This window comes from Tachypleus tridentatus, chromosome 12 (genome assembly GCF_004210375.1).
Source record: "Tachypleus tridentatus isolate NWPU-2018 chromosome 12, ASM421037v1, whole genome shotgun sequence".
Lineage (NCBI taxonomy): Eukaryota > Metazoa > Arthropoda > Merostomata > Xiphosura > Limulidae > Tachypleus > Tachypleus tridentatus.
In genome coordinates, this window is record NC_134836.1 from 51,863,413 (window position 1) to 51,994,252 (window position 130,840).

At 35.0% G+C, this 130,840-nt stretch overlaps 3 protein-coding genes across 4 annotated transcripts; all 3 read left to right on the forward strand.

Annotated features, from left to right (window-relative positions):
- The first annotated feature begins 5,153 nt into the window (after positions 1–5,153).
- On the forward strand, positions 5,154–7,797 carry LOC143233319 (uncharacterized). Its single transcript, XM_076469445.1, has one exon. It carries the CDS (start codon positions 5,690–5,692, stop codon positions 7,358–7,360), a length of 1,671 nt encoding a protein of 556 aa, XP_076325560.1. The 5' UTR covers positions 5,154–5,689; the 3' UTR covers positions 7,361–7,797.
- A 14,662-nt stretch (positions 7,798–22,459) lies between these two features.
- On the forward strand, positions 22,460–120,442 carry LOC143233321 (brevican core protein-like). 2 transcript variants are annotated; one of them, XR_013018098.1, is made up of 3 exons: positions 22,460–23,278; positions 113,970–114,096; positions 118,351–120,442. XR_013018098.1 is itself a non-coding variant. In XM_076469448.1 (3 exons), the coding sequence occupies exons 1-3, from the start codon at positions 108,718–108,720 to the stop codon at positions 118,713–118,715; spliced, it is 840 nt and encodes a 279-aa protein (XP_076325563.1). In that variant the 5' UTR covers position 108,717; the 3' UTR covers positions 118,716–120,442. The 2 variants fall into 2 exon arrangements, 1 of the variants encoding a protein (XP_076325563.1); XM_076469448.1 differs by lacking the exon at positions 22,460–23,278 and adding an exon at positions 108,717–109,065.
- On the forward strand, positions 88,972–99,176 carry LOC143233320 (uncharacterized protein SCO4629-like). Its single transcript, XM_076469447.1, has 3 exons — positions 88,972–89,399; positions 94,604–94,727; positions 95,154–99,176. The coding sequence occupies exons 1-3, from the start codon at positions 89,148–89,150 to the stop codon at positions 95,615–95,617; spliced, it is 840 nt and encodes a 279-aa protein (XP_076325562.1). The 5' UTR covers positions 88,972–89,147; the 3' UTR covers positions 95,618–99,176.
- Positions 120,443–130,840: the final 10,398 nt, after the last annotated feature.

Consider the following 130,840-nt stretch of genomic DNA (forward strand, 5'->3'; position numbering starts at 1 on the left):
TAAATTTACAGCCGATAAGGAATTATAACATAAGTTATAGTTGTTACAACACGAACAGAAGATATACACAACCTACTGCAGTTTAAAATCTGAAGTTTTTAATTTGTTGGTTTCTTGTGAATTTCGTTCAATGCTACACTAGGGCTATCTGCGCGAGCTGTCCTGAATTGAGCTGTTTTAAATTTGTACAAAATTAAACAAGTAGTCAAGGAACATAAACCTAAATAATTCTTGTTGAAAAGTATCTTTCTTAGTTAAATAAGCTAACAAGAAAAGAGTTTAATAAACCACCGCTCTAGTTTTGTAAATTAATTATTATTTTACCATTATATGGCGTCATTAACAAAAATAGTTAATAAAATTAATTGGTCAAATATACTCATAAGGTTATTCTTTGATAGATTGTTTATTCATGATGAAACATTGTAGAATGGATGGCAACTCTACACTTGTGTCTCCACAACAGGCAGTTTCCGTCCATTTTACAAAGTGCTCATAAGGTTAGTTTAAGAAACACTTTAAAACATGTCATAGAGACCTTGAACTGAAAGATCAGCGTTCAGTATATATTCAATGTAAATTAGCTTGTTAATGCTGTTGTATAGTACTTGTGGGACCAATAGTTTGGTGTTTTTCAGATACAACATGTGAACACCGTTCCAGTGTTGCCAGTTGTAGGTCAACAGTTCGTGACACTGATGTAACCTTCAAGATAGTTTTAGAATAAACAATATCAAGGGATATTTGAAACCCTTTTAACAGCTCTTGTAAAGCCCTGTTTGACTCAGCGATGTTTTATAATCTTATGTAATACAATATAATGGAGTAACTTTGCGTGTCTGCGTGTAAATGATTTTTTTATCACCTGAAGTTCACTTTCGACAGTTTGTCTGTATTTAAACACGAAATTACAGAGTTGTTTATCTGTGCTGTGACTACCACGGGTATCGAAGCTCCGTTTCTAGCGATATCACGCTTTGTATAGAGCTGAAAGCTTGCGAAGCCGACTGTTTTAAGTGGTGGATATTTTATTCTGTAACAGGAAAAGGTGGAAGAAGTTAATGCGAATACAATATTTAATGTTAGTGCTATTCAAAATGTGTAGAATGTGAGGTTATTCTTAACGGTTACTATATTCCAAATTTTAATACAAATCTTGCTCAGAAGATGGCGTTAAAATTAATTAGGTTTATTTATGCTCAAAGGAGAATGAAGAGAATCGGTTCTGTAATCCTCTATTGATATTTATTTGAATTTTAATTTCTCTTCAAAAACGTCTCTACCAAGATTATTTATAATTAATTAATTATGGTTTTTCTTTAAGACATTAAAATTATTTTAGTGCATTGCTTTTTATGTCTAATTTTATATTTATTTGATATTATTTCTTTTTATTTAGTTTACAAATAACAATATGCAACAAAATGTTTACTTTTTCTTGTTCCTGGTCAGAAAGTGTTATTTCCCAATTACTTATGCCTAAAGTAAATGGAAAAGATTTATTTTTCTCTTCAAACTTTGCTTTTAAGACCTGGGAGCGTATAACGAAAACATGATGGGAGACTGACTATATTTGGGGGCTGATAGGTGAAAGTGATTTACATTACAGTCGCAAATCTGGAAAAACTACTCACTTCTAAGCATTTTTGTATAACGTTAGTATAAATACATGTAAATCTTGATTCATATGTTGTTTTATTCAGATCTTATACCCTATTTTAGATAGAAAATAGGTTAATTTCTAAATTTTATTATCCAAGTCACAAAAGCAAAGTTAGAAGGGAATAATGGCCGTTTTCTGTACTTTTACAACATAAGCAATTAAGAAATAGCACATACTATCCAGGAACAAAATTTGTGTTACATAGTGTTATTATTTAAGTTTTCAAAAAAAAACAACAATACATTTTCATTAGGGTTTAAACCCTGTATAGTGCCTACGTTTAGAGAAAGTTTAATATCTTCTACCTTAACTGGAAAATAGATTCGTTTAGTTTGAATTTCGCGCAAATCAACACGAGGGTATCTGCGCTAGCCGTCCCTAATTTAGCAGTGTAAGACTAGAGGGAAGGCAGTTAGTCATTACAACTCACCGCCAACTCTTGGGCTACTCTTTTACCAATGAATAGTGGTATTGATCGTTACATTATAACGCCCCCATGACTGAAAGGGCGAGCATGTTTGGTGTAACGGGGATTCGAACCCGCGACCCTCAGATTACGAGTCGAACGCCTTAACCCACCTGGCCATGCCAGGCCCACTTATGTGAAGTATACACGGCTACGTAACCATGCTAATATTCCATAATTAGATCGTGGATATGTTTTCGCTTTTTTTCTTTACGACAAAGAGTGCAAATTAATTTTTTCGTGTAACTCCACACTCATATAACTCTGAAGCCACATTTTTGTGCCAAAGTGAATATCGTAGTTAATTATCGAATTGCGTTCCACATAAAAGTGCTATAATCTGAACTTCATAGAATTTCAACAAAGTTTGTTAATTTTTAGCGACGTTTCAGTGAGCCTGGTGAATATATATCAAATATACGCATGAAACGCACGTTATTTTTTGTTGCGCACATAACTCCAAAGAACTCCAAGAAGTTCAACTAAGTTCAAACATCTATAGCGAATTTCACTCCTTCTTTTACTTGTAGTAAACTAAAAAATGACCGTTCTTATTGATAGTTTTGGAAAAGCACATTACGTAACCATTACGCTTGTATTATTTATTACATGTGAAATTAATGTGATGGAAATAAAAGGAACACTAAGGGTTAGTAACACCGAAACGACTGCAGTTACTGATAATGGTGAACAGAACGCAGATAGCCCACTGGGAAACTGTTTACTAACGGAAAGTGGTATTGAGTGTCTCATTATAATACTCCAATGAATGAGAGGGCGGTTATAATAAATGGGTTTCGATCTTGCGATCCGCAGTGTGCGAGTCGAGCACTATATATAACCACGTGCATTATTATAGACTATTGTTTTTAGGATAATACCGCGTAAGGACATATAATTGTTCATACGTTATTTAAGCAACACAGTGTGTATTCATCTTTGTGCAAACGTTGCCAGATGGTGAAGGAAACTAGTTCTTACGTTACTGGTACGGAGGTTTCTCTCACAATTCTAATAAGATGTCATCAGAGCTCCTTTTAGGTCTCCGTACTGAGGAACGCGCGAAGGACCACTTGACAAAGTCACAGCTGATACGACCGTACGTCAAGTTGGCCCACCTTTTTCTCACTTTCGATCCACGTGGGTTGCTATGACTACGAGCACGTGAAGCCATACTTCTCGCCAAGCAGTCTGCCAACTGGTTATGCACGTGAAATGTAACATTATCTGCGGTTTCCTCCCTGTCTCTGTTGCCGAGAAGCTTCATCCGTTTGGTGCACGTCGGTTAGATTTATCATTAGGAAACACTGTTATTTTTATTTCTCGGTTCGTGATAACAAGAAACCCACTTGAAGTAAAAATGTATTCACAAGACGGCTGGTACGAGTGTCAACGCTGCGTTTGTTTGTGATGTTCATGTCAGCAACATAATTTATACTTTAACTTATTTTACATAAAACTAAATAAACTAAACTAAATAAATTATTTTCCAGAGATAAGAAAAAGGAAAAAACTTCACATGTATTTCATTTAAACACATAAGTAATTTTTTAATCAACTGTAAAGTATGAGGTATTAACACAGTTAAGTTTATAAGGTATACCTGAGAGTACATACAGATTTATCAAATAAATAGATAAATAGAAAGGGTTGGTTCTGGTTGCTATTATTAAGAACAAAGCTACAATGTAGGCTAGCTATGTCATTCACACCAGTGATATTGAAACCACATTTTGAGTTATATTAAACACGTAAACCTGCTGCGGAAACATCGAGAGGGGGGATTGAAAAGGGGCAACATTTGCACGAGAGTTTGGTTTGATTTGAATTTCGCGCAAAACTACACGAGAGCTATCTGCGCAAGCCGTCCCTAATTTAGTAGTGTAAGACTAGAGGGAAGGCAGCTAGTCATTACCATCCACTGCCGACTCTTGGGCTACTCTTTTACCAACGAATAGTGGGATTGACCGTATATTGTAACGTCCCCACGGCTGAAAGTGTGAGCATGTTTGGTGTGACAGGGATTTGAACCCACCACCCTCAGATTACGAGTCGAGTGCCTTAACCACCTGGCCATGCCGGGGCCTTATATGAGAAAAACGAGAACATAAAAGTTGATAATATATACATATATAAAAGATGGTTTTATATATATATATATATAAGACTGTGATACATACGTGTATATATATATATATATAATGATAATACATATATGTATATTTAGATTACAACTTATTACACAGTTCTAAACAAGAGTGACTTCAGATGCGAAAAAGTCAGTAACTGATCAACTCTGAATGCTCTGTGCAGTCAGTTATTGTTTAGATTTTCTTAGTGAGTAAACACTCTTCTAAAACAATAATATTGTCTATACAATCATGTTAGTTCATTAACTGATTATAACTATGTTCATTTAGCAATAACTTATAAATATTAATTATACCTCAGGTCACCTTTATCACCAACGTACGTCGAACAACATCGTAGAAGCTTATCACGCTGTTATAACTCAGTTAAGTTTAGAATGACGATGGACATTTCTAAACTGTTAAAAATGAGCTTTAAGTATTTTGTGTCTCTTATATAACGTACATCATATTGTACATGATTTATATGGTTGTATTTTTTATCTCTTGCTGTTAAAAGACAAATATAATGCACATCGCAATGTACAGGATCTATATGGTTGTATATTTTATCTCTTGTTGATAAAAGATAACAAATAATGTACATCACATTGTACAGGATCTATATGGATGTATTTTTTATCTCTTGTTGTTAAACGACAATATATAATGTACATCACATTGTTCAAGATCTATATGGTTGTAAGTATTTTGTGTGTCTTGTCGTTCAAAGACCATATATAATATATATCACGTTGTACAGGATCTGATCCACCCGAGACTTTTACCGTTTAAATTTCAACATAGTTACTGTGAGTCCCCCTCCCAGTTTGACGACTTCTTTAGGTTGAGCACTAATTCAGCTTCATAACGGACTAAAGTGGAACCAAACAACATACGCCCTCATGCGGGAACTCGGTAAGTTGTTTCACCGATGTATCCAGATCTTCCAGAGGAACACCCGGAACTACTGTCTGTGAAGAATGTCTCGTGGCTGTACACGAATATATCGACTAAAGTATGATTTCGATTGGTGTTTGGCCAGTACTTGGAGGCGTGGACAGAAAACAGTCTCGCGAAACTTTAAACGGAACTGTGGAGCCGCGAATAAGGAAAGCTAACCCTAACTCGCGCGGAATCAGCTGGAACCTTTAATACATGTAAATCTGCGAGAAAGAATTAAAGATCCTTGCAGAATACTGGGAATGTGCCAGAAAAAAAAAACGCCGAAGATTTCGGGTCTGAAATCTAGTTTTGGGAAAGTGCCAAAAGTGAGCTTCGAGGGCGTCTTTTTCTGTTCTACACGACTCGTAAGTAAGCGAAGTGTTTTAACCCCTTTGTAATAGTTGTACGACTTCCATTTAAATAGTTCAAGTCTTTTTAAAACTCTCATATGGGGATACTCAAATTTAAATATAATAGTAAATTAGAATGCATGCTTTATACGGCAACCAACACAACTATTATCGGTGTGGTGGATACTCTACCTTGACAGTAAATGCCATGCGCTCTGGTACCGGTGTGATGTCCGGGTTTACGAATGAGAATATCCCCGCCCAAGATCACTATTCCACGGCGATGATGGGAGCTTCGCCGTACGTAGCGACCTACGGTCCTTCTGTGGCGCAACCAGCACATTCTGCTCCAAAAGACATGGTGAAACCCCCGTATTCTTATATCGCCCTCATTGCCATGGCAATTCAAAATTCTCCAGAGAGAAAGGTGACTTTGAATGGAATTTATCAGTTCATAATGGACCGATTTCCATTCTACAGGGAAAATAAACAAGGCTGGCAGAATAGCATCCGGCATAATTTGAGCCTCAACGAATGTTTCCTCAAAGTTCCTCGGGATGACAAGAAACCCGGGAAGGGAAGCTACTGGGCCTTAGACCCGGACAGTTTAAACATGTTCGACAATGGTAGCTATCTCCGACGAAGAAAACGATTCAAGAAAAAAGAGAAGGAGCGAGAGACAAAACCCGCGTGTATAACTCAGAAGGAAGGAATAGACAAAGAAGTGAGAACTAAAGAGAGAGACATCGATGGCTGTAGTGTATTGGATAATAGTTCACCAGACGGAGGTGAAGAGCATACAACAATTGATGGGAACACCGCGACAATCCAACCGAAGTCACCCTGCAGTAAAGGTAAGGCCAACTGTAGCACTAGCAAGGAAACTGTTTTTAACGGGAAAAATCGGGCTATCCATACTGTCCAGAACTGTTCTACTCCAACAACATCAGACATGTCAACTTCCCCTTTGACTTCGATTAAGCCGAAAATGGAAATTGCGGATGGCTACGGTTTTCCGTCTTGCATGCAGCAGAGAAACAGTAAACATAAACTCGACGGCAGGTGCGAAACCTTTGCTTTAACAGATGGCGTACGATCTTTCTCGTCACTTCTAGATGCAGTTGGGACAGAAACCTTGCCACCACCTTTAGTGGGATCTATTCCTATAAACTCTATGGTTAACCCTGGAGAAATTTGTGGAACTCCAGGTAATTCATCTTCAGAGGAAACCAGCCACGAGAAATTAAGTTATTGTGCAGATACAAACGTATTCTGCGCTTCTGGAGGTGTCAATATTCATTCTTCGCTGAACCCGGAAGTCCCTCTCTCTCGTACCACCTCTCGCCAAGTGGTTAATTACCAGTGTCCAACACCACCTGGATTTTATTCTTTAGACTGTAACGTACGATCTGTTGGTGTCTGCCCCATGGTTGATCATTTCCCCAGTGGCGGAAGTCACACGGGATCCGTCAACGCCACCTGTCCTCCTCCCTTCAGTGACCTGACCAAAAATTCCTCCGCTCTAGCTACTCAAGCGTTCCGAACTGGTCTGCGGACGTGCACTTCACCTACCACTTGGTATCCTTACACAACCACAAGTCACTTTGCATCCGGAAACTGTCCATCCTTCAATACAGATGGCATCTCTATGGTCAGTAGCTTTCAAAGTGTCCGGGACATTTTTGAGAATCAGCGGTTCATTTCGTCATCTGCTTCCGTCAATTCCAGCTGCCAAGTCGGATTCAATGGCACACCTTACCAGCAGAGGTCAGTGCCGTCACCTTTTTACGACTGCAGTCGGTTTTAATGTTCTTCAAGATTTATAAAAATGAACGCATGTAGCATAATGGCCTTTAAATTCACAACACAAAAGAACTTTTTCTAAGGCTAGAAATAGAAGCCATTTTTACCCGACCATTGTAAATAAATATTTAGATTGTTGATCTTTCTTACGTTAAAACAGGACTTAAGAAATTTCGTATTTGTGTTTATAGCTTACGTACCAAAGATTCAACTTATTCGCTATTATTTTCCTATGTTTAAAATTCCTGATGAACAAAGTTTGTAACAATGTAACATTGGTGTTCGTCTCGTGATCTTGTGGTGAAACAAACTGTGTAGTTTTCGAGTAAGAAAGACAATATATATATATATATATATATACATATCTTACGATTGTATGTATTTAGATCTTAGCATTTTGTGTGTATGAATGTATTATAACATCCTATAATAAAAGAAAAACTGGAATATTTTGTTTAAAGTTCATTTAAGTAGAGTGGCTTAAGTAAATTGTGCAGTTTGATCGTTTATATATTTTAATACAAAAAGAAATTTAAAAAAAAAAACATACTTTATGACCATCTACACTTTCTAGCAATTCTTAACAACTGAGACTGACATGAGGCCAGATAGATTAAACGTTATGTTGTCTAACACATCAAAAGTAATTGCCCACCGCAATGGCAAATAATCCCGTTGATGGACTTTTGATGTTTTTGTGCGAAAAAATAAATCACACTTAATAACACTGTATAACTTAATTACTGAATGTTAATCTCTTTTCCTTTTTTGGTTTTTTGCTGGTGTTCTCTAAATATGTTTTCTGCGGTGTCAAAAGACTCTTTCATTTCAATGGAAACAAATCTCCTACGGTTACTGGTAAGGCCCGGCATGGCCAGGTGGGTTAAGGCGTGCGACTCGTAATCTGAGGGTCGCGGGTTCGCATCCCCGTCGCGCCAAACATGCTCGCCCTTTCAGCCGTGGGGGCATTATAATGTGACGGTCAATCCCATTATTCGTTGGTAAAATAGTAGCCCAAGAGTTGGCGGTGGGTGATGATAACTACCTTCCTTCCCTCTAGTCTTACACTGCTAAATTAGGGACGGTTAGCGCAGATAGCCCTCGTGTAGCTTTGCGCGAAATTCAAAACAAATATACGGTTATTGGTTAGCTTTCAGCGACACCAGTGTCGTGAACTGATACTAATAATACATTAAATGACAAACAATAGCGTCTAGTATATAACACTGGGATATAACATGTTTTATTTTCCATGACTGCTGTTGTGACTTATACCTTTATATGTACACATAAAAACATGTGTTTTGTTGTAGGAAATATATCAGTTATTGCAATTTCTCGTTACATTGAGTTACATAAAAGCAACTGTTCTTTTAAAAAAGAGTTTTAAAGAATGTATTTTTAAACTAATTTTTATCACAGTAAATTTTAATTGTATCTTCCCTGTGAATTGCATCTTGTAAGCATTTCTACGTTATCTATTTTACAATAATAGCTTTGCACTAAATACACGATAAGGTATTTGTGAGTTAAATAGTTAAAGGTTTAATAAGGAACTCATTTTCTTCGGGGAACCAATTTTGCATTTATAAAATCATAGAATAAATTATGAATTTACAGAATATTAGTTTTCAACTGTGTTTTCTTACACGTAAGTTTTGTACGCTCGCTTTGAAACTTAAACCGCAGAGTTTAATAGATCGCATTTTCAACACAGTCGAACGTTTCTTGTGCACTCACAAACTTGTGAGGAGTAAACTTCCTGTTCTGACATTTAGATACGTAAAGTGTTTAAAAAATGATTATTTAGAATGTTTGTTTTATTGAATTTTGCACAAAGCTGCTCAAGGGCTATATTGTAAATTAGAAGTAATGCACTAGAGGCACAGCAACTATTCAAACACCACCCACTACAAACTTTTGAATTACACTTTACCAACGAATAGTAGAATTGACCGTCACATAATAACACTCCCACATCTAAAAGAGAGAGCGTGTTCGGTGATGGGGTTTGTGCTCGCAATCCGCAGGTCAAAAATATGAGTGCCCTAATCACTTATTCCCTGGGAGGACAGTGGAAAGTTTACTGATTTATAGGAGTTCGATTCCCTGCGGTGGACACAGTAGACTGCTCAAGGTAGCTTTGCACTATAACAAACAAACAAATTCTAACCACCAAACCAATAACTTAGTGACTACAGACTTTCAAACGAAAAGTTTAAGACACAGGTAATCAAAATATCAGATTTCAGATATAATTAAAAGAATAACTCAGACTTCTTTGTAATCAACAAACAGAGCTTACACAGAAACTGAGCCTACACATGACGCAATGGGACTGCATTATTTACTTATGTTTTGTGTATACACACTCTCTTTTAATAAAACACTCATAACACAACTGAAATGAACTTAGACATCGAGATAATTTTACATTTAGTAAACATTATTGCTAAGTTTCTAAACTCTTAGTTACCAAAGTGCTAGTGTTTGTATGAGATATAGTTTCACATTGATAAAAAAATATAGACGAAATTATGTTTTATTTTAAGTTAATGAGAGGAAAGGTTTTAGAGAAATGAGTTTTATCGTTTTTGCCACATTTTTTATTTCTCGCTAAATAACGAGATATTACGATGTTTTTAGTGTATTTTATGCCAAAAAATATTTGTTCCATTTGCGATGCGCCAATATATATTCACACAAGTACTGTAATAACAGTAGGATAACTTGATATTTTCACTGAGAATCTTACACGGAGGAGTAATATTATAAACAATGTGTAGCAGTGTTATAACATAACATTTATTGTGTTGAATGTGTATTCAAATAAAATCGCGTATTTCTCACAAAGGATAAATTATTATAATGACTTATGTTGTGAAGATAATTTATGCTTCGAATTAGAGAGGTTTTAGTTAATGTTCTTATCATAAGGTGTGTTTACGTCCATTTGGATAAAAATAATCCTCAGATAAAACATCATCCATTCCATCTGTGTTACTTTTGTAAATTATTTCTCTAAGACTGTCTACAAGTGCCACCCATTTCATTGTAGTCTGTTCTACAAGTGCCATTCATTTCACTGTAGTTTGTTCTACAAGTGTCATTCACTTCACCGTAGTTTGTTCTACAAGTGCCATTCATTTCATTGTAGTCTGTTATACAGTTTTGTTTGTTTGTTTGTTTTTTGGAGGACTATCTGTGCTAGCCGTCCCTAATTTAGCAGTGTAAGACTAGAGAGAAGGCAGCTAGTCATCACCACCCACCGCCAACTCTTGGGCTACTCTTTTACCAACGAATAGTGGGATTGACCGTCACATTATAACGTCCCCACGGCTGGGAGGGCGAGCATGTTTGGCGCGACGCGGGCGCGAACTCGCAACCCTCAGATTACGAGTCGCACACCTTACACGCTAGGCCATGCCAGGCCTTCTGTTATACAAGTGACACCCATTTCACTATAGTCTGATCAACAAGTGTCACTCATTTCACTGTAGTCTGTTCTACAAGTGTCACCCACTTTACTGTAGTCTGTTCTACAAGTGTCACCCATTTTACTGTAGTCTGTTCTACAAGTCTCACCTATTTCACCGTAGTCTGTTCTACAAGTGCTACCCATTTAATTGTAGTCTATTCTACACGTGTCACCCATTTCACAGTAGTTTGATCTACAAGTGCACCCATTGTACCGTTGTCTGTTTTACATGAAAACTCTCTCTGAATATTCTGGTAAAGTAAATAATAATTGTGTTGGTATTTATGTTTACGTTATGAAACACAATCTTCATAATTTGTATAAAATATAATATTCTTCATTTTGTACTTTTTTCTTTCATTTTTGTTTCGGTTTCTTACCTTGCCCGTCTTTTAAACATCTTACCAAACATCACTTATATAACTTCCCTTTTTAATTTCCCAGCTCTTACACCAATGCTTCGTTTTCTATTTCCATGTTTGTTTTTCTTACTTCATTTTCTGACTTTTTTTTCAGGGTCATTTTACATTTTTCTTACTAATATGTTTCCGTATTTTCTTAAATCCAATATCACAAACGAAATCCAGGTGCCATGTTAAAAGCTACTAATGTTTATATACCGTTGTACACACAATATTCGCGCTTTTCTTACCGACCATTGTGTACCTTGCACAAGTGGTTTGTTTGTTTGTTTTTTTTTGAATTTCGCGCAAAGCTGCTCGAGGGCTATCTGCGCTAGCCGTCCCTAATTTAGCAGTGTAAGACTAGAGGGAAGGCAACTGGTTATCACCATCCACCGCCGACTCTTGGGCTACTCTTTTAGCAACGAATAGTGGGATTGACCGTCATATTATAACGCCCCCACGGCCGAAAGGGCGAGCAAGTTTGGTGCGACCGGGATTCGAACCCGCGACCCTCGAATTACGAGTCGCACGCCTTAACACACTAGGCCATGCCGGGCCCCCACAAGTGGTAACAATAAAATATCTTGAAGGCTCGCTCTATTTGTTTGGAATTGAGCACAAAGCTAAAGAATGAACTAACTCAGTTTCTAGCGGTGTGAGTCTGAAGACGTGCCGCTGTGCCACTATGGGGCGGGCTCACTCTGAATCTGAGACACAGTTCTTGCCAATTACTGGAATAAATTTGATAACTGTGTTTTAACTTTTGATAAATCAAGAGATAAATATAAAAATTGCTTTACATAATCTGTCAAATAACCTAAAACAAGAATAACAGTAAGACGCTAAAACATAATTTGTTCTTTATATCCCAAGAACAAAGTTCTTGTAATACCGTCAGTATTCCAAGTAAAATGTCCTAACGTATGAAGAATACGATACACGACATTCAGTTAAACCATTAACCAATACTGTGAACATGACGTAGTTATAATGGAATTTAAGTATTCTTTAATTATTTAATTCTTAAGCACGAAACAAGATATCGTTATGGCAAAACAACGTTTATATTCACAGTTACCTACATGTGGTGTAAAACACATTTTAATTTCAAGGCGCACTGAGCCATCGTATGTTTGTGCGTTTTTATAGCAAACCACATCGGGCTATCTGTTGAGCCCACCGAGAGGAATAGAACCCCTGATTTTAGCGTAGAAATCCGTAGACTTACCACTGCACTAGAGGGGGGCTGAGCCATCGTGAACCGTATTATTAAAGTATTGGAACATTTGTTTGTTTTAAAAATCGCGCAAAAGCTACACGAGGGCTACTTGCGCCAGCCGTGTTGAATTTAGCTAGTCATCACCACCCACTACCAACTCTTGGGCTACTCTTTTACATATACATAGTGGGATTAATTGTCACGTTATAACACCCCCACGGCTGAAGGGGCAAGCAAGATTCGTGCGATAGGGATTTGAGCCCGCGAACCTAAGATTGTGAGTCGAGCGCCCTAACCACCTGGCTATGGTGGACCATATTAGAATATACGGAGATTAGGGTCATTTTCAATAAACGCATACTTTAGTTAAACGCTTGTAAACATTAAAAATATTTGGGTCATTCGTTCACTTCAACAGCTTACGTAAATATAAAACAAACATTAGTAGAAACTAAACGTAAAAATCGAATTAGCGAATGCCTTCACTTACCACTTCAAACATTAAAGGTCGATTGTATTTCGTATAGCAACACTTACAATTATGAAATTTATCTTAAATCATTTGCTAGCCAATTAGTATTTAGCCTTGCATAAATTAACAGAGATAAGCAGTTTCACCTATCTTACGTAAAACAAAGGAAGTGTGAAACCATTTTTGTGCTGTATATTTTGGTTTGTTTAGGTTTCTGTTTCAGATTTTTGTATAACAGTACAGTACACACACACTCAGTGTTGAGAAATTTTTAAAAGACTTACACAATAACATCAAAACTTGCATGTCTAATGGGATAGCTAATTAGAAATTAGAGCAATTAATAATGTTCAGGTGTGGTACTAAAACAGAGCCACAAGATAAGTTCCATAAAGAGATAATGTAAAATCGTGTAAGATGAACAAACTCAGTTTGTAAAAAACTCAGCTATCGTTTTTATGTTAATATAGCTTGTTCTAGTTGCAATAAAGAGGGGATCATCTATACATTTAACAGCAGTATTCTTGCTCAACCGGTTATAAATATTATTCTTTTCTGTGGTATGCTTAACATCATAAATAATCAGGTAATTAAATTGTTTATAATATTCATTGAAATAAACTACATTTATATCTAACCACTCGATGCCGCTAACCGAAAGTTACGAGTTAGGATTGGTTTTTTTTTGGTTGTTTTCAATTTCGCGCAAAGCTACACGAGGGTTATCTGCGCTAGCCGTCCCTAATTTAGCAGTGTAAGACTAGAGGGAAAGCAGTTAGTCATCACCACCCAACGCCCAACTCTTGGGCTACTCTTTTATCAACAAATAGTGGGATTGACCGTAACATTATAACGCCCTCACGGCTGAAAGGGCGAACGTGTTTGGTGCGACGTGGATGCGAACCCGCAACCCTCGGATTACGAGTCGAACGCCTTAGCCCACCTGGCCATGATGGGACATGAGTTAGGAATATAGGTATTCTTACAGTTATAATATAGATTTAAATCATCGATCTGTGGATAAAGACTGGTTGCCTTCCCTCTATTCTTTCACTGCTAAATTAGGGATTAGCCCACATATCTCATTTTTTTTATTTGCGTGAAATCCTGATCAAACCAAATTACAAATCTTAATTTACAGCTGTAACGTGATAATTATTTTCAAGTAATTTTTCTACGTTGAGGCTAAATAATGCTGAAATAACTCAAGAAGTAAACACAATAAATTGGGTGTGAAATATATTAAATAGAATTTAGAGAAGAATGGATCAGAATATGAATTAGAATAAAATGGACGAGCAGTGAAGACTGTGTATTATTGTATTGTTAAGGTGTTGTTGCTACGGAAGTAGCAAAGTCATAGCCATCAGAATAACACGTAAAAACGCATGACATAAAATACAGTTTGTATTTTACTGACACCCATAGAATAATTTTTAAACATTTTTTTTTTAGAATTTTATAAGATTGTTGTTGTTGTTTTGAATTAAGCACAAAGCTACTCAATGAGCTATCTCTGCTCTGCCCACCGAGTATCGAAACCCGGTTTTTAGCGTTGTAAGTCCACAGACGTACCGCTGAGCCACTGGGGGGCATATCATAAGATATATTACAAAGTGATAAAATGACATAATAATTTTCTAATAACGAATAATACCGTGTATCAAGATGTATTATTGATATAAATATATTTTGTCATGTAAGGTTGATCAGAAATTGTCGAAGATTCTTTGGTTGAAATGTTTACAACCGTAGTTTCTCTACGATGACAAAACGTAAAGAGTCAGTCAATAATAAATGACGACCGACAGTAGCTTGTGTGAAAATATAGAATTAGACAAACGAGTTTCTTTCATTAAAGAAAAACAGAAGTAATATTGAACATAAGAATATTGTTGGATTTCGTTTTCCATATTGGCAGAAAAACCAGTGAGCTGAACCCGTCATTAATAACTTAAAACATCTATTGAACCCATTAATAATAACTTATAACACCAATTGAACCCATTAATAATAACTCATAACACCAATTGAACCCATTATTAATAACTCATAACACCAATTGAACCCATTAATAATAACTTATAACAGCCAAACGTATTAGAGGGCTATCTCTGAGCTAACTCAATTCTATTAGTAATCTGAATTGCCAATAGGAATTCGTAGCACAGTAAATCTAAAACTTTAAGAGATAATCAGTGTTACGTTTTTGATGGCTTTAATTTTTCTCGGACAATATCACTATAAAGGTAAGTCCTGTTAATGGTAGTGTTGGTTATTTTCAAGCAATAGAACTAAAACAACATTAAAAATGTATATTTATAGCATTTTATAACTAACGATTGGTGAGTCCAGAATATAAATCCGAATTACATGCCTAGCACTTGGGGGGGGGGGGCGTGATAACAGTAACGGTTTAATCCCACAAAATGGTCAGATAAGAGTATTCCATAGGGCTAGGGCTGACAATGGGTGTTTTTGCTAGGCTGTCTTTCATCTATTCTATAAAAAGTGTGATCGTTGAGCCCTGAAAACAGGGCTTACGAGGAATTTTATGCTCTAATGAAAAATAAAAAAATATTTTTGGAAGAATATTATTATATACAAATTAAGCAAAGCCTTTTCTTTAACATTCTACTCGTCTATACTGAAATACGAAACTAACTCTACTTAGGGCTAAATAACAATGGCACCTTCGCGCCAAATTATGATATGAGGTAGATAATCGCCAGCAATAAGTTATATCAACCGCTACTAAGTTTGTTTTTTAATTTCGCGCAAAGCTACACGAGGGTTATTTGAGCTAGTAGTCCATAATTTTGCAGGGTAAGACTAGGGAGAAGGCAGCTTGTCATCACCACGGATCGCCAACTTTTTCACTACTCTTTAACCAATGAAAAGTGGGATTGACCGTAACTTATAACGTTCCCACTGCTGAAAGGGCGAACATCTTTATTGCGACGAGAATTCGAACCCGTGATGGTTGGATTACGAGTCTAGCGCCTTAAACCCCTGGCCATGCCTGGCTGCTACTAAGTTTACTCCATTGTTGTATAATTATGTTAAAGATTGAATGGCTGAATAAGAGATATACCTCTAGACTTATGAGATAAGCCAGGTATTCTTCTAGTGAAAACTTACATGCTACTCAAATTTAGCTTAATAGCCTTATTATATTCATGAACGTTGGAAGTTATACCTTCGACTGAAATAACGTTTATCAGTTGGTTGCTTTGAGTACGCGACATGGAACTTTCACATGTTTCGAAGTCCGCAGACCACTCATTTTCGGAAGTTTAATTCAGACATTTGTGCTTCCTATAAAAACATTTTCCGACTCTTACTTAATATGGAAATATATTAGGACTTTGGATATCACTATTTACAATTTGAAATTGATATGATCAGTGTGGATATTCCACAAGATATGGGGAAATTTGTACGCCACTTTGTTTGTTGCTTAGAATTTCGCACAAAGCTACACGAGGGCTATCTGCGCTAGCCGTCCCTAATTTAGTAGTGTTTAGAGCCTCACCTTGTCGTCGCAGTCCACTTAGCGATGTCCAGTTATCAGTGATGTCGAGAAACCCACTTGTTGAGAAATTTATATGCAAAAACGGCTCGTTTGGGTTGAGAAAATTCTATGTAAAATAGATGTCCAGTTATGTTCTATCTGACGACTATGCATCTTGCCAATAGAGCTGCAGCGTTTTATTTCCAATGCTAAAAGCTTCGTTATAATGCTATCACGTCCAATTATACCACTCTTTTTCGTGGCTTCTCATGATTAATATAGTGTATGATTCTTTTCCCAGGTATATAGTGGTTTTGTTTGTTTGTTTGTTTTGAATTTCGCGCAAAGCTATACGAGAGCTATCTGCGCTAGCCGTGCCTAATTTAGCAGTGTAAGACTAGAGGGAAGGCAGCTAGTCACCACCATTACTCTTTTACCAACGTATAGGGGGAATTGACCATCACATTATAACGCCCTCGAGGCTGAAAGGGCCAAAATACTTGGTGCGAAGGGGATTCGAACCCGCGACCTTTAGATTACGGGTTGAGAGCCTTAACCATCTGACCATGCTAGTGGAAGAAGCTTGAATACACGTGACATAAATCATTTTTTTTATGCTGCGTATTATTGCCTACGACCGCTGACATTTGTGTCAGTCTATTCTTATCTGTAGCAAGAAGCCGCACTTTCCTTGTCACGAATGAGGTGCTACTTGTCTTCAATCTTTTTTTGGGTGGTCCCGCACTCCCAAATCATCCATATTCCTTTAGTTTTACAATGCCTGTAAATGCAAGAAATAGTTTCGTCTTATGAATTCTAAGGCACCAAATATGAGTAAATCTTTATAATCTGACTGTAAGAATATCTTACGTCTTAAAGGCTGTTACATATAATTCTTCAAAACGACCAAGGTAACGTTAAACGATGTTAAAATGTAGTTCTGATACATCCATTTCCTCTGGCACTCTGTATCTGATGTAGTTATCACGTGTCTTGAATATTCATATTTATTTCAATATAATATGTATAGCACATCAAGTTTTATGAAAATTGGATGTTATATTCACATTTTACACGTACGAAGTCTTGACGACCCCATATGGAGCAGAGTTAATTCGTTAATTTCCATAGAAACGTTTCTCTCCAAAGCGAATTTTATTTTTAAGTTGGTTACGCTACAAATATTAAATTTCCTGTTCTGACTGTACCAAAATCCTGTACCGGTACCTGACTGTACCTGTCATCGACCATTCCAGGAGTTCAAAATTAGGGACGAGTATGTGATTACATTTCTTGTATAGCGTTTCGTGAAAACTCTATATAAATACTAAATTAGGGACGAGTATGTGATTACGTTTTTTATATAGCGTTGCGTGAAAACTCTATATAAATACTAAATTAGAGACGAGTATATGATTACGTTTTTTATATAGCGTTGCGTGAAAATTCTATATAAATACTAAATTATGGATGCGTATGTGATTACTACTTTTGTATAGCGTTGCGTGAAAATTCTATATAAATATCAAATTAGGGACGAGTATGTGATTACGTTTTTTGTATAGCGTTGCGTGAAAATTCTTTATAAATATTAAATTAGGGACGAGTATGTGATTACGTTTTTTGTATAGCGTTGCGTGAAAATTCTATATAAATACTATATGGAACACGTGTCTGGAATAAAATAAATTTTTTCTTGACAAGAAGACTCAGTTACATTGGAGTTGGTATTATAAAGGCTGTGTTCAAAGACAACATCGTCCCTTTATAATTAAGATTATCTTTTTTTTCGTTTGTTGTAATTAGTAAACTATATAATATTACTTCAAACGTTCCGCGTTCTAATGCAGACCGTTGTATAAATCAAACATTCACACTTCCATCAAGAAAAAATATTTAAACTAGCTTACAGTAAAGCGTGGCCCGGCATGGCCAAGTGTGTTAAGACGTTTACTCCTAATCCGAGGGTCGCGGGTTCGAATCCCGGTCACACCAGACATACTCGCCCTCCCAGCCGTGGAAGCGTTATAATGTGACTGTCAATTCCACTATTCGTTATTAAAAGAGTAGCCTAAGAGTTGGTGGTGATGACTAGCTGCCTTCCCTCTAGTCTTACACTACTAAATTAGAGACGGCTAGCACAGATAGCCCTCGAGTAGCTTTGCGCGAAATTCAAAACAAACAAATACAGTGAAGCGAAATTATCCCATACGTGTATAATATTATGTATACGCAATAGAAACCCATTAATTTGTACCTCATCTATGGAATTAACAATACGAGATATAAACAAAATAATAAATTGGCTCTTCCAAGTAACCATATAACACAGGGTGATAAATTCGAAACTAAAACGTCAGAAATGTTCCATATTTAATTTTAAAGTTTACGTTAATAGCTTTTTGTAGAACCTTAATTTTATCATTCGACCAGTACACATCTATTACAATAAATGAAGATCAGCTACATATAAGGACTAATTCATGAAGTTCATGAAAAATAAAATGTCACTGCAAACCCAACTAACATTAACTTACAGATATCACGCCCATTTACACACCATTCAAACACAATTAATAAGGTGGATGAGCTATATTTCCTGATTATGTATTAACTTGACACCTATAAAGGGCCCGGCATGGCCAGGTGGTTAAGGCACTCGACTCGTAATCCGAGGGTCGCGCGTTCGAATCCCCGTCACACAAAACGTGCTTGCCCTTTCAGCCGTTAGGGCGTTATAATGTTACGATCAATCCCACTATTCGTTGGTAAAAGAGTAAGCCCAAGAGTTGGCGGTGGGTTGTGATGACTAGCTGCCTTTCCCTCTAGTCTTACGCTGCTAAATTAGGGACGCTTAGTACACATAACCCTCGTGTAGCTTTGCGTAAAATTCAAAACAAACAAACAAACAATTATTTTAGTTGTGACCAAACAGCTTTATAGTAAATACCGACAGACAACAACAGATGACGTGGATTTCTAATAAGCACATCTGTATGATACTTAACACATGTATAAAACTTTATAACAAACAGTCGAGTAAAAATTTTACATTTCAAAGATCCAGTAAACATTTGTTTATATTTATATATATTCACCAGAATCCTGTAGGAATATCAGTGAATGATGAAATGGATTATTTAGAATTTTATTGTATATCTCAGAGTTGTTTGGTTTATACCACCTGTGAAACAATAGGTTAAGTTTCAAGTTATATGCGTTATGAAAGATAGGAAATTTAAATGCGCAGGGTTGAAAAGTCATGCTTTATTATTTCCATAAATATGTACTACATGTACGATAAAGTCATAATATGTCATTTCCATAAATATGTACTACATGTATGAAGAAGTCATAATATTTGATTTTCATAAATATGTACTACATATATGAAGACGTCATAATGTCTTATTTCTATTAATATGTACTACATATACGATAAAGTCACAATCTCTCATTTCCATAAATATGTACTACATGTATGAAGAAGTCATAATATTTGATTTTCATAAATATATACTACATATATAAAGACGTCATAATCTCTTATTTCCATTAATATGTACTACATATATGACAAAGTCATGCTTTATCATTTCCATAAATATGTACTACATGTATGAAGAAGTCATAAGCTCTCATTTTCATTAATATGTACTACATGTATGAAGAAGTCATAAGCTCTCATTTTCATTAATATGTACTACATATATGAAAAAGCCATTGTCGTTTAGCTCCATAAATATATTCTACATATATGAAGTGATTATCTCTCATTTTCGTAAATATATACTACATAAGCTCTCATTTCCATAAATATATACAACATATATGAAAAAGCCATAGTCTCTAAGTTCCATAAATATTTACTACATGTTTGAAGAAGTCATAATATCTCATTTCCATAAATTTCTACTACCTGTATGAAAAAGCCGAAATCTCTTGTTTCCAAAAAATATTTACTGCATGTTTGAAGAAGTCATGGTCCCTAATTTCTATGTAGTAACTGCAACATGATTAGAAAATTATGGGTTTTATTTTCATACCAATAAGAACTGGAGTTAAATGATTGATGATTTTATTAAATTACCATTAACATAATGTTGGAAAGTTGGTGGTATAACCACTTAGTTTTGTTTATTTACAGAAATCTGTTAACGTTTGTTGACCATACTGTTATCACATCACCACACTGATATATGTTCACATATTTTCTTTCCTGGGTTAACTTATTTTAAAAAATCTAGTACTCTTGATTGACAACTGAAAAATGGCCCGTTGTATGGTTCTGTTCTTGACACCAAACAAAGGAAACATTTTTTCATGACAACCATTACACTATGTCCTGGTATAAAACAATGACATGGGAAAAGTACTTTGTTATGTGTATGTGTGTTGCTTTGTTTATAATTTTTGCGAGGCTCTATGAAAGCTATCCTTGGTAGTTGTCCCTAGTTTTGGGATGATAGGCTCATTAGAGTGTAGCTAGTCAACACCATCCATCATCAACCGTCATATTAATGCGCATGAACGGCAGAAGAGGCCAGGATTATTAGTGACGAGATTCGCACCTAAGACCTGCATACTACGAGCTGAACGTTCTAATTTCCAAGCCTACACAAAAAAATTAGCAATGACCTAAACTTCAAGATGTCCTTATTTGTCATCTTCAACTGAAAATTTTTGTTACATATTCTGAGAAATTAGAAGAACAGAAAATATTGTGCCTAAAGACGTCTATATATCTTACGATAATAAAGTGGGAACGTTGTTGTTTTGTGACCAACGCGACCTGGCAAGGCCAGGTGGTTAGGACGCTCGACTCGCAATCTGTGAGTCGCAGGTTTGAACCCCCTGCCACACCATACATGCTTGCTCTTTCAGCCGTGAGAGCGTGATAATGTGATGCTCAATCATACTATGCGTTGATAAAAGAGTAGCCCTAGAGTTAGCGGTGAGTGGTGATGACCAGCTGACTTCCTTCTAATCTTACACTGCTAAATTAAGAACGGCTGGCGCAGTTACACCTCGTGTAGCTTTATGTGAAATTATAAAATAAACATATAAATTATAATCAGCTTTGTTTTTCTTACTAACACGCAACCTGGTGTTACTGTGTACACCAACTTATTACAGTTACACAAGATCACTAGCTATGAATGTATACCTATTGAGTACTACATGCTTGTGTTTACACGTAATTATAACAGTGTGAGCCCAATTTGTCTAATCTTCAAAAACAGCTATTTTCTATACTAGTAACATCAACAAAACTCTGCTTCAGGTCTTTTATTACACGCTATTTGTAATATCTCTACTCGACCTGATGAAATTTGGAACAGAGGTCCTGTGGATCGCTCCTCGTTACCGTAAAAATAAGCAAAACAAAAAATGTTTCTTCCGTACGTTGGGTTTCTATATGCGTTATAAAGGTGACAGTCGAATTACACCATTCGATTCAAGTAGTTTACGAGTTGGCGGTGTTGATTCTCTCTAGTCTATCACCACAAAATTAGGGATAGCTAGTGAAGACGATGACCGGGTAACTCTGAGCAAAATTTAGCAAAACAAAGAAAGAAACATCCGTTTTGAAAGAGAACTTTGAGAGTTGTTCAGTAATATCTTTCATCTGTTAAAATCGTTGGACATACCTATCCGTGGAATAAGTACGGGCTTTCTAAATATGGATCTAATAGTTCACGTGGGACGAACACTCTTCATTTTAAATCTTGTAACGTTGGTGTATAACGTTATCTGAACGTATCACAAAAATTGGCTCAGTGGTTTTCGTTAGATATTGATCACTATAATAAACAGAAAAAAGTTAAAAATAAATTATAATAATTATCCTAAACCCATTCAATTAAATGTCAATAATTTGAAACTTAACCCAATTCGTATTTCCAGTAAAATATTGTTACCCACTACACGTAAAACTGGTTAAATACTTTTCAAATTGATAGATAAGAAAACCTGGAGCGTCAAAATATTTTCCTTACTAGATTGAAACTGCAGAATAAATAATAAGGGGCATCAGAATGGTGAGTCAGAATCATAGAGCCCCGAGCTTGTTGTTTCTATCAACATTACGTTCAATGTTATTCTAACTCATAAAATTCGCTCTCGTGCTCCAATAACAAAGTGTACCTTTTTTTCTTCAACCCAGCTAGTTCTTCAGAATAAACACCGAACCCGATAATACTTTGTTTGTTGTAATAATACTAGTTATTTATTTGTAAAGGCGCGTTAACAGAACGCCAGCAACTGGCCCTGGTATAACATACCCACGAATGGAAAATAGTATTTTATATGTCTAAAGAAATTCACACACTGGGGAAGATTTGCTTTAGTATTGGTTAGTGTCAGAAGGAGGACAGACCCGTGAATGTTGTAGCAGGTTACATTTACTGACGGCTTTATATGGGGATGTGTTGCTACACCGAAGAGAATATAGCGAAGACTTTAACGTCTTCTAATATGCTAGTAATTTTATTATCCTACCAGTTAACGAATCCTTGTCTGAGATCCGACAGTTGTTTTTGTTTTACGCTGTTCACGATTGTGTAAAAACGCTTTAAAAATGTACACATTCTCTCGCTGAATAGAACAATATGTTTCATTTATTTATTTTATCGAAATACGTAATAACGACGAGTAATTCAGGTTGCTACATAAATTTTTCTTGATCACCGTAACGCCCATAGAAATGTGTCGATCCATCAGCACAGGACGTGGCTACACTTGAAATTCTTAAGACTTTGTTTATCCTACGTAAAGAAGCAATGTCTCAGCGTTAACTCAGGACCTGAAAGAATGATCATGAAACATTATACAGGTAAGTGTTTCTGATTTGGAAGTGTCAAAAGTTTAAGAAACAGCTTAGTGTAATATATAAACAAAGGAGTTAGTATACATAACGGCTTATAAATGAGTTAGGATCATGGTTTCTATAACGCCATGTGCAGGCGAAGTGTGACCTAGTGATCTGGGGTTTGTGTGATGTTGCGTCACAAATAGAGTGCTAACAACATTAACAAATCTTTCTTTACAAAAATATGCTTGTTTGTTTGTTTGTTTTGGAATTTCGCACAAAGCTACTCGAGGGCTATCTGTGCTAGCCGTCCCTAATTTAGCAGTGTAAGACTAGAGGGAAGGCAGCTAGTCATCACCACCCACCGCCAACTCTTGGGCTACTCTCTTACCAACGAAAAGTGGAATTGACCGGCACATTATAACGCCCCCACGGCTGTGAGGGCGAGCATGTTTAGCGCGACGCGGGCGCGAACCCGCGACCTTCGGATTACGAGTCGCACGCCTTACGCGCTAGGCCATGCCGGCCCAAAAATATGCTAAATGTTAATATCGGACTCATTGTGACTTAATCCCAGCATGTCCATGTGGCTTGAGCTTTCGAGTCGTAATACGAGGTTCGCGTGTTTAAATCCCCGTCACAACCAACCACGCTCGCCCTTTCAGGCGTGGATGTTATAATATGACGATCAATCCCACTATTCGTCGGTAAAAGAGTAGTCCCAGAGTTTGGGTAGGTGGTGATGACTAGCTGCCTTCCCTCTAGTCTTACACTACTAAATTAGGGACCATTAGCGCAGATAGCCTTCGTATAACTTTCCTCAAAATCCAACAAACAAACATTGTGACGTAACGCCACACAAACAAACCACTGTTCTAAGAGGGAGCATAAATTTCAAGTAAAGTTTTTTATTAAAAAGTTTCAGAATGCATATTTTCCGATACCGCAATTTTTTGTTCTCTTGGGCCTATTTGTCACCTTTTATTTTTCTCTAAAATTACTTTTAATTAATTTTATGATTGTTTTGTATGTTTTTTAATTTCGTGCAAAGTTACACGAGGGTTATATGCGCTAGTCGTCCCTAATTTAGCAGTGTAAGACTAGAGGAAAGGCAACTAGTCACCAATGCTTGGGCTATTCTTTTACCAAAGAATAGTGGGGTTGAGCGTCACATTATAACGCTCCCACAACTGAAATGGCCAGTATGTTTGGTACGACGGGTATGAACCGCGAACCTCAGATTACGAGTCGAGCGCCTTAACCACCTGGCCATGCCAGGCCTTTTTTTTATTGAACAACAACGATGATCTTATATTCTGTCGAGGTGTTCACGAAATTAATTATTTCAATTGTATTACAGACTAGATGTGTATTTATATGGATAGCGTGTGTATCATAGGTTGGGTTGGTTAAACAACTCACATTTCCGAACAGAATTCTAAATGTGATACAACATTATGTTAACATTTCTTATCACATGTATTTGCAAATTATGTTAAACTTAAACAATGTTAAAACGCTAGAGTTCTTTTCCCAGCAGTCCATGGAAAGATGGTTTGAAAGTTGTTTCCAACAATCCATGGGTAAGATGCATAGAAAATGGTATTAATGTTTTTTGAAATATTCTCCACAATCAAATAATAGCATATTTCACTCGACTCGCTGTATTTAGAAACAGCCATCTTTGAACAAGCAACTCCTATGGCATTTTCTATCTTATCATAGTGTCTGTGATTGCTAAAACTGTTTCGTTCTGACAGACTTTGTTGGAATTTTTTACTTCAAAGGATTTATTTTTTATGTTTGTTATATCAAGCAAACTGTCTAATCATTGTATGTGATGATTTAATTATTACATCAAGCAACCTGTCTTGTCATTGTATGTGATGATTTAATTATTATATCAAGCAACCTGTCTAGTCATTGTATGTGATGATTTAATTATTATATCAAGCAACCTGTCTAATCATTGGATGTGATGATTTAATTATTATATCAAGCAACCTGTCTAGTCATTGTATGTGATGATTTATTTATTATATCAAGCAACCTGTCTAATCATTGGATGTGATGATTTAATTATTATATCAAGCAACCTGTTTAGTCATTGTATGTGATGATTTAATTATTATATCAAGCAACCTGTCTAGTCATTGTATGTGATGATTTAATTATTATATCAAGCAACCTGTCTAATCATTGGATGTGATGATTTAATTATTATATCAAGCAACCTGTCTAATCATTGGATGTGATGATTTAATTATTATATCAAGCAACCTGTCTTGTCATTGCATGTGATGATTTAATTATTATATCAAGCAACCTGTCTTGTCATTGTATGTGATGATTTATTTATTATATCAAGCAACCTGTCTTGTCATTGCATGTAATGATTTAATTATTATATCAAGCAACCTGTCTAATCATTGTATGTGATGATTTAATTATTATATCAAGCAACCTGTCTTGTCATTGCATGTGATGATTTAATTATTATATCAAGCAACCTGTCTTGTCATTGTATGTGATGATTTAATTATTATATCAAGCAACCTGTCTAGTCATTGTATGTGATGATTTATTTATTATATCAAGCAACCTGTCTTGTCATTGCATGTAATGATTTAATTATTATATCAAGCAACCTGTCTAATCATTGTATGTGATGATTTAATTATTATATCAAGCAACCTGTCTTGTCATTGCATGTAATGATTTATTTATTATATCAAGCAGCCTGTCTTGTCATTGCATGTAATGATTTAATTATTATATCAAGCAACCTGTCTAATCATTGGATGTGATGATTTAATTATTATATCAAGCAACCTGTCTAATCATTGTATGTGATGATTTAATTATTATATCAAGCAACCTGTCTAATCATTGTATGTGATGATTTAATTATTATATCAAGCAACCTGTCTAGTCATTGTATGTGATGATTTAATTATTATATCAAGCAACCTGTCTAATCATTGTATGTGATGATTTAATTATTATATCAAGCAACCTGTCTAGTCATTGCATGTAATGATTTAATTATTATATCAAGCAACCTGTCTTGTCATTGTATGTGATGATTTAATTATTATATCAAGCAACCTGTCTTGTCATTGCATGTGATGATTTAATTATTATATCAAGCAACCTGTCTAATTATTGGATGTGATGATTTAATTATTATATCAAGCAACCTGTCTAATCATTGTATGTGATGATTTAATTATTATATCAAGCAACCTGTCTAATCATTATTTGTGATGATTTAATTATTATATCAAGAAACCTGTCTTGTTATTGCATGTAATGATTTAATTATTATATCAAGAAACCTGTCTAATCATTATTTGTGATGATTTAATTATACAAATAGTTTTACTTGCTTCTTAATAGTTCATTTTTAATTGCTTCAACATAGTATTACAGAGTACATTTTAAGGTTTAGACATGTAAGGATTACTTCTAACTTTCTTGAATTTTGTCTTAATAACCATTAATAAACGAGCTTTCATGATCTATTTATTTTCAGTTTTTAAGACTGATTAATAATTCCGGTTGATAAACTACTGTATCCCTCCTTTCTAGGGGCACAGCTGTATGTCTGAAGGCTTACAACGCTAGAATCCAGGTTTCAGTGCTCTAGTAAGCCTTACACAGATAATGCACTGTGCAACTTTGTGCTCAGTTCTATACAAACACAATTTTCCTGTATATTAAGTGTAAACCTGAAGGTTCATTCTTCATATATCATCGTAGCACAAAAATCGAACGTATCGAAAGTATTAGTGACGGATGTTTCTCTTCTATACATAGTGAATAAGCAAACAAAATTGGTGTTATTTTTTATATTTAACGCCTTGTTTTCGACTGACATATAAACATTAATTTATCATGCATTAAATTAAAATTTATGCCCGGCATGGCCAAGTGATTAAGGCACTCGACTCGTAAACTGAGGGTCGCGGGTTCGAATCCTCGTCACAACAAACATGCCCGTCCTTTCAGCCGTGGGGGGTTATATTGTTATGGTCAATTCCACTATTTGTTGGTAAAAGAGTAGCCCAAGAGTTGGCGGCGGTGGGTGGTGATGACTAGCTGCCTCCCCTCTCGTCTTATACTGCAAAATTAGAGACGGCTAGTGCAGATAGCCCTTGTGTAGCTTTGCACGAAAATTCAAACAAACTTAAACGAAAATATATGAATTTATTGTTAAAGCTGGAAGAATTTTTTTTTCATCAATTCCAAAGGAGGTGTTAGAAGAATTTCCATTTGTATTCTCATAGTAACTATAGTTTAATCCATTTTCTAGCATTTTTCCTTTGCCTGGCTGAAACTATTACCCAACTAGCGAGCACCACGAAGCTAGCCTGTTGTACTGGTGATGTTTGCTAGTTGGGCAGCAGTTTAGAAATTGTTGTGCTGTTATTGTTTCGTTCTGTAGAACATCGTCGCGCTATCAACTCCCCCTAAATTCAATTATTGGCCCAACAAATACGCTAGCGTGACATTTTATAAGACAAAACAACAACGGCACAACAATTTGGACGATAGCAAATGCATGTAAGGCGAGTGCGAGCGTAGCAGTTTGGGGCATTAAAGTAATATTTATGTGTTCATGACGATTTCAGTAAAATAATACCATAATGCTCTGTATACCTTTGCCGAAAAGGCGTAATCATAAGATTGCATTAAGATCTCAAAACGTATATGTTGAGGAACATAATGGTGAAAGATTGTGATAGTTATAGAGTCGTATATTTTTGTAGTTGTTGTTTGTTTATGCAAATCCACTAAGGCCACGTATAGTCGTTCATCTTTGGACTAGCGACCATAAGGAAAATATCTGACCAACAGCATCAACTGCCCGCTCTTGGACTTTTCATTTGTTTTACCAACGAATAGCGGAATTGACCTTCACCTTACATCGCTCTCGCAAGTGAGAGGGTCAAAACGTTCGATGTCAGGTTTCAATGCCGCGATCTGCTAACAAAAGACGCAGTTGAACAGTCATACCCGAGAGTTTAACACTTTAAAGATAAGGAATAAAAATATGTAATTATGGGAAGTAAGTTCAGCATCTTACAAGTATACGGTATGGTTATAAAGTATATTAAGTACGTAAAGTTATCATATCTCACAAATTATTTGTTCTAGAAGAACTTGGTTGAACAAGGGTCACATTGAAAATCAAAAGATTTCCTGAGAAAGTTGTTAAGATGGTTCACTTTGTTCAGTATCGTTTCAGTTGTTCCCGGTCAGTGTCTCAATCTAACTCCTAAATAAAGCTCCTGCAAACATCATGTGTTCTGGAGAACTGTTCTTTATACTCGCAATCCTTCACACTGAAACATGTTTTTTCTAAAATTACCGATGAGAGAAAGATGTGTTCTGGAGAACTGTTCTTTCGTACTCGCAATCTTGCACACTGAAACATGTTTTTTCTCAAATTATCGATAAAAAAACCAGAGAAATTATAGAAAATAAAAACATGAGAAAAAAATGCGATTATGTATGTAATATAATACGGTTTTTAAGTGACATCTACCATGTTCGAACCTTCTCGAATAAAAGAGTGTGTGTTTTTCTTATAGCAAACCTACGTTGCGCTATCCGCTGAGTCAACTGAAGGGAATTGAACCCCTGATTTTAGCGTTGTAAATCCGTAGACTTACCGCTGTCCCAGCGGGGACAAAAAAAAAGAAATAGATGATGAAGGTTTTAACTTGTCTCTGGATAGATTTCGTTCTTTTAGAACCGTAGCTTGTTTTTTTAAACACATAATCATTTTAGATATTGGGTTTTGTTTGTACGAGAGTAAGGCCATCCCTAATTTAGCAATGTGAGACTGGGGGGAAGAAATCTGTTGTATGACGAGTGTTTGAACCCGCGACCCTCGGATTACGAGTCGAATGCCTTAACCATCTAGTCATGCCGGGCCTGATTAACATCGAACGTTAGTACTTCTAAGAATACATTACATATCTTTATCGGTGAAAAACTCAAGTGTGATCAACGAAGAACCAGCTAGCTTCCCGTTGAGTGAATTTATACCTACACCAACATACAATGAATTCACTTCTCGTGAACTCTTGATAAGATATTAAGAAAGTTCCGTATCGGATAGAGACTCAATATTGTTTGTAATTGGGTAAAACTTTTTATATATGTAAATTATTATCTATAATAACCACTATTATACATAGTACTATTGATTGTACATTAAAATATATTTGTGCTAAGAAAGAAAACTGTGTGTCAGTGTTGTTGTCAAACATCATAAATTTGATTCATCTCGACATTTAATGAAATTCTAAATTTAAATTACAATTTAACTCAGTTTCAAGCTATATGAGATCGTATTACGTTACATTGGTGTTTCTTAAATGACTGCTAAAATTTTAGAATGGTCGAATATGCGAATTTTATTTTATCAGATGTTTTTTTAAATTTAGAATTTCCTTTATCAGGCCCGGCATAGCCAGATGGTTAAGGCACTCGACTCCCCGTCACACCAAATATGCTCGCCCTTTCAGTCGTGGGAGCGTTATAATGTTTCGGTCAATCCCACTATTCGTTGGTTAAAGAGTAGCCCAAGAGTTGGCGGTGGATGGTGATGACTAGCTGCCTTCCCTCTAGTCTTACACTACTAAATTAGGGATGGCTGGCACAGATAGCCCTCGAGTAGCTTTGCGTGAATTTCAAAACAAAGAAATTTCCTTTTCCAATTTCCTACACTAGCATTGTTTTTGAACCTAGAAGTAGCGTAAGTTATACAAAAATTAAATAGTTTATAAATAAAAATCAAATCTCTCCCAGTTGTGATTTTATTGAATTTATAGAACATAAATTCTGCAGTACGTCAACAATCAGGTAATTTAGGTGTTTCGTTTAGTGTTCGACGAAACTATATAGATAAAGTAGAATTTAAAATACATTTCAAAAGTTATCTTCCACTCAATACCAGTTTTTAATGACAATCTGTATAACAACAGTTAATTGAAAATAAACCGATTCTTCTTTATTTTTTTAAATAGCGAATTAGCGGTAAGCTTACGGACTTGACGCTAAGGTCTACGGCTCAGTTCGCCGCGGTGGACATGATACATGATATTGTGTGGCTTCGCGAAAAACACTAAGAAGCTGATAACGAAAATATTAATTATTGTTTATCATTTTAATATATACCGTGAATTTATTCAAAATATTCAAAACGCTTGAACAGTAAAATATGATTTAGTTCACGAAACTATCTCTTTGTGTGATAATAATTCTGCCATGTATTGGTAAATTATACTTTATGTTTTGAATTTCGCGCAAAGCTACTCGAGGGCTATCTGCGCAAGCCATCTCGAAATTAGTAGTGTAAGACTAAAGAGAAGGCAGCTATTCATCACCACCCATCGCCAACTCTTTTACCAACGAATAGTGGGATTAACTGTCACATTAGAACGCACCTACGGCTGAAAAGGACGAGCATGTTCGGTGCAACGAGGATTCGAACCCGCGACTCTCGGATTACGAAACGAGTACTTTAACCACCTGGGCATGCCGGGCCATATTATAAAAGAACTCTTTATCTGAACCAACATTTCGCCTTTGCGGCTTCATCATGTAATAACTCTGTAATTATGTGGTAACCCTGAAATCATAGTTACGTAGTAACTTACGTAACTTGTCATATGTACATCATCTCGCACATAGTTTTATCAATTTATTCCTGAATTTCATTTCTTCTTAGCCACGTGGTCTAATTCATAATTTTAATTACACTTTTACATAAATATATAAACATTCAAAGCACCACCAGGTTCGAAATATCGTTTATTTTTACTTATATTCTTGACTTTTGTTAGCACTTTCGCAGCGTTAACACTTCTCAGTCAACCTGTTTAAAAATAAAATACCATTCATGAAATCCATATAATCTTTATCAAACCTCCAGTTAAAATACTATAAAAATTAGTATAAATAGTCCATAAGTAATTAAAGTTTACAAATGCTAAAGTGTAGTTGAAAAACATAAAAAAAATCATATGTTATCGAAATTAGATTCAAAACAGTTTTATAAAACAGTTTCCTTAAAATAACTTTTTATTAGTCATTACAAACCCAAAATATAAAGTAAAGGTTCTTATAGCAAGCTCTGTGTAGTTAACATTGTTTATTTATTTAGAATTAAGCACACACTTACACAAAGTGCAATATCTCCACCACCGGTATCGAAATCCGATTTGTAGCGATGAGAGTCCACAGACATACCGCTGTACCACTGGGGGTACTTAAGCCCCTAGTGTAAAACTGTTTTGAGCATCGGTGGACTCAGCATCCAGCTCGATGTGGCTTTGCAATAGAAAAATACACACACACTCGTAATGGGCTCTGATTTTCGTTTCTAACATGAAACGAAAGTCCACTCGTTCTACATCTTTATATTTTTGTTTGACTGATATAACGTTCATTACACAATAATCATTTTAACATATAAAAATAGTATTAGAACTACAATAAAAAGATCTTTTAAATTTACACATATTTTCCCGTCCATCTGTATTTTGTACATTTTGTATAAAATATCATATCAAATACCGAGTTGTAGTGGGTACGTCTCATATAGCCCGTAGTGTAACATATCCTATCATAACAATGGGCAGCTTTTAGTATAATATTAATACTGCCACTACAACTAGTTAAAACTAAATGCCTAGAGAATTTTCCAGTTTTAGGCCCGAATGTTTCTGATATATTCGTGTACGATGTTCTGGACGTTGAAGCAAGTGGCCAGGTCAACGGTGAGTTTCGTGACATGAATACGTATCGTTGCTTCTGCTTATTACCATTACAAAAGAATCACTTTTCTAAGTGACAAAATACAACTTGCCGGGAAAACTCGCATGACCACGAGTGTCAATGACGCTTGATTCTACGCGCATTTTGACACTGATTCTGAGAGAATCGTTGTTCCAAATCCCAACAAAGGAACAAAAAGGTGCGAACATTGAGATACTCGACCGACTTGCACGTGTGGTTTTTAAACAAATCCTTCCAGACTAGATTTAGGCAAAGAGGACGGCTTTCGAATGATGAAAGGTTTGCTTATTGTTTTTTTTTTAATTTCGCGCACAGCTACTCGAGGGTTATCTACGCTAGGCATCCCTAATTTATTAGTGTAAGACTAGAGGGAAAACAGATAGTCATCACCACACACCACCAACTTTTACTAACGAATGGTGGGATTGACCGTCACATTATTACACCCCCACGGCTGAAAGGACGAGCATGTTTGGTGCGACGGGGATTCGAACCTGCGACCCTCAGATTAGGGGTCCAACGCCTTGACAGGCCATGATGAAAGGCAGGCACTGGAACTTAGAAATGTTCTATAGACTGTTATGCTAATAAAATAATGGAAATTGGGTGTCAACCGACATTGTTTAAACTCACATTTATTAGAATGTCATATTAATCGCGTCACAATGAAGTATCTGAAACTATATTTTAGTAAGTCCAAAACATGTATAAAATAATAACATCATATTTTTCTTACATTTGCAACAATAAACAATAACTGAACCGCCATAATAAACATTTTTTTTCACATTTACGTCCCCCACAGGTACAGCGGTAAGTCTACGGATTTACAATGCTAAAATAAGGGGTTCGATTCCCTTCGGTGGACTCAGAAGACAGCTCGATGTGGCTTTGCTTTTACAAAACACACACATTTACATAAGATAACATCTTACGTATTTAAATATTTAAAAATAGTGTACCTAAAACTATATGGAACATTGTCTTTTCTATGTGTGATATTTATATAGATAAGACCTAAAACCTAAATTCATATGTAAATTATTTTACTTCATTTTTTGCACTCCATTATTTTTCTGCAACTTATATTTTACTCAGTCTATTTTCTGTTTTGATGCGCTGTTAGTCGATGACGTCTGTCGTTAGTCACAGAAGGAATTAGGCTTAAACTCCGATATACAACTGTGTTCTATGTTCGAAATTTCGGTGACCCAGAGTTTAATTTTGACAATGATGTAAATATTATATTATGGTATTTCTAGGTTGTAGAGGTAAGACATTTTCTGTTTGATATGACTATTTTTTATTGTTTTCTGTAATTGTGAAAGCGACAACAGAACCTTCTTATTTAACCAGTTAAATCACTTAAATACTGAAAATATTCCATAAACACGAGAACTTTCGGCCCGGCATTGCCAGGTGGTTAAGGCATTTGAATCGTAATCCTAAGATAGCAGGTTCGAATCCCCGTCACATCAAAGATGCTCGCCCTTACAGCCGTGTGGACGTTATAAGTTACGGTCAATTCCACAATTCATTGGTAAAAACAATAGCCCAAGAGTTGGCAGTGAAATTCAAAACAAACCAAACCAAGAAGTTTCGCAACGACTCAAGCAGCTAATACGTTTGTTATATCGCTATTCGTCGAACATTAATGAGTCAAACTTACTCTAACGCTTCTGCTAACTTTGTAACTGCAGATAAATGAATGAATTTTAGATATTTACTCTAAAGAAAATGTGATTAACACCTGAAATAGTCAAACCTAATTATCCAAATTGTTTGATTGTGTTCGAATGTTGCTTTTGCCTTACGTTAAGAAATTGTTCGCTATGACTGTCAGCTCCTTAAAGTGGATCATATGCTTACATCATCATAAAGTTTATCCTAAAATAAAGATACTATATAGTTAAAACTAGTAAGTGTACTAGTGGTAGTTTGATATATACCTTCATGAACAAGTCACGTATCTCTCTAATATATGTTTTACAAATATGCCTCTTTTGAATCATGAGATAATAGAAACTCTCTATAGAAAATTAGTATCTGATATCTTATCGGTTTTAGGCTAAGGTACTTAATGAATCGAAAATATAAATCTTCGGAGCCTAAATGTCCCTGTGTATGATACTTATGGTCAACATTATTTAAAATGCCTTGTATAGAATACGTTTAGGCCTCGTCGGCGTCTAATATTACAGACGTGGTTTACTATACGCTGACCTTTGCTTTCGGCCCGGCATGGTCAGGTGGTTAGAGCGCTCGACTCGTAATCTGAGAGTCGCGGATTTCAATCTACATCACACTAAACATGCTCGCCCTTACAGTCGTGGGGGCGTTATATTGTGACGGTCAATCCTACTATTAGTTGGTAAAAACGTAAACCAAAAGTTGGCAGTGGGTGGTGATGACTAGCTGCCTTCCCTCTTGACTCACACTGTTAAATTAGGGACGGATGGCACAGGTAACCCTCGTGTAGCTATGCGCGAAAATTCAACAAACAAACAAATAAATCTTTTGCTTTCACTTCGAAGTTATCATTAGTACATTAGCACTGGATGTTGCAGATGTGTTCTGGTTGACATACTCTATATTTTGCTTCCATTTTTAAAATACCTTGCATAGAATACGTACAGCGGTATGTCCCCGCACTTACACAACTAGAAACCAGGTTCGAATCCCCTGTTTCACAGTGCAGATGTAACTACTTGTGTAGGTTAGTGCTTAATTATAAACAAACATACGCTCAAAGGATACATTTTTGTATTAAAAACTTATAAATACGTTGAAAGAAAGCTTTTATTAGCAGTGTTAGGCGAAGACTTTGACTTCATAGCTCGGTAAATGAAAGATTTCGCTAACTGTGCGATATTTGTGCATCGACCGTTTTTATTTGCATGTAAACATTTTCTACATTCTGTACTTTAGTTCTACCGTATTGAAGATCATACTTACATGTTTATTAAAAGTATTTAAAGCCCGGCATGGCCAGCTGGGTTAAGGCATTCGACTTATCATTTGAGGGTCGCGGGTTCGAATCCCGGTCGCATCAAGTATGATCGCCTATTCAGCCGTGGGAGCGTTACAATGTGACGATCAATCCCGTTATTCGTTGGTAAAAGAGTAGCCTAAGAGTTGGCGGTGGATGGTGATACTAGCTGCCTTCCCTCTAGTCTTACACTACTAAATTAGGGACGGCTAGCGCAGTTAGCCCTCGAGTAGCTTTGCGCGAAATTAAAAAAAATTTTATTTTAAATGTTTTGCATATTTACACGTATATATTTTTTAATACTACTTCTAAAAATGATTTTTTGTTATTTTATTGGATTACCAAAATACTAGGAGTGCGAGGGAGTTAAACAAACTCTCTGCATTCTACAAATGACGAGGGAGTTAAACAAACTCTGCACTCTACAAATGAGTTCAAGTGAATCACAACATCAGCTTATTGTTGTTGTTTGTTCAGTTTCGCGCCAGGACTATCGACACTACCGCTTCCTAATTTGGGATTTGTAGATAAGAGAGAAGGCGGCTCACCACCCACCACCCACTGCCAATTCCTGGGCTGCTGTGATCAAATAGTGAAATTTGATTGTCACTCATATAATAAACTTCGATTTGTGGAGCACGATTCTTGTTTGTTTTTTGTCCCGATAACGGGACTTAAACAATGAAACCACGAATTCATAGTCCCTGATGTTAACCACTTGGCCACATAATATTAATATCCATTATAGGTCGTAACGAAAAGTTAAGCTATGATGTAACACGTGTATTATGCCTATTTGCTGGAAGTCTTTTTCATTTAGGCAGTTATTGATATCTGAAATTGGATGTAACTCATGTGGGTCCAGTATTACAGTTGTTCGGAGCGCCTAATACGACTTTTTGTTTGTTTGTTTTTGCGCAAACCTACACAACCAGCTATCTTTGCTGTGTCCACTGCAGGGTCTGAATTCTAAAAATTGTAAGCTTACCGTGGACTACTTAATATGAATCTACACGTTCAACTATGATATAGAACTGGAGCTGAACAATGTGAAGGTTTAAAAGTGAATCGTATGATATTAAAACAGAGTTGCTGGTTGTTCTAAAAAAAAACTGAAACTTAACTTTAAAAAAAGCTGAAAGGTAAGTCACGTGGTCTTTTAACACAGTTAATGGTTATTATTAACAACTGAAATTTGACTTTGCAATGGACGAACTTTAAATTATTTTTAACACAGTTTGTGTTTTATCTTATAGCAAAGCCACATCGGGCTACCTGCTGAGCACACCGAGGGGAATTGAACCCCTGATTTTAGCGTTGTAAATCCGGAGACATACCGCTGTACTAGCGGGGTTCTTTAACACAGTTACTAGGGTTTGCCTGACTTTGGAAGTAAAATCCATGAGTCATTTCAGTGTTGATTTAAAACTGATTTTAAATACATGAAACGTTCTGAAGACCAAACATTAATTGAGCCTCAATACAAAATATTAATTTATGTACGGCTAATTGTGAAAAAAGTTAATAGTCGAAAAATGTTAACGGACTTTTATAATCGATCAGTAATTACCGAAAACATGCATATAATCGATATGTTGTTAGAAGCTTCAATATCACAACAAATGACGTAAATTATTTAATATACATATGAATAATATGAATAAAGAAAAAGAACAAAAAATTTAAAAGTAGATCCATATGATTCGAATTCTACATAAGAACACTAACTCATATTATTGAAGCATTCTCACCTAAGTTAATTAAGGGTTTCGTAGTTATGTAAGACCAGTTTTCAAAGTTTGGGAAATTGTGTTTAATTTGGTGTACAAAACTAAAATGATTTAAGATATTATTCGAATATTATATTAATGTTATTATAGACGTATCAAACACCATTTATAAGAATATATGCCTATGATTTCGATTGCGTATTAAGTGATCTAGTGCAGCAAATGGTTTAAAATGAGGTCGGTTATTGTAAACGTTTATAAACAGTTTTAGTTGAAATGAATCAACTGGATAAACGATTACTACTCCAGTCAATTATCGTATAAGTTTATAAACAGATATAGTTCAAATGACTAAATACGAGAAACGATTAAATCCCTGGTCAGTCATTCTAAAACTTTGTAAATAAATATAGTTCAAATGATTCAACACGATGAATCTCTGGTCAGCTATTATGAGATGTTTACACAGTTATTAACGAATATTGTTTTCAACCTAAACATCGAAGCATGCCAATTATTTTTTTTTTGCATATTTTATCAATCTCAAAGAGTTACAGTCCTCAATCTATCAAAAATATATGAATGCATTGTAGTAACGAATATATAATCAGCCATGACGCATATGTAAAGTTAGATGTATAAACAAAATATTTATCATAAGATTAGACCATATCCAGTTATAGAGAACTTGACATAATATCCATGTACATAGGATTGGATATTTAAAGAATTATTTGAAAGTTATTAAATGTAATATAGAAATAAAAATATAAATAATGAATCCAAATCATGATGTATTTGAACTACAAAGAAGTTAGAATACAAATATTTCGAACAGTAACGTAATTTAGTTGTTTAGAAATTGAAAAATAAAAAGCTGACAGTCCATGAAGGTTTCCCAAGGTCCTGAACAAAGTTGTGTGAAATACACGTTGCTTCGAAATCTGTTAATATATATGCATTCGTCTTGGCTCAAAGTAATTTACTCGAATGAGTTATTCTGTTTAACTTTCAAAATCTTGTGTATTGTTGCTAACTAACATGTTATAGTTTATACATTCCCACTGCAATTCAACACTAAGATATGACACGCTTGTACATTCTTGAAAGATTTAATTAACACGTGTTTAAACTTACGTTTATCTTAGAACCTGGTAGTTAACATGATACCTTACAAAAACGCGTAGTAAAGTTGACGAATCGTAAATAACTAGACGGTTTTCTGCTTCTGTAAGCATACGTTGTTTATTTAACTAATGCTGTTACCCAAATGAGTCATTTTGAGATTTTAATCTATCAATGCTAGTTTTAAACTCTATCGTTTACTTTGAAATCTCCTTCAGGAAGTGGTATCGTACTGTCTTACTAAGAAGTAACGTGTGTACCACAATAACTGATAGCGTACAACAAAGTACAGCCACAATAATAGTGTGGAACAAAATATAATCACAATAATAGTGTGGAACAAAATACAGACACAATAATAGTGTGGAACAAAATACAGCCACAATAATAGTGTGGAACAAAATATAGCCATAATAATAGTGTGGAACAAAATACAGACACAATAATAGTGTGGAACAAAATACAGCCACAATAATAGTGTGGAACAAAATATAGCCATAATAATAGTGTGGAACAAAATATAGTCACAATAATAGTGTGGAACAAAATACAGACACAATAATAGTATGGAACAAAATATGGACACAATAATAGCGTGGAACAGAATTATAGCCGTAATAATAGTGTGGAACAAAATATAGCCACAATAATAGTGTGGAACAAAATATAGACACAATAATAGTGTGGAACAATATATAGCCACACTAATAGTATGGGATAAAATACAGACACAATAATAGTGTGGAACAAAATATAGCCATAATAAGAGTGTGGAACAAAATACAGCCACAATAATAGTGTGGAACAAAATATAGCCACACTAATAGTATGGAATAAAATACAGACACAATAATAGTGTGGAACAAAATATAGCCATAATAATAGTGTGGAACAAAATACAGCCACAATAATAGTGTGAAACAAAATATAGCCACAATAATAGTGTGGAACAAAATACAGACACAATAATAGTGTGGAACAAAAAATATCAGTTCACAATAATAGTGTGGAACAAAATATAGCCATAATAATAGTGTGGAACAAAATACAGACACAATAATAGTGTGGAACAAAATATGGACACAATAATAGCGTGGAACAGAATTATAGCCGTAATAATAGTGTGGAACAAAATATAGCCACAATAATAGTGTGGAACAAAATATAGACACAATAATAGTGTGGAACAATATATAGCCACACTAATAGTATGGGATAAAATACAGACACAATAATAGTGTGGAACAAAATATAGCCATAATAATAGTGTGGAACACAATACAGACACAATAATAGTGTGGAACAAAATACAGCCACAATAATAGTGTGGAACAAAATATAGCCATAATAATAGTGTGGAACAAAATATAGCCATAATAATAGTGTGGAACAAAATATAGTCACAATAATAGTGTGGAACAAAATACAGACACAATAATAGTGTGGAAACAAAACATGGACACAATAATAGCGTGGAACAGAATTATAGCATGTAATAATAGTGTGGAACAGAATTATAGCCATGTAATAATAGTGTGGAACAAAAATATAGACACAATAATAGTGTGGAACAAAATATAAATAATAACTAATAGTATGGGATAAAATACAGACACACAATAATAGTGTGGAACAAAATATAGCCATAATAAGAGTGTGGAACAAAAATACAGCCAACAATAATAGTGTGGAACAAAAAATATAACCATAACTAATAGTATGGAATAAAAAACACAGACACAATAATAGTGTGGAAACAAAATATAGCCATAATAATAGTGTGAAACAAAAATACAGCAATAATAGTAGTGTGAAACAAAATATAGCCACAATAATAGTGTGGAACAAAATATAGCCAGCCAACTAATAGTATGGAATAAAATATACAATAACTAATAGTGTGGAACAAAATACAACCACAATAATGTGTGAAACAAAATACAGCCAATAACTAATAGTGTGGACAAAATACAGCCACAATAATAGTGTGGAACAAAATATGGACACAATAATAGCGTGGAACAGAATTATAGCCGTAATAATAGTGTGGAACAAAATATAGCCACAATAATAGTGTGGAACAAAATATAGCCACAATAATGGTGTGGAACAAAATATAGCCACACTAATAGTATGGAATAAATATATACCAACACTAATAGTGTGGAACAAAAAACACCACAATAGCGTAAAGTGTGAAACAAAATACAGCCACACTAATAGTGTGGACAAAATACAGCCACAATAATAGTGTGGAACAAAATATAGCCACAATAATGGTGTGGAACAAAATATAGCCACACTAATAGTATGGAATAAAATATAGCCACACTAATAGTGTGGAACAAAATACAACCACAATAATAGTGTGAAACAAAATACAGCCACAATAATAGTGTGGAACCAAAATACAGCCACAATAATAGTGTGGAACAAAATATAGTCACAATAATAGTGTGGAACAAAATATAGACACACTAATAGTGTGAAACAAAATATAGCCACACTAATAGTGTAGAACAAAATACAGACACAATAATAGTGTGGAACAAAATATGGACACAATAATAGCGTGGAACAGAATTATAGCCGTAATAATAGTGTGGAACAAAATATAGACACAATAATAGTGTGGAACAAAATATAGCCACACTAATAGTATGGGATAAAATACAGACACAATAATAGTGTGGAACAAAATATAGCCATAATAAGAGTGTGGAACAAAATACAGCCACAATAATAGTGTGGAACAAAATATAGCCACACTAATAGTATGGAATAAAATACAGACACAATAATAGTGTGGAACAAAATATAGCCATAATAATAGTGTGAAACAAAATACAGCCACAATAATAGTGTGAAACAAAATATAGCCACAATAATAGTGTGGAACAAAATATAGCCACACTAATAGTATGGAATAAAATATAGCCACACTAATAGTGTGGAACAAAATATAGCCACAATAATGGTGTGGAACAAAATATAGCCACACTAATAGTATGGAATAAAATATAGCCACACTAATAGTGTGGAACAAAATACAGCCACAATAATAGTGTGAAACAAAATACAGCCACACTAATAGTGTGGACAAAATACAGCCACAATAATAGTGTGGAACAAAATATAGCCACAATAATGGTGTGGAACAAAATATAGCCACACTAATAGTATGGAATAAAATATAGCCACACTAATAGTGTGGAACAAAATACAACCACAATAATAGTGTGAAACAAAATACAGCCACAATAATAGTGTGGAACCAAAATACAGCCACAATAATAGTGTGGAACAAAATATAGTCACAATAATAGTGTGGAACAAAATATAGACACAATAATAGTGTGGAACAAAATATATCCACAATACATCAGTTTTTCTGCTTACTTATAGCATCACTTCAACAAAAAATCAGATATTTGTTTATGTACCAAATTTTTATATATTATATACATAATAATTTTTACATTATATTTATTGAAAGATTCACGTGATTACAAATAACTTTCAAAGCGTCGAACATTAACTTTAGGAGTTAGGTGTTAAACGTCGTTATAACAAAAAAGAGAAACTAATACTCCGAAAATAGCTCCAGTACCATAAATGTTTTTTTACATAAAAAATAAACAAAAACTATTAATTGAACACTTTGGATATTGCCCTAACATACACGACCACAACTTTCATTTATTGATTCAATAAAAATATTATTACATTCTACATTCATAAAACTCAAATGTGAAATTTAGAGTCTCTTGCAAGTTTTAAAGTTAAAAGTTATAGTTCATAAAACTTACAAGGGACGATCTCTCAGTACTGAATGTTTAAATGTACTAAAGATTGCCGATTACAATAATTACCCTACTATTTTGTAGGTAATTATCGTTGATATTGGTAAATTAACCACCGGTAAGTGTATCTAAGAATGTTCCCTGATAAATTCAGTAACTGGAATGACCCTTGACCTGTTGCCACTGATTTTTTTTTCTTCTCGTTCTAAAATCCAGCAGACGATAAGTTTTCCTTCAACAAGCGAAGCAAACGATTCACACGAAACAAGTCACGTTATCGGTCCTCACGGAAAGAGTGTCATGTAATAACCACGGAAATACAAATATTTATGTAATTTCCCTTCAACTGTGTGTCCTGGTTTCTGTCTGGCTACGACGTTTTATTGATAGCCCTTCTGTGCTATGTATACGTTCGAATTGATTACTCAAACAGATTTGTGTATCAGCAGGATAAACAGATCCCAAGAACCGGAAACGACATCGCTATGTTCACACGGCCCTTATATTAGGATGTTTGAAGTAAAAGGATGATCTGACGGCATTCGATACTTGGCACTCTAATGGTTTTCTCCAAAAGTAAAAGTCCAAATTGAAATCGATATTCGAGATCTGAAATACTTCCTGCACATAAAGAGCTGAGCTTTAAAAATAAACTTATGTTTTTATTACAAAACTATTACGTGAATGATTTAATTATTGAATAATGAACGTGTGTGTATTTTCCTTATAGCAAAGTCACATCGGCCTATCTACTGAGTCCACCAAAGGGAACCGAACCTGTGATCTTAGAGCTGTAAATTCGTAGACTTACCGCTGCGTCAGCGGGAGACAAGAATGAACATACCAGTTAATTCGTGTAATCGAATCAATGTTCTCTCAAGCTTTCTTAATCCCAAGGTCCCCCGCTGGGACAGCGGAATGTCTTCGGATTTACGATGCTAAAATCAGGCGTTAGATTCCCCTCGGTGGATAGAGCAGAGAGCCCGATGTGTTAATTTAAAGCAATTTTTTTTTATCCATAAAACTTGATACATTATTGTTATTTTGTGCAGCGCGATTGAATAAATGTCAAACATATTTTTTTAGGTTGCATGTCAGTTCAGAGAAACTGAATACAATTAATACAATACAATTAATTTTAGCTTTTTCTTCATATAGTTAATTAATCGTATCAACTGTTCTCGTACATAAAGTATTTCCGATGTCCGTTAATGATCAGGTAAACATAACCATTATAAACCAGATATAAACCACTCGATAAAAGATCTCAACGTCAAAAAAAAGAGTTGAGTCGTGGACTTGTCCTAAAACATGACATCAATTAGATTTAACAAGCAGTATTCACATTAGACTCGTTTAAAATGGCCTCACTTCACTTCGTTTGTCCCTCACTCCCTCAGTGGCCCTATAACTCTAAATGCTGAGTTTATATGTCAGTGGTTAGCAGAGCACAGATAAACCACTGTGTGTAGCTTTGCGCTGAACACCAAACAAAACAAAACGCTCGTTTGCTTTGATGAATGTGTTAAGTTTCTAACATTTGTCTTAGGAAGAAACGTTTCAGAGTTCGCGTTTTGTCAGTTCCGGTGTTCATATTAACTTTTCTCAAGTGAAACAAACTCGATCCGTTTATCAAACTGACCGAGCCCGTCTCTTTTAGCAGTCTCAGTTCGGTTCGTTTGATAATCGAAATTTGTTGTTCATGCCTTTTTCCAAACGAACCGAACAGTACTGTGTAGAAAAAAGAACAAGTGTGAACAATTTTATCACAATTTAAATAAATGGGGTTTATTTAAATCAAATTCAAATTTTTGTTGGTCTTAAAAACAGTAATAAATGTATGATTACACATTAGCACTCGTGTGATTACACATGTGCTAATGAATTAGTCTTTTTTTTTTCAACATAGAAAAAACCAAAACCAGTTATCATACCAACCAGTTCATGTATAGTGACTTATGTTCTTGGAAAATAGGTGACTTTTTCTTCTCAAAGTAATTAGCTGTTGTTGATTTTTTTTATCTACTCCTAACGAGCTCAGACATGTCAAGTGAATCCTGTCAGGAACAAATTCGTATATCAACTTGAGTCCGTAATGTTTTCATATCCTCGCAAGATAATGAAAATAAACAGGAAAATATTTATGCGCGCTTAGACACAGATCGCCACGTGACACTATATTTCAAACACTCTGAGCTGGATAACTAAGTTTGTTTGTTTGTTTGTTTTGGAATTTCTCACAAAGCTACTCAAGGGCTATCTGTGATAGCCGTCCCTAATTTAGCAGTGTAAGACTAGAGGGAAGGCAGCTAGTCATCACCACCCACCGCCAACTCTTGGGCTACTCTTTTACCAACGAATAGTGGGATTGACCGTCACATTATAACGCCCCCACGGCTGGGAGAGCGAGCATGTTTGGCGCGACTCGGGCGCGAACCCGCGACCCTCAGATTACGAAGCGCACGCCTGAACGCGCTAGGCCATGCCAGGCCCGGATAAATAAGAAACGAAACCAAAATTTTATAACAAATTGTTTATAAATTGCTTTTTTGACATACGTATTCTGGTTATTAGTTTATAAAAAACAAAGTGTATTAAAAGTTGGGTACGTCAGTGACGTTGTGATGACGTATATATAAGCCACCTTGTGGAGTAATTTCGAACGTTTCTGGAAAAACGAAAATTAAGTTAAGCTTAGGTATAAAAATGTCCATTAAAAGAAGTGTTTTTGTTTGTAGTTATAATTAATAAATCTAGCGAGCTAATTGGCCTTAGAATAGTCTATTTTTAATATAAAAAAGTAAAGGTCATGGGCTATTTCATTAATTAATAATAGTATGACGTATACTTTGAGAATTTCTGTAATTCTTTATTAAACATAACACACTTTGTTGATAGATAAGTGTAAAAAATACCTAAAAGCTGATTAAAACCTTTAGATATTCATTGATTCTTGCGGAAGACGTGACGGCACTGGACGTGATCTGGTGGTTAACATCTTGGACAGTGAACGGAAGGGTTTGTGTGCTGTTACCCCAAAATGTCGGCCAACACTTTAGAGGAATGTGCGCGTCATAAGAATGATTGTCACGTCAGCCTAATCAACAACACGTAGTCAAAGACGTGAACATTTCACTCTGTTGTATCAGTTCAGAATGTATACAGTAAATTTGCATTGAAAGTTCTTTGTGTATCTATGCGCATAAATTCTAAATTAAAAACAACAACGAAATAAACCATACACAAGATATATAAGTTAATAAAATCATTTAACTCGATAACATGATGTGTTAGTGGTTTTAAGGATGTATCGATAACATGATGTGTTAGTGGTTTCAAGGATGTATCGATAACATGATGTGTTAGTGGTTTTAAGGATGTATCGATAACATGATGTGTTAGTGGTTTTAAGGATGTATCGATAACATGATGTGTTAGTGGTTTTAAGAATGTATCGATAACATGATGTGTTAGTGGTTTTAAGGATGTATCGATAACATGATGTGTTAGTGGTTTTAAGGATGTATCGATAACATGATGTGTTAGTGGTTTTAAGGATGTATCGATAACATGATGTGTTAGTGGTTTTAAGGATGTATCGATAACATGATGTGTTAGTGGTTATAAGGATGTATCGATAACATGATGTGTTAGTGGTTTTAAGGATCTATCGATAACACAATGTGTTAGTGGTTTTAAGGATGTATCGATAACATGATGTGTTAGTGGTTTTAAGGATGTATCGATAACATGATGTGTTAGTGGTTTTAAGGATGTATCGATAACATGATGTGTAAGTGATTTTAAGGATGTATCGATAACACAATGTGTTAGTGGTTTTAAGGATGTATCGATAACATGATGTGTTAGTGGTTTTAAGGATGTATCGATAACATGATGTGTTAGTGGTTTTAAGGATGTATCGATAACACAATGTGTTAGTGGTTTTAAGGATGTATCGATAACATGATGTGTTAGTGGTTTTAAGGATGTATCGATAACATGATGTGTTAGTGATATTATGGGATGTATCGATAACACAATGTGTTAGTGGTTTTAAGGATGTATCGATAACATGATGTGTTAGTGGTTTTAAGGATGTATCGATAACATGATGTGTTAGTGGTTTTAAGGATGTATCGATAACACAATGTGTTAGTGGTTTTAAGGATGTATCGATAACATGATGTGTTAATGATTTTAAGGATGTATCGATAACACGATGTGTTACTGGTTTTGAGGATGTATCGATAACATGATGTGTTAGTAGTTTTAAGGATGTATCGATAACACAATGTGTTAGTGGTTTTAAGGATGTATCGATAACATGATGTGTTAGTGGTTATAAGGATGTATCGATAACATGATGTGTTAGTGGTTTTAAGGATGTATCGATAACATGATGTGTTAGTGGTTTTAAGGATGTATCGATAACACAATGTGTTAGTGGTTTTAAGGATGTATCGATAACATGATGTGTTAATGATTTTAAGGATGTATCGATAACACGATGTGTTACTGGTTTTGAGGATGTATCGATAACATGATGTGTTAGTAGTTTTAAGGATGTATCGATAACACAATGTGTTAGTGGTTTTAAGGATGTGTGGATAACACAATGTGTTAGTGGTTTTAAGAATGTATCGATAATATGATGTGTTAGTGGTTTTAAGGATGTATCGTTATTGCCCATTAAGGTTGACTTCTTATATTTTGAATTTCGCGCAAAGCTACACGAGGGTTATCTGCACTAGTCTTCCCTACTTTAACAGCAAAAGACTAGAGGGAAGCTAGCTAGTCAACATCACCTGTCGCCAACTGTGGGGCTACTCTTTTACCAACGAATAGTAGGATTGAACGCAACATTATTATACCACCCCACGTGTACTTAAAGAGTAACCAGATAATGAACTACGATACAGTGTGAATTCATGTTTCATGCTTTGAATCTATGTTTCTGTTGTGCTGGCTCAGTTATTAATACGTATTTTTAATCAATTAAAGAAGCTAAGAATATATCAGTGCTGTTAAATAACCCTGGTAACTAAACAGTTTTTAATATTTACTACAGAATTTGAGTATATTGTTGGCCGACAACTGACAAATAGCTATCACCATTGAATACCTTATTGACACGATAATTTACACAAGCATACGGTATCAATACGAGCTTAAACCAGTTCTTATGGATGTGCACATTAATTAAACTGGACATATTAAGTAAAAAAATTCATGTAACAACTTTATAAGCCGAAACTTTGTTCCACATCTACAAGGATCAGATATACGCCAATACACTTAGCTTCAACTTTGTCACAGTTTTTGTTCTTTCTAAGCCACATATAAGTGCCTTTCTTATTTACGTAGTATAACAACATTTGTAAGTATTCTGTGAATACTTACTTATATAAGAAGGTGTAACCAGTGTGCTGACGTATCAAGAACGTAGGCAGATCCTTGAAGTCTATAGACATTTACATTTCGATCAACTTCATTCTCAAAATTGCAACCGATCAGAATTTTCTATTCTTGAAAGAGAGCAGCCAGTCCCTTAAGTTTTATACATATAAACTTTAGTTTACAAATATCCACTTTTCAAGCTTGAAACTTCAGGGTTTCGAGCTATAGTTGTAATATATGAAAACAACTACTGATTGAAATATAAACTGAAATGAGAATTAGCTAATATTACAATCTAAAGGATTTTATTTTAACACTATATCAACAGACTAAAGATAGGGGCCCGGCATAGCCATGTGGTACTATATCAACAGACTATAGATAGGGGCCCGGCATAGCCATGTGGTACTATATCAACAGACTAAAGATAGGGGCCCGGCATAGCCATGTGGTACTATATCAACAGACTAAAGATAGGGGTCCGGCATAGCCATGTGATACTATATCAACAGACTAAAGGTAGGGGCCCGGCATAGCCATGTGGTTAAGGCACTCGACTCGTAATTTGCGGGTTCGAATTCCTATCATACCAATTATGTTCGCCTTTTTTAGCCGTGGGGGCATTATAATGTGACTGTAAATCCCATTATTCGTTGGTAAAAGGGTAGTTCATGAGATAGCGCTGGGCGTTTATGACTAGCTGCCTTCTCTGTAAGGCTTCTAATAAGCTAACACATTGTTAGCGTGTCTGTACTGGAAAACCGAAGGTTACAGATTCATGTTTCGTTGTCGCTAAAAACACTCCGCTTCGGGTCCATAAGTATATAGTGGTGACAATCGAATTCCACGATTTGTTTGTTTGTTTCTGAATTTCGCGCAAAGCTACACGAGGGCTATCTGCGCTAGCCGTCCCTAATTTAGCAGTGCAAGACTAGAGAGAAGGCAGCTAGTCATCACCATTCACCACCAACTCTTCGGCTACTCTTTTACCAACGAATTGTGTGACTGACCTAACATTATAACGACCCTACGACTGAACATGTTTGATGTGACGGGGATTCGAACTCGCGACTCTCACATTACGAGCCGAACGCCCTGACCCTCTGGTCTTAGCGATCCAATAATATTCATAGTTTGCATTAAAAATTTTTACTTGACCATATATAACATTACGTTACCATCAGTTATTAACTATGCAATAAATATAACATAATTTTGGTGTATAATTCAATAAATAATAATATTTTATCGCTTTATTCACTGTTGTTTTTCATGTAATTACTTAGAGAAAAAAAAAATCAGCTTTTATTAGTTAAGATGTTATGACGTAATCCCTATCATGAATTACATCATTGTAATACTCATAATAGCTTCACTGTTCTTCGAATGATATTGGACACTTGAAGCTAGCTCTTCCGTGAAATAGCCTAAAAATAGAGTTTTCCATGATGTCATAGAGAAGTGGAAGGCTCTTTGTTATCTTGCTGTTTTATTATTTTAATTTCACCTAAATTGAATTAATATATTTATATATTATTTTTATTTTACCCTTTCATGGTCAACGTATCTAGTCTTCCAAATGGATCAGCGGTAAGTTTATCGACTTACAACCACAAAATCCTGGGCTCAATTCTCTGAGGTAACTATAGTGTAGGTAACCCATTCTGTAGTTTTGCATCAATAAAACCCCATCAGCATATACGTATTTCCCATTTTCATCTGTTTTATAAGCATAACATTATTAAAACCACGTGACTTATAAGGGTTATTTCACCAGGACAGGGTTGTTAAGCTACATCGTGAGTAATCTCAGATTAATTATTTTAAAGAGTACCTTATGGTCAACGCCTCTTTTCCAATACCTTTTAGCAGTCTGTTTCTGAAACAATGTTCTTTTATTAAACAAAATACCCGGATAACGAATTCTAGGCTTAGAGATGAATATAACCCGATCAACTTACTAGGCTTAGAGATGAACATAACCCGATCAACTTACTAGGTTTAGAAATGAACATAACCCGATCAACTTACTAGGTTTAGAAATGAACATAACCCGATCAACTTACTAGGCTTATAGATGAACATAACCCGATCAACTTACTAGGCTTAGAGATGAACAAAACCCGATCAACTTACTAGGCTTAGAGACGAACGTAACCCGATCAACTTACTAGGTTTAGACGTGGATAAAAAAACTTTGTAACGGCGTGTTTTGCGATTTATCAACTTTCTGATCAACAGTTTAAAACGAGGTACGAAGATATTATAACCTTGGCATTCTGTGATATAATCGTTTAGTTGAAATACCATTGAGGTTGAAAATACCAATAGTAACAACTATCATAGTTTAAAGAGACAATAAGTGAATTGTTGATCAGAATGTTTCTTATGAGAAAATATCACGTTATAAAACTTCTACAGTAAGTCTCTTATTTTGTTTTATATAACAGTTTCTGACTATCATGACAAAGTTATATAAAACTGTCACATGACACTCCAGACACAACCGAAAGCTATAACTCATGTCAAATACTTAATGAAACTTGACAAATTCTTGTGAAAAAAATCACCCCCACACTGAATCTCCATAAGAGAAGTGGGTCTTAGTCAGCATTATTCTACATAGCGTACATTATGTTATAGCAACCAGAGCCCGACTGACACTGTGGGACTTAAAAATGGTGGTTAACTATTGTATCTTTTCACTTGTAATTAGATTTTTTTTCAAACCAAAAACTATAGTTTTGCCACAGCGGACAAAAGCTCATATAGATCCCTATGCAACGTCTATCATTTCTCTTAAGAGTGAAAAGAAGGATTATAACACTAAAACTCGCGTTTCGATACCAGTGGTAGGCATAGCCCCAACTGCCCAATGTACAGGTTTGTGTTAAATTTACAAACGAACAAATTCTTTTGATAATATACAACAATAAAAGCATCAAGCAGCTACAAGTCAGAAGGCCCACAGGAGCCTCAGCTCCCTTATTTGTTCCTAGCACTTAACATGAATTAATCCCAAAAATACATAACCAAAAAGATATAGGTTACTTGCATTTTTTTTTCTTCTACATTTCAAACAGGTCTAATAGGAATAAGGCAGCACTTGTATCTGTTTCGTTTCAACGACCACGTTCATCTGAATAGAGTTATTTCTGTGACTAAGCAAAGCACTTAAGGACAGACCCTTATAAAAGAAACAATGCTAAACTGTTCAATAAGATTTTGAATAAAAACTGTTTTAGTTACCGAACATTTAACATATGAACTTTATGAGAATCGTGTTCGCTCCTCAGTTCTTTAAGGATAAATTAATTGTCTATGATTTTTTAAATTTAAACATTTTTGAGTGAATAGTTCCGACAAGTGAAACAGAGGTACTTTATGGTATTTGATAAGTTTTGTTTAAGTAAGCAGTTCAAAAAATCATTCAAAGTTACACATACAACCAAGTATTAGATTTTTGTCCGATAATAACAAAGTGTCAAAAATATTCTTACTAAATATGTTTGTTTTTGATTTGTTTTAATTTCGCGCAAAGCTACTCGAAATCTATCTGCGCTAACCGTCCCTAATTAAGTAGTGTAAAACTACAGAAAAGGCAGTTAGTCATCACCACCCACCGCCAACTCTTAAGCTACTCTTTTACCAACGAATAATGGGATTGATCGTCACATTATAACGCCCCCACGGCTGGAAAAGCGAGCATGTTTGGCGCGACGGCGATGCAAAACCGCGACCCTCAGATTACGAGTCGCACGCCTTAACCCACCTGACCATGCCGGGCCCTAAAAGGCGAGCATGTTTGGTGCGACGAGAGCTATCTGCGCTAGCCATCCCTAATTTAACAGTGTAAGACTAGAGGGAAGGCAGTTAGTCATCACCACCCACCGCCAACTCTTAAGCTACTCTTTTACCAACGAATAGTGGGATTGACCGTTACCTTATAACGCCCCCACGGCTGAAAGGTAAATATATTCTCATCTATATGCTACGTATACACCAAAGGTGGAGAAATATATATGTAAAAACGGCTGGTTTGGGTTTAGAAAATTTTTATGTTGAGGAACGAACAACGTTTCGACCTCCTTCGGTCATCGTCAAGTTCACAAAGAAAGAAAGAGGTAACTGACCGATAGCTGATCACATGTTTAAAGGCGGTTGTATAGTTGTGTGTAGGAATGTAGAGGGCGTGCTTAGATGTTGGATTATATCAAATAAACACAACATAACCATAGGGAACACTCAAATACTAAATAAATTAACAAATATGAACAAACGCAAAATTAAAGAATCCTTACTTATACAACAACTCAAGCCCAAAATAAACCAATACAAAGGAACACCTTTAAACCTGTATTAATAATATAATCAAACATCTAAGCACGCCCTCTATATACCTATACTCAGTTACACAACCCCATTCAAACACGTGGTCAGCTATCGGCCACTTACCTCTTTCTTTCTTTGTGAACCTGACGATGACCGAAGAAGGTCGAAACATTGTTCGCTCCTCTACATAAAAAATTTTCTCAACCCAAACCAGCCGTTTTTACATATATATTTCTCTACAAATGGGTGTTCTCGTCATCACTGACCAAAGTTGGAGAGTTTTTATAAACTTTTTTTTTTTCATTATTACTTTAAGTTTATTTGATAATTTTTCTAACGTGAATTACTGACACAAGTACTTGGTTGTATTGTTTATAATCTATATTTATTTACGTCTTTTCGTTCCAAATCTTCAAAGAGCTTCAATGGTTCCAGACAGGGCGTAGTTTAATGACTAGTGTGCCAAAACTATGAATCTAAGAGTTCTCTGCCTGTGTCTTATTGCCACAAAAGCGAGACCGAAATATCAGGCCATGGATACAGTATATAATCGACATCAAATACCGTTATTCGGTTAGACAAATAAAATTCAAGATCAATTGCATATTCTGAGTATCTGCCTTCAGGCTAGTCTGACAGATCAAAAGTAGAGACGGATACCTACAAATAAGACTTCGGCACTCTGAAACAAAATCCAATGATTATATTAAAATGTTCTGAAACTTCCTGAAGTTTAAATGTTTACACAGTATTCATAAGATAATTAAAAAATACACAATGATGTACAAAAAGAATATGGAGAAATAACGTGCTCTTCTGTAAATTCATGTGATTGTATTTTATATATTTTATTTTGTATTATATAATAATCGTGTTGACAAAGTTAATTTTATTTCAAGCGATTATTTAATATTTATTATATTTTGCCTTTGCGTTAGCACGCGATATTTTGTTTGTTTGTAGTTGAGCGCAAAGCTACACAATGAACTACTTGTGCTGTGCCGACCCACCAAAAGTATGGAAACCCAAGGCTTAGTGTCATTTTTAAATTCGCAAACTTACCGCTGAGCCACTGAGGGCGCATTAATATGCATTATTTTCTAAACGCTAATGAAAATGCAGAGAAATAAATGTTGTTTTCTTACCCAAATAACGAAGTATTAATTAGAATATTTTGTCTCCTTAAAAGGTTTAAAGAATTATTAAATTATAGCTACAAGAAAAACGTTTTTATTATCTTATGTCAACAAGTGCGAGCTTTTAGTAAACCTTGAAAATTTAGTTAGCACTTTTTCGGCTGCTACAATTCTTCAGATATTATTTTGATTAATACGTATATATATATTACTGTACACTTTAATATAATAGAAATAATAAGCTATTCAAATTATGTAGACCAGCATTTAGAGAATTAAACATACTCTTCATTAAAAATGGCCCAAGAGGCTCAGGGGTAAATTTGGGAAGATATACCGCTAAAAAAGAGGGTTTCGACACCCACATTCCAGTTTTACCTACTGTGTGGCTTTGGGCTTGACAATAAACGAACATATAAGTCATTGAAAATGATTGACAGTTAAGCATTGTTTAATAATAATTTAATGACTCAGTGATTCATTTTTCAAAAATAATGTTTTATTCACAACTTATTTACTTTGCTTATATTGTGCCACTTAATAAACAATAAACTATGCTATATCACTATATCATACATTGAAGAAAAACTTGCACAGTTCGTTTCTTGATAGCCGATGCTCTGTGGATTAGCCAGCCTTACCCTAAGGTATAGCATTTTGTGGTATCTTTACAAACACGTAACTATGAAGTGGAATTTTAAATCGCAGAATTTGCGTTTTGCAGACAACAAAAACCAACAAAGTAAACTTCATTAAACCACTTGAAATGGACTGAAGTCTGAAATCTAGATAGATATAAGTTGCAAGATTCTTGAAACCTGGTTCGGTTCATTCATACCATAAGCTCGAGTGGCGTCGCTTATTTTAAACCCCATGCCTTCTAAGCAAGCACGATTACTTTCAGTCGGAAAGGGTCCAAAACATCTGTACAACTGTTTTATGAACCGCTAAAGTATTCGGCATGTCTTTTGGAAAGAGATTTCTTAAAGAAACCGCTACAAGGGTCGCTAGCAGCTATGATATTTTAACGCACACATGTGAAATGGGTTTAACCACCTAATGGATAAATCTGCTTACTCTAACGCTACGCCAGTTGTCACCAATTCGCGTAAAAATCGAAATTACAATAACAGAAAGTATGAGGAAAACAAATTTGTGAGACGATTTTCTAACCGGAAGCCTATAAAATTATTTAAAACGTTTAGATTCTGAATATTTCCAAGAGACGAACGATGCGCAAAAATTGCGATTGTTTTTGTGAACAATGACGTGATGAAAATAATGCGAATTTATTTAACTTTCTATGATTGAGAAAATGCATACAACAAAAGATCTTGCAAACTGAAGATAAGTCACATTTAAAGCCAGTGTAAACACGTGTGCTCTTCTTAATTCTTTGTTAGACCTGAAGTCTTCCAAAGCAAACAGATCTCACGCGAGGGGCGGAGCGAAAACAGCGGTGGTCCAATAAATCTTTTACTATTTATAATTCAAATTTGCAGAAAGCATGTTCACGCCCATTTAATGCATTGTGCCCTGCGGGACTGATGACAAAGTGCTTTCTTTGAGACGTTTCCTTCCCCCTTCCCTTATCTTAAAATTCCTAATGGCAGCATTTCTGCGCTTTATTTGTATTGACATAGTTACGGGGAAGGGGTGGGATAAGTAACACACGCATTTTGTCCCCTTATCCTAGTGGGGTAGAGGCAAGTTTGTAAGCTTATAACATAGAAAAATTCCAATTCTCCCAACATGGTGTTTCTAGTCCAGTAATATTCAAATCCTACCATCAGGGTGATCCTAGTCCAGTAAACCTCAAATTCTCCCAACGAGGTGATCCTAGTCCAGTAAAACCATTCGGCATGTCCAGGTGGTTAAGGAACTCGACTCGTAATCCGAGAGCCGCGGGTTCGAATCCCCGTCACACCAAACATGCTCATCCTTTCAGCCGTAAGGGCGTTATAATGTGACGGTCAATCACACTATTTGTTGGTAAAAGAGTAGCCCAAGAGTTGGCGAGGGGTATTGATGACTAGCTGCCTTCCTCTAGTCCTACATTGCTAAATTAGGGACGGCTAGCGCAGATAGCTCTCGTGTAGCTTTGGATGAAATTCAAAACAAACCATTCCAGTAAAACTCAGATCCTCCCAACGAGATGATCCTAGTCCAGTAAAACACAGATCATTCCAACAAGATGGTCCTAGTCCAGTGAAACTCAGATCATCCCAACAAAGTGATCCTAGTCCAGTAAAACTCAGATCATCTCAACAAGATGATCCTAGTCCAGTAAAACTCAGATCTTTCCAACAACATGATCCTAGTCCAGTAAAACTCAGATCCTTCCAACAAGATGATCCTAGTCCAGTAAAACTCAGATCATCACAACAGGTTTTTTACTCTTCTCTTTGTACTGCTTCATATTTTTAAAATGGACATGAACCACCATTATGATGGTGACAGTTTTAAGTTTTTACCAAGCAACAACAACAAAAACAATTCTTTTTACTTTGGCCTGCAGAAGCTGTTTTCGCACAACCATATAAAGACAGGAGAACAATGCTTTCGCAAGTTCTATTGAATAGAGAAGAATAAGCATCTTTTTTCTTTTTCAGAAATACTAACGCCAGACGGCGCTCAGGTGGTGTCAGAATGAGTAACAAGAACGTAATGAGCCAAGGAAGCTCACATCATTAGCTATTTGTGGCACGTGAGACAAGAAGATTCAGTCGAGTGTCAAGTTTCAAGCAAAGCAGAAAACCTAAAAATGTTTGACAAGTAGCACTAGTGCAGTTAGCGAGGCATGCAGAGTAGGAAAAATAGTCATATAGTCGCATTTTTTGTTGAAGAAATAATGCTACTCTATATAGTATACAAATAGACACCACTCACGTAGCCTGAAGATTAATCTTGTATCGTTGGCAAAGAGTGGTAAATTTTGAGATTAAATGAATATTCAATCCGTTAAATTTCGCGTAAAGCTACGCGAGGGCTGTTTGCAATTAGCCGTCCCTAATTTAGCAGTTTAAGACTAGAGGGAAGGCAGCTAGTCATCACCACCCACCACCAACTGTTTAGCTACTCTTTTACCAATGAATAGTGGGATTAACCCTCACATTATAACTCTCAAGTTCTCGCGACCCTCAGATTCCGAGTCAAGCGTCCTGATCACCTGACCATGCCGAGCCCTATTTGTAGAGACTTCCCTCTTGATCACGTCCTTCCATCGTATTCCCTGTCTTCCTCCTGCTCGTCCCTTCATTGGCATTTCCAATGTTATTCACCACTTCACACCCATTTTCACTTCTTACCATCTACAAGTTATTTCAGTCTTGCTTCTCTTGCACGTTCTGTGATCCTACAGAATCCAATGTCATCACTCGTTGTCCCTTTTCTCGAAGATATTCAATTTGAGCATCCATCTTAACGTAATCTTTCCTTGTCATAGTAAATTACGTGACCGTGACTTGTTATATAACATTAAAAGCATATAACGAAGTTGGAATAAAAGGGGACGATTCGCTCGCTTGGAAGCGCAAAAGTGAACAGTTATGTTTGTTTGTTTGGAAATTTTGCACAAAGCTACTCGAGGGCTATCTGTGCTAGCCGTCCCTAATTTAGCAGTGTAAGACTAGAGGGAAGGCAGCTAGTCATCACCACCCACCGCCAACTCTTGGGCTACTCTTTACCAACGAATAGGGGGATTGACCGTCACATTATACACCCCCACGGCTGGGAGGGCGAGCATGTTTAGCGCGACGCGGGCGCGAACCCGCGACCCTCGGATTACGAGTCGCACGCCTTAACACGCTTGGCCATGCCGGGCCGAACAGTTATGAAAATAAAAAATCATTTACCACAAAAAAGTAAGTAATGATATGTTTTGGAAATTATATTCACGATGGTTGTTAAATTTAAATAACGTTATTTGCTGTTTATTTTGTTTGTTTGAATTTCGCGCAAAGCTACTCGAGGGCTATCTGCGCTAGCCGTCTCTAATTTAGTAGTGTAAGACTAGAGGGGAGACAGCTAGTCATCACCACCCACCGCCAACTCTTGGGCTACTCTTTTACCAACGAATAGTGGGACTGACCAACACATTATAAGACCAATATGGCTGAAAGACCGAGCATGTTTGGTGCGATGGGGACTCGAACCCGCGACCCACATATTCCGAGTCGAACGCCTTAATCCACCTCTTCATGCCGGGCCTGTTTGGTTTTTTTAAATTCATGTTTAAACATATAACTAAATATCAGTTTAACGATAAACCAAACAGCTTGTTTAAATGACGTCACACCGAGAAGCAAGAAACCCTTTGTTTATTTATGAAACGCACGTTCATTGTTGCTTTCAGTTTTTGTTGTTTTTCATTCCTAGTTAGGCCAGCTTGTATGTTTTGTTGAGAGGTTGATTTCAATGTCACAAATCAGGTTTGCATGTCGAATGATTTTTTTTCTTTAACAGAACAATCTGGAATCATTAGTGTTGTCTACAGTGGTCACCTCAGAATATATGAACGAGATTGAATAAAACTTGGTGCATCTGTAAAGCACGTGTTTCTCTAAAAGTGATGTCATGTTAATCCTTGTACAGTCTTACAACTTTCGTCAGACAAGTGATGTTTACTGGCAGTGCGGAACGTAGAAATACAAAATCAATTAATTTAGATATTTATTTAACACTTTAAATTCATTAATTAATTAAATTCCTGTAAGAGATAAAATGCCACAGCTACGGGGAGATTCAATTTGAAAAATCAAGATTTGTATTTTATATGTAATATTTTCCCCCGATAGATGAGTGGTAAGTCCCTAATTTTGCAGTGGTAAACTAGAGGGAAGGCAGCTATTGAACACTATTACCATAAACCATAGAAACACTCTTTTATCAAGAAATAATGGAATTGGCTGTCATATTATAACTCTCATGTCTGAAAGAACGAGCATGTTCAGCAACAGGGATTCGAGCCAGCAATCTTCAGGCTCCGACTCGATCGTCTTAACCATCCAGCTTTACTAGTTCTATTTTTTTAACGGGCCCGGCATGGCCCGGTGGGTTAAGGCGTTCGACTCGTAATCTGTGTGTCGCGGGTTTGAATCCCGGTCGCACCAAAAATGCTCGCCCTTTCAGCCGTGGGGGCTTTATAATGTGACAGTCATTCCCACTATTCGTTGGTAAAAGAGTTGGAGGTGGGTGGTGATGACCAGCCGCCTTCCCTCTAGTCTTACACTGCTAAATTAGGAACGGGTAGCATACATAGCCCTCGTGTAGCTTTTTGCGAAATTAAAAAAAAACAAACAAACCATTTCTTTAACGACTTATTTAACTCATTTTAAAATTTAGAAACCATGATATCGTTGTTTTTTTTATCAAATTAGCTTTTGTTTCGTGGCTTTCACTAAGAAATACAAGTTGGAAAAATTGTTAATTCAGATATTCAAAGAATCCATTTTTTAATATCCACGACATACGCATGTACTATATTCAGGTGTGCCTGTGTGTTTATGATTTCACGCCTTTTAGTCCTGGAAGCACTTGAGGTGTGAGAGCCCACACTCAGGTGTGAAAACATTTTTGATTTCGTTACTGACGGATTCGCTGTACATTGTAGTGTGGGTTAAATAAAAATAAGTTCGCTCAGACGAAGGACCGTGTACCTAAAAATCTGGTTGTGGTTTTCAACACCTAATATTTTTTTAAACGACATGTAAAGGAATTTCACCAGTACTCTGCTGAACAGATGTAAATACTTAAGTTATCTAAGCCTACAAAAATGAGTTGATGAACCAAGGTGTACAAAGGAGGCGTAAGATGAATCATAAACTTCATTTTACTTTGTTATTTTTACACTGTACTTGACAGTTCCTACTGTTCTTGTTGCTTTAGCGTAAAGCTATACAATGCACCATCTGCGCTTTCTCCACTGCGGGAATCGCACGCCGGCTTCTAGCGTTGAAAGTCCCTAAAATTACCTCTAACACAGAGGAAGGACAGTTGCCCGTTCAAACTCAAAGTTTCTTACAATGAAAACACTCTCATTTGAAGTTAAAATCGTGTATTTAATGCAAGAAGGAAATATGTAGTAAAATAGCATCAAATAAAATTATACATTACTTATTTATCTGAAAAATCAAACAACTGAACGAGACCTAGTATATGTATGTATGTAAGTTGTTATAAATACTACTTCCCGTCTACAACAGAATACGAAGTCCATGATTCAGATCTGAGCGCACATACTCAGAGAGATGATATGATATACTTTTTTGGTAGTTAAACGTGATATTTTTAAGCACTCAGAAAAGCTTAGTCAAGCTGTCACACGTGTTCATATTGCTGACTCGGACGGTCCCGGCAAAAATGAGTTCATTGAAAAGTCAGTTTAAATTAATTAAGCGGAAGATGTGATGAAAGACGATAAGTGATCGCGCATATTTCAAAACGCACCTGCAATATTAAAAGAAAAGACATAAAAAGCATCGTTATAAACCTCAGATACATAACCCTTTTTTGATCGCTGTAACGTGGTACGCCATTGATCTATGCGAAAAATATGTAATTTCCTTATTTAACTAACCACGTATTACAAAACGAGTAATGTCTTATTGCAAATAGCTAACTGTGTTGCCTCTTTCCTCAAATTACTGACACCTTAATGAGATTGAACAAAATTTGGCACATGTGTAAAGCACGTGTTTCTCTGAAACTGATGTCATGTTAATCCATGTACCGTCTTAGAACTGTTTCGTTTAGCGCAAGATTGGGTGTAATATATATAAACCCCTAACTCATAAATTGCACTGAAACATTAAGATACGAATCTTTAATACGTTATACCAATGTAGTATCATTCATTTCTAGAAATATTTCGTGTTGTATGCGGCCTTTTCCATTCTAATAGGATCGAGTTTGGCCCAAGGTTAGAGTGTCGTAGGCTAGGTTTTCGGATCCATTCATACCGAAAGAAATAAAACACCCAGGATAAAAACATCTTTGCTCTTTAAGGACATAGATGGGTTATAAGGGTGGTAGTTAGATCTCACAGTTCAATCAGATTAGAGCAGTCCAAAGACTGGAGGTTTATTAGCAGACTTTCTTTTGGTTTATAGTTGTAAAACTAGTAGAACACATAACCTTGAGTAGCTTTCCACGAATATCTGAAGATAAATAATTTTAATGATAAACTTTTAAAATCTAAGTAGTGTATTAAGAGTAATGTATGAATAAAAAACAAAATTTTCCGTTCGTAATAAACTTAACAAAATGTTCTTGATTGCAGGTTTCATGACGATTTCGCGCTGTAACTGGTGATGAAATTTGTTCCTAATGTTATGGTAATAGTAAAGAGTTTGTTTGTTTTTGGAATTTCACGCAAAGCTACACGTCTCTAATTTAGCAGTGTAACATCAGAGGGAAGGCAGCTAATCCTCACCAAACACCGCCAACTCTTGGGCTACTCTTTTGCCAACGAATAGGGGGGTTGAGGGTTGAGCGTCACATTATAACGCCTCCACGGCTGAAAAGGCGAGCATGTTTGGTGTGACAGGGATTCGAACCCACGATCCTCAGATTACGAGTCGAGTGCGCTAACCACCTTGCCATGCCAGGCCTAAGAGTAAAGGGATATTAAAGGGAAAGCTACAACATAATAACAAATAAATTATGAGGAATAAAATGACTATGGAAAAGGAACCTCATAACAGTAACCATATATACCATTGTACCAGGAGAGCAGAAGAAATAACCATATATACTATTGTACTAGGGGGGGGGGGCAGAAGAAGTAACCATATATACCATTGTGCCAGGGCTGCAGAAGAAGTAACCATACTTCAAAGAACCACCAGAAAATTTGGAGTTCATTAATTTTAAACATACTGCAATCAATGAAATAAGTAACTGACCTTACTATAAAGATGACTCATTACATATCAGGTGTGGCGGAAGCACTTTTGGATTGGTCAGGCAATTTAGAATAGTGTGCAAAGCATGCCAGAGCTCAAGGGGTCTGGGGTTCATGTCCGCCCAAGAAAACAAATGTCTATAATTTATTGAAAGTATCAGTTATGTATAAGCAATTTTTTATAAAACGCTAAAAGAGCTGTTCACTGGCACTTACACTCACCACAGCTATAAGCAACCACAAGCATGTATACTTACAGGTTACACATGTAATTAATTATATATTTTTATACGAATTCTTACATACTACTATACCATTATTAGTCTATTGATTTACCTAAAAACAATTTTTGAAGTGTAAGTTTATAAAGCCTTACAGTTATTGTATGTTTAGCATCCATCACCCAAAATTAGCTGACACGATTATCATAATTTTTCGTATGGTAAGTTTAAACTTCCCAATTGTATATTTCAACTAATTTGCTTTCGGATGTTTTTGTTCCAGAAGAAGAATGAAAAACCCATTAAAATATCGCACATTTCTGCATTTTTTTTAATGTGATTTTGTTTCTGAATTTCAAGACAGAAATACGTAATTCGTTAAATGAGTCAATTATTGCGTCATTAACGCAGAATATGCAATTAACATCTAATAAAGTCATCAGAGGCTTAATGACAAACGAAGAAAGAAAGGGGAACATTACCTAACATTGTCCATTTTACAGTTTTTGTTTCTTTAACGGGTACGTTCAGATAGTAATAATAACACTATGTAACACAAATTTTGTTCCTGGATAGTATTTGTTATTTCTTAAATACTTATGTTGTAAAAGTACAGAAAATGGACATTATTCCCTTCAAACTTTGCTTTGTGACCTGGATAATGAAATTTAGAAATTAATCTATTTTCTATGTAAAAACGGGCAAATTTGCACATTTTCATTTACATAAGGTCTGAATAAAACAACATACGAATCAAGACTTAAATGTGTTTATACTAAAGTTATACAAAAATGTTTAGAAGTGAGTAGTTTTTCGAGATTTGCGACTGTAATGTAAATCACTTTCATATCAGCCCCCAAATATAATCTCCCATCATGTTTTCGTTATACGCTCCCAGGTCACAAAAGCAAAGTTTGAAGAGAAAAATAGGTCTTTTCTATTTACTTTAAGCATAAGTAATTGGGAAATAACATTTTCTGACTAGGAACAAGAAAAAGTAAAAACTTTGTTATATAGTGTTATTCAAAATATATGAAACTTGATATACGTTAGAGTCTCAAGTACATCTGACAAAAAGACAACAAAGAAATACACGATGACGATTACACAAAATAACAATCTGGAGCAAGAGTTATTCTTGCATAAATGTCAACAATACTGAATAAAATCACTAAGCATTTCGAGAGCTCAAGGCTTCTGTTTAAATAATATTAAAAATCTAAGAATTCTAATAATATTGTCCACATTCAAAATAATGTTCATAAAATAATAGATTTAAAGGAATTTGTATGGAAGTTAAGGCTTAGATAATTTTAAAAGAGTTTTTGCACAATAATTTGATAAAACTGTTAACAATATTGAAAATATAATATTAGAGAGCAATAACAAAGTTTAAATATATGATTAAAAATTATAATGATAATAAATTAATATTGATGTGGTATTATTATTGTGAGCCGTCTGACCGATAATGTGGAAAAGTGTATTGGAGTTAACGTCGTTTTGAATTAAGCACAAAGCTACACAATAGGCTATCTGTGATCTGCCCACCACGGGTATCTAAACCCAGTTTTCAGTGTTGTAAGTCCACAGACATACCGCTGAACTACTGGAGTGTGTTGGAATTACTAGTTTATTTTAAGGAAGTTCCTGTAAACCATAAGAAAGACGCGTGGCCAACAATAAATGTTTCACACAGAGCAATAGCTGAGTCTAAGTCTATTTACGATTTAATATACAATTTTATTTCTAAGTAAAACCAGATATTATGATAATAATTAATGTAATTTGTTCTTTTAGTAATCGTAATGAAGGGAAATAATAGAAACAATTACATATTATTGGCAGAGTTATGATGAGTTAATTCACTCACGAGATGCAACAACCTTATTGCGAAAACGTGCGGAACCGAATTTTACTAGGTGTATTTATGGCAAAGATTTGTTTTTTTTAATTTCGCGCAAAGCTACTCTAGGACTATCTGCGCTGGCCGTCGCTAATTTAGCAATGTAAGACTAAAGGGAAGGCAGCTAGTCATCACCACCCACCGCCAACTCTTGGACTACACCTTTACCAACAACAGTGGGATTGACCATCACGTTATAACGCCCCCACGGCTGAAAGGGCGAGCATGTTTGGCGCGACGGGGATGCGAACCCGCGACCCTCAGATTACAAGTCGCACGCCTTAACACGCTTGGCCATGCCGGGCCAAACTATTTGCTGCCGTGCATAATTTTCAACTATTGACCACAGCCAGCCGGCAACACACTATTACCCGCTATGCACGCTATGGGGCTGGCCATCACTCTTATAACGCATCTAAATTTTCGAGTATTGCATGGATTCGAATACGTTTTTGTGTGCATTTCAAATTAAACACAAAGTTACACGATCGGCTAACCATGCTTTGCCCACCACGGGTATCGAAACCAGGTGTTTTGCGTTATAAGACATACCGCTGTGCCACTGCGGGGAAAGGAATCCGAACGAGGCCCGTGAACTCCAAAATACATATCTCTGAAAGATGGTCAAGCTTCGTCTTAATTATTTCTAGATAAAAATGTCTTGTTAATTAAAAGAATGACAAATTTTAACACACTAAAAAACTCAGTTATTTTTATATTTTAATCGATTAGACATTACTGACTATGAAATTCTTAGAAAATATATTTTTTTATTTATATGAGCGATAAAAAGAAAACAGGTGATCAAGATATGCTAAAAACTACATTATTTGTATTTTTACTTATTGTTCTCACTAGTTTGTAAAGGATCAACTGGCATGCAAGTCTTATTTGAAATTCTGCTTAAATTTAGGAGGGATGCTATTAAATTTAGGGGGGTGCTATTACATTTAGTTGTTTTATTTGCTCAGAAAGAAACAAAAATCCTGAAAAATTTCCCTCAGAGTTGGTTGAGATCATTCAATTTTATTTAACGTCAACACAAATGCAAGTGACAAAAAACATATACGATAAAATTTACTAATATCAATATCAGCCATTAGATGGCACTCAGTGCTGAACTGTTTTTCCATAATTACGTACATAATGTTCACGTGAAACGTTTGTTACGTCAAACCTCGATTTTGAGTACATTATTCCCCAACAAACAAAGAAAACAAAAATAACTTGTCTTTAATAAAATATAAACTGAACACAAAAGTTATATGTGATTAAATACAACTTAAGTATAATAAATCATTAACTCACTAGAATTGTTTGTTTGTTTTTTTGTTTTTTTAGAATTTCGCGCAAAACTACTCGAGGGCTGTCTGCGCTAGCCGTTACAAATTTAGCAGTGTAAGACTAGAGGGAAGGCAGCTAGTCATCACCACCCACTGTCAACTCTTGGGCTACTCTTTTACCAGCGAATAGTGGGATTGACCGTAACACTATAATATCCCCACGGCTAAAAGGATGAACATGGTTAGGAGTCGAACTCCTTAACCCACCTGGCCATGCCAGGCCCACTGAAATTAATGTTACATATACTTACTATCAATAACTAATGCCACGTATACTTACTATCAGTAACAACTATATTTATATTTATATGTGAGAATTAAAGCTTTAACTTAACTTTGAAAATTATGAGTGATCTTCAGTGGTCAACTGTTTTATATATCACAATAGTTAGAATATACGCAACACAACACAAATATGCATGTTTCAGGATCTCACAAAGACCAACTGTGCATATAGGAGCAGAAAGGTAGCTAGCTTTTTAACAGCACCCATTGCACAGTCTTGTATTACTATTGTCTAGTTGATTAGTGGGAATTTTACCGTTATTCTTATGCTGAGGTTGAATACGTAATGTTAAAACTATTTTAGAGCCACACCACGTCGTCATAGTCAACCTTGCCACGTCTGGTCGTGATCTGTTTGTCAACCATTCATATTGATAATAGTATTACATCGTAATTTCTTTTGGAAAACATTATATACTACCTAAAGTACACCATTCTTCCCTGTTACTATGAATATTCTATCTAGCATAAGATTATTGTTTGTTGGTTTGTCTGAAGTTAATCACAAAGCCTAACAAAATGTTATCTGTGTTATACCCATCAGGTGTATTGACACCTGGTTTCTAGTGTCATAAATATGCAGACATACCGCTGCGCCATTGGGGTCCCCGTCCGTTTAGTGTACGAAGGTGACGGTTTCTCAGTTCTTGTTTCACTAGTCTGGAGACATAACGGCTATGTCTTCGTCCAGAATAGCATGAAAACCAGCTTTATTCTCTAGGTATACCTCAATACGACAGTTGAAAAGATATGTCGTGAAAGGAATTTATGTACACTGGATTTGTGGAGCTTTTTTAGATCGATATATTCCTTGTTAACTGGAGTACGTGTGCTGTTTTTGGCACTGTGTTTTGTGTTTGCGGACTCTCATCCTATAAGAGGCCTATATTTGCTTACCTCATCTGAGGTTAACCTGTTGCGGGGCCCTTTCTGGACAGTCCTGGTACCCCTAGTTAATCCACATTCCTTTATTTCGCAAAAGCGTTAAATACAAGAAACATTCCCATATTTAAGAATGTGTTGTGTCGGAAAGCGCTGTTACACTTATTTCTGAAAACCTACTGATTTTCTATAGTATCACATTATTATGAAACGTCAAACAATGTAAAAACGTAGTCTGATATATCCCATTCTGCAGCGTTTTAAAATTGGCTGTGGTGTCACGTAACTTTTAAATCTTCGTATTTAAAATTGTTATAATATAACACGCTCAACCTTCTATAGCGCACCCTCAACTTCAAGAGTGCGTTTTTGCGCCAAGTTGCCATGGAGCATTAATATTTAATCCGGGAAAGATAATCCCTAATCCACATTCAGCCCCACGAATAAGACTTAATGGGCTTATTGAACTATGATGTGGGGTTTATTCGATAGCTAAGAGAAACATAATACGTTACAGATATCCTGAGGAAAATAAATCCTGTTAAGCCTTTTTTTTTATTTTTTGCACAATTAGCTTATGGAACTAAGTTATTTGATGAGTAGCTAACTATATTGATTACAGTTGAGTTACATTGTTTTGTTGGAACTATGGTATTTTAAAATACGACAAAGTATTTTTCTGTACAGTTAGAATTACATAAAATAATAAAGAATCGTCCCCATAAAAACAAAACACACACAAACAACAAAGCAAATATGTTAGGAGCTTCGGTAAAATATACTTTGGCGGAATAGATGAAGCTTCGCGCATCACTCACTAGTCGAGCTGGTATTACAGTATCTGTTACCAATACACCTCATCATCTTCCTGTATATATATATTCAACCAGGGAACAACAAGACAATTGTCATTCATTTTACGTCACAGTTACGAGATCTATGTATTACCGGTTGCAAACAAAAGACACTGGTCTCTCAGTGGTTTGATTTAATTTGAAGGATCCAATCAGAGTATTTATTTTGTAAGTCAAGATCTGAACACAGAATGAGGCAACTAAACGTGCTGTATTTCTGTCTCGGTTTATAAGAAAACTAAATATGAATACCTGTCTACAAGTTGAGAAAGGAAACAGAATTAGGTTATATTTTATTAATGTAAATATAATAAAATCTTCATTAATATCGTCCTTTCTGAATATTTTTCGTTTGTTTGTTTTTTGAATTTCGCACAAAGCTACACGAGGGTTATCTGCGCTAGCCGTCCCTAATTTAGCAGTGTAAGGCTAGAGGGAAGACAGCTAGGCATCACCACCCGCCGTCAACTCTTGGGCTACTCTTTTACCAACGAATAATGGGATTGACTGTAACATTATGACGCCCCTATGGCTGAAAAGACGAGCATGTTTAACATGAAGGGGGTTCGAACCCGCGTTCGATTCCTAATCTGAGGGTTGCGATTCGAATCTCCATCGCACCAACCGTGCTCGTCCTTTCAGCCATAGGGGCGTTATAATGGGACAGTCAATCCTACTATTCGTTGGTAAAAGAGTAACCCAAGAGTTGGTGGTGGGTGGTGATGACTAGCCGCCTTCCCTCTAGCCTTACACTGCTAAATTAGGGACGTCTGGCGCAAAAGCCCTCGTGTAGCTTTGCGCGAAATTCGAAAAACGAACTTTATACGCAATGAGTCAAAACGAATTTATTTTTTATCGGCGCAATCGTGTTTTACTGGTTAATTTGTCATGAATCTGGATTATATGGTTTAGTTATCACATCTCGTTCTCACAAAATCGCTTTTTGTGGTCACGGTTGCATTATAAGAGCAATATTCAAATCTCAAGTTTCAGTCAGGAGAAAAAAAATATATACAAGTAAGCAAGAGGTGTCATTTTTTGTGTTGTTGTTTTTTTTGACACACTGCGTTCCCTTCACGTTATTGGCTCGAAAGTAAAGACGTCTATTCACAAATAACCCTTGTGTAGGTTTACGTGAAAAATATCAAATAAACAAACATACGATATTCTTGTTATGAATGACAATATAAAAATCATTACAAGTGTAACGCTCTAAATACACTCGCTTGCTCCTTTGATTTCGAATCCTAGTTTAAAAACAAGTTATTTGACACGAGGAATTCTAATGGAGACACACCCAGATAGCAAGCCGTAGACGTCAGCGTTGCCTCGAAATCAAACCTTTGAAACTTGATCCAGACCGCCAAACAAATGCTGTCGAAACTTACTACTGTTACGCTAACCCCACAGTAGTTAGAATTGGTCCTACAAATGAAGGCGACTTCACGCAGGGCAACATGTACATAAAAACCTTCTATAGGCGGCTATGGTGGACATAATTGGAGCTAAGTAAACAGAAGTTAAATCTTTTAACTTAGCGCCCTTCAGGACAAACACCCAAAGTGGAGAAAGCAAACCGATGTTACTATGTAACTCTGTACAGATAAAAGTAAATATGCATCGAGATATATAAATCTTTTACGGTTTACATAGCTGATGTCTATTAATTATCAAAGTATTTAAGGTTGGAAGTGGGATATGGAATCGCAAGTTACCGTCCGAAACAGTTTCTTTCATTTGGACTTTACACGTTTTATTTCCCGCCAATTTAGGAACAAATGTCCATAATAAAATAAGTCTATAATTCAACGAAATCTCGTCGCACCAAACATGCTCGCCATTTCAGCCGTGTGGGCGTTATAATGTGACGGTCAATCCCACTATTCGTTGGTAAAAGAGTAGCCTAAACGTTGGCGGTGGGTGGTGATGACTAGTTGCCTTCCCTCTAGTCTTACACTGTTAAAATAGGGATGGCTAGCGCAGATAACCCTCGTCTAGCTTTGCGCGAAATTCAAAACCAAAACAAAAAACAACGAAATCAGTCTGGGTTAGATTTTCTAAAATTCCACTTCACAACGTATGTACATTCTGTTAATTGATTAAAGGACCGATTTCACAGATCATCTCAAGCCAAAATTACCAAAGAATCACTGGGTGTTTGAAACCTTAACTTGAAAGGTTTTGCGCCTCATATTTCTACCAGTGTGCAACAGATTAGTGTCCGAAGTGCAAGAAATAAGCGACATGTTAAGTGCAACATCTTTCAATGTAAAACGTTCAGATGACGTCCAGGTTATGTTTTCTAAAAGCACAAGTAAGAATGGAGTTACAAAACTTGTAATTACAAGCTTAATGAACGTATTTAATCCTTAATCAGAGTATTATGACATCTATCTATATGATACCATATAAATAAATATGAGTAATATCTCATTACAATTTTATAAATATGATATATATAAGAAAAGATGGAGATAGAAATTTTATAAATATGATATATATAATAAAAGATAGATTTTTGGAGATGGTAAAATTTTGATGTATGATCTAAGTCAACCACAAAATATTCGAAGCCCTTCAAAACACTACTATGTATTTTGGGAAATTTTTTACGTTGCGTGATATGGAGTGATAAGATTTCTAAATCAACACATAGTTTTATTTGTTTTGAATTTCGTGTATGCTAACCTTTCATACATTAGCAGTGATAGTCTAAAAGAAAGCCAGGCATTAGACATCACTGTTGGGCTGCGCTTGACTATCGAGTGGTGGGGCTCATTGTAATATTATAACGCCTCCACGACTGAAAGGGCGAGCTTACTCGTTGACGGGAATTCGAACCCGTGACCCTCATATTATTATTCTAGCATCCTAATTGGGATAGCATGTTTGGGTTTTTGTGACATTTATAAAGTTAACACCGACCTACAGAGGGACCTTATGGAGCACTCAATACAGTTTTTTCGTTTATAAGATATTCAACCTATCAAAAGCCAGAGATGAGTAGTTATACTGTTTTCATGTACATATTGCCAGCTTATAATGAAAAATATATCAAGAGATTATTAAAAATATCACATAGTGACAAATATATGTGAACAAACAATAAGTTTCAGTTTAGTGTAACGCAGCTTGTACTAAAATACAATTAAAGAATTATTTCGAGACTGTTGAAATAAGTGAAAGGTTTCATGAATAGTGGAGATACAGAAAAACGAAATTAGTTTTAGTTAAATGTTATAATTTGTATTAATCAGTCAATAACAGTTTTCTGTCATATTTTACTCACTTTTATACTAGTGATATTAATAAAATCACTAATAAAACCGCACATTTTACAAGTATAAAGCAGTGGCGTAGCAAGGGGGGGAACAAGGGGGTACATCTGTCCCCGGGCGCAGCATCGGAGGGGCGCCAAATTGATGTTACATAATTAGGAATTATGGCTCACACTTTCTCACGAGGAGGCGCGAAAACTGACTTTGTCCCCGGGTGCTGAAAACCCTAGCTACGCCACTGGTCTAAAGTAAAATTTGACAATGGATACACTTCAGGTTGAAGTTGTGGCTCACCAAGAAGAGGTGGCCTCAAACAACAATTTTTCGTCAGGGCAAATTTCTACTAAGGACAATTTAAAGGAGTGAATTTTGAGGCGTCACTTAAACCGTCTGTTTGTAAGATAAATATGAACTTATCCAATCTTTGTTTGTTTCAGCTGAACTGCTTTATTTAACAACATCAAGAAATATAAAAGTGTTACAAACTTATCCTGTGAATCTGTGTTTCACATTGTCTGAGGGAAGAGAAAACCGTCAGTCTTCTGTGAAGGAGGGTCAACTTATTGTATTACTGTTCGTTCTGGAAAAGAACCAGAGGTCAAAATATTTTCACAATTGTTTCAGATGAGGGTCCTCGTATGAATCTTTGAATCTAGGTTTTTATACTCTGTTACAATTGCGCATTTTAATTAATATATGCGATTTTTATCAATGAGAGCAAAGTCGAGGCTTTAGTTTACTATAATACAAACCATAGTTAAGCTGTAAATGCTATTTTTGTAAACCCATTGTGTTATAGAGTTAACCATCATCTTCATAGTAAGATACATGTGTTTATGTGGTGATAACAGCTTGATTTGTGGTTTGTCCTTCTATTGTGTGAGTGTCTGTTAAGATTATATACCTCAATAATCTCAGCCCTAGATTGTAACCATTAAATAAATATAATTACCGAAAGTAACATAACCAATACTAAAACGAAACATTTCAGTTTGAAAATGATGGGTCATAAGTCAGGGTTGTGGAAAAGGTAGTAATTGCACACGATATGAGAGTTTTAAGGTATCTTTTATATGTTTATCAAACAAGATATATATATATATTGTTTAGACAATGAGTCTGTGTTATCACACACACGCATATGGATGTTTGATTGTTTCAAGAGTGGTCGAGGACATCACATTAGAGAAAAAATAAATCGACGATCAGTGTTAAAACGTGTTATCTTTTGTACATTTTATCTAATGGTTTAACGTGTATGTACTTGCTCTACAGGAAGTCTAAGAGAGCCTAGTTTTCTTCCAAAGTAAATATTGCCAGGTTGATTGGCATGAGTCGACTGTTTATTTGTTTATATTAGGTTTACATTTCAAGCAGGAAGACAATCATTTCTTGACGATGAATAACTATTTCAAAAACTAACTGGTCAATGTCATGTTCAATCATCTCAATACTTCTATTCCGTTAACAAGCAAAATAAACAGTAAATTGTCGGTAGAGATGTTTACTAAAACAATGATATGTTTAACTATACGATTAAATATTGGAAAATCTGCCAGTGTAACGTTTCAATGATTCCTTTGCAAGTTATTGGTATTGATTTACTGGAGAAAACAGAGATCAGAGTATTCTATATTGTGTCACTACAAAAAAACAAGATGTTAAAATATCATGACATTATAAACGTGTACATGTACTCTATTAAATATAACGGTTGTTTTTGCTGTTTTGGATTAAGCCCAAATCTACACAATGGGCTCTCTGTGCTCTGCCTACCACGGGTATTGAAACCCGGAGTTTAGCGTAGTAACTCCGCAGACATACCGCTAAGCCATTGGGGGCAAATATAACGGAAAGTTATATAGTTTTAGGCCTGGTATGAACAGATGGTTAGGGCGCTCGACCGGTAATCTGAGAGTCACTGGTTCGATCTCCTGTCACACTAAACATTTTTGCCATTTCAATCGTGAGGGTGTTATAAAGTGACGGCCTGTCCCACCATTCGTTGGTAAAAGGATATCCCAGGAATTGGCGGTGTGTAGTGATAACTATCTGCCTTCCCTATGGTCTTACGCTACTAAATTAGGTGGGGATGGAAATTCAAACAAACAAACATAATTTTAACTCATTTATATGTGTTGCTACATGCACGTGTTTTGATTAATCTACATATCCTTCCTGTTTAATGGAACTTTAAAAAACAAGGAATTAGCGATTGAAACAATGACGTAACAGACATAGAATAAAAGCGACTCCGATGCTGTTTGATTACTAGTATTTAAACTTAAAGCAACGTAACAGCTAGCTTTATTGAGCCGATAGACGTGAACAAACGAACCCTTTTGCATCATAAAACCAAAAAATAAATCTTTATGATTAATATCACACTAACGATTCATTATTTTATGTTATTCTTACTATCAAGACCGCACTACTCATAATCAGTGATAAAATATTTATACAATTATAAAACAAATATGTGCGTTTGTAGTTTGTTTGTTTCAGGATGTTCGTGAAAAGCTAAGCAAAGGGTATGAACTAGTCGTTCCTAGCTTTAAACCGATAGATTGAAGGAAAGATACTATCAATAACACTTACATCCAACTTTGAGCTATTCCTGATAGATCCAATAGTGGGATTTAGACCTATTGCCACTAAAAAAAAAACACAACAACAAAAACGCATTCACGGTCTCAAAGTACGGAGTGTAATTTTCATTTTTTTTTTCGACAATAAGAGGCGAATGACGGACTGTCAGCGCCAATCCGGTACGATGACCATTTTAGCTGTGCATATCACACAAAAATACTTTGATATAAAACTCAAATGAGCCAGAAGTCGCGAACAAAAAAATCTCAAAGTCATAGTAGTACTATTGACTGGCATTAGACTCAATAACAAAAATTCATTTGTTTGTAGATTTACTGCTGATCCCTCCGTGGGGCCACCGCTAAAATAAACTGTTACAAATTCTGAGGAATCAGACACTTTATTCGATGTTTCGACTTTATTCGTAAGTAGTAAGCACGACATAACATTATTTAAAAATAATTTAATCTATAAATTCGATGTTGAAGAGAAGTGAAGTGGTCCTGACAATAGGAAGAAAAGTGATAAGAGCTTTAAATATAAATTACGAAGATAATTAAAATTAATATTTTTAATCTATGATATTAAGTGTCAGTATTCTGATAATGCTGAGTTTTTAAACATTCTTCAGAGTAATATTCAACTACTAAACATTATTATAATTGATTAAAAGTAAGCCATAAAAGGGAACAGAAAAACCTCTACAGAGGACAACGAGTGTCTAAGAATCTGATATGAGCTATTAGGCTAGAAACAACGAGTCTTTGTACTAGGCTAGGGTAAAGAACGTGTGAACGGCCAGAGAGCACTGTGAGAAAATAAATGGCTGAGAAGTTTGGCATTGAAGAATAAGTGTTAAATTGATATGATTTTTTTAAACTGTCTAACTGTGGATAAGAAGAAGCAAGATAAAAGGAACGTTAGCAGCGACAGATTAAGTTATCGAATAACGTTAAGTGGTGGAAGACCGTTAAACTAATACGTTACACCTGGTTATTACCTCCTACTGGTGAATTCATTTTGAGAAAATTCACTGAAGAAGTATTAGTGCTGTGGTAATTGATAGTGATGTCTTGAATAATGTATTGAATGAGGATTACAGTTGTAATAACTGACAGTAAGGTACATAATGTAATGAATGAGGATCACAGTTGTAATAACTGATAATAAGACAAATAACGTAATGAATGAGGATTACAGTTGTAATAACTGATAGTAAGATACATAATGTAATGAATGAGGATTACAGTTGTAATAACTGATAGTAAGACAAATAATGTAATGAATGAGGATCACAGTTGTAATAACTGATAGTAAGACAAATAATGTAATGAATGAGGATCACAGTTGTAATAACTGATAGTAAGACAAATAATGTAATGAATGAAAACCATAGTTATAATAACTGACAGTAAGACAAATAATGTAATGAATGAGGATCACAGTTGTAATAACTGTAATAAATAATGTAATGAATGAGGACCACAGATATAATAACTGATAGTAAGACAAAAAATGTAATGAATGAGGATCACAGTTTTGATATCTGATAGTTAAGACAAATAATGTAATGAATGAGGACCATAGTTATAATAACTGACAGTAAGACAAAAAATGTAATGAATGAGGATCACAGTTGTAATAACTGATAGTAAGACAAATAATGTAATGAATGAGGATTACAATTGTAATAACTGATAGTAAGATAAATAATGTAATGAATGAGGATTACAATTGTAATAACTGACAGTAAGACAAATAATATAATGAATGAGGATCACAGTTTTGATATCTGATAGTTAAGACAAATATTGTAATGAATGAGACCACAGTTGTAATAACTGATAGTTAAGACAAAAAATGTAATGAATGAGGATCACAGTTGTAATAACTGTAATAAATAATGTAATGAATGAAGACCATAGTTATAATAACTGACAGTAAGACAAAAAATGTAATGAATGAGGATCACAGTTTTGATATCTGATAGTTAAGACAAATAATGTAATGAATGAGGACCAAAGTTGTAATAACTGATAGTTAAGACAAATAATGTAATGAATGAGGACCATAGTTATAATAACTGACAGTAAGACAAAAAATGTAATGAATGAGGATCACAGTTGTAATAACTGATAGTAAGACAAATAATGTAATGAATGAGGATCACAGTTGTAATAACTGATAGTAAGACAAATAATGTAATGAATGAGGATTACAATTGTAATAACTGATAGTAAGATAAATAATGTAATGAATGAGGATTACAATTCTAATAACTGATAGTAAGACAAATAATGTAATGAATGAGGATCACAGTTGTAATAACTGATAGTAAGACAAATAATGTAATGAATGAGGATCACAGTTGTAATAACTGATAGTAAGATAAATAATGTAATGAATGAGGATTACAATTCTAATAACTGATAGTAAGACAAATAATATAATGAATGAGGATCACAGTTGTAATAACTGATAGTTAAGACAAATAATGTAATGAATGAGGACCACAGTTATAATAACTGACAGTAAGATAAATAATGTAATGAATGAGGATTACAATTGTAATAACTGATAGTAAGACAAATAATATAATGAATGAGGATCACAGTTGTAATAACTGATAGTTAAGACAAATAATGTAATGAATGAGGACCACAGTTATAATAACTGACAGTAAGACAAAAAATGTAATGAATGAGGATCACAGTTTTGATATCTGATAGTTAAGACAAATATTGTAATGAATGAGACCACAGTTGTAATAACTGATAGTTAAGACAAATAATGTAATGAATGAGGATCACAGTTGTAATAACTGTAATAAATAATGTAATGAATGAAGACCACAGTTGTAATAACTGACAGTAAGACAAAAAATGTAATGAATGAGGATTACAGTTGTAATAACTGATAGTTAAGACAAATAATGTAATGAATGAAGACCACAGTTGTAATAACTGACAGTAAGACAAAAAATGTAATGAATGAGGATTATAGTTGTAACAACTGATAGTTAAGACAAATAATGTAATGAATGAGGACCACAGTTGTAATAACTGATAGTTAAGACAAATAATGTAATGAATGAGGACCACAGTTATAATAACTGATAGTAAGACAAAAAATGTAATGAATGAGGATCACAGTTTTGATATCTGATAGTTAAGACAAATAATGTAATGAATGAGGACCAAAGTTGTAATAACTGACAGTAAGACAAATAATGTAATGAATGAGGATCACAGTTGTAATAACTGATAGTAAGACAAATAATGTAATGAATGAGGATTACAGTTGTAATAACTGATAGTAAGACAAATAATGTAATGAATGAGGATTACAATTGTAATAACTGATAGTAAGATAAATAATGTAATGAATGAGGATTACAATTCTAATAACTGATAGTAAGACAAATAATATAATGAATGAGGATCACAGTTGTAATAACTGATAGTAAGACAAATAATGTAATGAATGAGGACCACAGTTGTAATAACTGATAGTAAGATAAATAATGTAATGAATGAGGATTACAATTCTAATAACTGATAGTAAGACAAATAATATAATGAATGAAGATCACAGTTGTAATAACTGATAGTAAGACAAATAATATAATGAATGAAGATCACAGTTGTAATAACTGATAGTTAAGACAAATAATGTAATGAATGAGGACCACAGTTATAATAACTGACAGTAAGATAAATAATGTAATGAATGAGGATCACAGTTTTGATATCTGATAGTTAAGACAAATATTATAATGAATGAGACCACAGTTGTAATAACTGATAGTTAAGACAAATAATGTAATGAATGAAGACCACAGTTATAATAACTGACAGTAAGACAAAAAATGTAATGAATGAGGATCACAGTTTTGATATCTGATAGTTAAGACAAATAATGTAATGAATGAAGACCATAGTTATAATAACTGACAGTAAGACAAAAAATGTAATGAATGAGGATCACAGTTGTAATAACTGACAGAAAACAAAAAATGTAATGAATGAGGATTACAGTTGTAATAACTGATAGTTAAGACAAATAATGTAATGAATGAGGACCATAGTTATAATAACTGACAGTAAGACAAAAAATGTAATGAATGAGGATCACAGTTTTGATATCTGATAGTTAAGACAAATAATGTAATGAATGAGGACCACAGTTGTAATAACTGATAGTTAAGACAAATAATGTAATGAATGAGGACCACAGTTGTAATAACTGATAGTTAAGACAAATAATGTAATGAATGAGAACCATAGTTATAATAACTGACAGAAAACAAAAAATGTAATGAATGAGGATTACAGTTGTAATAACTGATAGTTAAGACAAATAATGTAATGAATGAGGACCACAGTTGTAATAACTGATAGTTAAGACAAATAATGTAATGAATGAGGACCATAGTTATAATAACTGACAGTAAGACAAAAAATGTAATGAATGAGGATCACAGTTTTGATATCTGATAGTTAAGACAAATAATGTAATGAATGAGGACCATAGTTATAATAACTGATAGTAAGATACATAATGTGAGTGAGGATCACAGTTTTAATATCTGGTAGTTAATACAAACAATGTAATGAGTGAGGATCACAGTTGTAATAACTAATAGTAAGACAAATAATGTATTGAATGAGGATCACAGTTGATGAAATAGTCTAATGCAGAATATACTCTTATTTTCAGGGTGAACACTGTAGCTTAGATATAAAAAACAAACAATTCATATGGATGTTCTAATATAAAAGATATTGTTTTATTAATTTACTCTAGGCTACCCATGTGTTTTTTTTTTATTATCGTACATATGTAATGGCAGATTTTTGTTTAAAGTGATAAGAAATAATCCCTTCACTCGTTGTTAAATGGTGTTATAACAGACACAATTATCACAATAGACAACAGAAAATATGTCATTAATGAAAACTCGAATGCTTCCTGGTAATTTGACAGCCTCTATTTCAAAAAATGTTGCCAGAATTTGTTCATAATCTCTAGATTTTGAGTTACTCTGATATCTGAATATGCTATCAGCACTATGTGAAAATATTATGCAATCAACTCGGTACAATCCATTCATGTTGAGAAATTGAGTTTACTAGGAGTGTTTAATGGGTAAAAGCACAGGTTTTTGACGTCTTCAAACATTAGCTGTATTGTATTGGGCTAAAATTCCAAATATATTCTTAATGTATATCATTTGTTCTAGTTCTGAGTCTGCTAGAATATTCTGGAAGTCTCTCAATTGAGCATAAAAAGGGCAGAGTCAAATACTTCTCTCTCAGTTGCCTCTCATTCACCCAGTTGGTTACTTCGCCTCACTATGCACACTGTCGAAACACACTGTCAAGTACGATCTTCTTCACATTATACTTGCTATGTAATCAAATTCTCTAAAACTTTGGTGTTAAAATCTTTCAAGTTATAGTTCCGTAAACATAAATATTTTAATATATTTTTCTGAAAATCATTTGAACTGCTGGCTGTTTCTAGTTCAAGTAAATTCCAAAAGTGCAAAATTCACCAAGCAGTTTCAGCTACGTTTGTGGAAAATATGTTGCAGTTTTACGAGAAAAAATCAAAACAGAGTAAATGTAGCTTACTACCACTATTTAAGATTTAAGAATGGTGACGAATAAAAACATTGAGCTCCATATGTATGTTGTACAGTTTGCATATCTGCCTTGACACAGTGGCTAATTAAGAATGCAGCATGTATACCATTTGCAATTACCATGATATGGTGTGGGCTCCAAATACATCAACTAATTGTTATTTTTGCATGATTAATGTTTCTGGATATTTGGATTAAAGTAAACAATGCACTAAATACCCAGATATTGCATCAGCAGTGAAACCAGCACTTCATGGGTATGGTCTTCCACTGCCATATTCATCAGCGAGTTACAAAACAGAAGAGTTATTCTGCAAAGGCGTTAGTGGATCATCAACATCAGAAGTTGGCAACTTATTTTTAATAGTGACGACAACTGTGGTCAAGGAAAACAACGTTGGCCACACTATTAATAAAAAGAAGAAAGATGCTAGTTTAATCAAAATAGTTACATTTCAACTAATCTGCTATGTGAAAATTGATGGTGGTTTTCATCAAGGCGTTTCTTGAAATTTGGCTTAAAATCTTTGCTCAGTGAACATCTTAGCTTTGCCTCTATTCTATATCTACTAATTTCACTCATGTGACACCTCAATATAAACTGCCGTATATGATCACAGAAGAAGAAATAAGTGATTTGATTCGTGACTAATTTCTATCAAAGCAGCATGTGGAACTTTTTGGTTCTCGTTTACAGCAATGGAAGCTATCAGCTCCAGGAACAAGAGGTTTAATTGACCAGTTGGTTCTTGTTTACAGCAATGGAAGCTATTAGCTCCAGGAACAAGAGGTTTAATTGACCAGTTGGTTCTTGTTTACAGTAATGGAAGCTATTAGCTCCAGGAACAAGAGGTTTAACTGACCAGTTGGTTCTTGTTTACAGTAATGGAAGCTATTAGCTTCAGATACAAGAGGTTTAATTGACCAGATGGTTCTTGTTTACAGCAATGAAAGCTATTAGCTCCAGGAACAAGAGGTTTAATTTACCAGTTGGTTCTTGTTTACAGCAATGGAAGCTATTAGCTCCAGGAACAAGAGGTTTAATTGACCAGTTGGTTCAATGGAAGCTATTAGCTCCAGGAACAAGAGGTTTAATTGACCAGCAATGGAAGCTATTAGCTCCAGGAACAAGAGGTTTAATTGACCAGTTGGTTCTTGTTTACAGCAGTAGACGCTATTAGCTCCAGGAACAAGAGTTTTAACTGGCCAAAGTCGCCATCAATAACTTGCTTCTCGTACAGCATGTAAGATACTTTGTGTTTCTGTACAAATGTTGATGTATTAATGAAAGAATAAGGGACTAAACATCATGGAGTTTGAAAACTGTACTTTTGTACAATGGGAACACTAAGCCATCGACTTCTATTACTCAAGCTGTGAGCCTAAAGAGATTATCAAAGCATACAGGTTATACATTCTTAAATGCAATTTTCAATGAACAAAGTTATTAAAAATATTATTATTTTCACGATATCTAAAAATATTTTGAATATATCTACCATATCTCAAGAACCAGACATGATCAGTAGCTTCCTTCAACATAATTTTTAGAATTAGCAGTTTACTCAGAAAGAGTTGAATTTTTTGCTAGTAGCAGAAAAAATATTTTTGTTGCCCAGTGTTAATTGTTGTCTGGAAGGAAAAGTTTGACTTTGATATTTTAAAACATTTCCCCATCGATTGAAGTCATAGAGATTTGGGCCAGTAATCTGAGGGTCGCGTGTTCGAATCCCGGTCGCACAAAACATGCTCGCCCTTTCAGCCGTGGGGGCGTTATAATGTTACGGTCAATCCAACTATTTGTTGGTTAAAGAGTAGCCCAAGGGTTGGCGGTGGGCGGTGATGAGTAGCTGCCTTCCTCTAGTCTTACACTGCAAAATTAGGGACAGCTTGCGCAGATAGCCCTCGAGTAGCTTTGCGCGAAATTCAAAAAACAAGCAAAACAAACATAGAGACTTACGTAACAAAAACCTATATAATAAAATATTAGAATATTGTACAAATAGTTACAAAATATTAAGAAATAAACTACTTTATACCAATCACATATAATTGCAAACCGTGCACGTGTTATGTAACCTGAAAATAGCGCTTCTTAAAAAAAAAAAAAACAGTTACTTAGTGTCAACAGACATTAAGGTTGTATTGTATTAAAAGATATGAAGCTTGAACAGTACTATCAGATATGAAGGAGTATTAGCAGATATAAATATTAAATAATATTAAGAGATACGATGGTTATGTAGCATTAACAAATATGAAATTTTATAATATTAATACAAAGAAATAATAATAATGTTATTTGCATTTCTTGTTTCACCAAGACAAAGGCTCAGCACAAGTAAACGACGCCATGAAATAAAGGAAAGTGCTTATGTAGTAGTGCCATCTGTTGGTCTTTATGTATATTTGTATTTTCATTCGTTTTCCTTTGTCTTCGCGACCCGGCATGGCCAAGCGTGTTAAGGCGTTCGACTCGTAATCTGAAGGTCGCGGGTTCGAATCCCGGTCGCACCAAACATGCTCGTCCTTTCAGCCTTGAGGGCGTTATAATGTACGGTCAATCCCACTATTCGTTGGTAAAAGAGTAGCCCAAGAATCGGCGGTGGGTGGTGATGACTAGCTGCCTTCCCTCTAGTCTTACACTGCTAAATTAGGGACGGCTAGCGCAGATAGCCCTCGAGTAGTTTTGCGCGAAATTCAAAACAAACAAACAAACCTTTATCTTTAGGCCTCTAATGGCACGGTGGCGTATCTCCGGACTAACAACGCTAGAAACCGGGTTTCAATACCTGTGTTGAGTAGAGCACAGGTATCTCATTGTGGAGTTTTGTACTTAACTTAAAATAAACTATAAATTTAATTATTAAATCGACTACAATAACTGTAACATCAAAATATTATGTTTAAAACAAATATTGGTTTGGTTTGGTTTGAATTTCGCGCAAAACTACGCGAACTTCCCTAACTTAATATTGTAAGACTAGAGGGAAGGTAGCTTGTTATCACTACCCACTGCCAACTCTTGGGCTACTCTTTTACCAACGAATAGTGGGATTGTTCGTCACATTATAACGCCCCCATGACTGAAAGGGCGAGCATGTTTTCATGTGACGGGGATGCGAACCCGCAACCCTCGGATCACGAGGCGAGTGCTTTAACCACCTGGCCGTGCCGACCCTCAGATCAGCTGTAAGCGATTTTTTCAAAACATATTTCCAGCAAACAAAATGGTCGGATAATTTACTTTCATACACATATATATAAAACAAACCATCATTGACATATTGGTATAAGTTCTGTTACCACATAAGTCTTTGAGAGACTAAAACAAAAAGACAAAGACTGGAAATAACACATTTTATTAAGAACATTTAACAATTATTTTTGGTTAAGAATTTCATAACCGTGTGTCGTATTTTAATCAGTTAGCTCTATCTCAATAGTAACTGAAATAAAACATTTTATTTGCAGAAATGGTTGATTTTATTTTACACATAAATGTAGCCTTCATTATTTATCAAATATATATATAAACGCAATTGAAATAGATTTGTCACTTACACGTATATACAGTTATGCTGATACTGCTGATAAACACTTCAGAGAATTTCTCAAAAATAAGTTAGATCTTAATTCCATACTTGATCGTATTTGTTATCGTCTTTTCAATTCAGGGAGCATGCCATAAGAGAGCTATACTTCCATGCCTTCGGCCTCATACTTTCAGAGCTAAAACATCTCTTTTCCTCAAGCCAACTTCTCTACGATTTGTTGCTTAAATAAACACGCTACTCTTTGGAGCATCGTCCAGAGGCAAGAACATAATATAAAGTACTCTTACTGTCGAGCATTCAGCCCATGGCTTGATCGCAAAAATCAAAATATTGAAGCACCTAAGCTAAGACCACTTGCCACTAATACCACTTTAAGAATGATTGACAGCAGTTGCATTAATTTTGACGCCAGAGAGTTGGTCCTTCACGTCCACACAATAACCTCGGGATGTTTTTCTTGGCTCCCCAGTCTATCTTCTCTCGTGCCATTCACTGAGGGTAAGTACATAAACAGCCCTAAGCTATCTTGTGCAAAACCATAGCAACTGCGGTGAGCTCGCAAACGTCACAAATCTACAATTTAATGAACGCGATCTTAACCAGGTTTCATGCATAAGCAATGATTTTTCTTACAGAAAATGTACGCCATATTTACTTCCAGGTGAAATTTCCCATGCTTTAGCCATTTCCCTCATGTTTTTCCCCTTATGAGCTATCTGAATATGTACTTATACACTAGTATGTATGAAAGTTTGAATGCTTGTGTATTTCTATGTACATTAGCTCGTATTTTGCTATGTCTTTAAAGACATGGGTGGACATTCGTAGACCTCTTCGAAACGAACAGATATTTGGGCGATCTAAATGGAATTTTTGAAACTGCTAAACATAAAACTTATGTATAGCGCTAAACGCGTGTCTGTGAAACGCAAGTGTTATCTAGAAGTTAACAAAACGATTTTACATTGTTACTGCATTTATTGATTTTGAAAATCGCCAAGATATTTTGAAAAACTAGTTTATCTTATTGTAAATTTAACTACAATGATTTTGTAAAGCTGTTAATTAATTAGTTGTTTTTAGGTAAAAAATCAACAGCTACGGGCAGACTTCGTAGAAATGGTCAGTGTTTTCAATAGAGGAGAAAACTCTGTCTTCTTGTGGTTATGTACGATTAAAATGTTAGTAAGCTATTTCATCTCATAACAAAATATGTGTGGAAGCCAAACATCAAGTACTATAATAGGTTATCAGTTTTAGTTGTTTGTATGTGTATTACATGTATAGGTATTACATTGGTTCTCGTAGTTTTTGTCATTGCATTCTTTGTATCATTCTGCCTATTTTACTGCCAACATTTCTTACTTACAGATTAACACTGATGTTAAAATAGTACAGTTACATCCCTAATCATTTACCAGGCAATTTTTGAAGACGATAAATATGTAATAAATACATTCTTTTTTTTTTCAAATTTCCAAATGCTTCCTGTCGCCAAAAATGCCCTTTCAGTCGTGGAAGAGTCATCTTGTGACGTTCAATCCTACTATGAATTGGTAACAGTTTGAGAGTTTTCGGTGGGCGATGTTGATTAGCTGCATTCTCTTTAGACTGACTCTCACTACTAAATTAGGGTCGTTACGACTGTAAGCAAGGGCACCATTTTAAAAATGTTTTAACCTTTGACGTTGGACAGTGTCAAGGGCGATGGTGACACTGTCCGTCTTACATATGTTTTTATTTTTTAAGGGCCATTGGTCTTTTTAATTCTGTTTAGGTTTTTATCCACTGTTTTTGTTTTAAGTCAATTTCGTTTTGCACTTCATAATAATTTTACTGTTATTTTATTTTTCTTACCAGTTGGTTGACGCAGATAGTCTAGCTGCTTTCAGCCATAAAAAGCTAAATAACAACTAACTTAGGGGCAGGAGGCGCAGATAGTCCTTGATAAACTTTGCACAAAATTCGAAACAAACAAACTTTCCAAATGTATTAAGACATTTCTAATTTGCATAGAACTCTATCACTGTATAAATTTTATAAGGTTCGTTTGTTTATTTTGAAATTCGGGCAAATCTTTTCCGTTTTTTTTTTTTCTCTCCTTTACTTTCAATTCAAATTCCATCGAAAAAGTGACTTAATATCCGTCTTCCAAAAACCAAACCTAAACCTACTTTGTTATTGTTCGTTATTAAGCACAAAACTACACAAAGGCTATCTACATGCTTTGTAGATCATGAGTTTCGATTGTTTATTTGTTTCTTTCTTGAATTTTGCGCAAAGCTACACCAGTCTTATCTGCGCTAGCTATCTCTAATTTAGCAGTGTAAGACTAGAGGAAAGGCAGCTAGCCATCACCACCCACTGCCAACCTTTGAGCTACTCTTTGGCCAATAAATAGTGGGATTAACCGTCACATTATAACGTCCCCATGACTTAAAAGGGGAGCATGTTTGGTGTGACGGAGATTCGAACCTACGACCCTCGGAATACGAGTCGAGCGTCCTAACAACCTAGCCATGTCGGGCCACACAAGTACTGAAATCCGGTTTCTAGCGTTATATGTCCGCAGCCTTTTTTTTTCTTACTAGTCTGAGAATATCTAACTGTAGGACAGTTTAGATTATGAATGTTCATTGATATACACAGACCAATAATCATCGTTCGGGGCAGCAACCCCATAGCTACTGGCGACATGTAACCAGTGGATAGCACAGTTGTGGACAGTTCGAGTTTAGGAATCAACTTTTTCTATCATTTATTTTGTATCGCAAATTTGGTAATCAGAAACTACACTGCCTCACGTCATCGCTAATGTCGCGCGCTTCATCACTGCCACAGACACCGCCCATTTTGTAACGTCAGCCTGGTTTAGATGTTTGTTATCGAGTGTGCGTTGTTTTGCATGCGTTTGCAAACATGTGTTTATTGTGCAACTTTCAAGTGTTTAAATATATTTTGTTTCTAATTCCATAATATGGATAAGTGTATAATTCGAAAACGAAAGAATCCAGATGATGGTGAACACTCAGAAAATAAAGACAATTTAATTGATTTTGGCATTACTGTCGAAAAGAGAATGACACGTGACTGGAAAAATGTGAAACGATAATTTAATGAAATATGGGAGTTAAAACTTGCAGTGATTGAAGTAAATAATAAACCAGTGTGTCTTTTGTGTAACAAAGGTTTCAGAAATAATAAACTACACAACCTTAAGCAACACTTTAACAATTTTCACAACGATTTTCATATAAAATTTACAGTTAATAGCAAAAATAGTATGAATGAAATTAGGTGTCTGAAAGCATAACTTCATGAACAAAAGTGAGGCCTAAAAAATTTTTATCATCGATATAACTAGTTACGTTAGCTTGATATAAAGTAGCTAGGATTCTAGTTAAAAAAAAAATGAAATCATTTTCTGATGCTGAACAAGTAAAAGAAATGTTGATTGTGGTCATTGAAACTCTGTTGGAGAATCATGATTCAAAAATAAAAGATGATATTCTTCAAAAGGTAAATAATTTGCAATTAAGTCGAAGAACAATTGTCTGCAGAATGCTAGAGTTAGTTAAAGACATAGAAAATCAGTTGCTTGAACAAATAAAAACTGTTTGTATTTTTCTTTAGCACTAGATGAGTCAACAGATGTTAGTGACACTGCACAGTTGATATTTTGGATTCGATACGTAACTTTAGATCTTCAAGTTAAGGAAGAAATGCTCGGCTTTGTGGATTACGAGATCGAACATGTGGAAAAAAAACATCTTTGAAAAATGGCCCGGCATGGCCAAGCGTGTTAAGGCATGCGACTCGTAATCTGAGGGGCGAGGGTTCGCATCCCCGGGGCGCCAAACATGCTCGTCCTTTCAGCCGTGGGGGCGTTATAATGTGCATTCAATCCCACTATTCGTTGGTAAAAGAGTAGCCCAAGAGTTGGCGGTGGGTGGTGATGACTAGCTGCCTTCCCTTTAGTCTTACACTGCTACATTATGGATGGCTAGCACAGATAGCTCTCGAGTAGCTTTGTGCGAATTTCAAAAACAAACAGACAAACATCTTTGAAAAATTTCTTGAAGTGTCAAAAAATCAATCTGGATTTAAAAAAAAACTGATTTCTGTCACAACAAACGGTGCTCCCACCATGACTGGGGCAAAATTAGGATTTGTTTCTCTTTCGAAGCAGCATTTAATTGAAAATAATGTGAAGTCCACACTGCCATTTTACCATCGTATTTTGCATCAGGAAAAATTATGTTCTCAGATGTCTAAAAGTGATAAATTGAAAAAACTGATGGACGTTATTGTAAAAATAGTGAATTATATTAGAAGTGAAAGCTCTCTCATTCATCGGCAGTTTGTTGAGTCTTTGAAGGAAAGCGTTGACTGTACTTTTGATGATCTTACTGATTTTGCAAATGTAAGATGGTTAAGTAGAGGAAAATTCTTGGAACGATTTACTTCCTTATTTCCTCAAACAAAAGAGTAACTTGTTGAAAAAGGTAAGATTGAAAATTTCCCTGAAATTGAAACTTTATCATGGCAGTGTGACTTGCACTTTTTGTACAACATGATGTCTCACTTGAATAATTTGAATACAAAGTTTCAGGGAAGAGGTAAAATAATAAGTGAGCAATCACAGTCTATTAATTAATTTTACCTAAAGCTAAACTTCCTTGCGGAACAATTACAAAATCATAATTTGACACATCTTGCAAAGTTGAATAGTTTTCTAGAAAATAATAAGGACTATGATTTTTCTGATGCTAAAGATGATCTCTATGTAAATTGGATAAAAAATCCATCTAAAAATTTTGAATCACGTTTCTCCAACTTTAAAAATTTGAAAATGATATTTGCAGTTTTGCATGATCTTGTTCAGTTTAACTTAGGAAATATCAGTGAGGAAATACATCTTTTTTGTCTTTGGATAAATGTGGATTTGAAGACGAGATGGTTACCCTGCAAAGTATGGAACACGTACAAAGTAAACAAAAATGTTCTATTAGTGGGATGTGGCTCACTATTCTGATAAATGAGAGTCTTCCAAATATAAAGATAGCAATTCCAAAATTATTTCCCTGTTTGGATCCACATGGGCGTATGAGTCAACATTTTCTACACTAGATTTTCTCAAGTCTAAATACAGATCTCGGCCTACTGACATAAATTTACAGGCAGAGCTTAGATGTTCATTGAACGTAGAAATCACGTAGATATCGTAAATTTCACGAAAAGCGTTGATGAAAACCTCATCAATTTTCACATTGAAGGTTAGTTGAAATGCAATTATTTTTATTAAACTAACATCTTCCAATGTTTAATAGTGTGGTCAACGTTGTTTTCATTAGCCACAGTTGTAGCCACTATGAAAAATAAGTTGCCCACCTCTGACATGAATATTTATAACGTTATGCCTGTTTTAGAACCGCCACATCTGTATAACATTCATTAAAACAATAAACTACAGTTTTATTACAGTTTAAAAACATATTTATTTCCTAATCCTTCAAGAACGAGAATTAATTATTTCCTCAATGAAGAGTTTGCATGACAAAATATTTTCGTTATCTGATAAAGTTGTTTTCTTTTGGAGCTTTAGTGACCTATGAACCCCTCTCTCTTTATTCCATAATAAACTTATTCCTGTGCCTAATATAAAGGTTGTGCAGTTAGTTTCTACAACCCAATATTTCGATCTCACACAGTTAGCCCTATAATACCTAGCAGTCCAAGACCCCTCTAAATGGGCCCGACATGGCCAAATGGTTAAAGCTCTCGACTCGTAATGTGAGAGACGCAAGCTACAATCCCGTCACACCAAACATGCTCGCCGTATCAGCTGTGGGGGCGTTATAATGTAACGGTCAATCACACTATTATTTGGTAAAAGAGATAGTCTAAGGGTCAACGGTGGGTGGTGATAACTAGCTACCTTCCCTCTAACCTTACACTGCTAAATTAGGAACGGCTAGCGCAGATTCTCCTTAGACCCGCGATCCTCAGATTTCGTGTCGAATACCTTAACCATCTGGCCATGCCGCGCCTTTATTGGGACGAGAAAGGACAAATTTGCAACATGAAATTTCACGTTATAATTCAATTTTTGGCCTGGCATGGCCAGGTGTTTAAGGTGCTCGACTCGTAATCAGAAGGTCGCGGGTTCGAATCCCCGCTGCACCAAACATGCTCGCTCTTTCAGCTGTGAAGGCGTTATAATGTGACGGTCAAGCCACTATTCGTTGGTAAAAGATTAGCCTAATAGTTGGCGGCGTGAGGTGATGACTAGCTACCTCTTCTCTCGTTTTACACTGGTAAATTAGGGACGGCTAGCTTAGGTAGTCCTCGTGTAGCTTTGCGCGAAATTCAAAAAGAAATAAACAAAATTTTCTTAATGAATCGGATGACGTATAAGCTGTTGTGTGGTTTTGTGTTTGTTAATAAACAAACGAAAAATTACAAAACTATGGTATTTATTACTTTAATCAAAGAAGAATATTAAAGTAATATCGATATATTAGTGGTATTTTCGTATCAGTTTCAACTAAATTTTCCCCAGCTTGTAATTAAGCTGTAAAATAAATGAAATTATGTAAACAACTAACAGGAAATTTAAATATATTTATAAATAATGCATTTTACAGTTAATCACGAACATTGAAAGTGTCCAGTAAAATGTTATTAAGTGGAAAAGCGCCATCTGGTATTTCAGTGTAACGAACAAGGAAACGTATCGAAACCCGGTTTCTAACGGTATAATTCTACAGACATATCGTTGTTCTACTGGTAGAGTGTGAACATATAATGGTCAAAGCTTCTAGTGCAAGAAACAGATAAACAATGTTATTTCTAAGAAGGTAAAAGTAAAAACTGGTATAAATGTAATACATTGTTGGGTTTGGTAAGAAGGCAGACTAATCAAGATAAATCATGTAAAAATATATTTTGTTTCTTAGTTTTCTGTTTCTAAATTGCATCAAATGATGGTTAACTTAAAGATTAGCTCACCTGTACTGTCAATAAGTGAAATCTTAACACAAATCAATCTGTATGTCCAGACGTAAATTAGACTGATGAGAGTTTTCAAAGAGAAAATTTAACGTTTGCCTTCATGAGATCATATTTGTACTAGTGTGCAGCTCACTTCTGTGATTAACCATGTTCTTGCTAGTGTGCAGCATGCTTCTGTGATTAGCGATGTTCTTACTAGTGTGCAGCATGCTTCTGTGATTAGCGATGTTCTTACTAGTGTGCAGCATGCTTCTGTGATTAGCGATGTTCTTACTAGTGTTCAGCATGCTTCTGTGATTAACCATGTTCTTACTAGTGTCCAGCATGCTTCTGTGATTAGCAATGTTTGTACTAGTGTGCAGCTCACTTCTGTGATTAACCATGTTCTTACTAATGTTCAGCATGCTTCTGTGATTAACCATGTTCTTACTAATGTTCAGCATGTTTCTGTGATTAGCAAAAGAATGCCATATTCCTTGATTCATTTCAACGTTCCTCAAATATTTTATTTAGCATCCCTCCATTTTTTTCCTTTTACTTACTTCCATCAAGAAACATTTAACTCATTTGAACTGTGTTATATATACATATGTAGATATATATACAAACAATAATGACAGTGATAAATGTTGCTAAAATAACCGAGAGATGAAGCTTTTTACTGAAGTTTTTCACACCTCCCCCCCAAAAAAATACTGTCGCGCACTCAGGATGGGGGAGTACCCCACAGCTTGAGAACCACTGATCGGTTTGACGTGTCACGAATGTTCAGAAGTGTTTGTTTTCTGTAGAAAAATAAGAGACCTACTAAACCACGCACACCTTCATAATGACCTTTTGAGCTTATCTCTGGTGTTCGATTATCAAAAAGTAGTAAAACCTTGGTGCGGCTTTAGCGGTTTCACATGTGTGTTTTAACAACAACAAAGTCTATCTGGGACAATGAATCTTTCTAATACAATACAGTTTGGCATTTTGCCAAATAATATTTTGTTAAATAGACAAACGACGGACACCCACCCGTTCACTAGTATGTGAAAAAGCATTTTCGAAGATATTTCATATTTGTTATCCAAAGATTTCAAATGGAGGAAGCAGATTCGAAACTAAAGACATACGACGGGATGTATATTGAGAATTTAAAATCAACAGTAGCGCTATCCACTTTGACAGATATTTGCCGTCTGGTAACGGCAAGACAAGTGGACTCATGTAAAGAATTAAAGACAACATGTGGATCTATTGGTAATTATTCAGAGTTTCTGGTACCGGAAGAGCACCTGGTGCAATCAGAAGTTATATGGGATTACATGTTACTACATCATAAACTGGAAAAGGTAAGTATCCAAAGAGATACTGTATAATTGATGGTTAGAACTATTGTAATTCTTCTGCAGTTTTTCTGTAGTAACAATACAGAATACTTATGAGGCTCCAACAGACTCAAAAATTTATTGTGGTCAATTTTATCAGTGACACAAATGAATCCGTTTCCCACGTGTTTTTTAAACAGTTCGATAATATAAATAGAGATAATATAAATGGAAAGGCGTTAGAATGTTTATGATATATAAAAGTGTTTTTACATAATTTGGAGAAATGAAACACTTGACAAATCAGTGTACATTCAGTTGTTGGTTCATGAGAGATCATGAGCTTATAAATAGTTTTATTTCATGTTTACGAACACGCACACACATATTAGTAGGATAAACTTTAAATCGAAGAGCTAAATTACCAGTGGTATCACCAATATTACAATTAAATCAATAGATATTGCATTTTAAATATCCAACTAATGAATTAGTAAATCGGTATGATGCAAAAATCGAAATTCTATCTACCCACACAGTTCATATGCCTTGAACAGTTATTATAGAAAGTACGATTACCACAATCAAAGGAGGACATAACGATTCTATATAGGAATCTCTCACGGTTTCGTAGTTTGCCTAATCGTGCGTTTCACACTAAACACTTGAATAACTTTATCTATAAATGAAAAGCTGTAATACCTATTAAAACGATACATTCTACTCTACGTAATGAGGTCCAGCATGACCAGGCGGATAGGGCGCTTGACTCATAATTTGAGGGTCCGGGCTCAAATCCAATTCACACTAAACATGCTCGCCCATCATCCGTGGGAACTTTATAATGTGACAGTCAATTCCACTATTTGTTAACAAACGAGAAGCCCAAGAGATGTCAGTGGATGGTGACTAGCTGTCTTCCTTCTAATCTTACAATGGTAAATTAGGGATGGCTAGCGCAGATAGCCCTCGTGGAGCTTCGCGCGAAATTAAAAAAAAACAACAACAACTATACATTATTAATACCTACTAAACAAACCAAATAAATGTATTTATTTGTGTTTTTCATAGTTCTACATCTTGGAATGACTCCAAATACTCAACTTATTTATTTATTAAACAAGAAATAGAAACAACGAGTTCACTCTCGTTGCTAATTCGAGGTTTATGAAAAAAGTTCTTTCGAAGTAATTTTCCATTTACAATTTATTCGAATTGCACACCAAATAAGTTGTTTGAGAATTATATCATAATTGCAGTTTTCCCTATTGTTTCTAAAAAAATGTGAACATTTTTTTTTCATTTCTTACTAAGGGTAATTTTGAAACAACTAAGATGAGCAAACAAGTCTATTTATCGAAGAACGGAATATATTTCATAACAACAGAATAATTTTGCAAGCATTTTCCTTATTGGTATTCTAATCTGAAAGATTCTTCCAGTGTACGGGTTTTCTCTCTCTCACTTTAACTCTTTAGTTTTCTATTAAACATTCAACAATTTGGGACTAAGTTGTTTGTACGAAAATGAAAATATTTTATTGTTTTGAAGAATCTATTGTTATAGAGTAACAATTTTTTTTTATAGAATAACAAACCTATTGTTACAGAGTAACAAACCTATTGTTAAACAAACTGAATATTTCATAGAAACATCAGTGTGGTTACTTTTCATATGTATTACTCCACAAAGGCCCAGCTAGGTGTCTAAGGCACTCGACTCGTAATCCGGGGGTCGCAAAATCGAATCCCTGTCACACCAAACATGCTTACCTTTTCAGCCTTAGGAGCGTTATAATGTGACGGCCAATCTCACTATTCGTTGGTAAAAGAGTAGCCCAAGAGATGGCGGTAGATGATGATGACTAGTTGCCTTTCTTCTGGTCTTCTAAATTAGGGACAGATAATCTTTGTGTAGCTTTGCCCGAAATTTAAGAAACAAACAAAATCATTTGTCCAAAATGTTCATAATCTTGACGTTAAAAAGAAATAGTGAGAATATTTAAAGAATGTGCAACTTTTATGTATTTTATATGTTTTGTAAAGCATTACTTACATCACACACATAAGAATATCCAATATTTAAAGAATGTGCAACTTTTATGTATTTTATATGTTTTGTAAAGCATTACTTACATTACACACATAAGAATATCCAATATTTAAAGAATGTGCAACTTTTATGTACTTTATATGTTTTGTAAAGCATTACTTACATTACACACATAAAAATATCCAATATTTAAAGAATGTGTAGCTTTTATGTACTTTATATGTTTTGTAAAGCATTACTTACATTACACACATAAAAATATCCAATATTTAAAGAATGTGTAACTTTTATGTACTTTATATGTTTTGTAAAGCATTACTTACATCACACACAAAAGAATATCCAATATTTAAAGAATGTGTAACTTTTATGTACTATATATGTTTTGTAAAGCATTACTTACATTACACACTTAAGAATATCCAATATTTAAAGAATGTGTAACTTTTATGTATTTTATATGTAATGTAAAGCATTACTTACATTACACATATAAGAATATCCAATATTTAGAGAACATGTAACTTTTATGTATTTTATATGTATTTTAAAGCATTACTGACATTACACATATAAGAATATCCAATATTTAAAGAATGTGTAACTTTATGTATTTTATATGTATTGTAAAGCATTACTTACATTACACATATAAGAATATCCAATATTTAAAGAATGTGTAATTTTTATGTAATTTATATGTATTGTAAAGCATTACTTACCAATATTTAAAGAATGTGTAACTTTTATGTATTTTATATGCATTGTAAAGTATTACTTACATTACACGTATAAAAATATCCAATATTTAAAGAATGTGTAACTTTTATGTACTTTATATGTTTTGTAAAGCATTACTTACATTACACACATGAGAATATCCAATATTTAAAGAATGTGTAACTTTTATGTATTTTATATGTTTTGTAAAGCATTACTTACAGTACACATATATGAATATCCATACATTTTGTTTTTGCTCACAAAGTGTCATTTCTGATAATTTTCCTAAGTTACGATTGCAGGATAAATTATTTTGAAAGTTTACTCTTATAAATTAAATAATTTAAAAACAAAACATAACAGTGCGTAAAAATGGAATATGATATAAGTTGTATCTTTTTCGAGCAAAAGAGTACAGACCAATCTCACGTGAGAAACGAGTCGACATGACAATAACAAAGTGGCAATGATCGTTTAGTTAGGGTCACTACTGTGACTTTAGAAATGCTAGTGATTTAAAAAAAAAAACACAACAGATATCTTTATTTATTTTTTATCTCAACTACTTGTTTTTATCACTGCCTAAAGACAGTGCTAACCTATCTGACGTATTTAAGATATTTGTTTCTCGAGGCTCGAGGTCGATTTATTAAGTTTTTGTTATCTGCGGCCTTCCCTTCTCAGATCTTTACTGATCAGTGACCCAGTTTGATGGGAAATTTGTCTCTTTTCTCCAGTTAACAATGATAATTTTTATTATTATATGGAGTACATGAGTTTTTCACGTGGAGGATGTAATGATTACTGTTTCCGAGTGCCATTTATAGAACGTGCCAAGGTTGTAATTTAGGTTACACGTCTGAACTTTGTCCTTTTTATTAAAGTTTCCGAGATGGATCAACAGATATCATGTTCTCTCAAACCGTTATGTTATCTTCCTTTTGTCTCTAAAAATAAACAAAGTTTAACGAATACGTTAAAAGTTGTTAATATAGTATTGATCAATACGGTTTTGTTTTGTTTTGAATTTCGCGCAAAGCTAATTTAGCAGTGTAAGGTTAGAGGGAAAGCAGCTAGTCATCACCACCCACCGCCAATTCTTGCGCTGCACTTTTACCAATGAATAGTGTGATTGACTGTTACATTATAACATCCCCCACGGTTGAAAGGGCGAGCATGTTTGGTGTGACGGGAATTCGAACCCGTAACCGTCAATTTATGAGTGAAGTGCCTTAACCACCTGGCCATGCCGGCTATCAGTACGTATATATGTGAAGAGAGCGATTTTTCAACACACGAAGATATATGTATCTGTTGCACACTTTAAAACTTTGCTTTTTAACTATAGATTAGTAGATAACGGGTGTGGGCGTATTTTAGTTGTTTATGAAATCGTTCATAAAAATATTATTTTCTGAATGAGCTTTAACTAATACGATTAACAACAACAACAACAAAAACTTCATTTAGCGGAATGTTCAAAATTAAATAATTTCGTGAACCAAAAGTAAATCGCACTATATTCTCGATAATCCCATTTAAGGTAAAAATGTATTCTGAAGACGGTAGTATGACTATTAAAAATTAATTAGGATAAAGTTAACGTTAATTAATGTAAACGTAAAATTAACGGTAGCTTGATGATGACCTTAGAAAGTCGAAACGGGCCCGGCATGGCCAGGTGGGTCAATGCGCTTGACTCGTAATCCAAGTGTCACAGGTTCGAATCCCAGTCGCACCAAACATGCTCGCCCTTTCAGCCGTGGAGGCGTTGTAATGTGACGGTCAATCCCACTATTCGTTGGTAAAAGAGCAGTCCAAGAGTTGGCGGTGGGTGGTGATAACTAGCTGCCTTCCCTCTAGTCTTAGACTGCTAAATTAGGGACGGCCAGCGCAGACAGCCCTCGAGTAGCTTTGCGCGAAATTAAAAAAAAACAACAAAGGTTGAAACGTTGTTCTGTGCTTTATTTCAGTTAAAATGTTAATTCCCATACCAGCCGTCTTTAGAATACATTCGCACTATAGTTAGTTCTATATTTTTTTCTACGATGTTTTCATTTTGTCACTGGTTGATACTGTAACAATTTTTATTGTTGAAGGAAGTATGCTGAAAATCATTGAACAAAATAGAAACCATTGTACCCAATAAAAACTGTGTCAAGCCTTCAAAACCAAGTTCTTCTTGTGTTGCTCCAAATATACGCGTATTTTGTGAATATTGAAATAGATTTAAATAAACTGGTAAGTTATGTTGGGGTGATTAAAAAAAAAATTCATCACCTTGGTTACGAGGGATTTTATAAATGGAAGATAAAGAAGTTAAGATGCCAGATGTTAATAAGATGTTAATTGTTAAAACTTTTTGAAATATCATATACCACTGATTAGCTAGTTTGTATGTCTTTCTATTTAAAAAGAAATTTAAACACGAATGAAAATCTTATATTTTCTAGAGTGACGTCATTCTAGTGCTGGGAAACCACGATGTGAGAACGGCAGAATACGCGGCAAATTTGTGGTTTCAAGGTTTTGCCGAATGGCTCGTGCTTTCCGGAAACGTTGGTAGTATGACAAAAGGTAAGAGCAGTGGTCAAGAGTTCATTGTTAAAGAAATAAATACTGTTAAATATAAACTTTGCTTTTTTTATCAAATCTTATTACTTATATCAATAAATTTGATAGAATATTTTTTTGCACAAAACCTTTGGATTGTTCGAAGTTAATTTGTTTGTTTCCTATTTAAATAATGCAGCGTAAAGAAACCCTTGCGCTGTGCTAGTTTAGTTAACGAAATGTTTTCAGTCCTATGAGAATGTATAAGAATTATTGTGTCGATTGGACATCTTTGGTTCCTCTCTGACATGTAACAGAATAGTTTTATTTAATGAATGTAACATGATTTTATTTACTCTAATTTACGTCGAAAACGTTTGTTCTGAAAACAACTGCTGAGTTTGTGAACGGATGTACAACATTTATTTCTGTGTATAAAACGTATTTCAGGAAAATGGACTCGTTCCGAAGCGGAGGAATTCCGGGATATTGTAGTACAAATGGGGGTACCTGACAATCGAATAATACTAGAAAGGGAAGCAACGAATACTGGAGAAAACGTGAAATATTCATACGAAGTGATGAGACAACGAGGGCTAAATCCGAAGAAAATAATATTAATTCAAATGCCATATATGGAAAGACGAACATACGCGACCTTCATGAAACAGTGGCCAGGTGATATAACAACACTACAGGTTTCAGTGTCGTCACCTCCGATCGAGTTCCGACATTATCCGAATAGCAAAGTCGGAACCTTTAGATATCTCATCGCTGCTTTACTTGGAATGTTAGAAAGAATCCGTACCTACCCACGGAAAGGTTGGCAGATAACGCAAGTTATTCCCAATAATGTAATGTCGGCTTTCTGGAACCTCGTGAATACCGAACGATATAGCGATTTCTTGGTGTGAATGTTGCTCTATAGATTCACGTGACTCGCGAGACTGTTTCCTGCGAGTAGGATGTTGATACGTTATGCAGTCTATGGAATATTTCTAGGAGTAATTAATCCACTCTAAGAAATGGTTGATATAACCCCGAAACTTACCATCACGTAAACTACCTCGTGTCAGAATAACAAAGATTTATCATAATCAGCTAATCTAACATGAACGCATTTTACAAATATGTGCTTGACAAGCCACTTGCATTTCTGTTTTACGATGTTATTATGATTACACAGTGCAAATATCTACTGTGTTGTTGTTGTTTTTTTTTTCATTTTTCAGTGCAAACTGAAATACAAGGGTATAATAAAATGAGGATATAATAATTCACTCTGGTATCAACCTGGTGACATACACAGTGCTATAAAACAATTTTTCTGAATTAACGATTTCAGTAAAAAGAAAGTGAAAGTGGTAAGAAATAATTAATTATTGTATTTTTTGTTTATATAGAAATCTTCCCTAGCTTTAACTCTGACAACGAATCTACGTGTTAACGCCACGAAACTACAGTAGCTATGATTACATTATTTTACGCTTATAGAACAGAAACTCTGTGTCGCATACTTTTATTTTATTTTTTTCCAAACGGCAAAGAAAGAAATCGCAGAGAAGTTAAACATGACACATAAAGTAACAAAGAAACTTTTGACAAAAGCTCAATTGTTTTTTTTTTATATTATAAATGTGTGTATTACTGGTTTGTTTGTTATCCGAATTTCGCGCAAAGCTACTTGAGGACTATCTGCGCTAGCCGTCCCTAATTTAGCGGTGTAAGACTAGATGGAAAGCAACTAGTCATCACCACCCACCGCCAACTCTGGAGCTACTCTTTTACTAACAAATAGTGAGATTGAACGTTACATTATAACATCCCCACGGCTGAGAGGGCGAGCATGTTTGGTGTGAGGGGGATTCGAACTGGTGACCTTCAGAATACGAGTCGAACGTCGTAACTACTTCGCCATGTGTGGTCAGCATTAGTTAGATATTTCGTAAAATACAAACCAATCGTAAATTTCCAACAATTTCCACAGTTTCACTAGAATTATTTTTATCTATATATCAACGAATAGTGGGATTAACAGTCACATTATAACGTCCCCACAGCTGAAAGAGCGAGCATGTTTGGTGCGACAGGGATTTGTATATTACTTAAAGGTTTTGATATTATGAATGATCCCGAACGGATTATATCACACACACTATTGAATTTCGAATGAGTAAAATAGTTCTTAAAAGAAGGTTTATTGTCTTTCTTAGTTGTGTAAATCGCCGGTTATTTCACAAACGCCTATCATCTAACCTTTTCTCTTATAGTAACTAATAGGACGTAACGTTATTATGTGACGTTTTTAAAAATAATTCATAGGACATAACGTGTGCTCTTTTTGAGTAAGTGATAACGTTATGATCTGAAATTTTGAAACTGTCTCATAGGGCGTAACCTATGAATTGAACTTTCTTTGAAAGTACTTTTGTTGTTATTTTAAGATATAGCAAGCAATACTGGAGCACTTGTTTAGTTTAGTCTAAGCCTAAATAAAACAAAACAGTAATGTTAGCTTATCGTATGATAACACAGGTTTGTACAAATAGTATCCTTACTATGTATTTTAAACCATACTACCCGACTGTGTTATATTAACTTCACCTATGTTACTTTCAATAATAACTTATAATTGCATTATTTTCGTTATTCAACTTAAAGGATGTTACTCCAATATCCCTAGTGGCATAGTAGGATATCAGCAGAGTTGTATTGCTAGAAACCAAGTTTCGATACCCTTTGGGGCAGAACTCACACAGCTCTTTGTGCTTAATACAAAAATAACATTATGTTACTTCCCATATTTGAGTTAAATTGTTTTTAAGTTAGATCACAATTAAGAATAACTACAATTAAAAATATTTAAAGCTTCTGAAAATTTGGCCATAAAATAATCATTCATCTTGTTTATAATTTGATCCTGATATTATATTGTAGATAAGAATTTAACAAAGAAACAACATAACCTTAGTTAGCATTAATCAAAATGATTCATTATCTATAAAAGTACAAATATACGAGATAATACTTATACAATTTAAAACCCAGTAAAGTGTGGTCTGAATTTCGTGCTAAGCTAAACGAGGATTATCTGTACTAACCGTCCCTAATTTAGCAGGATAAGGCTAGAGGGAAGGCAGTTGTTCATCTCCACCCACCGCCAACTCTTGGGCTACTTTTTTACCAACGAATAGTGGAATTGACCGTCACATTATAACGTCCTCACGGCTGAGAGGACGAGCATGTTTGGTGTGACGGGGATTAGAATCATATATAATATAATTCATATATAATAAATAAATAAAATTCATATTTAATCCCACTCAGAAAATAAGCAGGTAAAAAAGATAGATGACAATGTATAATAATCCACTTTTATGGATTTTCTCAACAAAATAAGACATAACAAATTTATCTTAACATACGCGTACGAAACCCCTCCCCGGCATATCAATGTGTCTACTGACTTACAAAGCTAAAATCTGGATTTCGATACCCTTGGTTGATAGAGCATAAATAGCCCATTGTTTTATTTTGTGTTTAGGTTCAAACAGACGAACTCGAAATAATTTTGAGTATCACTCCCGCCTGTCGTACTATCAGCGGACATGGCTTACTGTAGCTGAAGTGTAATAGTACAAATAAAAATATAAAAATAATCTGTGATTCAGCGGACATGGCTTACTCTGATATAAGACACTTTCAAAATTGGCTGAAGTGTAATAGTACAAATAAAGATATAAAAAAATCTGTAATTCAGCGAACATGGCTTACTGTGATATAAAACTGGCTGAAGTGTAGTAGTACGAATAAAGATATAAAAATAATCAGTGATTCAGTGGACATGACTTACTGTGATATACAACATTTTTTAAACTGGCTGAAGTGTAATAATACAAATAATTTCTGTTTAGATATGGGTATTCTTCTCTAATTCAGACAATGTTGTAATTTACCCTCTATGAAACGCACGATCACGATTGCAGGACTTCTGAAACCTGTGAGGAACTGCTGGACCAGTGAGTCAGTATCACCGAGTGTCTCGAGATAGAAACGAGATCGAAGTCAAAGTTTCGAGGTGTTACAGGTGTAGCAGATGTAAATACGATCACAATGGAACATAAGTTGCTTTAAAGGTTAGCTGTAACGGAGATCAGAGAATTTTCACCAGTTGTTGTTGTTGTTTTGAATTAAGCACAAAGCTGTCTGTCTGTTTTTGAATTTCGCACAAAGCTACTCGAGAGCTATCTGTGCTAGCCGTCCCTAATTTTGTAGTGTAAGACTAGAGAGAAGGCAGCTAGTCATCACCACCCACCGCCAACTCTTGGGCTACTCTTTTACCAACGAATAGTGGGATTGACCGTACCATTATAACGCCCCAACGGCTGGGAGGGTGAGCATGTTTGGCGCGATGCGGGCGCGAACCCGCGACCCTCGGATTACGAGTCGCACGCCTTACGCGCTTGGCCATGCCGGGCCTTTCCGTTTACAGAAATGCGTTACAGAAATAAAAATGAATCTCCAGTAGTTAACTGTAGTAGCTCAACATTTGGCAATGAATACTGTTCACTTATTGTCTCATCTCTGGTCACTTTAGTAAGTGTCTTTTTAACTATTGTAAATGGAAATAGACAATCTGTACAATTAAATCAGTGGACAGTGGAAATTACAGGTTTATTCATGTCATGCGAAGTAGTTCTGTACTGATGTAATATCTAAGTTATTTTTAATAACGTTGATACAGAAACATTTGTTAAGGCTCCGTATATCAATATATCACAACAAGAATGGTATCGCCATCTATTATAGAAAACGTTAAATACCATAAGCATAATTTTTTCACATCACTAAAACAGGAGGTTGGGGCGAAGCTTCTTGTATATTTTTACATATCAATCTATCTCAATGGTTTCATAATTATATTTATAATTAGGTGATATTTACCACTGATTAAATCATAGGCTTTCCGACTAACAATTATGTAGTCACCACACAGCATGTGTGTCAATATGCAGCAATTCCTTTTAGATTTTTATTATTCATGAATATAATTTTTAAATGTCGATAAATCTTCTTTTGTGTCATAGATAATCGATTACTTTCGTGATACAAAAATATTTGATTTTTAATACATTTCTCTCGAATTTTCATTAATTTTCTTAAAGAGTGTTTTATTTGGATATTTTAAAAAATAATTCTTGAAAGACTTTTCTAATTGTTTCCCTTTCATGATCGCGGTTTGTGGTTAGCACGCCGGGCTGTACATCAGGCGGTCGTGATTTCGAACTGAGATGTAGGATGAAGATCTTTTGAATTTTCAGTTGTAAGGCGTTATAGTTGTAACAACCAATCCCGACCCCTAGTGGGTCAACGGTAAGTTTACGATCTTACAACGCAAACATCTGGGAGTCAATCACGATTTCCTGTGGCGGATGCAGTCGATAGCCCAACGTGACTTTGCAACAAACACAAACAGCTGAGAAGTGAAAGGATTGCTTTCCCTCTATTCTAAAAGATCTATATTAGATAGGCTATGTTTGAGCTTTAGGAACTTTGGCTTTGCTGTTTAGACAATGTGTCACTTAAACTCATAGATTAAAAACTCCCTCATCATTGCAAACTATACAATCATAAAATTTGGAATAATGATTCCAGAGACACAGCCAATCAGTGAAGATTAAGATTTGATTTATACTTAAAATATAATGTTGTTTGAATTAAGTCCCTGTTTCCTCAGATGAGCCACCTAGTGGCACAGCGGTACATTTGCAAAACAAACCGCTAGAAACCAGATTTCGATACCCGTGGTGGGCAGAGCACTGATAGCCCTTGTGTAGCTTTGGGCTTAATTCAAAAAAGAACAAAAGATGAAAGTGTTGGGTGATACGTAGAGAAGTGTTTCTTATAATAATCGCTATAATAAAATACTTAGAAAGTGTTTAAATTAAGGCAAAACAAACACTTCATTCTGTTTAATTATTTAGATTACAGAAAAACATAAACATGAAATTTGTGACTTTAATGTAGCAAATTTGACGCGATATAGTGCAGCTAATGCTCTAGTTTCCCGTTTAAAATAATAACATTATAGTTGTGGACTTTTGTTGATTTTTACCTTTCAAGGTTTACTGACAGTCACACACATATATCCCTTCCTATAAGTGAGATAAAACATAAACCCAATAAGTTATGCCAACCTATGCTTTATTAGCGTCATATCTTAAACATAAATATATAATTATGAAAAATTAAACTTACTTAAAAAGTCAGTATTTATTATACAGTTTAAAATAAACATTGGTATCAACAATCTCTAAAATTTTGTTTGTGTTGAATGAGTTTACGTCTTTCTGTACTATATATTGCGAGTATTGTAACAAAGATTTTTTTACTCAAAGAAGATATTAACCACCTTTTTTTAAAACACAAATGTTTTATTATTCTGTTTTTAACTACATATATTTTTGTGCGGAAATAATATAAAGAAAGACTACTACTTAGGAGCGAGCTCAATTTAAAACATATTATTTCCATATTTTATAATTAGCTTATTTTCGGTCGCAAGATGGAAGCACAAAATGTTTTTCTGTAACAATATTTTGGGACATTTCATTGGACGAACATTATATCTGACAAAACATTGCCACTAAAAATAAAGAAAAAATTATTATTCAAATTAATATTAAAGATATCTAGTAGTTGAACTCTTTACACAACTGATAGATATGTTATTGATTCAGAGTTTAATAACTCCAGTTTATTTTTAATTTTCAAACAATACGTTATACAGTGGAATTCTTTCATTCAAGTTTTCAGTGGGGCTCAACCTGAAGCTCTATGTGTATGCATGGTTCCATGCTTGAACCCAGGATCTGTAAAATGTCCTCACTATTAATTTTTCTGACCCTGGCATGAGGTTATCAACTGTATGCACATACAATCTGGGGTGAACTTGGAAAGCGTGGTTTCTGAAAATGACCCTTAATGTTGGTCCATTGCTCTGAGGTACTTGTATTACTTTTACTATCTAAAATTAGCCATTCCATCTGCACTGATCTTCCTCTTAATATAATTAAGTATTTGTTTCAATTATTGGAAGTATTTGTTGCATGTACATTAAATAGGCTTGGGATATTTTTTTATTTCTCAATAGATGGCGTACAGTTAATATGTTTTGTTTTTTCGCACAAAAGCTTCGAGGGCTATCTTGCTCTCAATAGATGGCGTACAGTTACCAACGAATAGTGGGATTGACCGTCACATTATAACGCCCCCACGGCTGGGAGGGCGAGCATGTTTGGCGCGACTCGGGCGCGAACCCGCGACCCTCAGATTACGAAGCGCACGCCTTAACGCGCTAGGCCATGCCGGGCCACATTTCCTTAATAAAAAAAAATAATTTGTTGCTAATTAAAATGTAGTAAGTAGCGTTACCTTTGCAAAGCTATTATTATTAACGTCTATTCAGTATGCTGGTAAGATTTGACACAAATATCAAATAAAATCCTTCTGAATTTTCAGTCCAACTTAATTTGGTATCAAGTTCCATACTGGTTATTAATTAAAGTGAAATATTAAATCAAATTTTATTAATTTCATATAGTACAATATAACCAATGTCTTGCTTTAAAATAACAGGTTCCACTATGAAGGGTTATAATTAAGTATAGCAGTGCATAATATTCGGGGATCACTTAGGTTTTCAAATAATCCATGCACCGAAACACCACCCTATCAAATTTCTAAGCAAAAAATAGACCATATAAAGTATTGATTATAATATATTATCTGCATATATACAGTAATAATGCGCTGAAAGAGTCACTAATATTTACAGTATAAAGATTCAAAAGTCTTTAAAGCAGCAACTTTTTGTCTACCTACCTTATCACGTGAACGGGGTTAGCTCCTATGACTTCTCCAGCTTACTTGACTGGTCTGTGGGTATCTGATTTTGATATATCGATAAATGTATACAGTTTTATTTTACAAACAATAAATATATCATGCACGTACTTCAATATTTTAAATCTCGATTAAATCCAACAGGTGGCGCTATATATGAGCGAATAGCGAGGCATCTGTTTCTGAAGGTAAAGTATATACGTTATACAGATATAACATAAAAAGAAACAGATGAGAGTAATAAAATTATGAATTTTAAAATGAAATAGGAATCCTACTACAAAAGGCGATGAAACATGAGTTAAAAGCATAATCACAAATTTATAAAATTAAATTCTTACTTTGGCAGCTTTATACACTTATGTGTATGCCATAGTTAGGGTTACAGAAATGGGAAACATTTTCCTAATTTTTGGCGACAAAAATGTCTCATAATTTGTTAAATGTCTTGTTGACACTTAAATGACCTGTAATGGGAAGTTCATGTATGGGCAGCTTTCAATATTTCAGAAGGATGTGCATTTGGAACAACGATTTGATAAATTACAGCCCCGTCCTCTGAAACTGGTACATTTAGTGGCCTCCATTTTTTTGTGAGCACACCATTTTTGAAAAAGTAACAATTTGGAACTTTTTCAAGTTCATCTTTTGGGAGAGCATTTATCTCTGAATGACTGTTATATAATACTAGCCGTTCTGAGATATATTTTTACTTCATGTGAATTTCTCGTCATCAAGAATTCTGGGAGAACATGTTTTAATAGTGACGAGATTTGCAGGTTCGTTTCTTGCTCAGTGATCAGTTGTTTTTCTTAACAAATGGAACTTGCCCAGCTGATCCAGATCCCTCATGTTCATCACTACCACTCACCAAAGCCTTGTAAGTAGGACAATCATTCACGAGATCCATATCGGACTCAAATTATGTCTGTGACAAATCTATAAAGTTGTCCTCTGAACACACGTCTTTCATTTCTTTTGGGGCTAATTTCTCAACCTAAGATCGAATCACACACAGCACACGAGGAAAACACTTTTGGAATCTCATCAAGAACGTCGTCCTTAGAAGAAATAGTGACAAGCTCCCTACTCATCTTGGTTTTAACAACAGAATAATTACATTTTATCTTTATTCAATGTTCCAAAGTCCAGCACATGGCGAACAGTTCCACATGTATTTATTTATTTTACATTGGTTTTTAACACTCATCGAGTGCATTTACACGAGATACAATATCAGTAAAGTTATATCAACTTAAAACTAATGAGAGTTTCTTGACCTAGATACAATATCAGTACAGTTATATCAACTTAAAACTAATGAGAGTTTCTTGACCTAGATACAATATCAGTACAGTTATATCAACTTAAAACTAATGAGTTTCTTGACCTAGATACAATATCAGTACAGTTATATCAACTTAAAACTAATGAGAGTTTCTTAACCTAGATACAATATCAGTACAGTTATATCAACTTAAAACTAATGAGAGTTTCTTAACCTAGATACAATATCAGTACAGTTATATCAACTTAAAACTAATGAGAGTTTCTTAACCTAGCGTAAGGTGACATTATTCTTGATATACTCATTAATTGAGAGACCCTTAGGGGTACCTTCCTCAGGTATAAAGTAGCTATCTAATTCACACAGGAGGTCATTTCTGTGCCAATTTTTTACCCGAAATGATTTAGTAAATTATATAGAAGTCGAGGGGATCTGGGTACTTTGTACACTCTAATGAGTAATGAATTTTGTATTGTTTGTAGTCGAACCCCTTTTTAACATTTTACAAACATAGACGATTACAAACAGTTAATTATTCAAAATAACAGATGTCAAAGGGAGTTATGCAGAAATGTTGTCCATACAATGATATTACGCTGTTTTATTTTTTTTTTTTTTTCAGGGAAATGTCGCAACATTATTCAGGTTACAAGAACGTACAATTTGGCTAACGCATATTTTAGACGGAATTTATATAATACAGCTGATATTCTACTCAATATAAAATTGTACGTTTGTTTGACTCAGTTACTACTAGACTTGAACCAAGCCAGGTGGCAACAGTTAAAATGCAATCATGTTCGTATGATAGATTTCCTATATATCATATAGTTTGTTTTTTAATAACAGGCTAAATTTTATATTCTACGTTGTTTGGCTTTATCTTAAAGGCGTGAAGAAACGAACGACCACATTAATATTACGAAAATAACATTTGTTCGTAGGTTAAAGCCATGCGCCTCCTACATTTCAATATATAATATTTGTCCTAACACAATGAATAAATCACAACCCAAAGCTAGAAGCATATTTAATAAGTTGTCTCTGTTGAAGTCTAGATTTCTTCAGCATAGTAAAAATTAAATACTCACAACAGAAAGAAATCATTGTTGTCGTAATGAAAGGTTGTTTTATTTGTCTTTAGAAAGCTGAATGATGTAGTGCAAACAATGATAAAGTAGGATTAGCACTATAACTAGAAGACACAAAACTGTGCCAGGGTTTGATTACAATGGGGAATTATTAGTCCATTTTCATTTGAATGGAAATGTTAATGTTAAAGGAAAATGTAAATGAACTAAAATATTATTTAAGGTAGCTTCTGAAACGTATTAAGTAAGTTTCACAATTTTGAACTTGTTCTTGAGACGTTACGTGTAGGACTGCAAGAATACATTGAAAACTAAGTTTGTTCTAGTGACGTTACGTATAAGACTGCAAGAATACATTGAAAACTAAGTTTGTTCTAGTGACGTTACGTATAGGACTGCAAGAATACATTGAAAACTAAGTTTGTTCTAGTGACGTTACGTATAGGACTGCAAGAATACATTGAAAACTAAGTTTGTTCTAGTGAAGTTACGTATAGGACTGCAAGAATACATTGAAAACTAAGTTTGTTCTTGGGACGTTACGTATAGGACTGCAAGAATACATTGGAAACTAAGTTTGTTCTAGTGACGTTACGTATAGGACTGCAAGAATACATTGAAAACTAAGTTTGTTCTAGTGACGTTACGTATAGGACGGCAAGAATACATTGAAAACTAAGTTTGTTCTAGTGACATTACGTATAGAACTGCAAGAATACATTGAAAACTAAGTTTGTTCTAGTGACGTTACGTATAGGACTGCAAGGATACATTGAAAACTAAATTTGTTCTTGAGACGTTACGTATAGGACTGCACGGATACATTGAAAACTAAGTTTGTTCTAGTGACGTTACGTATATGACTGCAAGAATACATTAAAAGTTAAGTGTATTTTTTATACCTATGTTTAAAGTAATAGCAAGAAAAAGTTTGACAGTACTAAGATGTCATATTATAGAACTCAGTAAGCAAGGAACAATAATATGTTAGAGAATTTTATTACAAAATTATATGTGTTGTTTCAAATTTTGCGCAATACTACACGAGGATTATCTGCGCTAGTGGTTCTTAATTTAGCAGTGAAAGGCGAGGAGAAAGATAACTAGACATCACCACCCATTACCGACTCTTGGGTCACTCTTTTACCAATAAATAGTAAGATTGACAGTTACATTACAACAATTCCACGATTGAAAGGGCGAACTTGTTTGTTGGAACAGGTATTTGACTTTAGAGCTCCAACCACCTGGCAAGCTAGGCCTCCAAATTAAATCCATTAGATTGAAAAGTTGTAAGTTAGTTATTCGGTAAGGGTGGATGACGTATCTTGAATAACGGAAGGAAGCAAATTATATAAAATTATCACATGTTTTACTGTTGGTTTTCTTCTTTAACAAATTCAACCATGCAAGTTTTTCATCAGGAAGTCAAAGCTACTGACAAGACTCGACATGATAATTTACGTAACACTTAAATATAATAACTAAACACTGACCAAAGGTACACTCAGAATGACTTTACAAAAGGCCCAGATAAACATTATAGGCCAGGCATGGCCAGATGGTTAAGGCACTCGATTCGTAACCTGAGGGTCGCGGGTTCGAATCTCCGTTACATCAAACATGCTCGCCCCTTTCAGCTGTGAGCGCGTTATAATGTGACGTTCAATCCCACTATTCGTTGGTAAAACAGTAGCGCAAGAGTTGGTGGTTGGTGTTGATGACTAGCTGTCTTCCCTCTAGTCTTACACTGTTAAATTAGGGACGGCTAGCGCAGATAGCCCTCATGTAACATTGCGCGAAATTCAAAACAAACTAACAAACAAAACGCTATAATAAAACGTTCTGTGCAGTTAAAATAACGTAGCTGAAGTTGTATTTAATGTGAACATTTTGGACTGCATTATTTTGAACTATATAATATCAAAATGTACTACATTATATGGCCAATGAACCATCTAATGTCAAGGGGTATCACTTTATGTGGACAGTGAACCATCTAATGTCAAGGGGTATCACTTTATGTGGACAGTGAACCATCTAATATCAAGATATATATCTGTGCGTGTTTTTCTTATAACAAAGCCACATCGGGCTATCTGCTCAGCCCACCGAGGGGAATCGAACCCCTGATTTTCGCGGTGTAAATCCGAGACATACCACTGTACTAGCGGGGGGAGATATATATCTAAAACGAACATTTAGTCATTCAGTCTTAATGTCATTAACCCACGATGAACATTGTTTGTAATCCATTCATTAATTAATTCATTGTAATCCATTAGAAATGACGTTCTTCATCCATTCTTTAGAAACAATTATCATTTTCTCCAACTCTAGTTCAAGAATTTATCACAATATACTGATTTAGAATTATATTTATCATATCTGAATTTAGTCTTTTATCAGCAACGAGATAATTATGCGACTTGGAGGGCTTTTCATTTAAATTTGTTTTTTTTTTTTTAATATCGCACAAAACTACTCGAGGGTTATCTGTGCTAGCAGTCCATAATTTAGTAGTGTAAGACTAGAGGGAAGGCAGCTAGTCATCACCACCCACCGCCAACTCTTGGGCTACTCTTTTACCAGCGACTAGTGGGATTGACCATCACATTATAACGCCCCCACGGCTGAAAGGGCGAGCATGTTTGGCACGACGGGGATGCGAACACGCGACCTTCAGATTACGAGTCGCACACCTTAACACGCTTGGCCATGTCGGGCCTTATGAACACTCAATTCGATATATTACCACTGTCAGTAACAAAGTACGATTGTTGTTTTAGCGTAAAGCTATACAAAAATGAGCTATACTCACGGCAGGAAATCAAACACCAGGTTTTAATGTTACAACTCCATAAACTTATGGCTAATTCACCGAAGAATAGATGCTTCAAATTAGAATTCAGTTCTTGATATCTGCCTTTGGATTTTTTCTCTTTCAACTGTTTTTAATTAGAAAAGTTAAAATTCAACTTAGTGCATACATCATACAAATTCATTAATTGTTATTTCGTAAAACAGCATATATATATATATATATATAATATGGAAGCTATGATTGTTTAAAATGCCCACGAAGTTTTAATATATTTGTGTTTTATAACTACAAATAAAGTGCCTTATATCACCACATAACAACACAATCTGATATTATAATGTCACTTGATTCGGCGTTCCCCGCTAATACAGCGGCAAGCCTACGAATTTATAACGCTAAAATCAAGGGTTCGATTCCCCTCGGTTGACTCACTAGATAGCCCGATGTGGCTTTGTTATAAGGAAAACATATGATGTCACTTATTTCTAGAATTATGATGTCTATTCTAATGTAATATCTGCTTTACATTTCTTCAGAATGAACAGCTCATGTTGTTTCTATGTATGTACTTTATATGTATACACAATACGAACCAGCTATTTAAAAGGTTTTATCAATAATCAAATATTCACGAAAAATTTTGGTTAAGAAACGACGGAATGTTATTGACTTTGTCGAATACTGAGTTCGATCGTTCTCTCTTTTTAGTATTTAATAATGTGCTCCTACTATAGTATTTATTCAGCATACTAAGTTTTTCGACACCATAAAATTTCGGTTTTTCTCAGGTGCCACATGTTAAGTTCTCAAAACAATTCACAGTACTTCCTAAACAACATAAATATCTATTGTTGCCAGTAACAACGAATACTAATAGGAATAGTGCCTTTAAAAACAGTGAATAATATGCAGTTAATACTTAATACTTTGTCCTCGGTTCAGAACTCCGTTTTGCTAATGGAAAACATGAAGGCTTTATACAAGGCAGTTTTATTAGCTCTAGTCTGGATCCCAACAACTGCGATAAAAGATGTTAAGACGTTGAAAATTATTAGTGGCCATTATCAGCCTATTAGCCATCAAGGTTTAGCGCTCTCTGCTGGCAGCGAGATACAATGTATAAGCCTCTGTTTAACTAACGACACTTGTTTGGGTGTTAACTACAACTATAATTTCAGTCACTGTCAGATGTTGGACTTTATTTCTGAACAGGACTTCGATCCTCAGGACGGTTTCGCCGTATTTGCAAAGATAGTAAGTTAAAACCAATAACATTTCATATTTTAAGTGTTTAGAAAAAAAAAACTTATCATAGGAAATATAATGCTCATAAATCATTTAAACAGTTATCATACAGTGTTTTATCTTATTTTGAAATATCTTTAGAAGGTTGTTATTTTGAATTACCATTTTAACGATATTCCGGTTTTATTGGCTCATAAATTTTATGTTCTGCACTTACTCAAAAAATATGTTTTAGCAGAACTACATTTAAAACGCAAAGACAGGAAATTTCGAGATTTCTAGTTGCGAAAACTTATCGATGGTAATAGTAACACATCTGACGAAATCTTTGAACACAAGAATGTTAAACAGCCACCGTAAAAATTATGAATTCTTTGAACTCAGAGATGTTTAACAGACACCGTAAAAATTATGTATTCCTTGAACATAAGAATGTTAAACAGCCACCGTAAAAATAATGAATTCCTTGAACATAAGAACGTTAAACAGACACCGTAAAAATCATGAATTCCTTGAACACAAAAATGTTAAACAGCCACCGTAAAAATTATGAATTCCTTGAACTCAGAGATGTTTAACAGACACCGTAAAAATTATGTATTCCTTGAACATAAGAATGTTAAACAGCCACCGTAAAAATAATGAATTCCTTGAACACAAGAACGTTAAACAGACACCGTAAAACTTATGAATTCCTTGAACATAAGAACGTTAAACACTCACAGTAAAAATTATGAATTCCTTGAACTCAAGGATGTTAAACAGCCACCGTAAATATTATGAATTCCTTGAACATAAGAACGTTAAACAGTCACAGCAAAAATTATGAATTCCTTGAACTCAAGGATGTTAAACAGACACCGTAAATATTATGAATTTCTTGAACATATTAACGTTAAACAGCCACCGTAAAAAATATGAATTCCTTGAACATATTAACGTTAAACAATCACCGTAAATATTATGAATTCCTTGAACTCAAGGATGTTAAACAGCCACTGTAAAAATTATGAATTCCTTGAACTCAAGGATGTTAAACAGCCACCGTAAAAATTATGAATTCCTTGAATTCAAGGATGTCAAACAACCACCGTAAAAATTATGAATTCCTTGAACTCAAGGATGTTAAACAGCCACCGTAAAAATTATGAATTCCTTGAATTCAAGGATGTCAAACAGCCACCGTAAAAATTATGAATTCCTTGAACTCAAGGATGTTAAACAGCCACCGTAAAAATTATGAATTTCTTGAATTCAAGGATGTCAAGCAGCCACCGTAAAAAATATGAATTCCTTGAATTCAAGGATGTCAAACAATCACCGTAAATATTATGAATTCCTCGAACTCAAGGATGTTAAACAGTCACTGTAAATATTATGAATTCCTTGAACTTAAGGATGTTAAACAGCCACCGTAAATATTATGAATTCCTTGAACATATTAACATTAAACAATCACCGTAAATATTATGAATTCCTTGAACATAAGAACGTTAAACAGTCACAGTAAAAATTATGAATTCCTTGAACTCAAGGATGTTAAACAGCCACCGTAACTATTATGAATTCCTTGAACTCAAGGATGTTAAACAGCCACCGTAAATATTATGAATTCCTTGAACATATTAACGTTAAACAGCCACCGTAAAAAATATGAATTCCTTGAACTCAAGGATGTTAAACAATCACCGTAAATATTATGAATTCCTTGAACATATTAACGTTAAACAGCCACTGTAAAAATTATGAATTCCTTGAACTCAAGGATGTTAAACAGCCACCGTAAAAATTATGAATTCCTTGAATTCAAGGATGTCAAACAGCCACCGTAAAAATTATGAATTCCTTGAACTCAAGGATGTTAAACAGCCACCGTAAAAATTATGAATTTCTTGAATTCAAGGATGTCAAACAGCCACCGTAAAAATTATGAATTCTTTGAATTCAAGGATGTCAAACAATCACCGTAAATATTATGAATTCCTTGAACTTAAGGATGTTAAACAGCCACCGTAAAAATTATGAATTCCTTGAATTCAAGGATGTCAAACAGCTACCGTAAAAATTATGAATTCCTTGAACACAAAAACGTTAAACAACCACCGTAAAAATCATGAATTCCTTGAACTCAAGGATGTTAAACAGCCACCGTAAATATTATGAATTCCTTGAACATATTAACGTTAAACAGCCATCGTAAAAATTATGAATTCCTTGAACATATTAACGTTAAACAGTCACCGTAAAAATTATGAATTCCTTGAACATATTAACGTTAAACAGTCACCGTAAAAATTATGAATTCCTTGAACTCAAGGATGTTAAACAACCACCGTAAATATTATGAATTCCTTGAACATATTAACGTCAAACAGCCACCGTAAAAATTATGAATTCCTTGAACATATTAACGTTAAACAGTCACCGCAAATATTATTAATTCCTTGAACACAAAAACGTTAAACAGCCACCGTAAAAATCATCAATTCCTTGAACTCAATGATGTTAAACAGCCACTGTAAAAATTACGAATTCCTTGAACTCAAGGATGTTAAACAGCCACCGTAAAAATTATGAATTTCTTGAATTCAAGGATGTCAAACAGCCACCGTAAAAATTACGAATTCTTTGAATTCAAGGATGTCAAACAATCACCGTAAATAGTATGAATTCCTTGAACTTAAGGATGTTAAACAGCCACCGTAAAAATTATGAATTCCTTGAATTCAAGGATGTCAAACAGCTACCGTAAAAATTATGAATTCCTTGAACACAAAAACGTTAAACAGCCACCGTAAAAATCATGAATTCCTTGAACTCAAGGATGTTAAGCAGCCACCGTAAATATTATGAATTCCTTGAACATATTAACGTTAAACAGCCATCGTAAAAATTATGAATTCCTTGAACATATTAACGTTAAACAGTCACCGTAAAAATTATGAATTCCTTGAACATATTAACGTTAAACAGTCACCGTAAAAATTATGAATTCCTTGAACTCAAGGATGTTAAACAACCACCGTAAATATTATGAATTCCTTGAACATATTAACGTCAAACAGCCACCGTAAAAATTATGAATTCCTTGAACATATTAACGTTAAACAGTCACCGCAAATATTATTAATTCCTTGAACACAAAAACGTTAAACAGCCACCGTAAAAATCATGAATTCCTTGAACTCAATGATGTTAAACAGCCACTGTAAAAATTATGAATTCCTTGAACTCAAGGATGTTAAACAGCCACCGTAAATATTATGAATTCCTTGAACATATTAACGTTAAACAGCCACCGTAAAAAATATGAATTCCTTGAACATATTAACGTTAAACAATCACCGTAAATATTATGAATTCCTTGAACTCAAGGATGTTAAACAGCCACTGTAAAAATTATGAATTCCTTGAATTCAAGGATGTCAAACAGCCACCGTAAAAATTATGAATTCCTTGAACTCAAGGATGTTAAACAGCCACCGTAAAAATTATGAATTCCTTGAATTCAAGGATGTCAAACAGCCACCGTAAAAATTATGAATTCCTTGAACTCAAGGATGTTAAACAGCCACCGTAAAAATTATGAATTCCTTGAACTCAAGGATGTCAAACAGCCACCGTAAAAATTATGAATTCCTTGAACTCAAGGATGTTAAACAGCCACCGTAAATATTATGAATTCCTTGAACATATTAACATTAAACAGCCACCGTAAAAATTATGAATTCCTTGAACATATTAACGTTAAACAGTCACTGTAAATATTATGAATTCCTTGAACACAAAAACGTTAAACAGCCACCGTAAAAATCATGAATTCCTTGAACTCAAGGATGTTAAACAGCCACCGTAAATATTATGAATTCCTTGAACATATTAACGTTAAACAGTCACCGTAAAAATTATGAATTCATTGAACATATTAACGTTAAACAGTCACCGTAAAAATTATGAGTTCCTTGAACTCAAGGATGTTAAACAGCCACCGCAAAAATTATGAATTCCTTGAACTCAAGGATGTTAAACAACCACCGTAAATATTATGAATTTCTTGAACATATTAACGTTAAACAGCCACCGTAAATATTATGAATTCCTTGAACACAAGAATGTTAAACAGCCACCGTAAAAATTAAGATAAAATTGTATATTTGTTTAACTCTATTCACCTTAGGGCCTGGCATGGCCTCGCGCGTTAAGGCGTGCGCTTCGTAATCTGTGGATCGCGGGTTCGCGCCCGAGTCGCGCCAAAACATGCTCGCCCTCCCAGCCGTGGGGGCGTTATAATGTTTCAGTCAATCCCACTTTTCGTTGGTAAAAGAGTAGCCCAAGAGTTGGCGGTGGGTGGTGATGACTAGCTGCCTTCCCTCTAGTCTTACACTGCTAAATTAAGGACGGCTAGCACAGATAGCCCTCGAGTAGCTTTGTGCGAAATTCCAAAACAAACAAAACTATTCACCTCTCGTGTCATACCTCTCCTTTCAGACGTTAGGTCTACGGTCCTATAACGCTAGCAACTGGGTTCCATCGCCCATGGTGGGCACAGCACGATTAGCTCATTGTGTAGCTGTGCGGTTAACTACAAAGAATAAAATAAAAGTATATTAATAACAAATATATGTTTACTTTAACGCAAAGCAACACCATGTTATCAGAATTCCCAGTTCTTTCTACTATCCATATACAAGTTTGTAAATACATATTTTGTATAAATGTCGCTTTCATGTATACGAATTTTTCTAAACAGTTTTAAAGGTATTTTTGGTTCTCACTTTGAATATCGAGCCACTAAAATGCAAATTTCTCCAAGTTAATATTTCAAGTAACCAAACAATCAACACTGTTTGATCTGTCTGATATAACACACTATGGTGTTTAGTGTTACTGATATAGAAATGTTTACTTTAAAGAGGAGCTGTAGTGATTATCCATGTAAAAATGGCGGAACCTGTCTAGACCGTCCTTTCGACTTTAACACCTACAACCGTTTCAACTGCACTTGTCTGCAAGCGTTCTCAGGGTCCTTTTGTGAAATCGGTGAGTTATTGTACACTTTTCTATTCTTGTAATTTTAATTTTTTAAATATTACTAGTTATAATTAACTGATTAAAATATTAAAGATTCTGCTTAACATATTAGCGAGCAAAAGTTACATTTTTAATATAAACATATATTACACGAAGCGAAACTAGGATAGTGCGGATATGCAGTAAGAATTGAAGAAGAATATGCAATTAAAATAACATTGGATATGCAAGTGGAGTGACAAAAAATGATGAGAAATCAGAGAGTATGATGCAAAGATGCAGTGGACAGGGATGTGAAGGACGTCAGTGGAAGACTTCATCAAGGTCTTAAGAAGTCGTAAGAACAAAGATTTATTATAACAGATCTATAATTGTACAACCAGTTCTGACTAACTATGTTAAAGTGATTATTTTATATCCGACTCTTTAGTCCTAGTTTCGTTTCGTTTTATAAAAGAAGATCTGAAAAATTCCCAACATTGAGTTTGCGAGTCCTTTTAACTTTTAACTGTATGCTAAAATATTTACTATTTCTTAATTAAGTCGACAACGATCTTCAAACTGAGCAGGTCTTATTTACAATAGTATTATATCAGTAGTTTAACTATTTTGTTTATCAGATTATCTTATGTATAACACATAACACCCACAATGTGCACAAGAAGACCTTACCTTAGCAGGTAATGTTTTACCCACCTTAAGAAAAAATAAAATATACTTTTGGAACCCTTAGAAAAATTAAAAGAGACTTAAGAAACTCTCACAAAAATTAAAATATACTTTAGAAACCCTTGGAAAACTTAAAATACAACTTAGAAACCCTTACAAAAATAAAAATAGACCTAAGAAGCATTTATAAAAAATAAATGACTTTTTGAACCTTTGGAAACATTAATCGGGCTTTAGAAATCTTTAGAAGATTAAAATATTCTTTAAAAATATTTAGTAAAATTAATACATTATTTATAAGCTGTTATAAAAATTAAAATTTAGAAACCTTTAGAAAAGCAAAGCAACTTTTAGAAACCCCCAGAAAAAATTTAAACAGACTTCAGAAATATTTAGAAAATTAAAGCAGACATTAGTAAGATTTAAATAAATGAAAACAGAATTTATAATATCATCCTTTGCTCAAATTGTGGATTATTTCAATGCCATTATAAAAACGTTTAGAGTACCAAACAGTGTGTTAGTGTTTTCTTATAGTGAGGCTACATTCGGCTATCTGCTGAGCCCACCGCGGGGAATCGAACCCCTGATATTAACGTTGTAAATCCGTAGACATACCGCTGTACTAGCGGGGATAAATACCAAATAACTGAATGAAAAAGAAATAACACATAACGACATATTTGATTTTGCCTTATACAGTTCAATATTATATATAATTTAATTTCATGAACCTTACTAAATGTATAATGAAGTGGTGAAGAAAATAAGATACGTATATATTGAAAAGTATTTATTAAAATTCTATAAAGGAAAATATCCCAATAATGAAATTCACCATTCAATTTATACAACACATTTTGAAAGCTCGTACAACCTTTAGAAAACGAAAACAGCATTTAGTAAAAAGTTTATTCGTTTTTTTAATTTCGCGCAAAGCTACTCGAGGGCTATCTGCGCTAGCCGTCCCTAATTTAGCAGTGTAAGACTAAAGGGAAGGCAGCTAGTGATCACCACCCACCGCCAACTCTTGGGCTACTCTTTTACCAACGAATAGTGGGATTGACCGTCACATTATAACGCACCCATGGCTGAACGGGCGAGCATGTTTGGTGCGACTGGGATTCCAACCCGCGACCCTCGAATTACGTGTCGAACGCCTTAACATGCTTGGCCATGCTTAGTAAAGAGTATAATGGAAAATATAGTTGAAAAACTTGTGAAGTGGTACAACCTTGAAATTCACTAAGGCGTACTTTCATCAGGTTCGTATCTTCACTGGTTCGTTTGTAATTCACTAAGACGTACTTTCATCAGGTTCGTACCTTTACTAGTTTGTTTGTAATTCACTAAGACGTACTTTCATCAGGTTCGTATCTTCACTGGTTTGTTTGTAATTCATTAAGACGTACTTTCATCAGGTTCGTATCTTCACTGGTTTGTTTGTAATTCACTAAGACGTACTTTCATCAGTTTCGTATCTTCACTAATTTGTTTGTAATTAAGCACAAAGATACATAATGGACTATCTTTGCTCTTCCCACCACGGGTATCGAAACACGATTTTTAGTGATGCGAGTCTGCAGAAATACCACTGTGCCACTGGGGGACATCTTCATTGGAAAGGTAAATGTGCGTTTATGCAACTACTGTGGACTTGGTTTCATTCATTTGTTGTTAAGCACAAAACAATAAAAAGAGCTATTTGTATTCTGACCATCTTCAGCATCGAAACTTGATTTTTAACTTTGTAAGCCCGCAGACATTCCGCTGAGTTAATGGGGCATAACTATTTGGATTTCTTATACTTGAATTTTTCTCTAATGTGTTTCACCCCGTTCTTATTTCATGCCAAAAACTGTAATGTTCATAATATTCACGTGAAGTGAAAACTTCCACCGAATGAAGGAGGGCAGTGAGTCAAGTTATATGGAATTTGTGAAAGAATGCACATTGTTTTGTACTGCCTAATGCAAAAGTGTCCAATACTCACTAGATCTTTATTGTCGTTTGTAAACCATGCCTGATGCAAAATTGTCCAATACTCACTAGATCTTTATCGTCTTTTGTAAACAAATTATGTGGAAAAATCCAAATGTTTCTTTGTGTTTCAATACAGATTGTTTGGAAAACAAAAACCACAATAAATATTTTTATTTTAGGTATCAAACCACAGACAACAGGAATGACATGAGACAAACGTTGTTCTACGATGCCCTTTGCACCTGTGGTGCTAATTTGGAAAAAAAAAGAAAAAAGAGTTAGTTGAAATAAGGAAATTCGGTAATGACGAATAACAAAGAGGGTTTCGAATTCGCTTCCTTCGTGTTAGCTAGGTTCTTTCTGTTGTATTAAAATTCCCTCGTAAAGTTGCACAAGTAGTCTCATGACATCGTCATTCCTAATCTTTAACTGCGAGACTAGATGGAAGACCGCTAATGAACAGCACTAATTGTCTAACCAACTAGTGGGATTTGACTGCCCATCTTATAATGTAATAAAACCATAGGAGTTCGGAATGTGGTTTTCGTAAAACGAGATGCAAAACATTAAATCTGAAATTCACATTACGAAACTACTGGTCTCCTAGTGGGTCAATGGTAAGTTACCAGTTTCCGCTTCTTCTTTGTGGGTATTTGGGTATGTTGAATTTTTAAATACCCAGAAAGGTCAGGTACACGTTCTTCTCTCTTCTTCTTGTATGTCACGCAACAGAGTGGTATTACTTTTCAATTGTTTTTTTTCCTCACCTTCCAATACACTGTACCACTGTCTGAGCCTTTACAAGACCATCTTATATCAATCACATCACACTACACGTTCACACTTCTAAAGAGCTCACAAAATCGCTGCTTATCTCTTCTCTCGCCAATAACAAAATCATTAACAATTTTACAATATTAAAATACGTAATTCGATTTCCCACGGCGGATAAAGTGCAGATATCCCGTTGTGTAGAATTTATGTTAATCTACTGACTAGTGGGCCATTTCAGACTAACTCAGATGCCAGTTACGAATAGTTATACTATTTTATTTTGAATACTATAAATTTTAATAGTTAGCAGACTTACAATAGTATAATCCAGGGTTCGATTCCCCACGGTGAACATAGTATATATCCTAACATGGTTTGGCTCTAAATGAACAACCAAACAACAATTGTGAGAAAATATAAATATTTATTATTCAATTTGACGAAGCTGTTACATCAAAGAAAAGTTTCCTTAAGATGTGATAGCGTTGTTAGATTGTTCACAATTAGTTTAGTGAACTAAGCAACGTTTTACAGAAGTAAAATGAAGTGATTTAATTTTCTACAATAAATTATTCTTGGTGATACGCTAAATCTTTGTTAATGTTTGATTAGAATTATGATTATATGACGCTGAGGTATACTAACGGGTAAAGAAGAATTATTATTGAATGCAACCAAAATTATATTAACAGTATGTCTTTGGTTTCATACTGCAATACCAACATTATTTCTTTTATAAAGCTTATACAGTGTTACATATATTCACTAGTTAGTCTTAGGTACATCTTGAAGTATTTTGAAGCGCCATCTGATAACGATAATTTATATTATTTTCAGTTCCTCCTGGGTACAAGTTTCATGGATCATCATACTTTAAATTTTTCAACAATACTGTAATAAGGCAGGTTGCTATCGATAACTGTCAGCTCGATGGTGCTCGCTTGGTTGAAATACCTGATCAAGCTACTTTGAACTTCTTTCAGTACGAACTAGTTACTTCCAATTTAGTTAACATTTGGATTGGACTATACAAACTCAATGGTGTATGGCAGTACCCGTCGACTGGATTCTCTCTTTGGTACACAAATCAACCTTCTGGAGATGGTAAATGTGCAGAAGTTATGGTGAAAAGAGGCTACACTTTTAATGATTTACGTTGTACTTACACACGTAATTACATATGTGAAATTGTAATACCATAGAAATGTAATTCACTGCACGCGTGACGAACTATATTTTTCATCTGAGAAAAAAATTGTTAAAGCACTTCGTGAACTGGTTCTTCAATCACAAGTTGTGGCGGATTGTTTTTAAAGTTTATTCACTGTTTTTTCTCTACTTGCACATTTTCAATTGTATTACTAACTTATGAATTAGATATTCGTAGGGTTTAAGAAAAATGGGAACAAGGTAAACAAAGAGAACAATAAAAGAGGCTAGAGAATCTCCTGACAACCACCGTATACAAACAAATGTGAAATCGATGTTGATCGAACGATAACACTTTGGACAACTTTGTGAGAAATGACATCAAATAACAGCTTACAGTTTAGATCGGAATACTTATCACACTGTTTTATTAGTTTAGATCGGAATACTTATCACACTGTTTTATTAGTTTAGATCGGAATACTTATCACACTGTTTTATTAGTTTAGATCGGAATACTTATCACACTGTTTTATTAGTTTAGATCGGAATACTTATCACACTGTTTTATTAGTTTAGATCGGAATACTTATCACACTGTTTTATTATTCGTAACAAGTATAAACGACTTTAAACATTTTGATCCTGCCCCTTTACCATAAAATCGAACAGAAACACTGTTTCAATCGATTTTAGTCATAAGATAGAGAATCATAATAAAACAACTGATGTAAATATGCATTTTTATGGGTTCACACAGTCAATTTATCGCATTGATGTAAGAAGGTGGAAATAAGATCAGAACTAGAAAACACAACATAAATACTTCCCTCACTGACACAATATAAATACTTCCCTCTTGGACACAACGTAAATACTTTTCTCACAAACTTACATAGACAGTTCCCTCATGGACACAACGTTAATACTTCCCTCACAGACTTACATAAATACTTCCCTTACAAACTTACATAAATACTTCTTTCATGGACACAACGTAAATACTTCCCTCTTGGACACAATAAAAATACTATTCTCACAAACTTACATATATACTTCCCTCACAGACTTACATAAATACTTCCTTCTTAGACACAATATAAATACTTTCGTCACAAACTTACATAGATACTTCCCTCACAAACACAGCGTAAATACTTTCGTCACAAACTTACATAGATACTTCCCTCACAAACACAGCGTAAATACTTCCTTCATAAACACAACGTAAGTACTTCCCTCACAAAGTTACATAAATGTTCGAATATTAGATAACAAACACTTTTAGCTTCAACAATACCTCAATACGTATAAAGGATATTCAAGTTGTTTGTTGCGACTGTTTCTACAACGCCAACTTGACAACAACGAAAACTCTATTGCCGTCAAAAGACGTGTTCTGCCACAATAAAAGCTAAACCTTACAAGTGGCACTTTGACAAAACTATAAATTGTCTGGTTTATGAAATCTTATTTAAAACTGGGTTTCACAAAGTCTATCGGTGAAACCGGAATACAAACTTAGAAACATACACGATGGTAATTAAGATAAGTGTAAAAACCCCTCCATTGGGTTGATTGTCTAACATGACTCGCCCTAGGAAAGCTGTTTAAACTGAGATTTCAAACCTTGCAAAGCGTGTTTTTGATGGGAAATCGTGCTTTAAAACAGCGATTCAGAAAGATACGTACTGTAACGTAACATTAACCGAGAGCAAAGTTTGTTTCAGGTCAAGTTGTTGTTTTTTTAAAAACTTGCAACTGGTTTTAATATATTTCCACCCACTATTTTTAACCTAAATACTGCATTTACCAAACAATTGGATACCAAACCAAATAAGATTATTTTACAGGTACATTCTCATCTACAACAAAGGATAGTGTAATGTCCTCTTATGGTAGAAAAAACACTTCTGATTTAAAGAATTACAAGAAACATGCTGATTGGTTCGTTCTTTTTTTACCGCCAAACATCACGGGCCGAGGGTGAAAGAGTACAGTTGAGTACAGCCTGGAAAAATGCCAGCCGTCGCTGCCTAACTCCAGCTACACTCGCTAACAACACGTGATATTGGCCAAAAGTTTAGAAACCATAGTCCACAGTGATGGGATGAGCCATTATTAAAACCTGAATACGACACGAAGTTGACTTCACTAGCATCTGAGGCACGTGTTTTAGTGTTCAAACATTCTTTAAATAACACAGTCTTCAGTCATTGCTAGTTCTAAAACACTTCATATGAGAATCGGTCTGTTCTGTTGCAAGTGGTTTCTCACATTTTGACCACGAGTAAATCACGAAAGGTTCGTCTATTCGAAAGTGTCTTAGATACCAAATAAGACAAACTACAATGGCGGAAGAATCTTGATTGTACTCTCGCGTTAATTACCGACAATTAAGATTTAAAATTTGCCTCAAAAACAAGATTCTGCTTATTTTATACGATTAAACGGACCACGTTGCCCCTGTAAGTTATTCAATCGAGCATTGCATTCTCGAATATACCCTTGGACGGTTTTTCTCGTTTTAGTGGACTGTTCAGAAACTTATCTCAACATCTATTTCACACTAAGTAAACAGTTAATATGAATTTCCCAGATGAAAGTGTAAAATTTATATTGAGGGATATTACATTTTGCTTATAACAAATTAATGATATCTCTGTTTGCTGATCCGATGAAAATGTAAAAACATTCGGATTTATTTATTTTTTAACTTCTTCCATCAATTGTAATTGATGTCTAAATAAATCACTACACCGAATGAACTGAAACGTTTTACATCAATTATCTTTATAAAATGTAACAGTTTAATTGCGTTTGAGGTGCAAATTCGATAGAAGTCTGTATTTAATAAACATAAACTGACAATTAAACGTTTTTGTGTGTCATCAGCGTTGGTGAATGAATACCAGAGAGACAAACAGAAGCAGCAACAAACATTCGGAATAAATACCTTTACAATTAATTAGATTTAATTAGCTCTGGTTGAAAAATCAATAACCTGGTTAATTTAAAAGGCATTGAAAAATGGACTGCTTCTATCCAAGAAGTTATGGACGACCTTTCGAGTTGCTAGCCTAGATTTTGATTTAAATGTATTCTAAAAACGGCTGGTATGGGTTTTAAAATTTAATTAAAGTCCAGAACAGCGTTTCGACCTTTTCAGGTCATCTTCAGGTTAACAAAGAGAGTGCAAAGGTGTTTGTTTTTTCTTTGTGTTCTTTGAATCTCGTTTCCTTTTACCCTGCAAATCAAATAAACTCAACTTATAAAATAATTCAAACAAGATGGACCAATATAAAGGAACACCTTTATACCTATACTAATAAATAACTTAACATCTAACTGCAACGCTCTCTACAATCTCGTGCCAGTTTACATGATTGCAGCAACGAACAGTTGCAAACTTTCTTTGTTACTTCAAGTACCTTTCTTGTCATTGTGAATTAGATTTTGATCTGTACCTGTTTGCGCTACCGATAACGCCTTTCAAGTATGCCATTATCTTCATAAGCATTTTAATTATAACATTGCACAACACTTATTTGAAAAGTTTTGCTTCCTGAAAAGTTGTTGCTGATTGTGACAGGTACCTGGTGGGTGTGAACAGATATAGTTTTGGTTTTGCTGCATCACATAGGAACTCTGAGAAATAGACAGGTAACTGTGTATCGGCAATTTCTGTCCTGGAAATAACTTTTTACGGAGTGGCCAGCTCTGTCTAAAATAATGTGACTCTTTGGCACGACTGTCCCATTAACAGATGAAACAACAGTACTTTGTATAGCCAAGCTGCAGTCCTAGTAACAGAGCAACGACTTTCAGATCTCCACAGATATTCCAGTTGTACTTGCTGTACTGGATGTGCTTCAGCAACATTTCCATGTTCTCGTAGGTTTCTTTCATGTGTGCTGTACAGCCAACAGGTATTGAAGGGTGAACGTTGTCATTGTGTAACAAAACAGCTTTGAGGCTTAACATTGATGAATCAATAAAGAGACGCCACTCTTGCGGGTCATAATCATAACCCAAAGCAGAGAACAACCCTTCGATGTCAACACAGAAACAGAGACTGTCAGCTTGTGCAAAGAATTTGGTTATAACATCTTGGCGGCTTCAAAAAACAGAAAGTTTCGTACCTGGTAACAGCAAACACCATTCCTGCAGTCTCGAACCCAGCAATTCGGCTTTTGCTTTTGACAGACCTAAATCTCTGACCAGATCGTTTAATTTTGACTATGTTATGAGATGTGGATCGCCTGAGGAGCACGGTTCAAAATCCGGATCAATGTCACTGCCAGTTCCCTGCATTGCAGTTTCTTCATCTGGTTCGTCTAAGGTCCATTCCTCTGGTGGTTTCGGAATTGGAAGACTGTTGTCATGTGGCACGGGTCTCATTTCTGAAGGCAGATTAGGGTATTCAATTGACTTCTTGTTTTTGGCAGAGAAACTAGACACATTAGTCAAACAGAAGTAACAGTCCGTCACATGGTCTTTCTGTTCATATCATCGAGACAGCAAAAGGCATTGTCTTTCGAGTGCCTCTGAGCCAAGCTCTCACATAGACAGCACATGTCGCACAACAAATGTGAGGCGCCCATTCCTGTCCTCGATCACCAATTTTACAGCCGTAGTACAGATGATATGCTTTCTTCACAAGAGCAGTCATTGTGCGTCTTTGATAAACAAGCGTATACTCGCCACAAATATAGCAGAATGTATCGCGACTGTTACGACATTGACGAGACATATTGACCGACACCAATCGTCCTGTAAAACGTATATAACATCTAACTTACTTGTTACAGTGCTACTGAGGCAATGCTATACCCTGAAACAATACGTACACACTATAAGGTCTATATTAATCCAATTAGCAGTACCTGTGTATGCAAGCCACTTTTATAGCCTGCTGAGACAGTGTCAAGCTGGCTCTGGCCTGCCCAGGCATGCCCGGGCTGCATACTTCCACAAAACAGCTTCCAGCCTGGCCTCATTTCATGCCTGGACATGCCCAGACTGCACAAAACATTGTTCATAGGTCTCTTACAGAAACGAAAATTTTTGGACACAAATATAAGAAAAAACATGACAAAACTGAAGATTTCGATGAAAATGTACGTGATGGGCAAATTTGGATGTAATTTTCGTGATTAGCAGCCAAAAACCTATAAGGAACACCCAACAATGTTCAAGAAGCAAAAACTTTGTTGTGCAGTGTTATAATTAATTCATAATAATATTTAAAACAAATAAAATCTTTATAACAATATGCTTAAACGAAAATAAATATTTTAAATAAATGAACAAGTTATTATATTAATGATTAAAAAGAAAAACTCAATTATGTAAGATTGTTTGTTTTGAATTTCACGCAAAGCTATACAAGAGCTATCTGTGCTAGCCGTCCATAATTTAGCGGTGTAACGCTAGAGGGAAGGCAACTAGTCATCACCACTCACCGCCAACTCTTGGGCTACTCTTTTACCAACTAATAGCGGGATTGACTGTAACATTATAACTCCCCACGGCTGAAAGGGCGAGCATGTTTGGTGCGACGGGGATTCGAACCCGCGACCTTCAGATTACGGGTCAAACGCCTTAACCCACCTGGCCATGCCGGGCCTAAAATTATGTAATAAAGTAATAGCAATTTCAAATTATGGAAAATGCTAATTTTTGCGATTCTTCTCTTGTGGTATTTCAAAACTTGGAATTAAAAAAAGCAGTAAAAAGTTGAGTCTAACAATTGATATTATCAAAATCAAATGAAAGATAAATTAACAAATTTGGATAAAATGTAGTGTGCTTCGTAATTTGACATATTTCTTTCCAAGGCTTAATAAACAAATTATAGAATGCTGCATGTTTAATAGACCTTTAAAAGAAGTGTCAAACATTAGTACAGATAAATTCAAGTAAAAAAGTTATTTTGACGAAAGCCAGATAAACTTTTGCAAAATTTTTTACCTAGGTAATTGCTACCTATTTTATCTGCACCTACTTTAATGGCCCGGCATGGCCAAGCGTGTTAAGGCGTGCGACTCATAATCTGAGGGTCGCGGGTTCGCATCCCTATCGCGCCAAACATGCTCGCCCTTTCAGTCGTGGGAGCATTATAATGTTACGGTCAATCCTACTATTCGTTGGTAAAAGAGTAACCCAAGAGTTGGCGGTGGGTAGTGATGACTAGCTGCCTTCCCTCTAGTGTTACACCGCTAAATTATGGACGGCTAGCACAGATAGCCCTCGAGTAGCTTTGTGCGAAATTCAAAACAAACAAACAAACAAACAAACCTACTTTAACTTCAATTCTATGCCTAAGTGCTCCACATTAGACACTCCAGAATATTGCATATTAATGTTGTGTAAGTTAAACACACTAATTATGACTCTAAAAAAAAATTGACTAATGAACGAATAAATAAATGTTGTTAAGTAGGTGGACAAACAGTCGTTAAATGTACATCTTCAAATCTCTTGTTTGTTTATTTTGAATTTCGCGCAAAGCTACACGAGAACTATCTGAGTTAGCTGTCCCAAATTTAGTAAAGACTAGAGGGAAAGCAGCTAGTCATCACCACCCACCCTCAATTTTTGACCTACTCTTTTATCAACAAAAAGCAGGATTGACCGTTACATTATAATGCCCGCACGGCTGAAAAGGCAGCATGTTTGGTGTGGCGGAGACGCTAACCCGTGACCCTCATATTACAAGCCGAGTGCCTTAACCACTTGGCTATGCCGGGCCTCTTCAATTAACGAAGTTTAGCGGTAACAAAATGTAAATAACAATCGTGTATGTTAAGCGCTTATATGAGCTCATAATATTCACAAAAGAGGTTAAATTACTGAATTCTAATCATTTCTGTTGTTATAAATTTCGAGAATTATTTCCGTATATTTTTTTGAAACGCAACAGTACATAAATTTATCGTTAACTCGTTAAATATTTTCGATTTCATTAGAAAACATCAAGCAGGTTTCAAAGTTAGAATATGTTTATACCAAGAACAAAACAGTTACTACAGAGGACAAAGTGGAGCTCAATGTGGAACCACATTCAATAAATAAACTAATTCTTTAATGTCTGTATAATAATTGATTATGTCAAGGCACAGCTCTAAAAAAAAATAGACAAATAAAGGATTGGCTGGAAATTATCAGTTGGAGCTGTATTCAGGACTCCATGTTTCAATAGGAGTTATATTCATGATTCCACGTTTTAGTTAGAACTTTAACCAAAAATGTAAAAATGGTACGTGAAACTGGTTTAATAACAAATGTTGTTGAGATAGAAAATTAAAAACTTTCCAAAAGTGATGTTATATTTCTCAGAGTGCATTCTTTTAGACGACGTCGAGTGCAGATATTTCTTACAACCTTGTTGTAGATACAGTTACAATTGTTACCTCGAGAACAACAGGTTTCACACTCGCACAAAGTGATTTCAATGGAAGTCTAACTGCTGAAAAGAGGAAACCAAACCAACAGGTTGAACTGGACATCAGGGCACAAACAGTAGAATTACAAGAGGTTCGACATGTTAGCAGAAGGTAAGCCTAAATTATACATTGTACAAAATCAAGAGTGAAGTAGATTACTAAAAGTCTAAACCTGTGTCTCAGCCAACTTTGGTGAGCGACACAACATTGAAAGCAGTTTGACCGTTGACAGACAAGCAAGGCAGATTGTACTGTATTATTTCTTCCATTTGGGTCAAGACTCGTCGATTCGTCTTTCAGCATGGCGTCTATTCAAAATATACATCACATATGATGAGAACATAGAACACTCGTCAAAATGGCTTGGCCTGCACAAAGTCAGGACGTGAACGTATCTGAAGCTTATGTAATAAATATATAATAACCTGGATAAAGCAGAGGACTGGCACACAAGATACTAGTGCATTGTGCAAGTTGTTTTTATTTTGTATTTTTTATAATATCAATAAATCAATAACGTTTAGTTGACATTACTTGTTATCTGTGATTCCTGTAAGCGTATCTGTCGTGTCTTCATAACTATTTCAATTATTAAAACACGAGTACACAAGTAGTTGAGAGTTGGATGAAAAACAACACGTGTTGCGATTAATAATATATATATTTATTTAGTCCCTTAAACAACCGTAATAATAGTCCTCAGAAACGGAATCGTTAAATAAACCAGAGGCATTTAATTAATTGATTACTGGTTAAGACTCCTTATCAAATAAAATAATTTCCTACGACCAGTTGTCAAGTAAAAAGTGGGTTATCACGCATGGAACCCGATATTTAGCGTCGTAAAAGCTTGTAAATTTGCCGCGTAGTTTTACACGAAATTGAAAACAAACTATCTTTTCTATCATTTCTAATAACTTTTATCAGTAGTTTGTGTTTGGTACAAAGTTATTCTCAGAATTAATGTATTTTCAATTATATGAATGTTGATAAACCTGAATGTTTTCAATATAATGTTATTTAAAAAAAAAAAACAACAACTTCGTTTCGTGTTATTAGTGTTTTAGGGTTTGTTTGTTTGTTTTGAATTTCGCAAAAGCTACTCGAGGACTATCTGTGCTAGCCGTCCCTAATTTAGCAGTGTAAGACTAGAGGGAAGGCGGTTGGTCATCACCACCCACCGCCAACTCTTTTACCAACGAATAGTGGGATTGACCGTCACATTATAACGCCCTCACGACTGAAAGGGCGAGCGCGGGCGTTATTTTTCAATAACGATATATCTCATGTTGCTCATATCATGAGGTTATCTTGTAGGTATTCCTTCAAACAATGCTCTTGACATTTAGCACAATAGATACATATTTCGTGGACACCTTGTACTTGGAATTATGCACAATGAGGACAGAGAAAGTCACTATGGTACAATTACAATGGGGGTCACTTAAACTTTTCCAAAATATAAAAAAATCCACCCCTCAAGCAGAATAATTGTACTTCCAAGTGTACAGCTTTCGCTCTATCAATTAAATTTAGGTGTTTTATATTATTCGTTAATTTCCCAGTCACGAGTCACAGAAGTCTCAAATGACTTTTATTACACGTTCCAGTATGATTCTTCATCTACAAAATCGTGTCATTATGTGACTATTTTTTTCTTAAATCACTTGAAGTTTGGTTTTTTTTTTAAAACGTTGCAACACAATCCTCAATGCGCATTTTCAATTGATTTTCAGTGTTTATATAAACTTATAGTAATTGTCATATATATTTGTGTGTGCCAGACATCGAACCTCATATTCTGTTTGTTTGTTTGTTTGTTGAATTTCGCGCAAAGCTACTCGAGGGCTATCTGCGCTAGCCGTCTCTAATTTAGCTAGTCATCACATACGATATAAATAAAATTTTGGACATTAACCAAAGATGATTGAGTACGATATATCGAAGTGATTTCGAATGATTATGTACTTTATATTGAAATAATTTCGATGTAAGCAACTCAGCAAATCACGTGGCAACCACAGATGATATAAAGGTGGTGTAGAACGAGATATATCATAGCTACATTTTGACATTCTAAAGGAAAATTGTATCAAATCGAGCAGTTGTCTTGTAGGCTTTAAGAATTGTGAGAAGATGACATTACCTCTTAAAAATGGTGAAACACTTTAAGAGAAGAAATCAGAAACAAAACAACTGAAATAGAATTATTTATATGACCTTGTTTTCTTAATCGCGTTTTAGTTCTTGTTCGTTTATGGACCTCTGAGGGTCAGGCGCACTCAAGACCTTTTTCTTCCCTTTTACAATGTTAACTATTTATTACGTGAAAATATTAATTACAACACGAGAAGCAGGGGGTGTTTTGGGCACGTGCACTGACACCTTCCACCTCCATCTACAGTAATAAAAAGTAATTTTACGCAAACTGTCCGCAATTTGAGAGTCGCGGGTCCCTCTAGACTTTCGCTGCCAATCATGAATGGCTAGCGCAGATAGCCCTCTTGTAGCTTTGCGCGAAATTAAAAAACAAAACAAAGAACTCTCATTCTACTTAACAAAACCACGTGCAGACCTAAATTCCCAATCAACAAGGAGAAAACATCAGCAAAATTAGATGAAACATAAGGTCCAATCACATACTAGCTCACTAAAATTATCACGGAAAAGGAAGTTAAACTGGTCATAAAAACTAAGAAAAACAAGGCACCAGGTGAAAATGGCATACAAACCATTCTTCTCTAAAATGGCACTCAGAGATTATATGAGCACTTAACAGCACTATTTAATTTATTAGTCAGTTCTGGATACAAGAGTCCTCATGTTCCATAAAGATGGAAAGCCAGCAAATAAACCACACAGTTACCGCCTGATCAGCTGTATGGGAAAAATTCTCGAAAGAATAACTAGCAATATACTTTCAAATTACTTAGAAATATAACTTCAGAATTACAAGAAATTCAAAACAGATTTAGAAAACGTAGACCACATTGCTTCTGGTAAGATTAATAGAAACAATTCTAGATAGGTTTAATAAAAACGGATGCACTGTCGCCTGCTTTCTCGATATCGAAAAAGCTTTCGACTCAGTGTGGCATAATGAATTAGGATACCGTATGGCAGAAATAAAACTACCCCAGATAATTATTTGTTGGCTATCTAACTTTCTGGAAAATAGTTGTAAAATACATATAAGGGGAACCTTCTCAGTGCCATATATACCAGAGGCTAGCGTACCCCAAGAAGGGGTAGTTAGTCTATTTGAGTCAACATGTATGTGAGTAATATGCCAGTAAAAGAATCAAATTAGGGATACGCGTCGTAATTCGCTGACGAAGTAGCGGTCTAGAAAAATGCCCAACCCCATCCATTGCAGGACAAATCTACAACCCTTATTAAATAACTTGGAAAAATACTGCCAAAAATACAGAATAAAAATAAACGTGCCTAAAAATTAAGTAATATTATTCAGAAGACTATTGTTTTTTTATTTCGCGCAAAACTACAAGGGAGCTATCTGCGCTAGCCTTCCCTAATTTAGTAGTGATTTGTTTGTTTGTTTTGGAATTTCGCACAAAGCTACTCGAGGGCTATCTGTGCTAGCCGTCCCTAATTTAGCAGTGTAAGACTGGAGGGAAGGCAGCTAGTCATCACCACCCACCGCCAACTCTTGGGCTACTCTTTTACCAACGAAAAGTGGGATTGACCGTCACATTATAAACGGCTGGGAGGGCGAGCATGTTTGGCGCGACTCGGGCGCGAACCCGCGAGCCTCAGATTACGAAGCGCACGCCTTAACGCGCTAGGCCATGCCATGCCCTCATTTAGTAGTGAAGACAAGAGGGAAGGCAGCTAGTCATCACCACCCACCACCAACTGTTGGGCTACCCTTTTACCAACAAATAATGGGATTGACCGTACACTATAACGCCCCTACAGCTGAAAGGGCGAGCATGTTTGTGCGACGTGGATTCGAACCCGCGACCCTCAGATTACGGGTTGAACGCCGTAACCCACCTGACCATGCCGGGTCCGATTCACAAGAAACCAAACATAAAAAAAAATGTTTGTAACATTTCTACAGACCACTGCTTCGGCAAAATTCCTAGGTTTAAGCTACGATACAAAGCTAATGTGGATTAAACATACAAATAACATACTTACCAGAATTTGGAAACACTAAAATTTTCAAGAAGTTTAATCGGCAGAAACTAGGGAACCTCAACAGATAATATAATTAACATCTATAAATCATACATAAGTCCTATCATAGAATATTTATGCCCAGCTTGGTTAAATATAACACATAAACACAATACAGACAATACAAAACTCAGTTACTACTACAGCATACAAAGCCCCTCATCAAAATTTATACTCAAACATTCAAACTGGAGCCGATAGACTCTTGTATAATTCTCCGAGTTACTTTGAAAAAACTGGTAAAAAATGACTTACTGTGCAAGTTTGATCGCTACTACATACACGAGTTAAATACACCTAATTACTTCTCTCCCGTTAATATCTATTTTAGAAATAAGAATGTTATAAGGCCACCTACTGGTGGTCTATAAAAACACATTAGTTTAACGTTGATATGTCAACACTTCAGAAAGGGTTTTATTTTTATGACGAATGTTATTGAATAAAGAACTGGTGTTATTCACTCCGATCCTTATGTAGCTTCACCATTAACATACCATAGTTAACAAATTAACAGCACAGACAGG

Excerpts from the sequence above, each read along its gene's own strand:
- LOC143233321 (XM_076469448.1), top strand. The coding sequence starts at position 108,718 with ATGCAGTTAATACTTAATACTTTGTCCTCGGTTCAGAACTCCGTTTTG. Across the intron at positions 109,066-113,969 it reads TCGCCGTATTTGCAAAGATA|AGGAGCTGTAGTGATTATCC; the intron begins GTAAGTTAAAAC and ends TTTACTTTAAAG. Across the intron at positions 114,097-118,350 it reads AGGGTCCTTTTGTGAAATCG|TTCCTCCTGGGTACAAGTTT; the intron begins GTGAGTTATTGT and ends TATTATTTTCAG.
- LOC143233320 (XM_076469447.1), top strand. The coding sequence starts at position 89,148 with ATGGAGGAAGCAGATTCGAAACTAAAGACATACGACGGGATGTATATT. Across the intron at positions 89,400-94,603 it reads TACATCATAAACTGGAAAAG|AGTGACGTCATTCTAGTGCT; the intron begins GTAAGTATCCAA and ends TATATTTTCTAG. Across the intron at positions 94,728-95,153 it reads CGTTGGTAGTATGACAAAAG|GAAAATGGACTCGTTCCGAA; the intron begins GTAAGAGCAGTG and ends AACGTATTTCAG.
- LOC143233319 (XM_076469445.1), top strand. The coding sequence starts at position 5,690 with ATGCATGCTTTATACGGCAACCAACACAACTATTATCGGTGTGGTGGA.